Here is a 144,179-nt window from a genome sequence, read left to right as displayed (position 1 = left end):
CAAAACTTAACTCAAACTTTGGCAAGTTGCAAAGCTCAATGGAACAGGCTCCCCAGGGAAGTGGTCACTGCACCGAGCCTGACTGAGTTTAAGAAGAGATTGGACTGTGCACTTAGTCACATGGTCTGAACTTTTGGGTAGACCTGTGCGGTGTCAAGAGTTGGACTTGATGATCCTTAAGGGTCCCTTCCAACTCAGGATATTCTATGATTCTATGATTCTATGACTGTTTTCCTCTGAGCCTCTGATAACATGCTTGCTACCCAAGAATTGACATGATTACCAAATGGAGACATGTCATATCATGACAGGCTGACAGGTCCTGCTTTCCTAAATCTTGTAATCAGTGTGGACCTAGGGGTCCATGTCCAACCAAGCTCATACATATTCTCCATTAGCGATATTTGTCAATCTTTGCCATGATTCATCCATCTTCTGTTGCATCCAGTTGTAGTATGTTACTGCACAGCAGGATACCACAGGGGACTAAAACTTCCAGAAAAATAAATAATAATAATAATGAAAAAAAGACTTTGATGTTAAACAGCTTGAGCTTTTATGAAAATTCACGAGCCTACAAACTACACTGACATCTACAGATTTTTAATAGTTTCTGATAAAGTGAAGTTTATCTTACAGTGTCTATTTGTTGTTGTTGTTGTTGTTTGTTTGTTTGTTTTCTTGGGGTGGACTTGAAAATAGAAACAACAGTAACCAATGATTTTGAGTAACAATCCAAACTGCTTGTAAGTCTAAAGATAGCCTCATGGGATCTGGGTGGAGCATGTGTGTGTGAGGGAGAGGGCAAACATGAGAGAAAAAAGTATAAATAATTTCTGGGCTGCTGCTGAAGTCTCAAGATAGAACTTTTGAGGACTTTGTGACTTTGTCTCCACAGTAGAAATGAAATGATTGGTATCAGACAGGTGACTTCCTACTAGTGGGATTTCAAAAAATAAATGGGATTGATAGTTATCCTCTCCTATCTAAACACCCTGAAATGAGTGGATACATGATTAATGCACACTGGTATGCTTGGATGTTTTATTATCCCTGACACAACATTAATTGTTGTTTTTCCTGTGGTTGGTCCCGTGGATTTAAATTGAGTTAATGATGATGTCCATGGTGTTCTTGAATCTGATCACTCTGAACAGGATCTTGCTGTCTCAGTAGATACTGAAGGCCCAGGGACATTAGGTACATCCTCCACTTTGCTGTAAAGTGTCTGCAATGGCACTGGGCCAACCTATATGCTGGGGAGTCCCACTGAAACCCTGCCTGTGTCTCTGGGATAGGAAAAAAAGGAGGACATGATGGAGAGAGTGCACACTTCCTTTTTGTGTCCAATGAACACCTTCACTTGGCACTTCTTAGGCCATACCTAGATTCTGCATCCTCTGGTTTGTGCTCCCAGATCAAAGAGGGACATTGCAAAACTAGTGTGAGCCCAGCAGAGGCCCACTGGGAGGTTTGGGGACCGGAGCACCTGTCCTCTGAGGGAAGCATGAGGGATGGGACTGCTTCTGCCTGGAGAAGGGAAGGGTCTGGGGGCACCTCAGAGCAGCCTTCCCTTGCCGATGGGCAGGTCAGTGACAAGGTGGAGCCAGGCTTTTTTTCAGGAAAAAAAGAGAGAGCCTAAGGATGAGGCCTTCTTGCTTCAGCTACAAGAAGCATCATGCTCTCATGTTCTAATCCTGATAGAGGACTTCAACCACCCAGATGTCTGCTGGAAAGCAACAAAGCAGGCTGTAAGCAATCCAGGAGATTTCTAGAATGCATTAAAGATAAAGTCCTGGTCCAGGTACCAGACAAACCAATGAGAGGTGAAGTGTTACTGGAGCTGGTGCCCACCAGTGTGGATGAACTCATTAAGAAGGTTAAGACTGGTGGCTGTCTGGGCTGCAGAGACCACTCTCTGGTTGAGTTTCTGATCTCAAGGAATATGGGCCTGGTGAAGAGCAAAGTCAGAGCCCTGAACTTCTGAAGAGCAAAATTTGACCTATTTGAAGACCTAGTGGATGAGATCCCCTGGAGCTTTGTCCTTAGGGACAAAGGAGCTGGACAGAGCTGGCAACTCATTAAGGATGTTTTCCTTAGAGCACAAGAACTCTTCATCCCCCTGTGTAAGAAAGTGGGCAGGGACCATGAGGGACCTCCTGAAGTTCTTTGCAGCCTGAATTTTCTTATGAGTCTATGATTTTCCTTCTTTCTTTCTACACTGATTCGTCACTCATCTGGCTGGACCCATCCCATTCCCCCATCTCTAGGCCTTCCCCAGGACATCGTGGTATGAGCCTTACACTTCCACTAGCTCCTGAAAAACTTGCCCTTGTAACATTTATCAGCCCCAAACACTTTTGTCCTGCTCCCTCCTCAGAAATCTTAAAATACCTGCAAAATACCATAACCCCCAGAGCCACAAGTGTTCCCTCTGCTCAGGCCCCTTTGCCCAATGCCAGCCTTGTTCTGGTACAGGCATGAGAATTTCCCTTGGTGTCTCCGGCTTCTGTATTTGACTTGTTGTACCAGTCGTCACCTCACCCAAGATACTGGGTCCATCTGAATGTGGTCTGGGGTGAACATAAGGGAAGTCGAGACTAGAAAGCTGGGAGAAAAATGATTGTTTATGATCTCTGTTTTTTACTTTCAGTACCCAAATCAGTGCTCAGAAGTTGGTGAGGTAGTAGTAGTAGTTACTAATGAAATAAAAATCCCCTGTGTGAAGGTTATTTTGTTCACAGCATAAGCCCTGAGGAAGCTCTGGAGCACAGTGACTCTGCTGCAATGGACAACATGACCCAGCTGCACTGGGCAGGGCAGGCTGCTCATGGCCCTTCTGCCTGGGCACCATCACCAGCTCAGCCTACGTGGTCTTCTTCCATTGCATCTGCTTTGCTGGCATCCAGAGGAGGGCCACAAGAAAGTCTACATGCCTTTTGACCACATCCTGATCATCGTGTGCCCATGAATTAGAAGACAGTTCTTCACCTGCCATGGGAAGAATGCCTGTGGCTGGGCCAGAGACAGACACCAGGTCTGGTGCCAGAAAGAGGATCTGGAATAGAACACCATGGTGGGACATCACCTGCACAGCCAGATTGTGGCCACTGTGGGGTGTGACAGGGAAGCTGCAAGGAGGAGGAAGAGGCAAAGGAGACCTACAGGAGTGACCAGGCTTTCAGAGATGATGCAACTGAAGGACCTTCAAATGCCAGGTCCCAGCATGCTCCTGTAGACAATACTTCTCCAATGCAACCCCTGCCAAGTGCTGACAAATGAGCAGAAAAAGACATTTTATCTGAACTTTATCTGATTGTTTTTTGGGTAGTAATTCCACTGCCAGCATTTGCTGAGCAAATCCAGCTATCTTAGCAATTGGTGAAAGAACAAAGGAAAGTTACTCAGACTTCTTAATTCCTTTTCCTATTTTTATTCTACTTTGTACTTGTAAGACTACACTTACACTTGCTCACTAACTAAAACACAGATTTTTAAAAGAAAAATGCCACATTGTCTGAAGTGCCTTCCTAAATTCATCTGAAAAGAATTCTGGGAGAAAGGATTACAAAACTCTTAAGTTGAAAAGCTTTGTAGTCAAGCAGTGACCACAAAGCCTGCAGTCCAAATTCTGATCTCAGAGCAGCATAAATCTAGTATAATACCAATGGTTTTGGTGGAGTTACTCCAGTTTTACAAAGCAGCAACTGGGAATTGAAATTGGGACTTTGCCTTTAATTTTGTCCAAAAAATTTGAAAGTAGAAAAAGTATCATTTTTTTCATGGAGTCCCACAGGAATTTAGAGGGTCATCACATTGAATCATTTTCCCAATCTCCCCCCATGCCTCCCCCTAAAAAAAAAATTTAAAAAAAATCTCAGAAAACTTACTGTTTTCTCTTTTGTTAGCTCAGCTAGAAAGATAAAAGATAAATCATAATTTTCCTGATATCCACATGTAGAGGTTAAATGTAGTTTTGAAACATTTGCAGTGTGAGACATCTGATAATCTTCTTTATGATATGATAATCTTCTCTACAGTAGCATTGTGGAGATTAATTAGTTAATTTTTCAAAGGTTTTTTTAAATGGCTATGTGAAGTATGACAGCTATCACATTAATAATTGTCATAAGGTCTTGAAGTTAACAGCAGATCTCTGGGTATCTGCAGTTCCATCTTTGTTAAGTTTGAATGCTCAGGTTTAGATTGCAGCATAAAATCATGGTGCTGAGGGAGCCTGTAGCAACGTACCCAGGATGTGGTTAGAGGCCTCATCATCTTTTAGAGTGGTACATTTAGTGTGAGGGCTTGTCTGCATTGGGACTTACCCTTGATTAACTCCATGTGTGGACACTCCTATTCCAGAATAGTGGGAGGAGAACAGGCCTTAGGCTTGAGGAGTATTGTCTCCCTCTTCGTATTATCCTTGGCCGTGACCCCAGTGAGGGGTCGAAACATCTGCTGAGGAAGCTGAGGACAATCTGGCAAGTGAACACAAGGATCAGCTCCCCAGGCAGCAGAAAGGACCCATAAGCTGGGGTGCGCTCTGAAACAAAAGCCTGGCATGATTGCTTTTACATACAGGAATATGGCAGGCTTCCCCAAATTGCTATGCATGAAAAGGAAAATTGGAACCGGCTGTGTCTACATGTCCCATAAATAGAATACATTTCTCAGGGAAACAGCCAGCAAAAATAGAGTATAATAATCTTCACTTAGTATTTGCATATTACTAATGCCAGAATAAAGTATTGGAAGGGACAATGGAAGAGGATTATTCTCATTCAAAGAACAAAACATTAACAGGGATGTTGACCGTGGTATTAGGACACTGTAAGTCTTGACAAAGAACAAGCAAGTCTGTGACAACAGATGAAAATTCAAGAGCTGTATTATGGTTATTAGGAATAGCTCAAATCACTATAGACCTGAAGAATTTAGCTGGGAATCCACCCACTGTGGCATTTAGCCAAGATGAGCTTTTGAACCTCCAAATCTTTTAAAGAAGCAGTATATAAAACCTAATGAAAAAGAGACTGAGATCTTTTATCAGAATCTCTTCTGTGCGACTATGGAATCTAGGTAGTGGATCCCCAAAGGAAAGAAACAGCCCAACCCAATACATAGGCATTGGCATTACCTCGCAGCTGTAATCTCCTTGGTTGTAGTTTCTGCATTGTGAATTTCTGGGTGTTTTCATCTTTGTTACCACCTGGATACTTGGTCTTGCATCTGAGCACACTTTGCAGTAGTTTTGTATGTTATTATGGGCATGCTTGCTACAGGAAGAGGGAAATGAGAAGTGAGACCACAGCATAATTCTTCTCTGTTGAGGATGCTGAAGGTGACACTTGTGTTAATTGTTCCTTTTCAGTGCTGCAGGGTGAGAAGCAGACACAAGGGAAAGACAGTTTGGTTCAGTAATTTTCACAGGGAATAAGACTGCTACTTCCTCTATACACACTAGAGAAATTGGCTCTGCTTAAAGAAAATAAGGCAAGCAGTTATTTTCTGAGCTAGTTGTCTCTCTAAAGTAACTTTATGACACCTGCACATTCAAATCTAGAAAAAGGTTGTCAGTGCGTGTAAATTGATTGGCTTTATTGTTATGCTAAGCAGCAGCAGAAGAATTTGGATTTATTGCGAAGGCGGTGAAATGGCAACCAGCCCAGTGGTGCAGCCACTGACTGATAGCATGGCCCCATTTTCTTACATCTCTTGTAACAGGCTTGAGTAGCTAATTCATCTGATGGAACAGTATATGATATTGCCCAGTTGTAAAGATAATCACATTCTGTGTTTCATTCACTAAGCTGTGGTTAGAACTGGTCAAATAATTATTCATTTGAAATAATTCAGGTTTTTATGCATGTAGCACTCCTGTTTGGGGACTAAACACATACAAAAAATGATTTCAACAGTGGATTACTCATTTGTAATTGCATGACTAATACAGTGTGTGTAGATATTTCTCTGTCTGGTTTTGGGTAATTTATGCAAACTCTTGCTATTTGTGACTGGTAACTGGCTATCAAAGTCACACAGTGTCTTAAGCTTCAGAAGCAGGAGGAAACCCATTCTAATTCTTTGAACTTGGAAGATGATTGTAGAGTCTGATGCTTATAAATTTCATTAAAATTTTAAGGATTTAATTTAAAGTAAAACATTAATTACTTAAACTATAGACAATTAAAAGTACACAATCATATCTCTTTTCTTCTCCCTGAATCAAAATCCTACACAGTGAATCAGTGGGAGAGGCTCCCCAGACACAGACAGGGGTTATGGCCAGGGGACAGGGGATGCTGGGGAAGATTACAGGATATTCAGGGAAGGAAACTAAAGCATGTAAAGGGAGGGATCAAGGTGGTTTGGGAGGAACAGCATGGGGAAATAGAAGGATAAATGAATGAAAGAGGCTGGGCCTGTGTAAAGGTGTTGTTTTTCAGTGGATTGCATGGCCAGCTGGCTTCACACAACTTTAAAAGAAGAGCAGCGTGAAAGAAATTGGGAACTTGTCTCCTTTACTAAAAATACAGAAAATGCAGAGTTGTCTAAATAATAACATTGAAGGTACTATTACCATTAGCTGTAATAGGAAGTCCAGGTGGATCACAGAATCACGGCATTGTAGGGGTTGGAAGGGACCTCAAGAGATCATCGGGTCCAACTCCCCTGCCAAAGCAGGTTCCTTAGAACAGGTTGCCCAAGTAGGCATCCAGATGGACCTTGAAAATCTCCAGAGAAGGAGACTCCACAACCTCCCTGGGCAGCCTGTTCCAGTGCTCCGTCACCCTCACCATGAAGAAGTTCTTTCGCATGTTGGTGTGGAACTTTCCGTGATCCATTTTGTGGCCAGTGCCCCTTGTACTGTCCCTGCAAACCACTGAGAAGAGGTTGGCCAAATCCCTCTGTCTCCCACAGCTCAAGTATTTATACACATTGATGAGATCCCCTCTCAGTCTTCTCTTCTCCAGGCTGAACAGACTCAGGTCACTCAGTCTTTCCTCATAAGGAAGATGCTCCAGGCCCTGTATCATCTTTGTTGCCCTCCACTGGACTCTTTCTAGAAGATCCCTGTCTTTCTTGTGCAGGGGAGCCCAGAACTGGACACAGTACTCCAGGTGAGGCCTGACCAGGGCAGAGCAGAAGGGGAGGATAACTTCACTTGTCCTTTTCATGCTCCTTTTAATGCATGCCAAGATACCATTGGCCTTCTTGATCATTAGGGCACACTGCTGGCTCATGGCCAACCTGTCATCCACCAGGACCCCCAGGTCCTTCTCCTCAGAGCTCCTCTCCAGCAGGTCACCTCCGGCCTGTATTGATACGTGCAGTTGTTCCTTCCCAGGTGCAGGACTCAACACTTAAACCTCATTTGGTTTCTTCCTGCCCATCTCTCCAGCAGGTCCAGGTCTCGCTGAATGGCAGCACGGCCTTCTGTCGTGTCAGCCACTCCTCCCAGCTTTGTGTCATCAGCATACTTCCTGAGGGCAGACACTATTCCCTCATCAAGGTCGTCGATGAAGATGTTGAACAAGACCAGACCCAGTACTGACCCCTGGGGAACACCGCTAGTCACAGGTCTCCAGCCAGACTCTGCGCCGCCAATCAGCACCCTCTGAGCTCGGCCAGTCAGACAGTTCTCAACCCACCTTACTGTCCACTCCTCTGTCCCACACTTTCTCAGCTTTGCTAGCAAGATGTCATAGGAGACAGTATCAAAGCCTTGCTAAAGTCAAGGTAGATGACATCCACCGCTCTCCCCCCATCTACCCAGCTGGTGATGCCATCATAGAAGGCAACGAGGTTGGTTGAGCACAACTTCCCCTTGGTGAATCCATGCTGACTACTCCTCATAACCTTCTTCTCTTCCAATTGCTTGGAGATGGCATCCAGAACAAGCTGTCCCAACACCTTTCCAGAGGTGAGACTGAGTGGCCTGAAGTTTCCCGGATCCGCCTTGCCCTTCTTGAAGACTGGAGTGACACTGGCTATCCTCCAGTCTTTGGGCACCTCTCCTGTTCTCCAGGGCCTTTCAAAGATGATAGAGTGTGGTTTGGCAATCACCTCCACTAACTTCCTCAGCACATGTGGATGTATCCCATCTGGACCCATGGATTTGTGTGCGTTCAGTCCACATAGAATAGTTGGCTTCAGTGAATTCTTCCTATTCCCAAAGAAAGTTAGATGTGAAGAGCCAAGTTTCTTCTGATCATCCAGTAGCTAATATCCCTACATTGCAGAGATAGCAGAGCAAACAAGCACCTACTGACATCAGGTTGAGAGGTCAGAGGAATATTTTTTAGGTAAAAGTAGACAAATCCCTTACTGAATAGTTAATATTTTGTATTTTAGGACTTGATTTTTCAAGACTTGATATAGTTATTTTGAACACCTGGTAACATTTTAGTCATAGTGGATGGAAATTATCTCACCTTGTTTGTGGTTTAAGCTAATGTCTCTAAGCTGTCACTATAGTCATGGATGACAGAGAAGACAGAGGTAAGGATTTAATAGGATTTAATTTGCCTATTTCCTCAAATAGACAAGGTGAATTACATCTAAAATGTGTTTCTCTTCATTAGCGATAAAAAGAAGCCCAGGTTTATCTGTTCACCTGCAGACATGCTCATTTACAAGCATCAAGCAAGATGATCTGCTGCTGTTCCACTTGCCCTGGAGGAAGAAGTTTGCTTTTCATGCCACTCTCTGAATTAAGTATATTAAGTAGCATGTACAGAATTTGGTAACAGCCAAGGAAGATATCTTAATCATATTTTATGTTTTTTATTTAATTCCACAAGAAAATAGATCAGTTCTGAATTATATATTATGCAACTTCTGAAATTTAAAAGCATAGGAATACATTGGACCTCAATTTTATTTTGTGTTTCACATTAATTAGGCTGCATTTGCCAAGCTCTTTTGGAGTCTATCCCACGCTCCCCCCATATTCCACCCTCCCCCCATTTTTTTTAAATAAAAGTTTTTTTAGAGATTGCTATGGCACTGTGTTTTAAATTGACAGTTATCATTTTTCTTCAGGAGATTTTGAACCTTTTTAGCCTGATCATCCTTTATTTCCTAGGAGGCAGTTTCTGTCATGACCCTAGCTGCCAGAAATTCTCCAGGCAAAATAATGAGTTTGCATAATATTAATTGGGACATCTGCATTTGATTGATGACACAATGGAGCCCTTAATGTAGCTATTATTTTGGCCTGACAGTATTTAATATTTTACTGTGGCAATTCTCTATGTGAAGTAATGAAATATACTTCTGAAACACTTGGCCTATATTCTGTGCTTTAGATGATGCACAGAGAAACATCTTGTTCACAACAGCAGGCCACATCAAGAGAGGTTCATGCAAATCATAGCCAGAATATATTTGCATTATAGTAACAAAGATAATCCTAGAGAGAGGAATGGATGTCAATGAAAGCTCTTTGAAAGCTCCCATCTTGTGATAAAATCGGTTAGCTGAGTGTTTCACACAGTTAACAGAGCAGTCTGTACCACCACATTTGGAGTAGATTATTTCCCAAGTGCAAAATGTGTCAAACTCTTTGGCAGTTCACCAGCTGGCAACAACCAGCAACCTCTCTTCACAGTTACTTTGCACCTGCACCTGTATGCACTGACTTCTTGTCATCTTCCAAAAATGTCTGTAATTTGCTGGGGTAATTTTAAATTTTATAAAATCTTGCAAGTCTGAGATATATGCAGCAGCCATGGTAATGTATGCCTGCAAATCTTCTGTGAGAGATGATGTCTTTCTTCTGCTCATAAGATGAGGGATGGTATTTCCTAAGTGTGTTTGGGAAGGGGTTATTTTCAGCAATAGCAGTTAGCTCAGTGGTGCCCAAAATATACAGTAAAGCAGAGGAGTTAGAATGATAGAATCATTGAAAAATTAAGGTTGGAAAAGACCTTCAAGATCACCTGGTCCAACTAGCCCCCTACTACCAATGTCACCCACTAAACCATGTCCCTATGCACCAGGTCCAATCTTTCCTTGAACACCCCCAGGGATGGTGACTCAACCACTTCCCTGGGCAACCCGTTTCAAAGCCTGACCACTCTTTCTGAGAAGAAATGTTTCCTAATTGTTATAATTGTTGGAGTGCTTTTTGTTCAATTCTTTGTTTTAATTGTTGAAGAGTAGGGGCATGATGTTTCCATTTTTCCACTCACCAGGGACATCACCCGAATGCCAGGACTTTTCAACTGTGATGGAAAGAGGCTTGGCAACTCCATCAGCCAGTTCCCTCAGGACCCTGGGATTCATGTCATCAGGTCCCATAGACTTGTACCTGCTTAGATTCATCATGTGGTCTCAAACCTGCTCTTCACTTACCGTGGGTGGGACTTTGATCGCCCAGCCTCCATCTATGGGTTCATGGAAATGAAAGATTTGGGAAGGCTGTCGACCAGTGCAGATGGAGGCACTCTGAGATTGTTGAGTACCTCAACCTTCTCCATGTCTGTCATTACCAATTACTCAGATATAGAAACTCACTCCTAATATAAGAAATTAGCCACCTATAATCGCTTACACACTACTATTTTCACCCCTCACTCTATTTTCACAAATATTAAAGGCTCATGGTGGCCCTTGGGGACTCCTCCTGTCACCCCAGTGCAGCAGCCCAAAGGGAGCTGGGTCCTCTCTTGTGCTCTTCCTCGAGGCTCTGTGCAGAAGGGATGCTGCCTCCCGCACAAAGGCTGGGGGATGGGAAAGAAGCACTCACACAACCCCTGAGAATTGGCAACAGAGTTTTTTATTGCCTGGACATCCTGCAGATAAGCCTGTGGGATGTCCATGGTGTTTGGCAGCTCCAAGCTAATGCTTGGGATGGTGTTTGCACGACGAGTAAGGAGCTCGCTGGGCACTCCTACAACACTGTTGGTGCACTCACATGGCAGAAAGCAAAGACATGGTGGGGTAGTCAGAGGTCTGGTCTGGCCGAGGTAGATTCACTTCCATCGGTTCCTCCATATCTTCTGGTGGAACCAACTCCATGGACTCCACAGTGTTTGGCAGGAGGACAAGCCAGTCCTTGCCTGGGACTGCCCAAACGGGATGCCTTGCATCTGGAATGTTTTCAGGCCAGGGTGCTGAACCAGGAGGTCGTCCAGTTCCACACATAGGTCCCATGCCACTGTCTGCTTCATTTCCATGCATGGTTTCAACACTGTCGTCTGGTTTACTGCCGTGGCTGGGTCCCACGCTGTATTCTGGACGATAGGCATGTCTCTCCTCCATGCGTCTGTCCAGCTGATGCTCCTGCCTTCGCTCCATGCCACCACGGCACCAACGGGAAGGCCCCAGCCCCCTGTCACTGTACAGCTGTGGGGGCAGCCTGTTCCCTGCATCGTTGCGGTGCCAGTGGTACTGCCTGTAAGTGTCTTTAGGCTGGGCGCCAAATGTCCCTTGGGCACTGGTGTCTTTTGTGCCGCAGGCGCGATCCCTCTGCCCATGACACTTCTCCTTGTTAGGTGCACTCCTTCTCGGTGCTTCCTTGGACTGCACTGCTGTCCTCACACTGAGGAGGCCTGCCACTTGCCTTGCTGCTTTGGGTCTTCTTCCTGCCACACAAGTTGGCTGCCAGAGATCCTCAAAGCTCAGTGAATGGTGGGCCAGCTGCAGGGGTCTGGTTTTATAGGGCCCAGAGGAAAGGCAGGACAGTGGTGGCCACTGTGACTTCTGTGAGCCTCTGTGATGGAGTGGCCCACGCATGGCCAGAGGAGGCTGTGTTGGGAGCAGCCTGGAAGATGTCCTCACATGGAAGAAGGAGGAGGGCTGGGGGGCCTCAGGGCCCCTTTTCTGGGGCTGGCTCCCCTGAGCTAGTAGGGCTAGCTGTCCCAGAGAAATTATCTTTGTTTCTTTGCACACCACCTGAGCCACCCTGTGGTGGCTCATTTTATTAAATAAATAAAAATATATTTAAATTTTATTTTTATTAAATAAAAGCACATTTTATGAAATCTGACCTAAGTGTCACACACTAGCAGGCTGGTTCTTCATGGTGTATGTTCACAAGTGTACCACTTCACCAGTCTTTGTAAGAAAGAAAGGCAGGACCAGAGCTGCATTTGCTCTTATCTTTTCAAGCTCCTGAAAGACTTAAACTAAAGCATGGCACTCCCTGCATGTTTAGTTCAAGGTATTTGGTTCATGAAGGTGTATTTCTGCCTGGAGCTTTGAAAGCTGCACTATTTACCTTTTAGAAATACAACTGTGTATTCCAAGGAAAGTGTTTGATCATTAAAGTTGAGGGAAAAAAGGAACAGTGGTACCTGGAGGTTTAGGATCAGGGACATTGTACTTAAAAAAAAACAAAACAAAACAAAGTTCACTGTCAGATCCTGAAGTTTCCATCATCTTGTTAATGACATTGGTGAACGGAAGATGTATGGTCTGCTGTGAACACACTTCTCAGCTAACTGGTATCCACAACACCTAAAATCCACACATCCTTCCTTTTGAGCAATTACCGAAATCCAACACTTTTAAAAGTCAAAGCATCCCTATAAATAGGCCAACTAAGTTCAGTTCTCTGACTCCAATATATGTTCTCAGTGAGTTTCTATTTAAGACAAATTCTTATATAAAGTGGCAAAATTTTGTCAGCACTTTGTGTCAAAAAGTCTAGCTCTTTTAGAAGCTTGCCATAGTTGGAAATAGCAGTGGAGGACACCAGATCTGTCCTCTCATGCTCAAGCTGTCACTAGTTTAAGTTGTTTTGCTGAACAGCAGCTTAGTGTTCCATGCAATGGGCTGAGAGGACTGAACAGCTCATCCCTGTCAAAGAAGAAATCCCACTCCCCTCTCTGTCCTTGGTGTGGCTGGTGGGTGCTTATTCCCCTTCCCTTGTTCAGTCCTCGCACTTGCCTGATCTCCCAGTTCAGCTCTCCCATGCAGCATAAAGGAGGCAACACAGAGCTGTAGTTCAGCAGTCAGAGGTGTCTTACCTAGTGGCAGCCCAAAGCTATGGCTTTGCAGATGCATCATGAGAATTACTAATTTATTTGCATAAAAGACTGCCCTAGGAAGGAGGAAAAATACTTTACTGCTTGATTGGTTGCCCATATTGCATTTCTAAGATACCCTGGTGGAGAAAAGGCACTGCATCCTTTCCTACACACCATGTGTACCCCATGTAAAGAGCACCCTGTTAACAACTGATGGATGACCCTGCATCTCCCTCAGTAACTTGCCTTCATCTTCACAGCCACAACACTCTTTCTGCCTCTGAGAGTTCATACTCTGATGAGTCATTAGCAGAGAAATTTTGAGAAGCAAGTGTTATTGCGTAAATCAATAGGACTTCAAACACATGCATTTTCATTTGAGGCATGAGACAACCTTAACAGTAAGACACATTATATAAAAATTTGCCTTAATAATTATCAGCCACAGCATATCAGGTGCATTTTGAGTAATCTTCTGATTTTGGCCCTGGGCACTGGAATTTTTTTATTTTTTTATTTGTTTGTTTTCTTCTGTGTTGTATATTTATAATGATTGAAATATCTGTGCTAAGAAACTCATCTCCAACTTATATATCATGGCCATTTCTGATACCAGTAGTCTTCATACAATGTGAAAGTTATAGTACAGAAGTAGTTCAATAAATAAAGTTCCATAACTCCAGGAGCTTAGATTTTATTTCAGGCCTCAGTGACCAGGTTTAGCTACAAATTGAAAGACTGAGACTGACCCTGAATCAGAAAGCTCAAAATGCTCACAGAAGTCTTGTGGTCCAAGAATATCCTCGGGTAAAATTTGACCAGACAAAGTTAGCACATTGGCATCTGGTGGCCATCAAACTGCAATGGTGAATTTCGGTGTCTAAAAAACACTTTGAAATTCAGAAGCTCAGCTGCCTTAGAATGAACTTCAGAATTATTCCTGCTGTTTCTGGCCTTAAAAAGAAAGAGTCAGATCATCTCCTCCTATTACTCATTTCCAACATAATTATAATACCTGTGGTTCCCAGAAATATCATGAATGTTTCCATACTGTAGCTAGATATGTTAGGGAAGTGTGACGATTTTCATTTTATAGACAGAGGATAAGGCATAGAGGTGAAACAGCCAGCCTGATAGACAGAAATATTTTTTGGAGTATGGAACTCAAATTTTACCTCTGAGAGTAGCTTATGCTAATATAAAGTGTTTTTTGTTTGTTTGTTTCTTGTTGTTTTTGTTTGTTTGTTTGTTTTGGTGTAACTTTATAGTAGTTCTCCAGGACAGTTTTATCAATCTTTAATAACACCAGCTTCCAAACTGTTTCCAAAGTTATAGAAGTTACAGAGAGGCTGTGGAGAGAACAGTCTCTACTTACTACTTAACTCTTGCCATTTTTTTCCCTACTTCTAGCATTGCATGTAGAACAGGCCTGAAAAAGAGCCTTATTCCTCAGAAGAAATAAAAAAATATATGAGCTAAGAAGACAAAGCAAAAAACTTCTCTTTAGATAAAACATTAGTTAATGTAGTTAAAATGGAAAAGCAAGAGTTTAAAATCTTTAATTAGACCTGAGCTATCCTCAATATTACAAATAAATTTCAATTCACCCTAGGCATTTCAAGTAAAGACAGATGGCAAGGCAAAGGGAAGTGGAATTAAAAGCAGTCCTCAGGAAGTATTTTTCTTGAGAATAACTATAAGAAGACACTTCACAGAATGAAAAACATAGGGTTAGTTATGAAACATATGAAAGTATTCTTAAATATTTTAACAATATTTGCATATCAAAAAGTATGTACAGAAAATAATATTTTTTCAAAACTCATCCTGAAGGAAAAAAAAGTCTTTATTACAAAGCTATGAAAAGGAAATTTTTAGAGCAAGACAGAGCAAGACCCTTCACTGAAGAGCACAGCAAATGGACAAGAGGGAAAAGGCACCTATCCAAATTTCAGTTGGATCTAAGGCAAGAAAATCTCATGATGAATGCTATTAAGCATTGGTGCATGTTCCCAGAAAGGCTGTGGAATCTCCCTCCTTGGAGACTGTTAAAACTCAGCTGATAAAAGTGCTGAGAAGCCTGCCTTGGCTTTGAAGCTGGCCCCGCTTTGAGTTGGGAGGTGGACTAAATGAGCTCCAGAGGTCCCTCACAGCCCAGAGAACTCCTTGTTTTTGTGGCTAAATTCTGTAATAGTCAAGCAGAAGATAAGCTCTGGTAAATTTCCAGTAGAGAAACCAGATTTCAAACACTTGAACAACCTGTAGAAGAGTAATATGTGAACATGCGTTGACCATGTCATTGCAGGATACCCCATACATTCATTTTCTGTTAGAGTTACATGGCAAAAGAAACGTAAAATGCACTAAGTTAACCCTCTGTGAAAGAGACTTCAGCTAATTATTGTCATCTGTAGTTCTGGCATCTTGAGAGATGTTAGATTATGTTGATTATGAAAAATAGATGTTAGATTATGAACAAATGGTTTGAATAACAGAATATGTTCTTACTAGACAGTTTAGCTCCATGTTTCAGTTAAATTCAAACACATCCAAACACTTCTAGTCTTCCTGAATTCATACACCATCAGCATGAACAAGGATTTTTTTTTCTTCTGAAAAGCAGGGACAGGTAACATGGAGCCCCTGCTCCAGCACCACCCACAGCAGTGACCGAGCAGTAGCTGTTGCACTGCAGCAGATCCTTGGTCAGCCACCACTGTGGCACAGCAGTCGTGCGTTATGCTCTCAAACCATCAAAGCCTTTGTTAAGAGAGGTCCCTGCTGCAGCAAGGGCCTCCTGATGGCTTTGCAAACACTTGCCGTTTGAGGCTTTTTCAGTCTTCACAGAATGTTTCCTATAGTAATTTCCACAGACAGGAAACGTGTTCAAGAAAGAGAAGTTGGTGGTTGTTGATTACGCAAAGCATGATGAGTAAAAATGCTTGCTTTTGCAATTTGTGTAATGTAATTTATCAGCAAATTAGAGGACAAATGAGTGAAATGATTAGAGAAATCATTAATCACACATAGAAGATATTTTACTGTGGAAAGTTCCCAGACACCTCAGCTGTGCACTTGTGTAGGATTACACATTTCTCTTGGCATAGAGCAGCCTGTGACACACCAGTTCCGCATCATGAATTCACAGTGACACCAGTATTCCAGGAAGGAGTGGTGACAGGGAGGATCCGTGACCTAATAGCAATGATACACTTACATTTAGTAGAATCTTTTTATTTTCTGCTAAGTATCCTTCAAAGACATATAATTCAAAGACCAGGCACTTAATTAACCTCAAAACTGCCTCTCATTTGGCTGCAAAGTCATGTATGTAATGTCTTCTATCCAGTAGATAAAGATTTGAGAAATGGAAGGTCTAGCACATATTATTGCAGTTGTTTATGTCTAATAAGCAGGGCACAGAGCTCCCAATGTCCCTGACAGCTGCTTTGCAACCACAGCAAAAAATGGTCTCTGCCTTTAGATTTACATTCCTTTGAGGGTACTGATGTAATGCAGCACAGTTGCCAATGGGTACCACAATTTCAAATTGAATAGAGTTCAGTACAATCAATTTTAAAGTACAAAATGCAACTAATACATGTCTCCAAATTGAGAAAACACATTCAGAGTAATTCCATGTACATATTTTCAGAGATTTTGCTAGTTTCAGTTTATTTAGAATAAACGTGACTGCTTCACTTGTTCAGGATAAGCTGATAGATTGAGGTAAGGACCCAGGCAGATGCTTGGGTACAGTCCTGCAGTTCCTGGATCAATGTCTTCTCTGAAAACTATGGGTTGCCATACAAAGACTTCTCTTTCCTCAGGGAGCTTGTGAATTACTATGAACAGCAGATGCAGCCAGTACCAGGGATTTCTTTTTGTGCTGATGTCTTGTTAAACAGGAAGGTTGGATTTATCCAAAAACTCTGTGTGTATTTTAAATCTTGATGGAAAAAAATAAATAAATAAAAAAGAATAAAATAAAATAAAATAATTCTTTGCACTCTCGTAGTGCTCCTGTTTTTGTGGAGGAAAAGCAACTTTGATTTTAAATAATTTACTTCATTTGAGAAACAAAGTAGGGAAAGGGAACAGTTTCCCCTTATTTTTGTCGTCATCAACTCAGAGACTTCTTTGTGTGATTTTTTTTTACCTTTAAAAATAAAAAGCTATTAAATCATTTCACATTTTAAGCACATTTTTGAGCAGAAATAGAAGGGAAATGGAATTGGAAAGGTTAAAAAAAAAAAAAAAAAAGAGAGATTATTTTTTTTCCTAATTATTAATCATTAACTTTTTTTTCTAGGATATTTACATGTTAGATCCTTTTGAAGAATTACATTGCTTGTGAATAATTTATAAAGCGGATCTTAGATTAAATCCTGTTGAAATATTCATTGGAAAGAATTCAACCAGCTCTTACAAATAGCCTTGAGCTTTATAATTTTCATTACAGTCTGTTTTGTTATCTAATCAGCAAAAGCAGTGAAGCAGATCCCATCTACATACCAGGCATGCAAAGAGAGAATATCTCAGTGATGCGATACAAAACACAAATGCAGCCTAAAAATGCATCTACAGAATTAACTGGACAAATTTCATTACTTCTATTTTTAAAGGAGGGGTTCTAGCTCCTGTTACAAGTAACACCAACTTCCCTTTTAAGGTCACTCAGTGTTTTCGGCAACATTCTCCCCTTCTTCAACACTACATTGATGGAAGCATGTTTCAGCAAGCTTAGATAAAGCCTATGTTCCCCGCTTCCTGCCTTTGTTAGCTTAAAGCTAAATTGCTGTTGGCCTGTTTCCAGCCTTGACGTGATGCTGTGCACTGGCAGTGCTCTAAGAACTTGGTGTAAAAGCCAGAAAATCTGGAAGTGATGACAGGCACCTGTTTAGAGGCAGCCAGATCTGATACTTGAAGTCACTGGTACCATTACCTGTTCAGAGAAGGACTTCTAGGCTTTAGTCGAGTGGTTAATCACAATTTTGCATACTTTCTCCACTGTATATATACTTGAATGCTTTGTTGGGTTGCAAACATTTCAATTAGTGTTTCAGAATCTCTGATAAAATATTTGCATTTCAGATAGATCCTAATGTTCTTCCATATTATCTGTGTGATTAACAAACCAGAGGTTGAATATGCTGTAAAGTGAATGATCCCTTAAGGAACTGACAGGCTTGCAGGAAACCAGCAAGGGAAATGTGCATCAGCTCTAAGCTATGCATGACGTTTCCCTCTGAATTAAATAGCTGAAAGTGTGCTTGGAAGGATTTTCCTTGGGGAATTTTGAATAAAAATGAAGGTCCTAAGCAGCTTATCTTAAAAGTAAAAGACTCTGACCTGGACAGGAAGAAATAATATTTACTTTTACTGCTTTGGATTTGACACTGTGGAGCTTATTGAATGACTTCACTGGGAATTTTATTCAGCTTTAAACTACAGGAAGAAATTTTTACAGTTAGCACCAAACGTACACAGAATTTGGAGAGGATGGGTGATGGCTATTTCCTACCTCTATGCAACATCCTTTTGAAGTCGGTCCTTTTCTCCTTTATCATTATAAAGCTTTTCCTCTAAGAATTTACACACTATCTCAAAGGGATAGGCCTATAGGTCTTCAGAGAGAACAAGGATATTTATTCTGTAACTGAAGTTTATCCAAATTTGAAACTATTTTCTTTGATGCCGTGATAAGGAAAGTTAGGATGCAAGCACCTGCTATGAATTATATTAGCAACCACTATTTCTGCGCCCTTGATTTCATTCTGATAATAGCTGTCAAAGTTAAACCAACTCATTACCTCATTCTTACACTGCTAATAAAAAAATAAAAAAAATAAAATTAAAAAAAATAATTTTAATAGAAAGAAGATAGTCAGGATGTCATTGTAAAAAATGTGAGGGAACATTACATAGCAAAAGATATTTTTTTACAAAGTAACAGGTAACTCTCTAATAGAGAAAAGAAATAATATACATATATACAGCAAAATAAAATACATGAAACTGCAAAATACAATATGTAGCAAAATACAATAAATCAAACCACATTCCACCAGTCTCTCCTTCTAATGCATGTTTTAGAACTGCTATACGCAGCAGCTGCAAATTTCACCTAGGAAGAAACTAAACACCTTCCACATAATTTACTGCAACTTGTTACCAGTACTCTGTCCTTGAGGAATGCTTTTTGCAAAACGTAAGACGTTGTACCAATATCTTATATTAATTTCTCTAATAGTGTAATTTAAATTCTGAAGAAATGCTTTGGAAAACACTCAGTGCTTTTTGCCTCACACATCTAAGCCAACAATAGAATAGGAAATGCTAGCATCTGCTCCTTCTGCTGCCAAGCGGTGTGATTGGTACAGGAACCTCACTGAGAAAGGGTTGCCTGCCTATAAGCAAAAGCCACAGCAAGGAAGCAGGACAAGACAGAATGAAATGAAACTCAGGGAACTGAGCTATTATTTGACTATTCTTCCTGTGCTATGGTATGCCCCAAATATTCCTGTCTACTTCAAGGTCTTGCATGTGCAACAAAAATGGGAGCAGTGATGGTAGAGTGTGAATCCAGTAATAGGCTTTGATGTATCTAGTAGGAAAAGACTACTCTCTGAATGTTACCTTTGCAGTGCTGTATGTAAGGCCATGTGATTAGGAAAGAAAAAAATCTACTTGTAGTTATTATTCCGTGTTGTGGTTTAACCCAGCAGGCAGCTAAACACCACACAGCCATTCATTCACTTCAACCCCTTATAGTGGGATGGGGAAGAGAATCAGGAAAAGGTAAAACCCCTGGTTTGGGATAAAAAAGGTTTAATAGAACAGAAAAAGAAGGGAAGGTATTATTATTATTATTATTATTATTATTATTATTATTATTATTATTATTATTATTATTATTATTAGGAAGAAATTATGCACAACGCAATTGCTCACCACCTACTGACTGATGCAAGGCATCAAGCAGCAGCTTCCCCTCACACACCCCCAGCCAACTCCCCACACTGTTCAGTAGGACACCACATGGTGTGGGACATCCCTTTGGCCAGCCTGGGCCAGCTGTCCTGGCTGTGTCCCCTCCCAGCTCTTGGTGCATCCCCAGCCTCCTTGCTGGCAAGGCAGCACAAGAAGCTAAAACATCCCTTATTCAGTGTAAGTACTACTCTGCAATAATTAAAACATCTGTGTGTTATCAGCATTATTCTCATCCTAAATCCAAAACAAAATGTCATACCAGTCACTATGAATAAAATTATCTCAGCTGAAACCAGGACATTCTGCTACCATCTTTTCCATGATGTGTAATCTTCCTGAAGAAAAAGATTCAAAATTATTTAAACCAGGCATTTTGTTCAAGTAATCGGGGACATTCTAGTCTAATGCTGCATCTGTCTCAGTTGAAGTTTAGGGGGTTACTGCTGCAACCATACCCCACTTTCTTCTCAAGAAGGATGAAACTTTTGCTGTTGGAAATTATGTCAGTGTAATTTCATGTCAATGCTGTTCTGAGACAACTGATTGGTTCCACTGCCAGTCTAGAAACAGTCCTCTAATTGCCCTGTGAATCTCATTACAAAATTCAGTTTTAATGCATTTGTAGAAATGATGAAAGTAAAGGTGGTGGACTCCAAATTGTTGAATGCTTAATGGGAATTCTGAGAGGGGGAGAAAGGGACTTGTTTTTACAAATGGTGCAAATCCCGCTGCTAAAATGAGTCAATATAGTGCAGTAGGCAGAGTAATGTTTACCACACAGACATATAATATTCACTTGTGAACCTAACAAGGAGTACAGCAGCATATATAGTGATATTGCTAGACACCAGTGAGAGAAAAAATCATACTGAAACTTTTGTTTAGAGGATATCACAGTGAGTATATTTTTATCTTCTAGTTTAAGACAGAGGAAAAGGAAGTACCTAGGAGTCTGTGCATTCCCAGACAGCTGTCGAGTGAATACTAGTAGAATGATCTGAAATTTTCATGGTTTGTGCTTCTGCGTGTGATGTACACAGTGTCTGCACAAAACACTATCCCTAGAAAACACCCAGTGATTCCTGCTGTCCTCAAAAAGCATAAAACTAATGTCATGATGGCTACTAGCTGGTCTTTATTCAAGCTTACCTGCTTGAGAGAGTGTGGCTTTCACATTAATAGCTTTACTATTTACATGTATGTAAAAAGCCAGAATTTTGCATCCCACTCGAGATATTTGACTACAGTTTCCCAGAAACTCTGAAATACATAGCCATGCTCTTGGAACTTTAGAACAAAAAATCTGAAATAGGATTTTGCAGTTGCCTTGAACTGGAACGGAAAACTATTTACATTTCTAAATCATACTTAGGTTTCTATTATTCCTATTATTATTTCAGGCTTCCATAAGTTTCCTGCTGATAATTGCAGCAATTCCCCTCCCCTAGCATTTGGGAGGCTCTGTTTTTCAATAGCTCTTGACATACAGCCACATATTCTCATTCTTGCTACAAATACATGCTCTGGGTTTTAAATACTTGTTAAACACAGACAGAGTAAGACTGTATGGAAGCATCCAGAACAACCTCTGCAAGCTTGAAACAAAGCATTCAGTATACAATAGGCAGTGGACAAAGTTTCCCAGAAGAATGAGCTCTACACATGATACAAAGGATTTCTGTGGCTTAAAAAACACTTTTTTACCAGGAAGTAAGTTGTAAAAGGCTTGGTTTATTTATAAATAGAACGAAAATGTTTGGATGCTTGTGATCAACAGCATGAATTGCACAGAGCAGATGCCTGTAAAGATCAGTCCAAATTCTCCTTTCTCTTGCATCAGTGTACACCTTCAGTGACACCTCTAGTTTATGATACTTGTGATGATTAATGTTTTTTACGAAAATTTTGCAGCAATGAGAGAAGGAAACCAGGATCAATATCAGAGCTGGCCTTTTTATACAGTATTATTAAAGATAGGAAGTTACATAATGGTGGTCTCCTTTCCTGGTTTCTGTTATCCCTTAAATAATGTTGAAACAAGCATGAATGTTTTTTGTTTTGTTTTGTTTTTTAGGTATCTCAGCTTTTGCTGACATCAACAGATATAACCAGCAGGAAAAGCTCCATAAAAAGAGTAGGCCTAATTCTTCTCTCATTTCTTTCTGTTTTCAGTGAGTCTGGAGGTCTTGATTTCGGCAGACTGACTCCTGAGTTAGTCCTGTCCCAGCCAAGTGCTGAAGTGCTTTTGCTTAACCTCAAGTACATAGGAGATCCCCTTCCTGTTCAGCAAAGTGCCTGAGCACAAATTAAAAGTTAAGCACATGATTTAGTCCCACCGGAGTCCCAGGGACTGACTCATGTGCCCAGAAGTTAACCACATGCTTGAAAGTTTGGCTGAATAAGCACAGAGCGGCTCAACCACGGCTTTAAGCTAGCATGGGGAGAAGTCTTGCATCGGCGTTTGAGGTCTGTTAGGAAGAGGCAGAGCACATTACAGCTGCTTGGCTGTCCCACTGCACCTGGCCACGTTTCCACACAGATTTGGAGCGGTGGCTGGGGCCCAGGCCCACAGACACCCTTCCTCCTCAGCGCCCACAGCTCTGCAATTGGCAAGGCCCTGGGCTATTTGCCTCCCCCAGCAATCTTCCCACATGGCTGGGCTCTGCTCCCATCTCCTTTAATACAAGAGATCCTGGTTGAATTTCCTTCACAGGGTGTTTTGCAGGCCTCACTCAGTCCTCCCCTTTCCCAATGGCTTCATTTAAACCTCTCGTCTCTAAATACTACCAGTACCCACCACAGGCAGGCCCACTGCTGCTACTACCTCTGAGGCCCATCTGTGAAGGCAGGCCACTTCCCTCCTGGTGTTGTAATCCTTCCTTCCACCCTCCTGTGTGTAGTCCTCCTCTTTCCTCATGCTTCCCCTCTCCCTGCTAGCAGCAGGCTCCCCAAGGCCTCCACAGTACCTCTCCCATACATCAGAGCTCAGGAAAATCAGTGTGCTCAAGCCCTGCAGCCTGCCCTCTTCCCTGGGTGCTGGTAGGACCAGGGAGTGCAACCAGCCTTCACGGGCTTGGCCAAAAGATGGTCAGAGGTCTCGCTTGTCCTGCCCAGCAGAGCACAGCTTTGTGTTTGGTGTGACCATGGCTGAAAATTAAAAAGCTGAAGTGCCATCCTTCTCTTCCACCTCAAGTCTTTGCCCTTGTGAGCAGTGGGAAATCCTCACACATACAAACACACAAAACCAACCCAACCCAACCCAACCCAACCCAACCCAACCCAACCCAACCAACCAGCCAAACAAACAAGAAGTAACAAATAAAAACTAAAAAAAAAAAAAAAAAAAAAGATCTCTGGGTTTGAACTAATCATACTTTGGTTTTCCTCAAACCATTGTAGGAAGTGCTCACTCTGATCATGCAGCAGTTTCAAAGTTTTGAAATTAAACCAGTGCAAAACACCGTGAATTTGCTGGTGGCTTGTGTATAGCACACTTATCAGAACGTGGTTGGGTTCAGAGTTTGGAAAAGCATTAGCTGTGGAGTGTTAAGTTTGTTAACTGTATGTGGTCAAGATTTGATGTAACCCAGAATAACAAAATTATACACAGAACAAGCTCAGCTGTCATTGTGCCATCTTATGATTGACTGACATCCATAGCAAACTCTAAAACGCTATTTCTCAACTTTGTTTGCAGCAGATTTTTTTTTTTTTTTTTCAGTTATGTTCAATTACTGAAATAGATATACTAAGCTTTATTTTGAGCACAGCTAGACTATACATCATTGCTTCTAAGGAAAAGTACTTCAGAACAAAGAGTCATGATGATTCATACAGAAGCTGTTTCCGTCTACAATCATTTTGGCCAGCAAGAACCATAGGTCTGTCTAGAGTGCTCTGTAGTCCTCAAGACCCCCTTGCTGGAGTCCACATCAGTGCACCCGGGGAGCACATCTTAGATCCCTGCCAGGGGGGCACAACTACATAGCTCCCCAGTACAGGCTTGGGATGTGGCTAGAACACATCTCCAGGCACTTCTCATTGTTACAACACAGGTAAGGAAGTAAACAATGGAGGAAAAGGGAAAATCCAGGAAAATGATAGTGATATGTAGAGCTGGGGAAAATGAAGAGCAGCAAATAGATATTGAGTATGAAGACAGGGCCCACAAGACAAGGCTCACAACCTTTTTCAGGTTGAAGACACTAACAAGTGCTGTGCTGCAGCTGGCCTCTGAAAAGAACCACTCTTGGGAGAAAGAAACTATTTTAAACTGCCCTCGTGTTCCTGTCCTTTCCCAGTGACTCATGCTGTCCTGCCTGCTCTGTTTCAAGGTTTAATTCTGTACTAGGACATCAATTGAAAACAGCTGGAGGCCTGTCCATACCTACTGACAACATGCTCATTTTGACTCCTACAGAAACGGGGGGAGGGAGCTTGAAGGACCCCAAGCAGTTCAAAAAACAGACATAAAATTTTAAAAATAAAATTATTGACTGCTAGAGAGTGCAAAGTCCAATGCCCTGGTACTGTGCTTGCCTGTTGGGCTGGCAAAGGTGAGGGAGGGCAAATAACTTTGTTTGTAGCCACAGGGAGGGACATTATTGCAACTGAATAGCCTGTTCTGGACCCTAAGTAGTAGCTAAAGCAATACCACTCAGAGAAAAATGAAGTCAGGAGCTTAACACTGCAGGATTCTTTTTGCTGTATTGGTCTGGGGGTAAAACGATTTAAAGTCCCATTTCCCATCATCTTTTAGAGTAGAAAGTATTTTCCAGTTAAATCCTGAATGAAATAGCTTTAGCCGTGTGGTTAGGTCTAGTACAGAGTGTCTGCTCTGAAATAATCTTCCACAGAAATGGTGGTATATAAAGAGCTGAAGAAAGAAAATGCCAAAGAGCAATAAAATTAATGCCCTGACTCTTATGGTACAGCTGCCTTTGCATGCAATCAGCCAGTGCCAGCAGCTATACTGTTGCCACTGTTAAATCATTTTCTAAATTCTGACAGTTTTTGTTATTGTAGCAAATCTGACCTCATCCTGGTCCCATGCCAGGACCAAAGAGCTGCTCTATTTACCCACTGTTGATGCAATATTTAAACTCAAAAGCCTTCCAATAGCCATTTTGGATGGAGAAGAAAAAAGCAGTTCTAGAACAGCAACTTCTGCCTGAAACATAATTTAAGGTATTAGCCATTTTGTCTCATCTAAGATGGTGAGTAAAGCCTTTTTTTTTTTTTTTTTTTTTTTCCTAGAAGCCCATACTTCTGGAACAATTTTCTGTCTTTTCAGTTCAAAAAGACTGTAGAGGTGGAGGGATGCTTCAAAACCAGATTTAAGTCCAAATTAAAATCCTGGGTCCTAGCAAAGAGCTGTTTTGTTTACTTCTTTTTGTCTTACATTTTTTAAAGGACCAGAATAACTACTAGAACACTTTGTTTGACCTCTTACATCACTTTGTTTGACCACAGAATTTTTGTCTGTTAAAGACATGCTTGTCTGGGGAGCATCTTCTGGGTGTTTTGCTCTTGATCTGAAGATTTCAGATCACCACTTGTCTTGACAGTGTCTTATACAGCTATGGTAATCACCCTCCTCTCTCCTGTGATCATACAGAGATTCACTATCCTTCATCTGACTGGGATACCAATTGTAGCCTAGTGTGAAATGGAATAAGGCTACCCACCATCTCACTGTCACAAAAAGTGTTGCTCTACCTCTCCTATCACCTTGTGCCTTATTCTTCCCAAGCAATTAAATTCAACAACTGAATAACAAACAAACAAACTAACTAAAAAAAAAAAAAAAAACACCTCAGATTGGTTTAGTCCGGTTATGGAAGGGTCAGATAAACACCAGAGCCTCAGTCTAGGAGCAGTGATGGCAAAGCAAGCCTTTGCCTTACACCTCTGGATTGGCTCTGCAGTAGCCTCAAATTGCCAGAGTGAAGGGGAAAGGCTTTTGAGCTCAAGGTTCCTTAAGACACATGCAGAAAACAGTTAAATCTAAGCTAAATTCAGGCTCTACAGGACTGCTGTTAGTTATATTTAATTACATCAACTGAGTAGAAAAAATGTGCAGTTGCATCCTGAGTGATACAGGGGGGAAATCAGGAAGGTCATAACAAATACTTATACTAGTATCTCTCTTGAGTCCATAATTTTCAGTACAATCCAGGATTTTAGTACCTGAGATGCTTATTTCAACTTCCTCCTTTGAAGATTATGACCAAGAAATCAGATATGGCATGGCTGTTTTTCAAAGAGAAATGCTGTGAGTGGTAAGTGTGTGTCTGTTTTTTTGGTTTAGTATGAGTTTGCTGTAGTGGTTGATGAGTTTCAGCCACATCATTTCCTTGGGTCTTTAGTATACTGGAAATATACCACACCTCAGGGTAAACGTGATAAATTATATATTGTCACTCTTTTTGTGTGTTCACAGCTTACTCTGTGTGTGATGTGTGGCGGCTTTCATTAAAAGAGTGCATCTGAGCAGCAGAGCAGCAGGGCTGCACTTGCCCTTTTTGGCTTCTCTTTGTGAAGTCAGATAAACCCATGGGGAGGAAACTGTGACTGCTCTGAGACCTGAGGGTTCAGCGGGGGAATGGAGAACTTGGGGAGGCCACAACACATTACAGCAGTTACAGAGCCCTGTCCGTGGCAAAGAGCAAGCCGCAGCCAAGCCTCAGAGGTGCTGAAAGAACAAACAGATGTCCTCAAGAGCTAGCAAAGACTCTGTACACTTTATTACAAAGCCATCAGGCTGCTGGAAACTGTTAGACTGAGAGCAGAAACAAAAACGTATGGACACCGCAGGGTTACTATGGGTGGAAAGAAAGATGGTGTTTGGGATGCTTGGTTTTGGCTACTTATCATGCTTTTAAAGTTTGTCCTTACATAGTTTTTAAAACTTTCAATAGTTTAAAATAATATTTTAATAGGCAATTTTTAGTGCTTCTGGAAACATGCTGAGTCCATATTTGTGTAATTAAATTTAAGCATTGAATTTGCAATAACTTCATATAACACTCTTTGGCTCTTTGATGGGCTTTATTTTAACTAGTAAAACTTGCAAGTCAGAGAGCAACAAGACACTCTTTTGGAGGCTGATGTGCTTCAAAAAGCTAGAAAGAAGATGGTAAAGAGAATCAGAAAAGCTAAGCTCTAATGTGTCTATCCCTACCCCAAAACCAGGTCCCACCTGTGCTGTCCAGGTCATTTGATTCTCTCTCTTGCTTGACCCAGGCCCTTACTCCTCAGATCCTCCAGGTTTCCATTCTGCAACCTCTCCCAATCCAGAAGCTGTACCACTTGAATCAGTTGCCCTCCAAACCTTCTTGCAAACCCTGTCCCAGTTTAAGTCTGTACTGGCTTCTAGTCTGGCTGCAGCTCTCGTGTTCCATCACTGCTGCCCACCAAGATACCTTCTGTTCTCTGCTAACGTCCACCATTGCCAGGTTCTTCAGAGACCCAAGCCTCTACCAGCTCAAAGCTGAGCTGCTCTGACAGCCTGTGCCCAGAAGAGACTCTGGAAACTAAAGGTAGGGTACAGGCAGATAGAAAGCAATGAGCTAATTTTACTCATGTGAAATACTGAAAGGTTTAAAGCAGACTCCCTTTTAAATTAAAACTCTGAGAAGTCCTTAGGATATTTTCATCCTTTCTTCTTTTTTCCTGTCTGAGCTAGACCACTTCACAAAAGGAACAATCTTTCCTGAATCAATGCATGTACTGAGCACTCTGCCAACCATCTATCTTCTAGCTTGGCACATTTTTCCTTCTGTGCAAATTCCAGTAAATGTTTTTGTTAAACAGAGAGGAAAATGTTTGATAGATGCCATGAAAAACACTTTCTCTCTCTTAGCCAAACCACAGTAACTTTTTAAAATGAATTAATTTTCCATAATGCATCAGAGAGACTGTGATCAATAAAATTGAGTGGAAAATAATCTGTTAACATTTTTTTGACAAGAGAATTAAAGAATAGCAAGAAGGAATATAATCTATATCTGATAATTAACACTGGACAGTCCACACTTACACTACATCACAAAATCTCTGAATCTGAAACTCAGATCATTTGAATCAGAGTGTGAACCTAATGAAAGTATAAGGTATATCTGATAATTCAGTTATTTTAACACAGAGAGGGTGTTTTTGTTGTTGTTATTATTATTGTTGTGATGACTGTTTCTTTTATTGTTATAATGTTTTTGAAATTCATTTTTATCTGGTCAGATCATCTTGTTACTCAAATCAAGCTTATATCATCACTGTCATCTCGTTATATGTTAATGACCTTAATATTAATGACCTTAATGTTAATGACCTGTTAATGGCTTGTATTGATTTTTTTTAAGAGCAAAAATATATAAAAAAAATGCTCAAGTTCTTTCTGCTGATGTTACCCTCTTAACTCTACAAAGATCCAAGCAGGTTATTATATTTGTTCCTAATAAGGAGTAGAAATAAAAGGACAAAATATTTTCAAAATATTTTCAAATTGCATGCCGACTGATTTGCAGAATAAAACTAAATTCCCTACTGTTTTCTGGAAATATTAGCTGAGCAAAGAAGTGGACAAAAAAATCAGCAGAAAAAATGCTTCAGGCTGGAAAATAATTAATTAAATAAATAAAAGTTCTAAAATGCTCGAATTACAAACTTTTAAAGGCTACCATGTTACCCAGTATTTGCAGTGATTTTGTTTCTTTTTATTTTATTGTTTTTGTTTGTTTGTTTGTTTTCATGAATATATGAAGTACATTTGTAACATCATATAAATTCTTCTGCAAATTTCCTTCCTTTGCAGATTGGTGACCATCTGCAAATATGCTTGTGCTTTTCAACATCCAGAAACGTGTGCATTTGCCACCTGCATTTGCAAAGCCTAAGTCCTTCAGCTGTGTAAGTAATGATACCTCTGCAGGTATCCTTGCAAGTAATGATGTCTCTGCCTGTCCCAAAGTGCCAGAACGGTGTGCAGCCAGACACCACCTCAGGCCTACCTGCTCTCTTTCCTTTTGCATTTCTTCCAAGCTGTTTCTAACTGATACAACTAATAACCTGCTACTCAGAGACATTCTAAAATCATAGCCTGTCCCAAGCATAGGTTGAAATTTTGTTACTGTCTGTGTGTAGCATCCAGGATGAAAAAAAATTCCAGGTATCTTCTTCCTCAAATCACTATAGTGCATCAGCAGGACAGCAGATTATAGAGATGAAGCCAGTAATAGTTATTTTCTCATTCTTAGTCCTAAAAATCTCTGTACAGCAGAACTTCATTCTCTCTCAAAATGCTTTTCCTCTCCTCAGGGCTTTTAGCACACTAAGTCTTTCTGGTTAGATTCAGATCTTTTCCTCCATCAGATAATCTTGCCTGGGCTCCTAACAGCTCCAGCGCTCCTTCAGTGAACTCCTGGCTCAGCTAAAACCAGTGATGTAAGCTCTCTGGCCTGCAGGAAAGTCAGGTTTTCCTCTCTCATTTTTGCAAACTTTTTTTACTCTACCTCTTCATTCTTATTTTTCATTTCCTCTTGAAATTTCCTAAGCCTCATTCTTCATTGCTGGTTCACAGACATTTGCCTCAAATTCTCCATTTCCTTTGTTTTCTTTGTTCTTCAGAGGCTTCACTTCTTTTAAGTTTTGAAAAACAAAACAAAACAAAATGTTGTCCATGTCATATTTTAAACAATATCACCAGAGCCCTTTTATTGGCTGGGTACATGCAGTGCCAAGTCTCATTGCAAAAGTGAATGTTTACTCACCTTTTAGGACTAGCTGCCTGTTCGTTTATAGCACCATACAGCTCCCTTTTTCACATAATTGCCTATTTTATTGGGTTTTAGGCCATTTCTAAAATACTGTTGCTTACAAATGCAAACAATTCTTGTCATTTTCTTTCCTGAATGCAGACTAAACTTCTGATATTCAGACCCACGCACATTTTTAGTTTATGATGCCCAAATGATGCAATAGGCGCAGTCTCAAAGAATGACCTTTTGCTTTGCTGGAAGGATGCCCAAACCTCCTCCTCTTCATGGTTCTCTGTTTCGAGGTGGTTAAAGTGCCATGGTTTTGAGGGTGTTATTTTTTGAATTGTTTTGACTGCCAGTCCACAGCATGATAACTGTGTGTCCTTAGTGATTACTCCGTGGATAAAGCAAATTAGATTGAAGGTCTTTCAAGCAGGATCTTACAGTTATGTCTAAAAGCAAGCAAGGAGAAAGCAAAGAGAAATACTGCAGGCCTGAATGGTGACCTGCTGTATTCTTATGTGAAAGGGGAGATGTTTGGAAAAGATTGATTCAATCAATCAGCTAGCTGGTGGGTAAATAGTTGCTTCTATAGATGCAGAAAGGATGTTTATCAATGAAGATCTCTAGAAACACTTGTTATCTTTAAAACCATCATGCTGTGAGCTTGCAGCACTGCTCCTGTTTACCCTACAGACTTGGAATTTTCCCTTGGGAGAAACCTTCACACCACAGCAAGACCCAGAACTTTCTTTCTTTGAAATGCCTCCAAAAAAGCATCTCTCTGTCCTATCCATATTCTGACTCCTGGAGAATTCAAAATCACTGCTTGTTTGGATAAGGAGCTTGTAGACACTGGTGCTCTTTGAAACTTCAGTTTTCAATTCTCGACTCAAACAGCAGTTGGCTTAAAAGAAATGGCAGTTCTGTGAATGTGTGCTTTCTGGTTAGGAAAATATCACCTCCTTCCCTGCAGGGATCAGAATGAAAGAGTTTACTCTCCCTTTCTCAACCCTTTCCCACCAATATTCATGTTTGGGGGAAATTTCCTGTTTAATTTAGTTTACGCTTGCTGCTTTTTCAGAGTTCAAAGCTTGTTAGCATTTCTACCACACTTTGCAAGTACTAGAAAACAGTGATTGCCTTTGGGGTGTGGCATGTGATAACCAGAACTGCACTGCAATCTGAAAACATACTTAGAAAATAGAAGTTGTAGATGTTGTGGCTGGAGTTAAAGCTGCATTATTTTGATTCCAACTTCTCACTTCAGTATTACACTGTAGCTTGAAAACGAAGAACTGGCTGAAGGATATTTTAGGAACTAATTGCTGTGCCTGTCATACCTTCTTAAGACATACTACAAATACCTGGGGATTTGTGTCTAGATCATTTTACTCTTAACATCTGGGTACAGGCCTACAAAAATGATTAAATATGAGTCCGGTCATTTCCAATTTCTGCTCAGAACAAACATGATTGGTTACAAAAGAGTAATTAGTAATTGGTAATTATTTAAAATGTAATCTGATTGAACAGGTGGTAAGAAACAAGGAATGAGTCACACTAGTCATGTCTAGGATAGACTCAGAAGTACGAGCTTCTTCACTCCTTTCCTGTCAGGTGTTCTTGACAGCCTGTAGCAGATTTGATGCCAACAAATATCCCAACCGCACTGTGAGTTGTGACGCCAATGGTGCTTGTACTTGAGAGTCTCCTACTGAAGAGCAAACACAGTTGTTTGGTGCCTCTGAGGTACCACTTCATTTGACTTGTCTTTTGGGAGTGGTCCTTGGAGTCAGTCATCTCCCTGCCTGTGACCAAATCTTGCTTTGGAGGCACTTGGCTGGAGGAACCCTGAGCTGAGCCAGATGTTAATCAGTGTAGACAATTAGGCTGCCAGCATTCAGACTCACTCCTGGCCCTCTTTTATTTGGCAGATAGGCATAGCCTTTGACTCATCTTCTAATGATGCCCTAGGGCTTATATTTATTGTTTCTGCAGCTCCAACACTTAAAACTAGGTTAATAAGATTAAGTCTGTGTACTTCATTCAGACTGAACTCTTCACAAGTCCTTGAATTGTAAATGAATAGTGGCTATAGGCCAGAGTATTGCAAGAGGCCACACCTGGACTGCTGTGTCCAGCTCAGGGCTCCTAAGCACAAGAAAGGCAGACCTCTACCAGTGTGAGGCCAGCAAGGGGCAATGAAGATGATGAATGAATCAGAGCATCTGATGTACAAGGAGAGGATGACAGAGCTGACAAGTCTACAGTTTTGTTAACTTGTTTGTCACACGTGGAAGTGCGTTCACAAGCCTGTTAGATACTTAAGTGGAGAAACATCCAGTATTGCTGAGCTCATCCAGATTATTTACATACACATGCTCTGGATATAATACTTCAGTATTTTAGTTTTGTAAATAGGTGTTAGGTATATATTTTGCAGATTTTTTTTCTTCCTCCCTCTTCTTTTGATAGAATTGCTCTCCACAGACAGCATTTTCAACCACACTGGGTTGAGGAAGTAATTTTCATAGAATTACAAAATGGCTTGGGTTGGAAGGGACCTTAAAGATCATCTAGTTCCAATCCCCCCTGCTAGAGGCAGGGATGCCACCCACTAGATCAGGCTGCCCAGGGCCTCATCCAACCTGGTCTTGAACACTTCCAGGAATGGGGCATCCACAGCCTCTCAACAACCTCACCACCTTCTGAGTGAAGAATTTCCTCGTAACATCTAATCTAAATCTCACCTCCTTTAGTTTAAAACCATCCCTCCTTGTCCTGTCATTATCTGACTGAACAAAAAAGTTGCTCTCCATCTATTTTATAAGCTCCCTTTAAATGCTGAAAAGCAATAATGTCACCCCAGAGCATACTCTTCTTTAGGCTGAACAGCCCTAGCTTTCTCAGCCTTTCTTCATAGGAGAATACAGGATCCTTTAAGGAGGGATGAAGAGAAGCCACATCTCCTCTGATATGTTGTGTGTTGCAACCAGCCCTGCAGGGCTTCCTTTCCCAAGCTTGTGCTCTGACTGGTGTCTGCAGCAAAAAGTTGTGCTCGCAAGTGAAAGGGGCAACCTTTGTAAGGGGCAGCTTTTTCACAAAAGCTGGAAGCAGCAACAAGATGTACTGCTGTTACTCTTCCTTGAATTTCCTCCAGCTAGAAACTTTTGAAAGATTTAACATGTGAGCATTCATTTTAAAAAGTTAATAGCCTATGGACCAAAGCTGACTACAAGCTTACAGGCTGCCTGCAAGGTCATCATGGAAGGTCGTAAACCAAAGAACTGCTGTGGATATGATGTGCCCAGGAGTAATGGACAAAAAAAAAAACAGGAGCTGACAGACACAGAGAGACAGTCACAGGGAAAATAATGAATGATATTCACAAAAAAAAAAAAAAAAAAAAAAAGTAAGGTGTAGGAATTAGGAAGACTAGTTCTGATATTAAAACAATGTGGTCATTTGTAGGAAAAGGGCAGGGATAGAAAAATTTTTAATGACAGTCATGTGCTTTTTCTGCATTTTCCCCAAGGGCAGTGGAGTATTTTCATAGATCTACAACTAATTTTCGAGTTCTAGATTTCAAGCCAACTCTTCAATTAGCTAAACACTTTAGTATTTTTAGAAAGAGTACTAAGTGTGTGCTTTCAGCCAAGTTAGTCACACACATGAGCATATTTTTTCTTTACTAAACAGTCTATTATTCATGAAAGGCTAATAAGTACATTTGGGGAGATAAAGAAGGAATTAATACTTCTTTCTGTAACAGCAATGATCGTATTCTTAATGTGGTAAGTCAAAACCTACCCAGAACTAGGGCAGAAAATAAATAATGTTTTCACAAACAAAATGCCTATCCTGAAAGACTTGGCTTCTTCCACACAAACATTACAGAAGATGGGAGGGGTTTCTTTTGAATGAAGTGAAGCTGAGTATTACTCTGTGTAATTAACTGGTGAAGATAACAGTGAAGCTATGACTAAACAGAAGTGATCTAATGTGCTGGTATTACCAGGCTGAATGTGAATCTACTTAGGATGCCAGCGATTTTAGCAATATGACTTCAATACCAGTTTTATCTCATTTCAAATTAGTCTTTTAATCTTTCTGTAACATTCTGTTATAATATGAATGAATTCTTATATTTAATGATAGATCTCACTTTATTTTTTTTCTCATCGTTAACTTTTTTAAACTCCAAATTTTCTTCTGAAGTCTTTCAAATCTGTGAAGCTCCATAAAGATCTTTTTCTCATGAGCATGCTGAAGTGACTGAGTTATGTTTTGTCTTGAGAAGTTTTAGCAACTATTTCAATAAACGAAAGTCTTACCAGATGCATATCTTCCATAACACTGAAAATTATTATGCTGTTTAAAAAAATAACCTTGTGAGTAAGTAGCAGTATTCTCACGGTTAAGGCATTTAAAATTTATTACAGGACAAAGCAGTAAAATTTTACATTAGACTATGTCTTGGCAAAGACACCTCATGGATTTAGTTCCTATGTAGGAGTGATTTATTTAGTTCAGGCTTCTTGGGTCTCTGCTCACTGTTCTTTTTAGGAATTCCATACTGTTAGTAGCAACCCTATATCCTAGTAAAAGGAATTGTTATGAGGACTGCTTCCAGATCAGTGTATTTAGAGGTATCTAATTCTGTATTCCTACTACAAAAACAACTAGGCTCGAGGGCTGTAAAATTTGAGCTTCAAACCTGTTTTATCTGTACTACATTAAAAATATGATCCAGAGTTTGAGTTATATTCACATAGAGTGTACAGATTTATTTTCTGCCATTAGGGCATCTGATATGCCCTTGCTAAAATTCTTAGTGCGAAACTTATATTACAATATGGGAATTTAGAAAGCAGAAAAAATGTGGTGATATATGAACTTACACAGCAAGTGTGGTGTCTTTGCTGCTACAGACTTCGTTACCTTGGTTCTCTGTAGACCAGTAGAGATCAGCATGATCCCCTGAGTTGTATTTTGATCACAACCTGTCTCTTCTTAAAACACAAACACTAAATGAGAGTGAGTGGAGAACTGAAACCTTCTACTACCCCCTCTCCCATGATCATTAAATTGAAAACTCAGTCTTCTCAGCTCAGTTGGCAAGCGTAAATATCCTATATGGCAAATCCAAGACCCTGGAGTATTTGAGAGATGTAAATGAAACACAATAGATGCTTCACAGCAGGAAAAGGTCTTGTTTAGTAGTTTCTGTTTTTCCTATTGAGAGTGTTTCCAAACCCATGCTGCTGTTTTGTTCATGGTCATGTTCTAAGGTTCTTAATTAATCCCCCTTTGCTCATACTGCAGCAGCACTGACATGCTCCAGCATCATACATGGCACTGAGCAAGCCCGTAACAAAGGGCTAGAGGTCTTTCCTCCTCTCAAATGACACTAAGTGAACAGCTCCAACAAATGGAATAGGTACAAGGGATAGTAGGCAATACATGGACAATGTATAATGTATATATATTTAATGTATGGGCAAGTTTGAGCCCATTTTTGTGGGTAACCATGGCAGTGGAGAGGTGGTGACACAGTTCAACATGTACTGGCGATGAAAATAAAATAACCCTTTGGCCCCTACAGTTATTAAGAGCTAAAACATGGGTCACTGTGACTTCACAGGAGCTAGATGAAGACAATTTTAGCAGATGATATGGCTTTATCCTCATATTTGTCTTGTAGACATATATAACATCGAGTAATAAACTGACAGGCCTCTGCATGCCAGCTGTCTAATGATTCAATGTTTTGTCGACTTTAATGCAGAAGCAACTGAAGTAGGAAAGTGAGGGAGGATGAAGAGAGTGATGACTTGACTTTAATCGTTTTTATTTTCCCTCCACCACTGGCTGGATTCAACAGCCTAAGGCTGGGGTGGCTGGGGTGTTGAGCTGATGATATTGTTGCAGCTGTATGGTTTGTCCTGCACATCCATAAAGAGCAATTTATTGATTTAGGGTGAGAGCTTGACTTATTTACTGTCTTGGTGTTGAAAGGTGCTTTTTGCCATTTAAAGCAGAACAGAAGATTTCTAGTAACTTACAAAGGGATTAAAGAGTAAAACTTTTCTTTTTTTTTCTTTTTTTTTTTTTTTTTTCCACACAGGTTAATAATGGGGAATTTGTGCGAGAGTCCTCCTTAATTAAAGTAATTAGATTATGTAAGCATTAAAAAAAAAAAAAAAGTTCTCTGATAAAACTTATGTTCTGTTGAATGTTCTTTCCTAAATCTGACAATTTTGGGGAATTGTTGGGCTTCAATAGCTGCTTTACAAAGCACAACTTGAGTCCAAGCTGACCTTAATACAAGTAAAATAGTTTTCTGAAATAGAGTAAGTTTTGTTTTGTTTTGTTTTGTTTTGGGGGGGGGAGGATTTTTGTGGAAATGACAAAAAATATGGGGCCTGTAAGTAAGAAAATGTGAGCTCAGATCATCTTACCTTTAGCAAATGCAATCCGAATAATTATTACTGGGAGATCGTATGTAAGATTCATTCTAATCAATTCTTGTGCTAACCTATCATACTTCATTGATTGTGTAGCATCTTTTTGTGATTCATAACACAGACAGACATTTTATTTTGGCAGTCAGACTAGTCTTAAATGTTTCCAGCATTCCTGCTGGCCAAAATAGTATATATATATATATATGTAAATATATATATATATATATATATCCTATATCCTGCAACTAACTGGCATAATTAAGAATGAAATCTTGAAAGTACACTTCTCTAAAAGCAATTAGTAGTAGAAGATACTCTTTCTTACACATTGGACAAATACTGTAACTTCTACTTGATGATAAAACTCATCTTTCCTGGAAACCTCAACTTTTCTGCGGATCCCGAAAGCTGTGTGTAAGGATGTGCCTGTCCCAGGCTGATATCTGCCTTGGCTTCTGACCAGCCTGATTTAGCCATGTCTCCTGCTGGTGGGTGCATGAACCATCAGCAGGTCCAGCTGGATATCTTGGGATAGCCAGTAGAACTGACTGAACTGGGGCAAACTGGGAGTAGCTAAGCAGCAGTTGTCACCTATATGTAGCAGATGACAGTGTAGTCTTTATTTCACATTCAGTGTAATGTGTATACATACTGGCAAACATTTAATCTACTCTTTGCAAGTTACTTTATTTCAAAGAATAAAATCTTCAATAAACTCAAGAATAAGAATACTGACACACTTTGTTTAATCTCTAACTGTGTTCTTTTTTGGAAGTCCAAACTTTCCTAGACAAGGATTGTTTCTCAGCCTGTACACTTCTTGGGAAAAAAAATCTTCCCACTTGAAATATTAGTTCTGCTTTATATTCTCTACATCATTAGAGATCGGGTTCCTTTAGATACAGCAGCATTAGAAATTATTTCTGGAGCAAATGTCTAAAATCTGGAGGAGTGCTGGAAGCTTAGGTCTATTCTTATCCTCAGCAATTTTAATGCATTAATTTTAGGCATCTCCCAGATCAGCATGTAGTATTTTGGGATTGTTTGTCTGAGGCAGTGAAATGATATGAAAAGATTCTTATGTTTTATTTGGAGACTAATGCAGGGAATAGGAAGTTATTTGGGGTCAACTAGCAGCACAATGGTATGGGATGCTGCGCGTCCACCAGGACAGGTGGGCAAAAGCAAGCATGCAAAGCAAACGTGGATGGGCACCTCCTGTGCCATGCCAGTGCTGCCAGCCCAGACCAATCCCACTGCTGCCTGTCTGCAAACTGCCTGATTCTAATTCATTTCCCATGCTGCGGGAAGGAGTCTGTGACCAGTGACAAGACGGTGTCCTCTTCTGCCAAAGCCCAAGTCCTCAAGAAAAATATTTGTTAACTACTTAGACTGTTTTGTAAATGCATGTGATTAAAGCAAATGCTTCCTTCAATGACTTTTACAAACATCACAAAACCTGTTTACTGGGCCAATGCTATTTAGCTAATTCTGTTACCACTGGTGTCAAACCTCTCTTTCTTTTGTTTTCTAGCATAACTCCATATCACCTTACTCATTTGACATATTAACTGAACTCATTAATCGAGAAGAGATCTGAGCCAGCTGGATTTCACTCAAACTGGATTACTTCATAGGGACATGCAATCCATCAGACAGGATAAAGTAAACACTCTGTTGGGTCATAGTCTTCCTGCAGCCCAGTCCATTTAAAATCCTGTGTGAGATCACCGCAGTCACTAAGCAGATTACACACTTACCATTTCAACATGGGGGAATGTGTCGGGAGCAAAAGGTTTGCATCTAGGAACAGAAGGTTGGCTGTTCTCACCCTCGGCAGCCCTGCTCCTGCTGGTGCTGTCAGACTGTGCCTGCCTGAGGCGTTTAGAGTGTCCCCCATCTGATGGCAACGGGATATTGCTGTTTCAGTTTTATGGATGTATGTTTTATTGTATTGAAGTATTTTAAAAGATTGACCTGTTTCCTATTCTTCCATCAACACAAGGCAAATCTCAAAGATGCATATGACCAAATACCCACTAATCAAATGCCAGTGGCAGATGGAAAGCAAACAAATAGTTGCTGTCAACGTTTTATTAGCAAAGAGTGTTGTACTCATGGAAGTTAGTGCTGCCAGACCAGGTGCTCAGGTATCCCTGTTTGCCCCTGTGAGCTCTCTGAGGTCAGTGGAGGCCCCTGCAAATCTCTATCTATCTGTGCCACTGGCTACAGCTCTGATGGGAAAGCCCTCCTGCTGCACCAACATTCATGTGCATCGTTAGCCTAATTTGCTAAATCGTCCATAAATAATGCCTACCAGCTGCACATTGCTCAACACCACACCTCAGTATCTATGGTGCTGCTGCAGGCTGCAATGTGGACAGGGTCTCTGCTCCGTGCAGGGCTCTCACAGCCATGGTGGGAGTTGTTCCTTTGTGCCTGGCTGAGGACCAGACTGGCTGCAGCCCAGCTGAGAGCATTCAATGGCACCGTCTCTCTTTTTCCTGCCTCCGGGGCTGCCAAGGCAGCAGCTTCTTCGTATGGCAGGAACATGAATTATGTGAGTATTTATATTTCAGCCAACCAGAATGTTCAAAATACTACGCTGGTATTCACTAAGTAAAGACCCTTCTTAAGCACATGCTAAAATCACTGTAAGGATCCACTTTTTTCTTTTCTTTTTTTTTTTTTTTTTCCCCTCCCCCCTGCCCCAGTTGTAGTGAGCAACAGTTTGGGGAAATCCGGAGCAATGAGACATAAAAGATCTGCTTAGAGCTCACTGGAGGGACTTTGTGGAATAGGGTTGCTCTGAAATGTGCAATTGCAACAAAGTCCTTTATAAAGGAAACAAAGTACACTGGAATTGTTTAAAAATGGAAAAAAAGTAGTTGTTTTCATTGTCTTTTTGGAACAGCTTTTTAAAAAGTATAATATATTGAAACCTAGCAGCTTGGAAAATGCTTTGGCATTTCACTAGGAAGAAACCTGAATTTTTGGGCTTTTATCCAGCTTAAGATGAAGTTAAACTTCAAAATGTGAAAAACTTTTCTAGCTAGAATTTCCGTTCTTCATATGACTGTCGTATTTTCCGTGTCCTACTTACACTGCAAGAACAGTACATGAAAGCAGTTGCAAGCTAAGATTTTAGCAGGCAGATTCCAGGAGAGTTTGTTCTTCCATACATTAAAATTGCCTAATTCTGTTCTCTAATTACTTTTTCCAGCTGCTGAGAGATTTTGTACTGATTTCCTATTGGCAAGGAAATTCCACTTGAATGTGGAAAGAAGGAAAATCAGAATGGGAAGCCAGTGTCAGTTTAAAGAAAAAAATGTTTTGTCAGTATTACATATGTGGCAAGAAAGGAGCATAATTATTTTTAAGCAGCAAGTCTATCACAGATGCCATGTCAAACTCTGTTCTTCCACAGTTATGAGAGTTTCCACATGGTATTTCAAAGGACAAAACACATCTGACAGATTTTTTTTTTTTTCTGTATGAAATCCATTGGTTTTGTCCATTATATGGTCCTAGCCTTGTGTTACAGTCTTGATGATATGCAAAGATATTCCATACAGCACTACTTTTCTCCCATTCAGAAATATTCCTTGTAAAGGGTCTGTATGCAAATCCTTCTTAACTGAAGTTATTGGAAACAAAAATTCCTCTGGCTCTCTTATAAAATTGCACTGTGTGATAAGATACGCTTCAAAACACACCTGTATTCACCTCACCTGTAAGCTTACTGATTGTTTTAATTGCTTATTATTGCTGTTATTTTTTATTACTTATTATCAACCATTGCAATCAAAACCAAATGCAAAAGGAAGATGTGCAACGTCCTCACTCCTTGCACTAATCAACCCAGACTACGTGCCTTGGAGAGATCCCAACTCCATGGGTGCCTCTGGCAGCAACTGTAGCTTATAGTAGCCCCAAAAATCAGCTAAATCTTTAACGTTCATCTCTGTGTGCCAGAGTAAGGTTACCACAGTGCTGCACAGCCAAGTTTATGTGATGGGGTACTCTGTCTGATTGAGTTTATGCATGGTTACATCCTGAACGTGCTTGTAGGCCTTCTGCTTGCTAGAGGTGGCTCCACTGAAATGAACTTCTCCCACATCTTTTGAAATTACTCTCTGTAGACTCCCTTTCAATAGGACACATTCACCTTGTTTTTCAATATGTTCAGAAAAAACATATTCCTCAGTAGACTGTCTTCTTGTTTGTGCTGGTTTTGCTTCTCCTCTGACTTTTTCTCTATTGTCAACCCAATATATATTCTGAATGACTTGGAAGCTCTCCCCTCCCTGGATGCCTCAAACATTTGACAAATCATGCACATAATCAACAACATATCATCCAATTGCCAAAAGCTGACTGTTCTACAGCATGACCAAATCACAAATCCCCTGTGTCTGTCTCCTATCTAGAGCATGGATTTAAAAGACAGCTGTATCATGACCTCTAGTCAGTTGTCTGAAGTCTCACACACACCATAAGAGCAATTACATGAATTATCCTTTGTTTAACGTTAACTGATAACCCTTATTGATCATAGGCCACTCATTCTTTGAATAATCTATATGTAAAATTATATTTAAACATGTATCCATATTTAATATTTTTTTTTCAGGGAACTGTCATAGAAACCCATCCAATAGGAATATCTTAATAGGCTCCTTTTAAAGTATCTTTCCTCAAAACTCAACTCATTCCCTTCATTGACAAAACCGCAATGGAATGTTCTTTAAAGAATTGTGAATTAGCTGAATGTTGGGCTTTTGCTTGGTCCTTGACGAGCTTGGCATCCTGTGTTAGCAGTGGTGTTACCAGCTGACTCTTCCCACCATGGGGAAGCCTCAGTGCACACTGGTAGGGGTTTGGTCTCTGTGCCCCCCCTCTCGTTAGGCAGGATCCAGAAATAGGGTGTAGTAAAGCCTTACCATTTTTACAGATGGTACTTACTGCAGCCTCACATTGTATGGGCAAAACAAATGCAGCAAGATTTAGACTACAAACCCCAGCTCAGCTGTCCAGAGCTGCCTGTGGATCCCTGATCCAACAGCATCCCTGCTTCCAGGCAGCAAGCAGCTCTGCAGCCTGCCAACAAGCTCCTCCACAGCTTTGCATCTGGACCCATGTGCTCCAGATGTGGCCCTCACCTCCGTAGAGTGGTCCTGCCACTTTTGCACCTGCTGAGCTGGCATCAGGGATGGTGGGGAAGCCAGCTGTTGGGTCCTTGTTCGTCTGGACCAGTGCTCTGTCAGCTAAGTGAGCTCATCTCCACCAACTGTTGTTGAAAAAGGGCTTTCACAGTCTGTAGGGGGATGGATCCCATCTGCCTCCGAGCAGCGACACGCCTGGTCTTTGCTGAGATGTTGGATCTGTTCTGGTGCCAGATGTTTTGTTAGCTGGGCTGGCCAGCCAGAAAAATTCTCGTGGTTTCATAGGGAGTGTGATAGCTCTTCCGTCAGCTGGGTCTGCTTGTCTACCAGGCAGAATTTAATCAGCGTCAAAGGTATTAAAGAAGAGCACAGGAAATACAGCAGTTTTGGCTTTATAGGTAAAATCTGATATGCTTTAGGTGAATTTAGCTGCTTTAATAAGGTTAAGTTGAGGTAACATCAAATTTCAGATTGGATCCTAGGGTTCGTTTCATATGCCAACTTTATATTGCGTGCCAACAGCCAACTACACATAAAAAGGTCAAGTTCTGTGAACCTGGAAAGAAATTAACTCCTTCCATTACACTGCCTCACTTCTTCCCTCATTCATCCTGGCAGAAGTGTTAGTGTCAAGACTTTCCTGACATTTTTCTTGTGTTCAGCCACAGATGTCCTTAACATATTAAAGCTCTTTTGAAATAGTCATTGTGAATATGTATAGTCCCACCCTCGCTATATACATTACTAAGAGTATTCATTTGCAGTGTGCTCTCAGTGCTGCATTCATATTTTCAAGGAATAAAATATTTTTGAATGGCTGGTGTCTTATTTATTTATTTATTGAAGTCTTCTGCATGTACCTCACCTAGGCAAGATGTTTAGATATGATGGACTTACACGAGTCCTGAATATGGTGGATTTGTATGGAAGTAATGAGGTAAGGTTTTCTCAGTTCTACTTAAGTCTTATCATGTCACCATTTTCTGTAGGTACTGGACAGGGCTCTGGTGATAAGATATTGACATAGAAACCATAATTTGTAAAATAATGGTAATCTCAAAGAGGGCTGGTTATGGCAGGAATTTCGGGTGACTGGCAGAGTGCTCCCATGCAGCAGTGAGCCGAAATGGAAGAAGCCATTCAGAGAGAGCAGAACAAAGACCTGCTAACTTCTTGGGGCTGCAAAGAAGCTGTAATGTGCAAAGGAGAGCTGTTTCTATGAGATATTTCTGCCTGTGTGCAGCTCTTTACAGGCAGTGATGGGGTTTCTATGACCCATCAGTGAGCTGGCTTAGCTCTGCATGCCAGTCTGGGAACATCCTCTCTGTTACTGCCAAATGAGGTGTTCTGGATAAAGGATAAGAAATTGCAACCTCAAAGTTTGAGGTCACTTGAGATAGTTGCGGGGACACAACAAGCAAGAGAGAAAAAAAAAAAAAAAAAAAAAAGCTGAATCCTGATCTTGGTTTCCTTTTCCTTCTCTAGTGCTGGGGAAATGCTGCTCCAAGCAGAGGAGCCTTCCAGCTGCAGATACTGCAGGAAGGATACAGGGCCAAAAGGAAATCACAAGAAGCAGAAGAGAGATTGAGGCACTACCCCCCCACACTCTTTCTGCAGTGTCTGACTGTATACATATCAGCCAGGCACAGTTTAAGTAGTGAGGTATGTGTTAATTGACATGAAACAAGCACTTGCATGTAAGGGGAGATGTGATTGCATCCGTAGCACAAGATGGAGCAGAAGTGCTCTGGCTGCTGAAGGCAGCCAGATTGTCCTGCAGGTGTTAGAGCCTCTTTCCCTTCATTCCCCTGCCCAGGTGAGCTCCCATTCTTGTGCTCCTGTAAAAGGCCCTATTTGAATTTATTGTGTAGCTGATTTGCTTGACCTTTGGTGTGTTTTTTTGGTGTGTTTATTTGTTTGTTTGTTTTTCCTGTTTGTTTACTCATCTTTAAGCTTGAAAATGCTCCCATCTACAGCTGGAAATCTAACCATACCTATCTCTCACATCACATGCCATACAATACACATGCCATATGTCTACATGTCAGGTCTATAAATCTCCTCAGCTTCAGATTGGCCGATACAAGACAAGGTTTTCCCCAGTGGGCCAGAGGACCAGGCTGACATAATTTACAGGACTGAAGACCTTCTACAGCCCAGGCAGGAGGATCTGCTTCTTGCTGTGAGCTCTACTGTCCCCTGACCACCTCTGTCCCAGCTGCACAATGACGCCCTCTGCTCCATGATGCAACAAGTTTTAGCTCATCATGAAGTTATTCCTTCCCTGTCAATGGAGGGCCAAGGGGAGGGCAGCTTGTGCTCCCTCCAGGGTAAAGAAGAGCCAAGAGCATCTCTGCCTGTAGGCAAAGATTTTTTCATTTAGCACAGAGTTTTTCATTTTCCTCAGCTAATGTAGGAAACAGCCAAAAAATTTCTTCTTATGCCAACTTGAGCTCATCGAAATGTTGTTTAATGCAGAGTTTGTTTGGTTGGAGTTGTTTCTATTTAGTTATGTCTATTCTTGCCAAGTATAAAATTTTCTGTTGGTAACTTCAGCACTGGCACAGTGACCTTTTGAGCAAATATAAGGGTTTGAAACCTATAACAGTTGTGGTTGCATTTGCCTGTGCTAATTCCTCTACCATCTTGTTTAACACACAGCACAGCTGAGCACTATGATAGTCTGGCACATCTAATTTGAAATAATCCCCAAACTTGTTATGGACATTCAAAGAAAGATTTCAAGTGTGCAAAGTTTGAGAAGTGTTTAGATTTGTGTTCTGATTAGTGAACTCCCAAGTGAAAAAAACGGGTTCAAGTCCTCTGTTCCTCCAAGGTTTCTGAGCATTTAACTTCTGTGGTTTCAGAGATATTGCCAGTCACCTCAACCAGGCAAGGTTCCTACTTCTGTTTCCCATCCTGCCTTATTTCAGTAATTATGAAGTGAGGAAAAACTTCAAGGAAAAATATATTTGGGGAAGTAAATAACTTCTGTCGGAACAAAATATGATTTCTGAACAGGCACTACAGAGCAATGAATGTATTTATCAGCCTGTTAATATCTCGTCATATGCAATGGCCATGTCCTTGAATGTGGTTTTGAACAGTGCATGCCCCTGAATATTTTTCTCTCCCGGTTCTTTTCTCTCTTTCCTCCTCCGTCCATGCAGTTCTTTCCCCCAAGTTGCACAGATCGTCACTTTGAGATATAAGGTTAAATCCATGCTCCATGAACAACAAAGCAATTTAGGCTTTCCCCTTTATTTGAGGCCAAAAGTTAGAGCATCCAAAAAGCAAAATATAAAGCCATCTGAAATAACCTTGAATTTTTCCAAGAACTCAGTTTAGGAATTAGCAATGTCTGTAGATGCAATTTTCCCTCATATATTTGTCTGCTATTGCAACACAAACACTGCAAAGATTTGTGAAGGTGTTTCTTGCCCATACAGTTTATTTCATTGTTGAAAATGTAGAATTTGCTGAGTAATCTCTTTACAAATGTGTCTATTTTCATACAGGAGGTTCAGTTTGGAGAGCAGCCAATCCATTAATGCAGGAAACTGGTCAGCTGGTACCTAATATTTGCTAGTCCCTGCAATATTCATGCTCCTCTAAAACACTCCCCATACATTAACTGCAATACCAGAGAAAACACTCACATTTTTCTTTATGTAGCCATGAAAAAGAACACATTTTAATTGTCAGCACAGATTATACTAAAAGCATCACATGACTCAGGTTCTGTCCTGGCTTGCTATATCTGGTTGTCCTGGTGTGCTCCTCTTACAGCAGCCACTGATGTCTTCACGGAACATCTGTTTTGGGGAGACCAAATATTCAGAATGGATATTCTCGACAGAAGTATCGATAAGCAAAAATTTCACTTAGTAAATTAGTCATTAAATGCATCTTGCAGATTTCTTACACTGGCTTTGATGAGGTCCGTGTGGGTGCTGCAGTGAGCATGAGTAAAGAGTGGGCCTTCAGCAGAACCTCCTTCTTCTTCCCTGCATGCCACCCTCCACTTAGTGCAGTAAGATACCTGCTGATAATTTTAACAATGCTGTGAGGAATGAGGCCTGTGAAATGCAGAGCAGGTAGATCCATTTGCTACAAATTACAAATTGTTGTTTGTATTTTCCTAGCAGCTGTAGTGCTGTGCTTCATCCCCAGCTGCTGAGTTGCTGGAGCTGGAAGTGGCTCACCTGTGTCTGATGCCAAGCTCCATTCCCTTACCAGGAGCACACTTGCTACCTTCTTACAGTGGTTCATAGGTAGAGCAAAGCCAGACTAACTGAGCAGAGCCTGAGTTTTCTGCATTGTTGAAGGAGCATCCCAATATTTTCTGGACTTCTTCCAATCCAAAAAATCTTCAGCTGTGGATCCAGGCCTGGAAAACTTGTGTGTTTGTTTGTTTTTTTAAAGATATGCTTTGTTTATGCATATTTGCATCTGTCACTATTGAAGCTTGCTCTCTTTGAAATTAACTCAGATATCTGACTAGCGCACAACTTTATGAAATAAAAACCTCATGTAACTCAGCAGTGCAACTAAGTGCAATGGCAAGGCATACTCTGTTTTCTTCATACCATTCATTGTACCTGCATACATCTCAGTTTTGGCTTTAGAGAAAGATAATTTAGTGAGTATGTCAAAATCTTCCAATCTTTCAAAAGTTAATATAGATGGAAAATATGTGTTTCAGGCTAGATGTCATGTATTCGTTCTAGATGTTTGCTTCAGATCGTAATACAAGCAGATTTTTTTTTTTTTTTTTTTTTTTTTTTTTTTCTTGAGAAAAACGTCTAAACCCACCACATTCAATACAGATCCTGAAGGTACTGTATTCAAACCTGGTGCTTTCTCAAAGTGCTGTGTATAGGACTTCTGGCATATGTATAGAATGAAGTAATTAACTTCAAATCGAGGAAACTACAAATTAGGACTAAATATAAATTATATGCATACTTGGAGGAAAAAAGAAAGGAAAAGAAAACTGCACTTGTGCAGTGGGTGGATGTGCAGTAGGATTCTGCATTTGTTGGGAGATGTTGCTCAGTAGTCAGAATGGTGCACAAAACATCTGCTGGTGACAATTATTATGCATAAGAATTTATTTTGCACATGTAGCTATTTTCAAAGTGCACCAAATGGAAGTGAACATGTGGATATAACAGTGTAGGCATTCATAACTTGAAATTGTGACCCTGATATTTTATGCAATATAAAAGGCAATATGCAATAGAGGTTCATTTCCCTGTAAGCTTGCTCTGTACTCTGCCTGCACACCCTGCATGCGTGTCTGTATCCACGTACATGCTGCGTGGTGATGTGCTCTGTTTGAGCAAAGCCCTCACTCTGCATGACAGCACAATTGTGCCTTTATGGCAAGCGGTGCAGCGTGTGGCATTCTCAGAGGCATAGCAGTTCTCAAAGGACAGCAATAGTGGCATTATTAGGCTGGAAACCTGCCTTCAAAAATACAAATATACAGTTATTTCCTGGTAAGGCTACCATCAGACTGTATCTGTAATGAAAACCCTCTCTTCCCACATCCATCTCCTTCTGCCAAAGCTGTAATGAATTTTCCACTCTTCCCTGACATTTCAAACAGACCTCTGGTCCTCTGATGTTTCCAGCTGCACAGCAGTATTTCTTGCAGTTGAACTCAGTTTAACATATAAACACATCTTTTCCCAAATGGAAGTGCAGCTCTTTCAGACGTGGCCAAAATTTCCTGTTGGTCACCCCACTGTGACTTCAGCATCTTGTTTTTACTGGTAAGAAAGTTGTACTTTGACCTCGAGGTATTCCTGTGGATGACAACTCCTGGGGCAGAAACAGGGAAGAGACAAAATACTTTGTCTTCAAAGGTCACGGCCAGGCAACTCCCAGGGATGTTCAGTTCATATCCTCCCATTCCTGCAGACAAGGATCAATGTGATTATTTTCATTTTTTTGCTTGCCTACGAATCCCCAGTCCAAAAGACTGAAGTCAAATCTCTCTTTTTCTCCACCTGCAGCCCCCATACTCACCAATAGCTGTGGTTTTCTGCGGTGGTTCAAGACAGGAAATATTTTGCTTCTTTGGGAAACAGGGTCTACAAATGAATTAACACACATACAAAAAAAAAACAACAAAAACAAACAAACAAACAAAAAACAAACAAACAAACAAACAGCAACAACAACAAAAAAAACACAACAACAACAAAAAAGGACCTGGCAAATAGCTTTTAGAGGACAATTGTTTTTTGTAGCCATGCAGACTTTCTAGGTACTGGGACAATGAGCTCAGAGGGCTTGTCCGTCTTGGCTTAGGCACTCCCAAAATGCCAATAAAATTTTCATTTTGTGGGTGTGAAATAACAAACTGCTACATTTGAAGTCTTGTTTGTGGGCGAAGAGGAAGCTCTCTATATATAAATAATGGGAATAATGTATTGTTTTTTAATGTAAATCTTATCAGTCTAATTCATGAATCATTATTAGTCAATAAGTTATGGCAGAAACAGGGAGACTAATAATGCAGTTAGAGCACTTCTGTACAGAAAATGTCTCAATAACAGCAGTGATAGAATTAAAATTGCAACACATATATTTCTCTGTTTCTGTCCCATTTCTTAGAGGTGTGGTCACCCTTCCTCTGCTCCTCTGGACCTTCAAGCTGGGGCAGGTCAAGAGAAGTTCAGACAGAACAAGCCTGGCAAGCCTCAGCCTGAAGGTCTTGCAAATTCACTGCAAAGCTTACAGCCTCTTACTAGAAGGCAGTGCTACAGTGCAAGGCTACACAAAATGTAGCTACACAAAAAATAGACAAAATGTGGTTGTCTCTGGAGGTACTTGTGTTTCCATAACAATTCTCCAATAGCAATACATTTACTCAGTTTGTGAAACATTTCTGAGTGTCATCATCCAGCTGTGAAGTGTGTGCAGGAACTGGGAAAGCTCACTTAGAGGTGGCCAGGACCCAAATCCTGCAACACAGAAGCAGAAATCACCCTCTGAAATGCTGGTTTCGGAAGAGCCCTGTGCAGATGGAGTACCCTACCTCCAGGAGCAATGACCACCAAGGTGGCACAGATGTCCTGAAAACAGGGGGAGACACAGCTGAGAGGGAAGTGGAGCAGTGGGATTTGTGGTGCTGAGCAAAGTCATCTCCATTGAAGACCTGCTTTACCTATTTGTGATACTTTCATGAAATTGAATGTCCTCTGCTCAGATTTTCTAATCCAAAACCATGTTTTCCATTATCTGGTTTCTTTTCTTAATTTCTTTAAGCAGATGGGTTGCTCAAAAAATCCATGCGGTGCTGTGTCTCTAAGAGGTAAAGCTTAGCTATTTTTGCAAAAAATGAGTGTGGTCTAAGATGACCATAAGCTGCGGTGGTACTTGCACGGCCTGGGAAGTTCTGGGGGCAGCAATATGCCCTGCAGAAACTGGTGTACTCAGTTTTTCCCTCTGGATGTTCCTTGCTTTTCTTAGTCACCCCTTCAGCATATAGTCTAGGCCACTGTTTTTGAAGAAGTCTCATGTGGTTAAATATAAATATTTCAAAGCCCTTTCATGTTGTTCCATCCTTAGCAAGGATAAATAAATAAATAAATAAAGCTTCTAATTCCAGTGGTTTATCACATGAAAGAAATCATATGACTTACTCAGAAAGCATTAAGACTTTGGAGAAAAGTGTTACTGTGAGATCACACGATCAGCTTGCCTGGCCCAGCACGTTTTGGACTCTTACCAGGAACAGGACTTTGAAGTCTAGAGCTGCAATTGCTGGATATCACGTGTGAGGGCAGCCCGGTGCCCTGTGCCACCCAGCTCCAGGCAGGTGGAGCTGGTCCACCAGATCTGCCTACCCAGCAGGGCAAGGACCAGCAACCTGCTATGCCTCTCTGAGCATTTCTCTTCACCTTTTCCATCCCAGATTTACTTGTGAGGGAGGGGAAATGCGCTGTGGAAGGGCATGGCCTGTCCTGGCATCCCAGAAATACCACAGCAAGTGTAATTACAGTGTTTCCCAAAATAATCCCCACTTCTACTCATCAGTCCAAGTCTTTTCTGCGTTTTTGTCAAATGCAGCACCCATATTTTCAGCCTGTTGTTTGCATGTCTTAATCGTCTTTCAAAAAACTTAAACTCTGTCTTAATTGCAATTAACTTAAATTGTTCTTTCCTAACAAACACACAACATAGTCTGCATTACTTTACATCACATCAGAATTTCAAATTGGTTTGATTTGCTGTCATATTATTCAATTGCTTTGGATGTATTTTATACATATGCATTTAAGACATGCAGAACTCTGTTGCTGAAAAACCCCTGTAATTAACAGCTAGAAGAAGGAGCAGGAGACAAACAAACCCACCTTATAAAATATTTAAAAGCCTTTGTTTTCTTATTAGAATGCAATATGTGAAAAGACCTCTAAAAGAAACACATAACAAGCTTGCATGTGTTTAAACACAAGTCTATTAAAAAATAATAAATTTGATTATTTTTATTCCATCTCGGAAGGCTTTGAAAGGTTTCTCACATGCTATACTTGCCACATAACCACATGCTTCCATAAAAAATGAATTCAAGAGAGAAAATATAATTTATTACCCCAGAGTAATATGAAATGTGGTGATTCATCTCATCTAAAAGCAGCTGCTTTCTTTGTCATCTTTGCAAGTAGCATTCATTTTCCTGGCATGAGCACAATTTACAAACTCATCCCGATCCTCCCAAGATTCAGATAGCATCATTAGCATATATTTAGTAGTAGCAGACAGAGAGCAGCAGGTACAAATGGCTGGCTGATGAGCTAATGCTCTGGGCGCTTTTCCAGCTTGTATGATAAGAGAAAAATGCACCGCTTGCTTCAAAGCCTGTCAATCGCGAAGCAATTAACAGAAAAGAACAATTAAGCGACCTAAAATTTCAGCACTGAGGGAGGGATATAGATGTATGGAGGTGTTGTTAATGTATGGAATTCTAGTTAAGACATGGAGTTACCACCTAACTGAGGAGATGCTTCATCTAGTTTTCTTTTCATTTAGCCTTTTTGTCTTCCTATTCAGTGATTAGTCAGTAATAGAAACATACTGTACATCTGCTGCCTGCTGGCAGTGTGGGTAATAAATATCCAACAAACCAAGCTGGCAGGTCCTGCTGTCAACATGGATTGATTATTTTTATTTTGGCAGATGATTGTAACATATGTTGCTAAACAAATGTGCACAGGAGCTAAGCAAGTGTGTCCATCGCATTTGTTTTCATCCAGTGTTAAAACAGAGGTGTTACCTGCTGCTGAGGGACAGTAAGCCTTTTTCACCAGTGGGCTTCAGCAAGAACTCAGAGACCCCCAGATCAACACCCCTCTGGCACAGGGGCAGACTCCGATTCAAATCATGCCAATAATTAACCTTCTAATATCTTAAAAATACACACCTACAGGATTAGAGCCTGTCTTTTACTCTAATCCATTTTCTAATGGTTGTGACATGATAGCCAACAGAACCTCTGGTGATCTACAGCTATGTTAAGCCTATGATGTTCATTTGCACCCCTCTGAATGATAGCATCAAAAGGAAAACTGGATGGAAAACAGCTCAATGGCCCTTGTTCATTCTGTGTAATATCAGTGACCAAGCAGGTATACCTGAATTTGAATTTGTTTTGCTTCAATTATTTTTTATTTTATTTTATTTTATTTTATTTTATTTTATTTTATTTTATTTTATTTTATTTTATTTTATTTTATTTTATTTTATTTTATTTTATTTTATTTTATTTTATTGTACTCAGTAAGAACATTTCAAACATGCATTGTCCTCAGACAGACTGGAAACCTTTCTAGAGGAAATTCCCTTTTGTAAACACTTGAAATTTTGGTCACTGGTTTCAGAAGTACTTGCTGTCTGAGTCAGCATGAGGCAAAGTCACCACATTTCATATGTGAAATAATGGGTGTTACTCTAGTTATCACACTGTGCTTGGCAGTTCTAGTAATTACTTGATAACAAGTTTGATACACATGATTTCTTTTTTTTTTTTTTTTTTCTCCTTAGACTCTGAGAAATCATTTCACAAAGTTTTAGTCTAAGACCTATCTTTAAGAAGGTGAATTGAGAAGGAAGTGAAAAATCAATAAAAGTGCTTGCTATGATGCTATGCGCCAGATGTATAAAAAGAAAGGAGCAGCCTAGTTCACACTGCAAGCACTTAAGTACCCTTTAATCTAGACTTTGTTTTCTTTTAGATGGCCACAACCAGGCACAGCCATCATAACTGTAAGGAACTCTGGCAGAGAAGCACCCAGTTAACCTGCACTGATGGGTGTCAGGTGAGTCTCACACTAAGCAATGAGCTGTTTGGCCATACAAAGGTCTGAGCAACATTCAAGGAGGTACGCAGTGCACCTGCATCAGCCCGAAGTACTTCAGCCTTGAAAAGGTGAATGGTTAAGGATTAGGTGCTTCCAAGACAGCATGGGCTGATGAAGGTTTTTGAAGCACATAATTTGGGAATTAGGTGCCTAATTGCCTCCTTGAATGTAGTCCCAAACATTCAAGTTCTGCAGCTCACTCCTGTGCGTTGGCTTTGATGCATCACTGCCCTGCAATCCAGGACACACCTCTGGTCTAGGGTGCTTGCTGTTCGTTAGGACCTTGAGATGGGGAAAAAAATAAAATAATAATATATATATATATATATATATATATATAAACTGGGTTATCTCCCTTCTTAGTGATAGAAATTAGGTTCTGCTAATCAAAATGCAATTAGATTCTGCTAATTAAATAAAATGCTTTCAAATTGCCAATCACTGAGCAGGAATTAAAAATAAACTCAGAAAGATTTCAGATTCACCACTGAAACAACATCTCAATGACAGTTATACACAAGACACAAAATAGTATCCGACACGTAAAAGCTTGAAAAAAAGGTTTCACGAACACTTAATGTAAGTTCCAATTTAGAATGTTACATGCCAAACTGGAGTAAAAAATGTGAATGCAGAAGAGATGTTTATAAGGTAAATTTATACAAAAACAGAGTTGCTACAGACAGAACATCACCAGTGCACCAATAATTAGGAAAAATTTAAGTCACCTCTGCCCACACTCACAGCCCACTTTGCCAAGAGCCACAGACCACAGGTTTTGCGGGGATGGTGACAGCTCTGTGGGAATGCAGTCCAGCAGGGCATTAGCAGAAGCGTGGCGTGGTGGTGGGAAGGGCAGAATGCAGGACATACCTTTCATGTGAGGAAGTGGTGTTTAGAAAGAGGTTAGCCTGTGACCCCAGTCTAGAAAAGGCACTCAGATTTTGCAAAAATCCCGGAATATATGGTGAACTATCTGGGGCTTTTCTATGCAGGAATTTTCAGTATGCTGTTGTCAACTAGGGATGTGAATTTAGGTTATTGGAGCTATGGACATTCTTGTTCAGAATTGAATTACACTTAATTTGCTTTAATTCATTAGCTGAGTAAATTAAGCCAAATGGAAATAACATTAATTCTGAATGAAAACATGAACACAAGGCTTTAATAAGGTTTAGCTAATCTACTTTAGATCTAATATGGACAAATTTTCCTGAGCCTCCAAGTAGACAACTCGTTAGGGCCAGATCCCATAAAGAATGCAGATTTTTAAGCCTAACGTGGGGTACCTAGCTTGAGGAGAGGACCCCTGTGTCAGGCGACTTGGCTTCCAAAAACATTTTGCATTCACAGTCCCAAAGAAGACAAGAAAAAGGACACCTAGAAGCAGCCCACGAAGGACTGAGCATGGTGGTCGTGGCCAGCACTGCCCCTCTGGGAGCCTACATCCCTCCTTTATGGCTTCAGATGAATGCTTTTATAACCTTGGGACGCAGTCTGGTGTCCTCTCTGTCAGGTGGGCACCTTCAGCAGCAATATCTGTGACTGAAGAGCTGGCCAGGGCTCTTCATTCCCTCGTTGCCTCCCAGTGCAGAGAAGAGTGCAAAGGGAGGCTGGTTGTTGAGAGCCTGACCCAGAGGCCCATCGCCCCAAGCATGTACCACCAGGAGTTCCTGCTCCCAGGGCCGCTCTTGTATTTTACACCAAGTGGTTATTCAGTAATAGATTTTAAAGAGAAAGTGGCCACAACTGCTTTCTGAAGGAAGCTTCATCCTTTGGGTGGGCACTCGTGGTCTCAGTGCGGCCTAGACGGAAACCCGCAGCATCCTGCAGCTCCTCTCCCTGTCCATCAGCGCATTGCTCCCCAGCCTGCTGCCTACTTGGGCTGCATGGGAAGAGAAAATCGCTTCCTCCTTCCTGTCCTCCTGCCCTAACAAGTTCCAGCCTTTTTTGGCCAGCGGAGTCCTGAGAGCAATGCTCCCGGATGCAGAGGCTGCCCTTTATCTGGTTACCACTGTGAGCTTCCCTCCCCACCCCTAGGCACGGGATGCATGTTGCTCAACCCTGTTGGCCAGATGCATTCTTTAGCTGTGTTTCAAAGTGTGAGTAATCGATTTGTGAACTCTGGTGTGCTTCTTCATCCCTCCATGCTATGGACAGTTAAGCCGGGAAAACCACATCCACCTGGAAGGGGAGACAAGCAGAGCCAGGGCAACAGCCCCAGTGCAAACAGTGCAGGTGGATGCATAAGCCACTGCTTTATTCAGGGTTCAACCTGTGCCATCTCAACTAGTGGGGGACATAAATAAATAAACAATAATAAGGCATATGCTATATTTTTGAAATTTAAGACTCTGCTAAAGAAGGCACTTGAGCTTGTAGTCAGGCTTTTGTTAGTGTCTAGCCATCTTTCAGTCTTGTTTGCCTGAATCCAGTAGCTACACACGGACACAGCACCCAACTGGTGCAACACACTGGCAGCAGACAGGTTGCCTCTGGTGCAGCTCACCTTATGGATGCTGAACAACAAGCTGTTTTGCTTGCATCCCCAAGATGCCCTCCTGAGACAGCTGAGAGCTCCTCAAGGTCAGAGAAGGAATAGAACCACCTCCTACAACTCTTACTGGTAGACAATCCCCCTCCTCCCTCCCTCACAAAAAAAGATTTTTAGTAAGAGATCTTATTCTTGCCTTTTTTCCCCCTCCTGAAAATAAGAATCTTAAAAAACAGCATGGAGTGAATCAATACGAACTGTGAGAAGTACTTACTACAAATAGAAGTTTATACTACCTCCCCTCTTTAACTTTTTGTGTGTACTCACCTGCAGTTATTCTATCAATAAAATCCTAGCTGTTAGGGTCAATCATACAGATCAAAAAAAGAAAAAAGATCAAATTAAAAATTCCTGATTTTGTCTTCTGACAGAGGATGTTTTCCTGCTCCTTCGAAATGCTTTTTTTTTAAACTACAAGGGGACAGGAGGGGGGAAAGAAGGGGAACAAAAAAAAAAAACAAACAAAACCCTTGTTCCTTCAGATTCCTTATTTCAAATTATAATTTCATATATCCTAAAACAGCCACAGATTTTTATTAAAATTATGTGAAAGAGCTTTATAACAAGGAACTTTAAAATCTTTGGCTTAGATTGAATTGTACCTTAGCACAGGAGACGAAAACTGCCCTGTGTCGACAGGGAGAGCCTGATATTCTTCCCAGTGGAGTCAAGCAGAAAAAAAGTTCCCCTGGATTTCAAAATGGAACCATGCTAAGTGCTTAGCTTTAAATGGGGTTGCAAAGCAGCACAGCTATCAGACAGTCTGGATAAGAATGCCTTTTAAGTTTTAAATCAGAGGTTTTTATTGTATCCAAAAGTCTTCTGTGTTAATGTCATGCATGCCTGAGCTCTGCTGCCAACTGCCTAAGTCCCAAATACAGTAAACCTAAACTACTTGTATTTATTACACATATTACCCCGTTTATGTTCTTGTGTATAATACTTACTATACTGGATTGTGTTAGAAATTACTGAAGCTACAAAAGCAGTATCTCAAAAACAAGGCAATGACAGAAGCAAGGTAACCCATGCCACTCAATTCAGCTTTCCTGTGGATATGCATCAAAATTGTGCTGCAATGACACAGTCACACAAGATTTTCCTGGTAAAGCCTTCCTTTCAGTTCACTGTATGAATAGTAACTGAGTGAGCTTCCTCTAGAGGCTTATTTAATCCCAAATAATACTCACACCTCATTCTGAAGACGGAGTATTAATTTCCTTATGAGGTTTTGATTTTTTTTTAATTTATTTTTTTTTTTACTTAATAATGCAGTGTCTAAAAACTATTTCAAGGAACTTGTTAGCAACATTCCAGAAAAATGAATTGGGTTTACTTTTCCCTTTTGCAGCTGATAGAGTAGAAGTGTCTTCTAACTTGTGGTGCTCTGCTTAGAGAACAAATCCTTGAGCTGTGCATTTTGTAGCATGTTCTCTATTCAAAGCAGAATGTCCACAACCTGCAGTGAAAACTGTGAATGCTGAGCACTTTTTTGAGGTTTTAGCTTTAATCTCAAACCTACACAAAAATTGGTATTTCACATGATTTTTGCAGTTTACGTTGGATACAACAGGTGCAGGCAGGGATGGAGTCTAGCTCTCTGAGCACCTCTCTGCAGGCTGAAGGAGACCCTTACCTTTCTATCTCACTGCACATAGTACAATTAATGCTGCAACAAAGGTAAGAATGATACAGACAACACCCTCTCTGACAGACCTTCACTGACCAGGAGACCTCTGTATATGCTGTGCACTCAAAACAGGCAGGAAAGTGATGGAAAAACATTCCTGTGATGGTGTATCAAGGTGTGCCTTGATATACTAGTTACACAGGCAACTGTAATTTTTATTTTTTTTTAAATCATTTTTCAAACTTAGCATTGTTTGTTATTTAACTTTGTTGTGTGTAGACTCCTAAAACTAGTTAGAACATAAAGAGTGGTATGGATACTCAGAATTCCAGCACAATCCTTCAGTCCCCAGATTATCAGAATTTATCAACAGCCAAAACTTTTCAACCATCATATCAGAGCTTTGACCACTACACAAATGAAGTTATCTGTATGTAATTTACAATGAGAAAAACAAGCTGTTGCCATCCTCAACACCAAAAGAACTTAAGTTACCCATTTTGCATCTGCTTATTATGGCTCACTGGTGACAGCAAAAGGCCAGGACACTTTAGAAGCCCAAGGTATAACGAGGGACTGGAGGAACAGGCTTTCTGCCCTAGCCTTTCCCTGATCTTTGTCCCCATGTGTTCCCCACATCACCTCCAACGTCCACATTGCTATAGCTGACGACCTGCGTGCCAGGCTGCTGCTTCTCTCCTCCCACAGCCAGGTACCAAGAACAGCAACACCAGGACCTACTGAGAGTTTCTTTGCTCAGCTTCTGCTCTGAAGGCTCAGCCCCTTCTAGATGAAGGGACAAAACGATGACAGAGAAAGTTTCATGGAGCTGCTGCTGACTGAGGTTAGACAAAGCCATCAAGGATGGCTTGAAGCAAATGGGAGCTACAGAAAAATTATCTGTCGAACTTTAGCAGAAGTGAGTCTGAAGAAACCTTAGTTTAACTTTGAAATATTTGGACAAATTTTCACTGTGCAGCAAGGCGTATCTGAGGAGGCAAAAGGTAACAAGTCTGCCAAATTTCAAGTCCTTGTTCCAAAGTATGAGAGAACTAAAGCTTTTCAGCCAAAGGGTCTAAGAGGAAGAAAAACCTATTTAAATTTTTTATATTTTTATGATCTCCTTCTCAGAAATAGCTGAACAGCTTTAAGCTTCCCTGAAGAATTCAAGCTGGAGCAGACAACCAGCATGGAAGATATTGGCTGGAATTGTGAAAGTTTGGCAAAATAATAAAGTAGTGTAAACAGTGTCTTGTAATTCACAAAAAAAGATACCTGTGCCTCACAAAATAATGTAGGTATTTTCAGTGTACACAGTTCATTAACATCTTATAAAAGCATATGAATTCTATGTGACATACTTCCACTGAAATTTTTTTTTCCAGATTTTGTTGGTGCTTGTCTTGAATGTTTCAGCATCACAATTCTTCTGTTGATTTCTCTAAGCTGGGTTGTGCAATGCTCCTAAAACAAATGTACTCTGCCATGGGATCATGAAACTGGTGGGGTATATCTAGAAAATGTGCACAGGTCACATACAGAGACAACTGTTTTCTTTGCAAGCATCACACAGCATAAGGGCTACAACACAAACATATCTAATCATTTTCACAGGTTGTTAATTTCTAAATGTAAAGCCTCTAATTAGAAAGAAACATTACTCACTCACCACTTGTTGATCATTTTAAGTAGCTATATTTCACTGATGGGTTTATTCTACATTTTTCATTGGATACAGCACTTTCACAGAAACCAATACATCAGTGAATCTTTTTGCAGCTTTCAATTAATCCCCCTAAACTCCCAGTAAATATAACAGACACATATTACTATCAGCACAAAAATTGTAATGCATCAAACACAAATTACAGGAATGGAATAAAACAAATGCGTTTAACATTATGTTATGGAGCTCATTTCCTCTCTTCCACATTTATTCATTTAAGAGGTTTTGTTAGATTTCCCTCAATACCTCCACAGTCCCACACAATATACATTCCCCTTCCTGTAGAGTACATTCGGACCTCAGATCACACCATCCAGTAGTCCGTCAGCATGGGTGGTCAGTGTGACACTTGGTTCCAAGTAAAACTAAAACGGTAGATCTCACAGAGTGCAGTAAGCATGAACTGAGTTCTGGCTCCCTACATCTGCCTAACTCCAATGCTCTCTAAGTGAGAATAAAAGCAAGATGCTTATGTGTTAATACCTTTTCAAACTCTGCAACACCTCAGATCCAGGACTGCAGTCAAGCATTTTGGTACATCAAGTTTAAAAAATTAGCACCCCTATTCTCCCTCTGCCCCAAAAATTCACAAATCAGAAAGTAAGGTGAAGGCCATGACAGTTTATTTGGGAAAACTGTACCTGTCTGATAATGTTTTATGTATACATATCACAGCTTAATTTCCCCTGGGCATGTACACTTCATTAATACTAACCTCCTAAAATACTTCAACTGGACCAAGATCAATTTCTGATCAGGTCTTAATACCTCTATATAGAATTACTTCAATTGTAGCCTGGTTTAATTACTGCAAAGTCATTTAACAAAATGCTATCTGGCTTAAGCAAACGTAAGCCACGGAACAGCTCAAACCCGGCTCACTGCTGTCTCAGGTAATTAAACAGTATGTGGGAAGTTGGAGCACTGGTGGGAAGAGCTGTTATGGGAAGTGGTGAGTTTTGAATGTAGAACAAGACACCATGAGGAAGATAAAGAGCAAGTCATCCCTACGACTATGGTCCTTATTTTACAGTCAACACTGCTGTTTGCAGCGCTCTTTCAATAGCCTGCAAATGGATTCTTCCCTCACTGATTGTCCTTTTACAAACACTGTTGTTTTTTCTTCCTCGTCACTCTGTATTTCGTTTCTTTGGGTATTTATTAGCAGCACTGCTGAATGCAAAGTGGTCAAAACAGCAATCTTCCAAGCATTTGGGGGCAAATCTTAAACCCAAAACTACATTCTTACATTTATTCCTCTGAAACAGAGGTGTGGGATTAAGCTACAGAATCTCACATGATTGAGTAAAAGAACTGTACATTTCTGCTGCATAGGTGAGGAATGATTTGTACTTAAATGTAACTATTGCTTAACTTCCTTTTCCAGGCTTTAATTTGTTTAATCTATCTTTGATTAATTTAATTGAAAACAAAAAAGTAAACATTTTGCTTCCTCTGAAGGTTTTGTTATTTTTGTTTAAGAGAAAAAGACTAGGATAAATAAAAACCCTCTCTCATACTGACCTCTAAGAAGGGAACCAATAGGTTATAAACACAGACTTCAGACTTAATTCAAGGGAAATAAGCCAGAAAACTCCTTAAAAGATAGTGTTTACATACATATAAATGCACCCTGCTTGTCAAAAATATTTATACAAAAATTAAGACAATTGTTAATTCTTGAGTGTTATAAACATAAAAATGCCACCTGTTTTCCAAGTCAGTTCAGCCAAGACTTATTTCAGATCATTTGTATTACTGAACATCCCTGAAAATTTGTAACCGAGTAAACTAATGAATCACAGTGGAGTCTCAACTCAGACAACCGGCAATGTAGATGCAAGTCTGAAGTTAAACTGAATCAGCAACTGAGCAATGAGCAGATCTTTTTCTACGTATAAGAAAAAAATGTTCTAGCCACATAGCCTGCATTCATATCCTTTTGATAAACATCACTTTTATTAGGCTAGTTCTTCAAATTTCCACTCACAGTAATGCTTTATACTAAAAAAAACCCTCACTGTAATATTCATTTCAGAAAGGGAATTCAATGGTGTATATTTGTATATGTGCTTAACATCCTAGTACATGTAACAAGTAGTCTCCATTTTCAAGGAAAGTGTGAATAGATTTAATTTCTCCTTTTTGAGCCAACATTTGTCATAAGACAGTACTTGCTGTGCAAACTGGATGGCAGCTGATTTTTTTCCAGTTAATATGAGGTTTCATTATCAGTTCCTGTCATAGGCATCAACCCTTCATTCATTCAATCATAAAAATGTGACTTACTAGAAAAGGAAAAATAGAGTCTAAAGGCACAGAATCACATAGCTGCTCTAGTAGGAGTCTGTAAACAGAGAATTGTTTGAATTTAGGAAATCCAAATCTAGGAAAGTAAAAAGGCATCTGAAGCAGGCTTACCTAGCCAACTTCCTTAAAGACCCAAAGGGTTTTGAGGTCTACAAAGTATGCACTAAAATACCGTATTTCAAAAAGCAATAAGGCAAATAGTATACTCATTATTTCAAAAAAGTTACAATGGTAGTGTAGGCATACACAGTATAACTTAGTTACAATGTGTGGTACTGTTTCTACTACATAGCCCTATAACTGTTTCCTTCCTACATATCAGAGATTAAACCGGGATTCCAGGTGAACACAAACCATCCTTGTACCACCATCTACCACTGGCAATAGCTCTTTAACAGCAGCGATGTTTGTTTCGCTGCTTAAGTCATGTTCAAATTGAGCAAAGTCCACAAATCAATGTTCAGAGATTAAACACTGTCATACTTGTGAAGAGCTTCTTCTAGCTTTTGTGTCACTTTTTGAAAAAAGAGTATTTGCTGTTGCAAGAAATGCTGCATCTGTGATTTAAAGTCCCTCACACGGATTTTGTGGAAATGATTAATTTCTGCTAGGGTTGCAAAAGAAATAATGTTACAGCGTTCTTGAATGCCCTCTGCTTTTTGGAGCTCCATCTTCCCCTCTTCGACATGCCGCTTACTCTCCTTTACTTTGGTAAGGGCTCCTGTGTAAAGAAGAAAGCACAAGAGTACAACTGTGAGGAAAAATTTAGACTTTACTGCACTTTAACAGGTCATTTAGCAACAACAAGGGTTTGTATAAGGCTCATTCTGAATGTAGTCATATGTGTGTTTATATGAATGAAAAGTTCTTTCAAATAATAAAATCACAGAACAATATATCTTGCCAAAATATAAAGCAATTTTTACGACTGTAGCTTGCAAAGGTCAGTAAGAGAAAAACATGCTTATTTCATAATCTTAAGAAATCAGATGGTGTCCTTCAGAGAATAATTGATAAATACACCAGCAGTGGAGAAAAGCACTACAAAACAAGTCAGATTTCAGCTTACATAAACACCAGAAAAGTAACATCATTGAGAAACCTTTGTGAAACATCATATACTTTCACAATCTTTGTGAAACAGCAAAAGGAGATCTGAATACACAAAATAACAGTATACCATTCTGCTTCTACAATACAGACACCCCAAAATACACTGAGTACCAGAGAATCTAAGAGTTTGTTTCAAAGTTGTAGATTCCAGATAGAGATAACACAGTTTTTGAAGAGTCTGAAAAAGAACAAACAAAAAGGTTGATAGCCTTCCTCCTCCACACAGTTGATTAAAGCACACGCTACAAAACCACAACATCACCAGAACAGACTCGTATAGTGACACAGAACACCAAGAAGCATCTTGAATGTTCATTTTCATGAGCTCAGCTTCCCATAAAAGCAACTTCTTTGCCTTAGATATCACATACATGTCTTCATAGAATATCCAAGCTGGAAGGGTCTCATCGAGTCCAACTCCTGGGTCCCCAGAGGACCAGCCAATAAATAAATAAATAAATAAACAAACAAATAAATAAATAAGTAAAACCAGATCAATCAGATCATGTGTCTGAGAGCATTGCCCAAATGTTTCTTGAGCTCTGGCAGGCTTGGTGCCATGACCACTGCCGCCCTGGGAATGTACCTTATTCATATACATAAGAACAGTCAGATCAATACATCTTTATCTTCTCAAAAAAAATGCTAGTGATACAACACTTGTCAAAACTTCTATGATCACACAAGTTTCTTGTTCCTTCAGCTACTTGTAATGTCTCAAATGACTCTCTCCTTTCACATTATGCTTCACATCATACAAGCGACTACAGTTCATGAACAGGACTCCCTTTACGTTGCCTTAAGAAATGCATTTCTGTACTCCCTACAGCAAGCTCACAGAGGAACCAAGCTAACAGAGGAGACTCTCTACCTCTGTCTTTAAGGAGGACGACCTCCAATTTCATCTTCTTGTCAGCCTGAATCTCTGTAACGAACACCATTCACCAGCAAAAGGTGTTCAGCAGCAGTCATGTCACCTTCTATCTTTTCCTTAGCTGTTTAGTTGGACACCCATCACCCTGGCATTTCTCACAGCCTGGTGCGGTTGTCCCTTGTCTCATCTCTAAGGTCACAGAACTATCGAGGCTGGAAAAGACCTTCAGGATGACCAAGTACAACTGTCCACATGATCTGCTGAGCCCCCCCACTAAACCATACATCACTTAAATACCTGCAGGGATGGGGACTCCGCCACTTCTCCGTTCAGCCTGTTCCAATGCCTAACCACTGTGTCACTATGCTCTTACTAGAGGCAAGTTAAAATACCAGAAGATTTAGAGGACCTGGGGAAAAAGAGTTTGTTTCAGTCCCAGTATGTGCTCTCTATTGGGAGCTTCAAAAACTCCTCTCTGGTCTGTACGAACCATATGGACCATTCCTGCTAGGGCAGCAGGGAAGTCATGAGCATGACAAGATTAGACCAAAGACTGCTCCACAGAAAGCACAGGTATTGGGCAATGTGGGGTGGTTGGTGCAGCCTGGCCCATACACACCTTTCTCGATGCCTCAGCCCTCAGGCATGAGGGCCGAAAGCTTGGTACTGGCTGCTACAACCGATTGACCTCATCATCTCCAGCCTGGCCCAAAAAAACAAAACTGAAAAAACACAGGCAGTGCTGCAAGCAGCAGGCCGCGCCAGAAGATCTGTGCTTTCCCCTTCAAAGACCAAGTAATCTGGGAGGCAGGATATGATGTAAAAAAACAGTCAATCCTCTGTTCTACAAAAAGGACATTGCTTTCAGGAAACAAAACCCAACTCGGCATTTTTTTTTCCCTCTGCATTCTGTTTGCATTGCAGGAATCTGTACAGGGCTGTGAAAAAAAAAAAAAGAAATTTGTGACTTAACTGGGAGCCAGATGGAGCTGGTTAAATAAACATGACCACTCTTTGGTTGTGATGTGTGGACATAGCTTTAGATGTTATTTCTAGAATGACCAAACTGGAAGAAAAAATACTGAAATTTTACAGCATCAGCAGCTGAATGTATAACTAGATTCCGGAGTGAGCATAATCTTCAAATTATTTTACATCAATACAACCATACATTACCAAACACTAAACCCCTTGAGACTATAAATATACATTGTCACTTTTTTTTTTTCTGGAAAAAAAGGTAAAAAAAAGATTTATAATTAGGGAGAGGAATCCAAGGGGAAAACTTCCAACCATTAACACTGTTCTCGTAATGCACGTGTTTTCATGCTGGTACTAAAGGAAATTCCACTATAAAGTCTAGGCAGACTACAGCTGGAAGTCAGCGATGTATAACAAGAGTTTATACATATACTTAAACACAAATTTCTTCTTATTTTTTTTTCAAGTACCCTAAATGAAGTCCTGAATTAACAGTGAAAGAATGAACCTTGAAATAACTTCACAGGGGGAAATATTTAGGTTATTTTAGGACAATCAATGAACCTTCCCCAAACACAGAGAAAATAATTAAAAAAAAAAAAAAAAAAAACACAAACAGAAAACAACCCACGTGCTTTACATTAAAAGGTAAACAATCATTTGTTCTAAAACACCATTTTTAATTTGTTCATCATCTACTAAAGCTCGCAAGCCTTAGTTTAGTAAACCTCAGGAAAAAAAAATCACACCACTTTGCAAGCACTTTCACTAACAGCAACACACCATGTTTCATCTCCCATTTTCTCAAAACATCCTCCCAGCTGCTGCTGCACCCCTCTCCTCTGCCTGCCTGGCACCTCTGCACCTTCCCTCCTGCCCCGCACCCTGCAGAGGCTGAGCAAGCCCCTCTGGCCAGGCACACCTGGAGAAGCACCTGCAGCTCGATGCAGCTCCCTCCCTGGTTTCAAAGATCCAAACGTCAAGCTCTGGTTTGGATAATCCAAAAAAGCAAGGCATGTTTAAAGACAAGCAAACAGAATGACAGCAACTATCACAAAATTCTGGCAGCCCTAAAAAAAGGATACCACACATTTTAGGGTGGAGGAGAAGGCACAGAAAGAGGTACCTCCCAGAGCCTATTAGCTCAAAGAAATATCCTGCTGAATATGTCTGGGATAAATACTTGCCAATAAACTGTTCCAAGAGGGATGAAATATTAAAAACAACAACAAAAAAACAAAACAAAACAAAACAAACCTGTCTCTCTCTCTCTCTCTCTCTCTCTCTCTCTCTCTATTTTTTTTTTCCTGTTTAGCTCCATTTCTAAAGATTCCCTTACGACTTGCCCGTGCATTTAAAGCTTCTGGTCTGACGAAAAGCCCTTCTGTTAGGAGAGCTGGTTCCAGTGGTCAGGGATAGCTTTCAATCAACAAAGAAGGCCTGGGTCACAGACACTGCAAAAAGCTGTGCTACATCTATTTCTGTCCTTAAAGGTGGGGAAAAGCAGATGTGAATGCTATTTTTCATCGCTAAAAGCCTAATGTTAAACAGACAGGGGGTGCTCAATGACTGCTGTCAAGGGCTTTTAGAAACACAGTTTTCAGTACTTGTTTTGATGTCTGAGATTAGACAACACTAGGTTACATGAACACATTTAATAAGGGACATTTATAGTAATACTTGCAGCCAAGAAGATAAGGACAACATAAAATTCCTGCTAGAAAAAAATACTTGCAGGCTGTGAAACATGCTGTATAAACAGCAACTTAAACAGGTGCTGAGGAGTTACCAGGAAAAAATGAAGTGTGTTGAGTCAAGAAGCTCCCATGCAAGCATGAGGTTGCAATGAGGCAGAAAGAATCAAATACATTTAGGAAAGTAAAACAAACAAACAAAAAAGTCCTGAACCTGAGAGCACTCAAGTTTGGGTCAAGCAATGTATCTTCCTATCACCTGCAGTTTTATTACATTCAGAAATGCTTTGAGCATGTGTGAACAGTGAACCAAGGGTGGGTTTGAGCCTATACATGAGCTTGTACTCACTTCCCCTCACCCTGTAAGTACAGGTACACAGATGTAAAAGTGGATCACATCATGCAGATGCATATGTGTCCCCAAGCTCCCGTTCATGCATGGGGAATGGATCGCAACTGACTGCACGTGATCATCCCGCCAGCAGCCAGCCCTGCCCGGGTTCTTGGTGCAGAGGGTGCATGACACCAGCCCATGCTGCAGCCTTCAACATGAACAGAAAGCAGAAGACTCGGGGCTCAGCTCATGAAGACCAGCTTCCCACTGCCCAGCTCCTCTTTTCCTGCAAATAGCACCTGGACACCAGCTTTGGAGTTCTGTATGCAGTACTCAGGAGCGAAACCTCTGCTGCATCTGAAGTTATGAATCCAATTGAAGACAAAGCGAGAGAAAGGGAAATCTCTGGGGCAGCAGCCCCCCTTATGCTCTGCTTTTGTACAGTGCTTGGTACAGCAGACACCTGCCCCATGGCTGGACTTGCTCAGTTCTTAAAAATATACAAGCAGACCTTACTGATGCTGTTCAGAAAGGTGTTCCTCTTTTCAGAAAACGAGCTAGAAAATTGCTGTAATGCTAATGACTTAATTTCATACAGAACTACTGCATACATGTATGGGCTTGCAATATGGTATTAAGCACAAAGGCCTGTCAGCTAGGTGTCACTTACACATGGCACTTGCAGCAGCAGTGAGGATCTGTGGGGATCCGGGGGTCTGCAATTCACTGTTGCTCTCAGGAACATGTATCATCTGCTAAGTCACCTATATATCACTGTCTGCAGTATCTCAGCATGAAATACTGAACTGGAAAACTCACCTAGCATGTAGAAGTTTTACATAGCTTTTTAGATCCTGTATTTGTAATGCCTTTCTGACTACAGATACTCAAATACATTCTTCACTTTAGTGATGGATTACGCTAAACCACAGCAAACAGCTTTCTTCCACTAGTAGTGAGATAACTGACACATGCGTAAACTGTTATGATAGTGCAAGACTTCCTTTCAAACACACACATTCTTGTTATTCTTATACCTCCAGTTACAGAATTATTGCAAAATAACTGCAGAAGATACATGAGACAAAAAAAAAAAAAAGTTATTCCTGCGGTTGTCCTTGATACGTTAAGCAGAAGGCTACTTTTCGGAACAGGTCCTTAATGTGGGAGGGAGGCATTAGCCTCGTGCCTGCCCTGCTCTGCTCTGCTCCTGCGTGATGACGGCTGCTGGTGCCACAGGTGAGAAGCAGCGATGCTCCAAGGGACAGGAACACAGCACGTGGCCACCAGCTGCCCCAGACACAAATCCGTACCCACTCTGCTCAGAAATGATACCCGAAAAGACAATAGATGGCAGAGCGGAAAAGATCCAGGGAGGACGATTGTTCTGGCCTTTGTGTCAGTGGTAAGCGTGGCAAAAACAAAGGGCAGCAGATTCCTGAATGCCTCCTTTGAGAAGTCCCCTGGCCAATAAGCTTCGGTACGCCAGCCTCCCCAAAGAATTTGTGTCAAAGTATAAAGGTTCCTCTGAAAAACGGCTCCCTCGTGAGGGAAGAAAGCTAGTCAGAAAACATTGTGTCCTTTACTGAAACTCAGAAGTTTGACAAAGAAAACTGTTCAGCAGTTTCACCTGATAGATCCTGTGAAAATGAAATTACCTGTGTGATACATACATACATGCATACAATTCATTTTGTCTTCCTACTGTCTGCAAACTACAAAATCCGATTTGGTGCATCACTTGCTAGAAAGAAAAATAACTTGTGTTTCCATGCCATTCAGATGCCCTTCGTATTAAATTGCCTAGCAGTAGGCATCAATGAGTAGCATACTTTAAAGGAGACATCGATACTGAAGGGAGAACTTTGAACATAAACAATTCCCTTTGCTTAACTTCTATTCTGAGACGCCACCTCTAAAAAAGAAGTGAGAAAACAATACATATCACACGGCTTTTAGCAGCTTTCATAAAAAGATGCATAAAAGCATAAAAAGTAACTAGAAATGATTTTACACTTTTCTTACCACAGACCAGATGATGTTTATTCATTGCATTTATTTGTTATTTAATTACAGCTCTTTGCCTAAGGATTTGAAAAGGCAAACCCCAGGCAGCCCACGTGCACGTAGCCACAGTTTTGATTTACCCGGTGGAAGACAGAGCCGTCTCCGTAACCCAGCTGACTGCTGCCAAGCGAAGCCATCGACGTGGCCGTCCCGCTTGCACCGCAGCTAGCAGAGATGTTGTTACAGGATGACTCAGATGACTAACCCAATTAAACACTGCTCTGGGCCTGGAGGGCTTGGCTTTACCGATGGCTTAGCAATTCGATCCAGCTCAGCCCACGGCTACGCAATTGCTCGCTCCAGCACAAGGGAAGGATCAGAAGCACCGCGCAAGATTACACCTAACGTGAAACCCTGCTCTGAAGCAAACCCCTAAGCTTCCCCTCTCTCCATTCGAAGAGAAACGACAGAAATGTGTGTAGCAGAATAGAGGTTGTACTACACTGATGGATTATTTGCTTAAGAATGCTGTGAGCACAGATTAACAAAAGAAGCCTACATTAAGTTAAGATTCTGCAAATTCTTTACATTTTCTGGCTGAGTTTTAGAAGGGAGTGCAGCATAATGGGAATTTGCCTGAAATTAAAAACAGAAGGCTTCTCCAGCAGACTTAACTGTGTAAAAGAATGTCACAGGAAAAAATGTAGCATTACTGAAACTAATGAAGGAATGGCTCACTACTTTGAAATCTGATTTTAGTGTTTCAAACATAATAAAGCAAGCAATCTTCAACATCAAAGGCAAAAGGATGAAGTCACTTGTATTTTCTAAAAGTATCAACACAGTTTTCAAAACCAAGCTAATTCAATGGTGATATTTTTATTGATGATGTAAAACTATTTTAAGAAAGTTCTACTTTTCATAATGAAAATAAATTAAAAATGCAAAAATAAAATTACAACTATTTTAGTATTACAGGTTTTTGTATAGATATGAGAACATGGCTATAATGCTTTTAGAATATGCAGCCTAACACAAATAAAAACAAAAAACAGGGATTTTTCATTATTTCTTTGCCCATTGCTCAAAAAAAAGTCAGAATAAAATAGTATTATCCTATAAATCTAGGCTCACAAACTGTAGGTCTCTGCTAACATCCAGGTTAACGCTTACTGACTGTGGCATTATTAGACAGAATTATTTGTTCTTCCAGCTATCCTGTTACAAAGCTCATCAAAAGCTGTCACTCAAGAGATGAAATAGAGTTCAAAATAAAGTCACCTTCTAATCTACACAATGCAGAAATAAAAGTCTTTGCCAGAGATTTCAGAAACATTACAAATGCTGATCTTATCTGGTGGTTTTAAACATAGACATTGATTTAATTCCTATATAAGTGATTAATGATGGTGATAGAATGCACAGTGTCAAATGCCACTCAATTTTAAAGAATTAGTACCATTAATGGATACTATACATGTCTAACTGCTATCTTTTTTTTTTTTTTTTTTAGTAATGCCATATTTATGGTCTGATTAAATTGCTGTAGATCACTCTATGTACAACAGCAAGTTGGTGTTCACACACGTAAGAAGAGTATACACAGCCCATTTTTTTATCCAGAGAAACAAGGGCTGTAATCATTCCTAGGCATGTTCAGAATCTCCAAAATGTTTATGCTACTGAAAAATACTTCCATTATCACATTGGCAATGCATACTTCAGCTCTAGAGTCCTCCAGATAAATCCAGCATCTCCAGCAAGAACGTTTCACTGAGCCAAGCTACAGCACACTGCTATACAAGCTGCAAGCCACACTTTGCCCTTAAAACAGTTGACAACAGGGGGTGTGAGCAAAATAAATGGAAGAAACACTATGGAACAACAGGTCTGCCACACCTACCATTAAAAAAAGGAAACCCATACTGCTACACTACCGAAGGCAAAAATTATGCAAAATCAGTTGAAAGGTGTTTTTTTTCTTCTCCTAAACACTGAATATAGCAATTTTAAAAGGAATATATTTTAGATGTATTGTATGCAGACAATGTTTTCTGCAAATGAACAACCTTACTGGAGCCACTGCAGCATATGTTTACAAGTATTTCTACTGACTGTGTAAGTACCTGTAGAGAAGTCTGAAAGAAAGCCCATAAAATCAATGAGTTAATTTTAAAATCCAGCTGAACTATGTACACAGCTTTCCATTATTACAAACATAGCATTGTGCATCACAGCCCGAGAGGCAAACATTCAGTGACACAGGTTTTGCCCAATTCGAAGGCAGCCTGTAATTTTCAGCACCCCTACCTACAAGTTAAGGAGGTTTGACAGCACTTCAGCTGATGCTACAGAGCAGGCTGTAGAAAGGAGTGACCCCACAGATCAGGCTGGTTGTTAGAAAGGCAGTACATCTGCCCTTCAAAAAGCAGTTCATGCTGAACTATTTCAGGGTGGACACTTGAAAACATAAGTGATTGCAACTGGCAGGAGTGCGGAGACGGAAACTTACAGTGATTTTAAGTATGTCTTACAAGCCTGCATTTAAGAGTGGCACCAAGCAGGCTTCCAAAATAGATGTTTGTTTTTCCAAAAATTTAAGATGCCTTTTACAATTTAATCATCATAGTTTCTGAACATGGGATTCTCCCCTTCAGCATGTTCAGAACAGGTACTTTCCTGCCAGAACAATGGCACTAAATCTTAACAGCTTTTATAAATGCCCTGTTCATAATGCTTAATTCAAAAAAAAACCAACCTCAATCAGAAATGATGTTGTACACGCATAAGAAATTAATTTTCAGTACAACTGGTTAGCAGCGTATGAGCAGAAATGTCTCCTCTAGATCTATAGAAGACAAATACAAGTAATTATCAACATGGATGCAGGCATCATAATACTAAATGGTAACCTCACAAATTTCTTGAGATTTATGGGATGTGGGTGTACAGGAGAATAGAGGCTACACAGCATAGCAATATCCATACGACATTGTCAAGAAAAGCCAGTATAAATGCAGTTTTCACCTACTCTCATAACCCTGCTTTATTGCGGTCCTGCTTTTGGATGCTGCTCTCCATAAAGGCTGAAGGGATGCGACAGGTGAGCACAGTTTATGGTATTTGACTGTTCACCATCATCTGCATAGTTCCACGACTGTCCTAGGATCAGCAACTAAAACATGCAGAGCCACCTCATGTAACTTCATATGAAAAGAGCTGAGACCCAAATTAAGTGCAGATCCTGCTCCACTTTTTCCCTAGTGCACCTTAAATGCTCTCCCTTAGAAACCTGAATGCAGCAGCATCTCTGTGAGGACAGGAAGGAGATTCCTTGTTGCAGTATAAACAGCCAAAGTAAACCAACACTAATATAACTGATTGCAATCTAATATAAAAACAGAGCTTTACAATAGCATAGTATAACGCTATATACACATCATATATAAAAATTCTGTAACAGATACTATCATATTATATGCTAATTAAAACTGTAAATAAATATATTTATATATTCTAACGTATAGAAAGAATTATAGAATTACTGAGGCAGAAGAGAATTGTCTGCCTTTTTGGAGGATGGGATCTACTCCTCTGAGCACCTTGACTTACCTAAACTCAAAGCAAACTGAAAACATGGCATCATTATCATGAAATTTGGTAAAATGGATTTTTCTCCAGTATATTGTCACTTGGCTGGAACAGCTATCCATGCCTATGATTCGAAATGGTAACTCTGAAAAAAATAGATTAGTAAGTTGTTTTTCATCACAGGGAGAAAATGCAGTGTAAACTCCCAATAACCGCATTAATCTGCTTTCACAATTGCTTGGAAAGAATCACATGCAGGCATAAAAAGGTTGGTTCAGTTCATCACTGTTACAGAAGTTATTTATATGTGCTGCATGCCTATCTAAAGCATAAGCTGAACAGCCCAAGACAAGGCCTAAGCATAGTCAAGACCTGCGCAGATTTTTAATGTACGTATATATATATATATATATATATATATAGTTACTGATTTCATGAAATACCAACTCAAAAGTTTTAAATGCATTTTTAACTTTTTGTTTTGTTTTGTTTTATTTAAATCCTTGTGGCCTTCATGAAAGATGTAAACAAGACTGTAGAAAGCATTTGCTATTTGCTCAAATCTGATGATAAAGCTAATATCTTGGGGGCTCAGCCAAATGTGATTTCATTTCTTTAATTAAAATTTCAGTTTCTGTGCTATTTGAATCAGGCAAATCAAAATAAGTAAGGTACCAGCTGGATGAGTTTATGCAGTCTGCACACATTAAATTGGCATTTTAACTGTTCAAACAAAGTCTAACAATGAAGTCATGGAAAAGATGTTGGAAAGGCTGAAACGTGTCCTTGTTTCAAAGGTGACTTGCAAAAATAGAAAATTCAGCCAGCTTGTTTGGTTTTGATAATGTGCTTGCAAAGACTTGGAAAAGCTCTAGGAGTTGCTTTCTGTTTTCAGTCTACCAATTCTGGTCATCCCTGTTTTGATAGAAGTCCTTCTAGCATGACCAGCATTTCCCCAGCCGTAAAAGGACAACAAGCCCTTTCTTAGCATACAGATTCTTCAGAAACTTCAACCTGAAAAGCTATTGCATAGTCTTTGAAATAAAACTGCTTCCTCCTTCTACAAAATAATTTCTACTTCTTTAATATCTGTACTCTTGTAGTCTTGTGGCTTTTTTCCCTTTTTAAAATTAGTTGAAAACAGAAGTGCTGAGATACTAAAAGGCCAGCTCCTGTACTTACCCCTGCCATCAGAGTGGTTCCCAAGAGCATGTATCAGGATGCTGACAGGCATTTTTTATATATAAATATAAACATAAACATAAACATAAATATACATATAAATATAAATCCTGCTACCCTCTTCTCTCTGCCATTCAGGAGGTCTTCCCAGTAGAAAGAGCCTTAATTCTTGTGGCAAGCAAGAACACAAGAGCTGGGAGTCTACTGCCTGTGGTCAAAAATGCAGGTGTGAGCTCTGGTCAAAACTTCTCCAGCCTGCTGGTAGTGAATGCCTGGTGGATACAGGCGTGCTGGTGTGCAGCACTTCATGCAGTCCTTCCCACAGGTGGAACAGTAATCTTCTTCCTCTGCTACCAGCTGTTTGCTGAAAAACTGTCATTGGGATTTTACCACCTAAGAAATGTCTTGCCATCGTAAAGTTTGTGTGATATCAAGCTAAGAGAGGTTCCAAAAGGTACCATGGAAGAGAAACATCAAACCTGCATGAATCTTGCTCACTTAGAAAGATAAGGGAAGAAGAGATTGGGGAGTGGGAGGAAAAAGAAAAGAACAATGCATGCAAGATCCATGCATCTTTTTGGCAGACAAGACACACAAGCTTTTTTCTTTCTTTCTGTTTAATCCCCTTCAAGTAAGGGCATTGCTCAATTTCAGTCTTGCTTATTGTTGTCCTCTGTGTGATTTACACAGACCAAGGAAGCTGTGATTTTATACTGTTGCTGAAAGTGAGGATTCCTTCACGGTTTAGCCATGTAGAAGTCTGTTTCCCTCGGGCTTCTTTCAAACACCACCAGGTTCACACTGGGTGATTCAGGAGCAAGTAGACAAATACTACATCACTCCTGTAACAGCAGTACGAAAGCTGAGAGGGGTGACAACAGTCATCCTCCTACGGAAATCTATTCTTTTTAATCTTAAATAGATGGAAAGTGGCTACCCATCTCTTTTTATCATCACAGAAGGCATCTGGCAAGGACTACAAGAGAACACAAGTCTGTGCAATGAACTTAAGAGGTTAGAAAGTAAGCGAGGAAGAAAGGCACTGCTTTTACACTGAGTTATACGATCTTAGGTGTGAATTCCAACCAGTTTCATTCATTCAAGGACACACAGAGGCTTCTTCCTTCTCCCCTCCCTGCAAGAACTGCTGAAAATGTTATGGAGATCTCCAATTTTCCGTTTGTTTTTTTTCCATGCTTGAAATTCCAATGCATTACTATCTGGAATGTTTTTTCACCTAAAATTTTGTTATTCTAAAAGCACACCCAGTGCATTTTTATAGCCAACGTCTAGGATGACCTTTGCTCCAGGTAGGGACATTTGCCCCATTTGATTTTTCACAAACTTATTAAGAAGAAAATGGGTAGGGTCACTCAGATTTTTTAAAATAATTCTTTTAGATCTTGGTGTGCTGAAGAAATTAATTGCTGCCTACATCTCAGAAAACATTTAGAAAACACTTTCTTAAGTCTGTTTTGCACAAATTGTACCAGAAGTTAACAACATCATGGTAAGATAAAGAAACAAGTTTGGAAAGCAGAGATGAAACAAGTTAGCCAGTGTTTCTTCCTCTTTCACAAAACAAGATGCCAATTACAGTAATTCCTCAAGAAAGACTTCAAAAACTGAAACAAATTAAAAAAAAAAAAACACCTAACTTCTGTACTCTCACTAAGCAAGTATCAAGATGAGACAGCCAGACAAGCATGAACTGCAGCACCAGCATACACTCACACACTATTTCAAATTCTCACATGTGCACAAACTTCCCAAACCTGAACTTGCATGGGCCTGCAGCAAACATTTAGGTTGAAGATTATGGAAGTCAGAAGATTTCATCACTTGAGTGAAGCTCTAGCAATTAATATGTAGGAATTATTTTGCCAAGAATGCCTAGGGAATTTCCACAACTAGACCTTAAAATGCACAGAAACGAAGATGGAAGGGTGCTTTTCTTCTCAAGCTTAAAGCAACTGAATCTAGCATTTCTTGAAAGGCACATCAGTTCTGCAAAAAGAAGAAGACAAGTAAAGGTGCAGTTTTGGTTTTAAGCCTCATGAACTAAACACTCCTCTTCTACAAATGTTTTGCCAGAGGCTAAAGAAAACTAAGTACAAGTATAGCTGTCTAACACACTTGGATCCTCTATTCCAAAACACACAGGTATGCACAGGAAAACTTTAATGTAAGCGTGTTATGTGCACTTCCCTGTGGATGAGGGCTAGACTTGTAGAAGTATTTGGGTGCTGAGAGGCTCGGAGACACTACTCTGCCATCATCTACCCCTACAAATGTCAGTTTTCCCCTAAGTGCTCGGTTTTATTTTGAAAACGTCTAAAAGAGCAACCATTTGTAAGGAAACCATGTCTTGGGACTGAAATGCTCTGTTGCCAGTCTCAGTGGGACTCTCATGCCAAGCACTTCCCAATGGAAACATGGGATGTCCAGCTCGGTGTGCTCTTCACTGTAGGGTTTGTTTCAATGAAGCTTCAGACCTGGATGGGTGCACACACAAAACCAAGAAAGGTTTCTCACAAAGCTACTGCCAAGCTGGTCCTCAACCAGACTGTGGGAGAAAAGCACTTTGAACCCTTCCTCTGTCTGTTTTGGAACAGTGCTCAACATCAAGAAGGCACAGAGAGAGGAATCTCTAAACCTCCTATCGAAGTTATTACCATTCCATCACATACTGGTGCTGTTAAACACGTTGAACATATTCCCGTGGCTTTCCGTCTTTATCTAAGTGACCAAAATGACAATCACTCCCTGCACCCCACAGATCACGTATGATGCCCTCAACATGGGAGGCAGAAAGACTGGGATCCCTGAGCAGGAATAAGCACCATGTTTAACCCATTTCCCTGCTGATACAGACAACACCAACAGCAGGCTTACTCGTCTTTGGTTCATAACTTTAGACAAACAGGTAACAGCCAAATAGAAGAAAATTCTTGCCTCTAGTTCAGATTCTTCGGCTTTCTTTTTGCAGAAAAACTTTGCAGAAATTATTGAAAAACCTCAGACATGCTGATTTCTCAGTCTCCTGCACAAAACACGCTTCCAGTCACATTAAGCAGCTGTTCAACTATCTGCAGTAGATCAAATCCTTAACAAGACAAGGCAGTCTAAGGTTCTACCAACAGATACATGTTTGGGGCATAGTTGCCTTTATTTTTTTGGTCCTTCTCAGGTCTAGAGGGATACAGAGATGGAGTCTAGAAACGGCTTCGCTTTTTACCCCAAGTGGACAATCCATTTGCACTATGTAGAGAAAAACAGGGGAAGCATAACTTTAGAGTTCTTCTTAAAGCCAAGCCCATGTTGGCAATGTATCAAAAGGCTGCTGTTTCTGCCACCTCTAAAGGCACTTTTGGGTTATTTTACTGCACAAAGTTGTACACTAGAAAATAAAACACTGAAAGAAAGACACATCCACTCTGTTTTCAGATGATCTATTATCACCAACAGATCTTTGTTTGGTCTGCACAGACAATAATAATCCTCACATACTGGCAGCTGTCCCGGACTGTAAATTTAAAAGAAAGGTCTTATGTTGTAAGAACACCACACAGTTCATGTTTTTATCTGAGGTTTACAATTTGGAATTGAAGAGTTATACCACGTTAGAAATAACTGCTAAGAGTAATAAAACAGCCATAAAATGGAGAAGAAAAAAGAAATAGTCAGTTTTCTCTTCTAGTTTGTCTCTTCTTTACAGGGAACAAAAGCAGCAAATGCATAACCCAGCCCTAACCCTGTTCCTGTGATGAATACAGACACTCAGGAGACCAAGCTCTCAAACCCAAGCCATTTTCTGATTGCAAATATGCACCAGGAAAAATATTCTATTAGCTCAGAGGTGCTGGAGAATTAGCATGTGAAGGCAGGCTGGCTGTACATTTCTCCAACCAGCTCCAGCACAGTCTTCTGGCACCGCATCAGCTCTATGTATGTCATCATACTTCTGCACTGCTATGGTGGAAGCTCGCTTAGATGAATTTTCCCCAGTTCAAGAAGGTAAGCCTTCTTCAAAGTGCAAATTCAAACACAACTGAAAGTGAAATAGAGATGTGCAAGCTAAAGGCAATACGGGTTGAATCAAGCGCATATCTTACTATTCCCAATCCTCTCCTCAAAGTAAACTCTATAATATATCTTAAAGTTTTAAGACTACGTTTAAATAGTGTATATCATCTGCTGTTTTATTGTACCCGATAAAAAAATCTTTCTCCTTCCCAAGCGTGAAACGTTGCCAGGGTCTCGCCTCTCTCCAAATTTAAAGTACTTGAGAGTTGTTATCAGAACACAATGCCACACCAGCTAGCAGAGCAAATTCTCAAAGGTCAGACTGCACTTTTCAGCTTTCTCTTCAAAGTAGTATCACAATTAATTAAGTTTCCACCCACAATTTTCAAGATTCGAGAGGAGAATGAAAATCTGAACTTGGTGCTTCTACTTGAAATGAAACTCTTGCTTTCTTAAACAATCTGTGTACTTTATCACTTTATCAACTCTGCCTCCTCAGATTTTCCTAGCAATAGTGTGCACCTACAGAAAGCCTGCCTTTTTTGATCTGTTGTAAAAACTCTTCCAACCATTTCATCAAAAATCTCAAGAGTTCAAGGCCTTGAAAAAGGCAGATAAAGGCATGAAAGACTGAATCACTGTGGATCACAGTTAAGGCTCTGCCTCTCTGGATACAGACCACCACTTATAAATCTCGAAAATAATTTCCAGTGAAGAAGCTCTCGCATTTTGTTGTACAACTGTTACATACACGAATTTCTGTACAGCGTAGGTGGAGTTTTCCTAGGTCTCTTTACTTCTAATCTTTGAGTTGAAAGCCATAGGTCAGCGATATAACAGGAAAAAGGATGAATGATGGGCTATTCTTCTCACAACAGTGATGAACGCATGAATAGCATTAACCTCACAGCAGGGAAATCATCTACACTTATTCAATGCTACAAACCTGTATTTATCTGAATGAGTGTCCCTAGTTATACAGCAGATGATTCTTTCATTTTCTGAGTTTCTTTCCCCTAATGGATCACAAAGTGCCAAACAAACAGCAATGCAAACCTCAGAAGTATGTTTCAGGCAGAAAGATGCCAAAAGGGTACCACATGAGCAAAATCTCTTCAGGATAATAAGGGCAAAGGATGAAAAACCTCAACTAGGAACACTGTGGCAGACCACTGTCCTCACAAAGGTGCAAAGGGAGTTTAATGTACAGCCAAACTGACAAACACCAACAGCTTTAAACTTCTCATCTGAATGTCCATCATAAATGCAAAATGCATGTAACACTTCCAACAATAAGGTCAGCTGGAGTATCTGCATCTTCAGATTACTTATCTATTACCTGCTAGATCAGAGATTTAAGATACCTGACATACGTAAAAGAGTAATACATGTTTTCATACCAGTTGATCTCCGACGGCTGTAAACAAGCTCATTAATCTTTAATGTATCAGCCTCACAGGTAGATGTGGTTTCTTTCAGAGGCACACAGTCACGCTCAGTAACCTCTGACGAACAGAAATCCCAACAAAGTCTAGACCTTTGGCACAGAATGAAAGCTGTCACTGATGTGTTTTGTGTATTTTTAGCAACAGACTACCTGAGTAAACACTGAAAAGTTTAACCCAAGGCCAACAAGCCATACGTGGAGAAAGTTTAGCTCCTGGTTCCTACCTCTGTCTGCATGGCACCGATACATTAAACTATAATTTCAGAAAATAAGTAAGGGTGTTACCTTTCTGGACGTGGATGATGTCCGGAAAGTTGGCCAAATGCCCCTGATACAGCGCTAACAAATCCATCACAGGATCTAGGTCCTGTCGGGGCTGATCTGCAAAGAGGTCCCCGATGGCATCGTAGGCTTCCGCAGTGAAGGCTATGGCTTGGTTGAGGCCGGCTGAAAAGGCCTGCTGGTCCAGCTCAAACGCCTGGCTGAGGCACTTGAAGGAGTGCCCCACCTTCTGGTATTCCTTCTTGAAGCCAGTGACTTGTTTGCGGGCGAACTCGTTGACGGTGTGATTGAGCTGCAGGGCGCTCTCGTCCATCTTCTTCGTGAAGGCTTTGAAGCCGTCCACCTGGCTCTCCACCTCCTGCAAGTCCAGGCCAGCCCCAGGGCCAGCGGGGACACTGATGGTCAGGAAGAAGTTGGCACCCACCATCTCGTCTTTCTCAGCCTTGCGCTTGCCCTGCTTCCAGGCCTTCTCATCCGTGCTGGGACAGGTGAGGAAGTGCTGGAAGGCATCGCACTGCGCCAGCACGGGGTGGCTGCACATGTGGTCCATCCACCAGGCCAAGCCTTTGCGACGCTTGGAGATGAAGTCCTCCTCGAAGCGGCCGGTGGCCTGCTTCTCGGGCAAGTGGGGCACGGAGATGACAGGGAACTTCTCGGCCAGGCGCCCGTAGAGCCAGTCGAAGTGCTTGTAGCGGCGGTGCACCTGCTGCCCGGTGTGGCTGGGCACCAGCTTGTAGGCGATGTAGCTCTTCATCCCCTTGAACTTGGTCTGCTTGGTGGGGTCCTCGATGGAGCACTGGAAGGGGTACGGGTTCTCCTGCCACTCGGGGCCGCGCGGCCCCAGCACCACGCACAGCTTATCCCCATCCTTCACAAAACCCGACGCCTCGCCCAGCACGAAGGCCTCCCCGCCGGACTTGACGAAGGTGGAGAACCGGTTGAGGTTGCGGCTCACCGTGGCCGAGCTCTTGGCTCCTCCACCAGCCGGGTGCGGGTGTCCGGCTGCGTGTCCACCGCCACCACCGCCACCTCCACCGCCACCGCGGGACCCCAGGGACAGCTCGGACCGCGTGGACAGGCGGTAGCGCCCCGCCGCCCCGCCGCCCCCCGCAGCCTCGTAGTCGGGGTAGGAGCTTCCCAGCGCCCCGGGCTCGTCCGCCACCGTGGAGCTGTCGTCCCAGTCATCGTCCCAGTCGTCGTCGCTGCCCTGGCTGGGCTGGTAGGGGCCGCCGTAGGGTGCCATAGGGAAGGGGTACCCGGCGGCGGGCGGCACCGGGAAGGGCTCGGGGGGCTGCTGCGCCGCCGGGGGCTGCTGCTGCTGCTGCTGCTGCTGCTGCTGGTGGAGCTGCTGCTGCTGCTGCTGCTGTGCCGGCTTGAAGGCGGCGGGCGGCGGCAGCGGCTCGAAGCCGGCGGCGGGGACATTGGCGTAGCGGGCGGGCGGCGGCGGCTCGGCGGCGGGGGCGCGGATCACCTGCACGTAGGAGGCCGGGAAGAGGCCGCGGTCGCCGCGGCTGTTGACGCCCTCCAGCCAGCCCTCGATGTCCTGCTCGCTGCACAGGCTCAGCACCTCGTGCTCCCGCAGCGAGATCTCGCCGGGGTTCTCCGACCTGAAGTCGTACAGCGCCCGGGCCCGCAGCGCCATGGCTGCGGTGCGGAGCGGAGCGGTGCGGAGCGGGGCGGCGCGGAGCGGAGCGGGGCTGCAGGAGCCGAGCCGCGGAGCCCCGGCGCTGCCGGCGGGCGGCGAGTCCCGGCTTCACCCCGCGGGGCGCGGCGGGGCCGGCCCGGTCCCACGTCGCCAGTTTCGCTAATCCAGAGCCGAGAGGCAGGGCGGAGGAGCCGAGCGCAGAGCGGCCGCCCCCATCGATGGGCCCGGCCCGCACCCACCCTCGCCGCCCGCCCCCTGGCGGCCTCCGCCGCGGGCCGGCCGCGGGGCTTGGGGCTGCCCCCGGTGGAGGCGGAGGGGTGCGGGTGCTGCCGCAGGCTTGGCGGGGCCGCCTGGCCGCCTGGAGGCTCCTTTAGGGGGCCACGGGGAGGTGTTTGAACCCGCTGGTTCTGCGCGGTGTGGCGCTGAGGTGCTGGGCGAGGTGTGGGTGAGGGGCTGTGCACCCCGCCACACTGCTCCATCCGCTGGCTGCCCTCACTTACAGCCAGAGTTTTAGTCGTGAATAACGTGTGTGACATCCCTCTTCAAAAAACAGACCATCCTGTCCATGTTTGCCTTCTGCCTCAATCCCATCCCTACGCTGCTTCTCCCACCCTGGCCATTTCCCCTCATAACTCCCGTGGCACCCGGTCTGGTGTTGTCCACCCACACACACCCCACCCATGGCCCTTCACCTCTCCTGGATCCCGGGACACAGATTTCCCTCACGGCTTCTGCCCGGTGAAGGAAAGGCAGGGCAGCACACGCTGCCTGCATGCTCCTTTCTGCCTGCCATCTTCCTCCCTTCGCCGTGCCTCACCGACCATCTCAACCCTGCTGGGAAAGCAGTGTGTGCCCGTTTGGTTTCCAGTTCCTTGTGTTTTCCCTCCAACACCCTGCCGGGTGCTAAGCTCTAGCTTATTTCTCTGACTTAGCTCAAAGTCTGTCACTTCTCAAAGGTCCTTGTGTCAAACAATTTGTGTGCGTTTGGGAGCAGTTTGCTGGAATGCTACAGGACCCTCTCCTTGCTTTCACTAGGTGTAGATGTAGAACTGAGCAGCATGGTTTAGTGCTGGACTTGTCAGTGCTAGGTTAAAGGTTGGACGAGATGATCTTAGAGGTCTTTTGCAACCCAAATGATTCTGCGATTCTGTGATCACTGTTATTAACGTTGTTTGATACCTGAGTTTTGCTTTTGCCCACTTTTTAATTTTGACCTCCATTTTCCCATTTGGCATATTATCCCAGCACTTTCGTGTACCATTGCTTAACATTTTTTGAATGCATCAGTTCACCCCAGACTAACACGTCACCCCCAGCACTCTGCATCTGCCTAGCTCTGGAGGTCTGTTTTTATCAGCCAATTCCAACAGTGCAAGAGCCTCAGAGTTCACCGCACAAGCAGCTCCTGTGTGGCCAGCCCATGGGCTCATGTTCACATTATATTGCTTGTGCCTCCATCTCCGAAGCTGAGCACAGAATGTGGAGCAGCCATTTACTCAGAGCAGTACTGAGTATCTGCATCGGTGATACAGGCAGAAGCATCAGTCTCCTTCCAAGGGACATCTGGCAGCTGCTCAGGGCTGTGCAGCTGAAGACCTTGGCTTCAGGCAGCTCCCTGTCAAGGCTTCAGGATTTTCCAGGTCAGCACGCTGACCTGGCCTCATCATCACTCACCCACCCAGCAGGACCAGAGGCGTTCCTCAGGCCCTCGTCAGCATTTGTCAGCACCCTTGGAGCCACCACAGCTCTTTTTCCACTAGGGCTAGTGTTCGTTATCTTTTGGCCACTGCAATCAGTGTCTGCCATTCATGCAGACGGGATTTTATTCTGCTGAACACAGGAACTTTGTGGTACGTGGTCCAGGCTCCAGCATGCTGCCCTCAGACCATGTGGCCAGCTTAGAGTGAGGACTAAAACCCCAATGAGAGGTACTTACGGATCAGTTTAACCTCTGTCTTAGATTTTATCCCTAATTCTCACGACTGCAAGAAACAAAAATAAGTGATCAAGGTTTTTTTTGTTCCTTCAAAGTTACTCCTAACACTGATCATAGTTTGATCTGAGAAGGCTTTGCATTCATATGAATCCTCAGGGGTTAAACTACAGGAAAATTACTTCCCATTCTGCCTTTTCTGTACTATTTATTATTTTATATGTGTTTTATTGCATCTTATCTTGCTCGTTTCCCAAACTTTTCGGTCCCTATTCATCTCAATTTTCAATTCCTTTAAACATAACTGCTCTTTTCTCTGAAACAGTTTTTGTTTTTGCTTTCTCATGAGGTGATCAGTATTGTAAATAATGCTGACCTGCTTGAGTTGTAGATGAGTAGACAGATGATTTACATTTTTTCTTCATTGAACACCCAGGAGCGACCAAGAGATGCCATTCTCAGCTACGAGAGCAGCTCAAGAACTGGATTTTGCTGCCCCAAGTGGTGAGAAGTTGTGCTTTCAGTGCCTGGCAGGCTGCCCCTGTCCCGGGAAGGGAAGGAAGGAGGGACAGAGCTGAGCTGAGGGCCTGCTTTACTTCACAGGGTCCAGTGCTGCAGAGGACAGCTGTCCTATTTTCTGCCTTTACCCCCCCTTAGTGTTTTCTTAATAATTTCTGGCTCATTATTTGTATATAAAAAAGACACAAGCAAAGGTGTCGACTTCAAAAGGTGCAAAAACTGCTACAATTAGGATTTTAAAGCATAAAATCTGTAAAAGTAATAAAAACATTATTTATTTGTTTGTTTGTTTATTTACATAAGTGTAAACTAGTTAAGTGGTTATTCTCTAAAATATTCCATCTTTGAAACCTTAACAAAAATTAAATAACATGAAATTAAGTCATGGCTTTTCAGGCACTGTATCAGGCAAACATATGAAGGGAGGAAGTAAGGGAGGAAGTATGTTATATTATTTCCCTAGTGGACAAAACTGCAAAGAGAACTTGGAACAATAACTAGCTCGAAATTGCATTTTCCATTTGTCTCCGATCAGTGAGCCAGTTCTGATGTCCATTGTGTGCAGAGACTCTGTTGTGGGTTTTAAAATGAACGTTTTTTTTTTTTTTTTTTTTTTTTGTAACCAAGAAAACTGACCTGCAAAATTAGAAACCACCCTAATAAATAAATTGAAGATTTTGAAAACACCAACTTCTCAGGCCCTCTGCAACCATCTATAGTGCTAAGTGGAAAGGCTGGATTGATTAAGCCTTGCTTTTTTTTGTTCAGACTACCAGAGGCAAGGGTTTCAAAATCAGAATAACACATTCTGATTTCTGTCATTTTATCTGCATGAAACATGTATCTGAGTGCCTTTGGTAGCAAATCTCTACCATCTTCATTGGGAATCAAATTTTCAGAGTCAAAGTGAATGTTCTTCTGAGTCTGTCAAGCTCAGAACCTGTAACTCAGTGAAAAAGATTAATGTTTAATATGTTCCTGGAGATCTATAATTTAGGGGTGGAAAAGAAAGCCAAACTAAAGCAAAAAGTGTGCAGATGCCTAAGCACAGGATGCCTCATTGTTTAAATTTGGAGTTTGCTATCTCAAGACTCCTGAGAATCTATGCTGAAAGAGTTGTTTGAAAGCATTGTGATTTATTTTTCTGCTCAGGTGCAGAAGCTTATAGTAAAAAATTTGGAAACATGGTGGAGAAAGTAAGGATTTTGAGTGATATTTCCTAAGAAAGTGAGTTAGTAGAGGCCCAGCAAACAAAAATAAAATTGTGAATCAACCCGGACTTAATTTTCCTTGAAGCCCTCAAATGTTTCCTTCTTTCTTTTGTGGATTTTCCTCTGTGCTATAACATTGTTTCTTTAGTAAAGAAAAGAAAGTGATTTTTCCAGAAGGGAAGATGAAGCTCTGGTGGGATTTAGCCTTTCCACTGGCACCATTATGAAGATACCAACTTGGAAAAACTGTAAGCCAGGATGTTGGACAGTGTCTTAGTAGGAAACAACCAGAACAGTGCTTTGTGCAAGGAAGTGTTCATCAATACCATTTCTAAGAGCAAACTCAGCCAAACACTGACTGAGTACATGTTTTTTATTGCTGCTATTTATGTTTTCACCCAAGATTGTTTTGCTTTGTTGTCAGTGACATCTCATCATAAGTTGAAAATAATGTAATTTATTTTCTTAAACTGTAGAGATAGATATAAATTTCACTTCAAAGGTAAATGAAGTGGCTTTATTCCATTTCTACATTGTCTGTAACTGTAATGTCTAATTCTGAACGGTATGAGGACTTGCTAGAGCAGCAATTACCATGCCTAACAAATCTGCCACTAGAGGGCACGAAATGATTTTAAAAACAAGTTATCAGTCTGAAAGATTAAAGATTTTAAACTAGCAAAGCAGTGAAGTAAATACAATGAATGTGACAAATAATTCTAGTTTCCTTTTCATTTTCAGCTTTAAAAAGATCAAATAATATTAGCCTTTAAATGTTCTGTAAAATACTTGAAAATATATATCTATTCAGGCATCAGGAATGGAGATACTTTATATTGTGCTATGGAATTTTTAGGGAAAGATTCACTGAATTTTAGGAGAAATCAATATATTTATTTATTTATTTATTTATTTATTTATTTATTTATTTATTTATTCCCAATCAGGAACATAAACATAAATTCATCAGAAGTTGCATAACGTTTTTGAAACTAGGTTGCGTAACATGAGAGATAACTGAGCAGAAAGACAGAGGTTCTTGTTTGACCTTTGCAATACATGTTACCTCAGCCCGTCTGCTTAATAGGTGGCTGGTACTCAGAAATTCTCAACCCTGCATTTAATATTGCTGGGAACGCACGTCTGTCTCTGTTCCCTGTCTGAAGAGATATCATTTCACAGCTATGCAAGGATGGCCATTAAGACAAATCTGGTGTGTATGCCGTCCTTCCATGCTGTGTAATGGGGGCATGCACTAGACAGATATTCAGGTGGTGCTGAGAGTCTTTCATGGTCACAGAGAAGCAGGCACAGGTCAACTGCCAGTCCTTGTCATACACACAGTCTGAATTTACCTCCAGAACTTAGACTGAGATACATTAGCAAAAGCAAACATATGAGCCAGATGTGCTTTAGTCCAAGCTGCACGAGTCTTTGAGGAGTAATATCAGTCTTAATGGATTGCAATCTAATACCAGTCATGGCAATCCCGAGCATAAACACAGGCTGGGCGGAAAATGGATTGAAAGCACTTGAACAATTTATGGAGGATTGTGATGGGTTTTCCATGAACTGAAGTCTTTAAGTACATGTTCTTTCTCAAACGTATTACAGGCTTCAGAAGGAAATTAGCAGGTGGGATGACATGGTGTCTTTTGTCCAGGGGATCACAGTGGAGATCATCACTGATCTTCTAACCTTTAGACCTATGAATCTGGAAACCTTGAGTGTCTCCATGCTGTAACCATTTCAGGCTGAAGTTTCCAGAATGTCTCAGCTAATGCCTTTTGAAAACAAGATTAGGTAAAAAATCCTTTTTTTTTTGTTTCTTTCTTCTTTCTCTCCACAGATTCATGTGTGTGTATATAAAAACTCTGTTTGTATTCACATACACAGAAGGAAACTGGTGTAAATGGTAGAAGGACCAGTGATCAGTGTCAGAAAGTACTATTAGACTGAAATCAAGACACTTCTTAGGTTAAAACTTAAGTTGCTGAGATGGTTTCACTTTGATGTTTTTAAATGAAAATTTCAGTTTCACAGAAAGTAGGTGTTTTTGAGATAGCTAATAAAAGTTTAAAACAACTATTCATCTCTGATCCTGAATATCTAAAATTACTGAAATCATGTGTCTTATCAAACGAAACAGATTTCCTCCATCTTTGGATTTTTGGCTACATGTTTTACTTATTCAGAAGAGATATCTCTGTGGGTTGGGAGAAATTGTTCCCCTCCTACCTTTCCCATTTACCAGGTTACAGCAAGCACTGATAAATTACAAGCATGTACCAAATTTGCCTCAGTTCCCTTCATGCATCTAGAAATTACAAGCCTTATGCTGTCTGTATACACAGATCTTGAACTGCATGCTGTACATGTCATTTTGAAACAGTTCATTTTTTATTGTTTCCTATGTGTCAAAGGAAGTGACTGGGATTTTTGCTTTAAGCTGAGATCTGTCTGACTTTTGACCAGCATGGGCAGACAAGGATGTCTTTAGATGCATTCAGCTAACAGCTAAAAGTTAAATAATCTTAGCTCTTCTGGCCATGCTTAGTGCTTAGGAGGTGTTTCATGATGGTCAGATACAGTTAATGAAAGATAAATAAATAAGTAAATAAATGCAGCTGTATTTATAGAAACCTCAGTCAGAGATTTCAACATTACTCTAACCAGAAGTGGCCCTATCAACAGCAGGGTGTTTGATAAGCTGTGAGCTTCTGCAAGTTCAGTGTACAGTGAAATGGCACACATACATAAACAAGTTTTTGATTCTCCTCTTACAGTTTTTCTCTTTCTTTCCTGCTCGTTTCCCTTTTCCCCCTTTTATTAGGCTATACAGCTTGTGCATCTCCTTTCCTGAACATTTGAATTATAAATTGTTTCATGACTCATGTCTGTGTTGAGGATGCCAAGAGCAATTTTTCCACCTGATTATCTGAGAGGTGTTCGTGGAAGTTTCATTTCTTTTGACAGCATCTTCCACTGAAGCATAACCCCCTTTTTTCATTAGCTTTAATCTCCAAATTTTGAAAATATAGTTTCTTGTTAAAGTTATTTTCCAGCACATATGAACTGTACTGAGTAACTTATTTCTGAAATGCAGATCTCTCCAGTCCCTTTGACTTGATGACCCCATGATCATGTAAAAATTTTTCTTGATCAGACTCTTTTGATCCGGATTAAATCATTCTTCTAAAATGTAATTTAGGGATTAGAATTCAGAAGAATTCCCTCATGGTAAGAAAGTTACAGAGAAGAAAAAAAGTGACCACCTAAAATACTTCCTTTTAAGTAAAATCTTTACTGCAAGATGTGACATTTTGATTTACAAAGATAACCTCAGTGATCAATGAACTCACTTGAACGAGTAAGGAGCTGAACAGTTTATGTGCTGTGTTCCTTGGACCCTGTACTGGATTTAGTTTACCAAAATGTATTTTTCTTGGCCTTGTAATTTGTAAAATTACATTACATTAAAATTACAAGAAAATGTAAATATTTAGGCAGTAGTTCCCCAACAAATTCTTACAGAGGCTGTGGTTTGCAAACATGGGCTGGATTAACAATCTTCATGTAGGCACCTTTGCTTTAGAATTTCAGACTTGAGTCTCTACTTTCTCTGCTAGTAACAAAAATCTTCATTTAGCCACAATTGTCACAATTATTCTGCTTCTCCAGTAGTTAAAAATGTTCTATAACAAAACAAAACAAAACCAAAACCAAAACCAACCAAACAAACAAAGAACAGACTGTAAAGGTGCATGCAAAACTGTTGGTATTGCATACTGCTGGTTACTGGACCTATTCCACCTATATATAACTAAGCGAAGTAAAATATCATTTACATACTCTAATCTGCTTCTTTTCCTTATCCCATCCAACCTGAACATTGCTTGTGGCAGATATTTTTGTGCCCACAGGGACACAAATCTGGGGTCATGGCACTATGTCCCAGTCCCAGCCCCTTCACCCTCCTGGAAAAGCACAAAGGGGTTCCTGTATGGTAATGAAGTGGTAATGAAACGGTGTGAATTGAGATGCCCGGGAATCAGAGGTGGCCTGTTGAAGGAAGGATGGTGTGCGACTGAGTAGTCTGAACACAGCTGTAAAGTCTCTTGAAATCACAGCGTTTGTCAATGTAATCTGATTTTCCTTTTATTTTAATTAACATAAATCATAATCACTGCCATGGCAACAGTCACAAAGTGTGGAAACTAGTAAAAAGAAGAAGGAGGCTCTCTTTGGGCTCATTTCTCATTTCTCTCTGTCTGTTTCCCCCCACCTTACATCACAGAAAAGTGATTTTGCAGGGGCAGGATTAAATCACAGCAAAATAAGCTTGCCTTAACCTTTGAGTTTGGCTCCTCCGCTGTTTTTGAGGTTGGAAACCCCAGAAGTGAGCATTTCAGGCACAGAATGGTGGTGGAATGGGGCATATAGTTACAGCCCCTTTGATCACTTCTTCCCACTTTCTATACTACTTTTTTGAAAGTCTGACTTTGCCCCCCTGCGCTAAGTTATTTACTGCTAATATATTTTATTAATTAAAATCCTTAAGATCTTAAGAGATTCACCCAAACCACCATGGATTTGTGGATAAAGTATAAAATGGGAATGCACTCTGTTTATATGGGAGCCATCTAGCCAACTTCCTGCAAAATATTGTTAATTTGCTAAACTTCTTTGTTAATTTTGGTATTTCAGTTCCACATTACACTGAAAAATAACAAAAATAAATACACCTTTTACGTTTGGGCTGACTGCCTTGCAGAAATGTCCAAGATATATATTGATATATATAGCACAATAAAATGAGGCTCAAAATTCACATTTCTGCTTACGTTTGCTTCAAAAGTCTCCTAATCTGCATTGAGTCCTTACCAGTTTCTTTCTGGTATCAAGCCTTCAGTCTTCATATATGTATCAAGGCAAGGACCATCTTTATGGTGCATTTTTAGGGTGTATTTTGATCATGACATCAGGACTTGGATAATTATGATAGAGTTACAAAAAAATACATATTTAAAGCACTATTAAAATACATACGGCTTTCACCACTGCAGGTAGATCATGGGTTTCTAGCAATCTTGTAATACAGAGCATTGTCAAACCATGCACTGCAAATCATTTCACTTCATTAATTTTTCATTGTAGCTCTGATGTAATGCTATCACATTTATTTAAGACTTGGACTTACATGTATTTAAATCCAGCATCTGAATTCAAAATCAGTTCCTCCACACAAAAATGCTTCACGTGCTTTTAGTGCTTGCACCACTGCACTGCTGCAGCATTTTTGGAGCACTGAGCTCTAGCTTTCAGGCTAAGAGGAGAGCAAGATCTCCCAGAAAATGAGGACTGGAACACATTTTAAAGGAATTGTTGCCAGTGGACACTGTGAACATCTTCTGATCCCATCTTGCTGTTCAGGAAGCATCACATAAGAGCAGGGAACCCCTTACACTGAACCCTTGTGCTGTGCCACCCGGTCTCACGTGGCACCAGCTGGCTGCTTCCATGCTGTGTTTCCCAAGCTCCTCTGTCTGCAGGAGCCCTGTTTGGACATCTCAATTATCTGCACAAACAGCCACCTGAGCTCCGCGCCGCATCAATACGGTGGTATGAGACAGCTAGATGCCAGATGGCCCTGGAGGCTGCAGAGTGGCACCTGCATCAGTAAGTCTTGCAGGATCAAAGCAGAGCTGAGGGATGGCTGCACGTGTTGACTAGTTTACTGTGAATCAGGACACCAGCTTGAGGCAATGAGGATTTGAACTGTGGAGTGGCTATTTCAGATAGGGCACTCACACTCTAACCCTTATGCCACCCAGCTATGCTAGGAGTTTGTGAACTTTGGAGATTCTCTGGTGGTCTGGTGGTATCCATCCTTACCTGATGGGAGTGTAGAACTGAGTGGGAAAATTAATGGGATGTGCAATTGGAAGGAAATGTAGCTGAAGATTGTATGTGACTTATTCTCTCATTCCTTTTCTTTTAATAACCTAAATTTGTCAGTTAAAGTAATCTTGAAATGCCTTTCTTAGCCCTTTAAAGATGCCCATCTTATGCAAAAGTAAATTCTTTCTCAGAAGAGATTAAGTACTATACCTCAAAACATGAAAATATGTAAGTATATATTCCAAATCAGTTGGAGAGTTTTTCCTGCTCCCCATCCTTGCTGGAGTCCTCCTCTGGTGGACATCCTTGTGTGCCCAGGCCCACTGTGGTGCTACAATTTTCTGTCTCTTCTTTGTGCACAGAGCTCTGCATGCTGCTGCTTCTGTATTAGCTTGCAGGGATGGGGAGTGACATGGTTCATCAGCAGGACAGGGCTTCTCACCAGTGTCAGGGTCAGCTGAAAGCACTGAAACAAGCAGAAGAACACGGGGGAAAATGAAAATGATTCTCTCTTTGCATCAGTCCTGCTTGTGCAAGCAGCTACTTCCCCCTGAAAATATGGTCGTCAGAGTTATTGCCACATGGTTAAAGAGTGTGTGAGAAATACTTGACTTCTTTATAAAAAGTGCATTTTTAAGGGCTGAGAAAGACATTCCAAATATTGATGGGATTTGTGAGGCTACAGCCCACAGTGGAACAGAGAGCCGAGGTCCCCAATGTAGCACCAACTGGAATGAGGGGGGTCCAGACATGCAGTACTTTGTTTCTCCTGTCTCTCTATCCATAAAAGTATTTTTAATAAGGGACGATTTTTTTATCTTGCGTACAGCAATGGATGCTCCAGGCTTTCTGTACCTGAAGTGGCAAAGAAGGATGGTACTTCTGGCTCTAGCATGAGCTGGGCCACCTCAGGTATCTCTGATGCAATGCGCAGGTAGATCGAATCCCTTTGACCTAACTCCTGCCTTCAGCCATGGAGATGCTGTCCTCTGGATGATCGGGGCCAGCTGTCGTCTCTGGCAGTCAGCAAGTCTAAGGCCTGCATCTCTTTCAAATGAGAAGGCACACCCAGTATTTTCGAAAATATCCCTACTCCCATTAGAAGCCAACTCTCACAGTGTTAGATAAAAATGTATATTTTGATTTCTAGCTATGAACTGTATAAGGAATGAACGACCTGCCCTTCTTAACAGGAATTTTGCTGCCATGTTTACCCCAGGGGTTTCTTTTCCTCTCTTTCAATATCTATAGCTGTAGCTGAGTGGTTACTCAGTGAATGATGAGTGCTGTGTCAGCCTCAGTTCCCTTTACTGCAAGTATCGGATTGTGTTGAGACATCTCAAATGCCCTGGATACAGCAGATACTATAAAAAGACAAGGCAATGTCTCAAAGTCCGAGGCATCTGTGGGCTTTCTGCCCACAGGGGTCACACAGAAATGTGTTTGTGACCTTGCTTTTGGCAACCTGTTCTGATACTGAAGAGGTTTTCTTCTATGAAAACATTTTTACAGTGCTTAGAGCCATGCATGAAATCATCTTTACCCAATTTGGAGGAGCAGCCTGATCAATTACAAAGGTAATCCTTCACTGACAGATACTGAGAAGGTTCAATAACTTGTTCTGCAGTGCTTGCAGCAGCATATATTGTTTATTCTGGGCCAGGATTTTGTGGCCAGCCAATATCAGGGTTCTTGATTTAATCAAATCAGTGTGTAAACCTGCCTTAAGCTGTAACTGATCAAAAATTCTTTGCTGTTTACAGATGCCTCATTCTGCTCTTCGTGAGCAATATTAACAGCTCTCTTCTTGATGTTCAAATTCAGCTCTAACTGAATTACGAAAGCAAAACATCACGTACAAATGAAAATGGCTCCTTACAGAAAATTTATAAGTGCTCTGCCACATACTTTGAAGCTTCTCTGGTAAACATATAAAAAGCATTTATCCCAGAATTTTCAATAAATCACAACTAAACAGATGACAGAAACACTTCCCTGTGCTGCACCTGGAGCTAGAAGAGGGGGAGCAAGTGGCATGTCCATATTCCAGCATGGTCTCACTTACACACCTCGCTGGTGTGGGGACGGGGCACGTGGCCATTCATGAAGGAGCAGGGGCTCAGGCCTCTGTACTGGGTTCCTCTGGGTGCTAGGGAAGAAGAAACCTGTCTGGGTGCATCCCTGGCATGTTTGGGTCAGTACATTCTGCTGGTTTATGACAGACGGTGTCATCAGCAAGTACAGAATCAGGCACAGCGATGCCAAATCCCTTATCCAGTTTTGTGAGGCAGGCCTGTACACGTGGGAAGGGCTCCGTCTAACCGTGGTATTTACATATATAGAACAGACGATGCGATTTTGGCTGTCTGATCTAATTCCTTGCCAAGATTCCAGTAGTTTAATCATCTTCTAATTTAGAATAATTAAGTCAGTTTTTTTTTTTTTTTTAACTGCTTTTTCATCTCTAGGGCTATAAACACCATCACCACATACATAAGTAAAATCATTTTTATAAGAACTTGTAATTTTAAATGGTCAGATGTACAAAATTCTCTGTAAACAGAAAGACAGCAGAGGTCAGCAAAGCAGGTTACTCACTGGTGACTCTGAGCTATATCCCAGCAGTTGTGCCATAAAATGATATGGAAACCATGGGTCTAAACATGTGAGTTTTTATAAAGTTGGAATGCAAAGTTTAAATCCAGACCTGTATCTAGACTTCACAATTTTTGAATCCATGCTACATGTTCCATCAGATTCCTGGCTGAGAAAGCTCCTTGACCTAGAAGTGTATAAAATCTAGACCTAATTTTCTAGTGTGATTTGATCTCTCATTATCTTAAACCAATATACAAATTAGACACAGGCAATATGAAGTGGAAGTGTGAGTTAAATGGAAATGTAGGGACATATGTTTTTTATTTAGCTTGGTTTGTTAAAAAAATAGCAGTTTCTTGACTTATGCTCTATTAAAAATATATATATATATATATAATAATAATAATAAGTACATTATGGAAATTTTCAATCCAGGTCTTATTCTGCACTTCTTGTACAAATTTCTTGTTAGTAAAAATAATAAATAGAATGCAAGAATTCAACTCTCCAGTTTTCTAAAGTGAACTGTTTTCAAACGCCTTCAAGTCTAAACAATCACAACAAAAGTCTTTCTGATGAATGGACATGTGCAGAAGTGCAAGCTTCAGGCTTTCATTTCAGAGTAAAAGAACTCTCTGGCTTCAGCTGGTGAGTGCTGGGTTTTGTTCATCAGATTTTTTTAATAGTCTTAAAATTGTATTCAATTTCATTTGAATATGTTTTTAATTTGGCCAACCGGCAGATGGCTATTGTAAAGAGTCTGTATTTAACTTGGCACTTTCCGTTCCACATTCCTCTACTATTCATAGCACAGCAGTCAAACTTATCTCCAGTGTGCATGAAAGGAGGCACTTTCATTTGCAGCTGCAGATCTCAAATTTTTGAGCACTTGAAAATTCATGTAGAGCATGTTTTTGTTAAAATGTTGAGAAGACCAATTACAAGGTATAGTGGGAGATGTTATTTTCATCTCTACTACTCTTTTTTAAATCTGAGAAACTGAGAGAGAAATTAGACCTGTGTCTATAGTAAGGAACCCCCACACTAAAATTGGATCCAGAAAGAGTGGTAGAAAAAAAAAAGCATAAAAAAGTTTGGTCTTGAAGATGCAGTTGAAGGATATCAGCCTAAACTGTCAAGCAACATGAAGTATTAAATATTCAGCTTATTGATCTACAAGACAGTGAATAATAATAAAGGCATCCATGCTAGAGTAATGCCTTTTTATTAGCAGGGCTTCACAAAGAACTTGATCCTTTTGAGTATTTGTAAGCAATATATTTCTTCTTTGGTTGCAAATAGATAGCAGAATGTGTTAAACAACGACAAATTTCTAAATCTCTTACAGTGTTTCATATCTGTCTTTGACAGAAAGTTTCATTTCTACTTATTGTGTTTTCAAACAAATATAGCCAGTGAATATTCTAGTTTTGTATAGTTTCAAACATGTAACACACCTCTAAGAAGTGCTTTTTCAAGGATATTTTGTATATAAATTCGAATTGTGATTTTTTTTTCTTGATAGTATCCTTCAGTTTGTGTGCTTCTCCAGACCCTAGGAAGGAGAAATTAACCTAAAAAACTAGAAAACAACATTTTCAGTTTGTAAATTAAATTAAAAAACAAACAAACAAACAAACAAACAAACAAACAAAAAAACCAACAACCTCTTAACCTGTCTACTGCTTCTTTAATGATTATGAATATATATTACAAATGCTTATTGCAAGAAATACAACTCCTTCACTGAACTCTTAAATGTGTTTTATTTTCAATAATATCAAATAGATTTTTTTCTCTTGCTGTGATTAGTCTAAATTTTCTACTGTTCAAAACGCCTAGCCTTCCAGCATACATGTAGCCTGAGACAAGTAGTCTTACATTTCACATCAAGCAATAAATTCAGCATACTGAAAAATATATATTACAGGAAAGGAAAATCTCTGTATAAATACAGCCACATGCCTTCTACACTCTACCGCATTACTTGAATGATATCATCTTGTTATATTAAGAATAATTTATCTCACCAATAAACTATGGACAAGGTTCTAATTCATCCCCACCGAGTTCTTCATTTCAACAACCAAAATGCCATCATGGCAGAAGAGTGCAGACAAATCCTTGTTCTCCACTCCGTCAGGCAATTTGTACTGTCTGGTAAAGCTTCGCGATATAAAACCATGTTCATCCATCCTGGGTCCATGCTGAGCTTTGATCAGAAGCCAGCCTTCAAAAGTCTGAATGATGATATCTTCAGGGCGGAACTGCACAACATCCAGCAAGACCTGAAAGCCTGTGTTTCCCTGCTCCTGGCCGCTGGCCTCGGCCCCGGCTGTACCTTCCACATTTCGCCTCGTGTTGCTCAGTGCTGCTGTAGAAGGGCCTGGCAAAGCATACAGAGAGTGATCCAGCTTGTGTGCTTCCAGGTCCTGGGCAGCAAACTGCTCTTGATAGCGTACAGGAGTTTCCACCCAGTGTCTTATAACAGCTTCTGCCATTGCTGAGGCAGAAAGATAAGTTGCTGTGTTCGTGTTGCCTGGGGGAAGCTACGGAGTCAGACCGAGCTCTTGCCAGGCGTGTGCGTTACCCTCAGGCTCGTTGATCACTTGATGTAGCCTCACTTTTAGCAGGGAGAGCTTAACGCTTAATCGGACATGCCATGCTTGGTGAGGCTCGTTTCATCTCCTATCTGCTAACAATAGAGCCCTATTTATAGTGCTAGGGTCTTCAGTGGCTGTAACAGTTTTCACATGTGCAGCTTCTGTGCGTAAGTGGTAAAAGCAAGAAAGTAATGCACTGCTATCTGTTGCAATATTGTGCTGTTTGTTCTTGTGAATAATGTGCAGACATATGATGTGAAAGACTTTTTTTTTTTTTTTTTTTAAATGGGTGTTTAATGATTCAAATTTTCCAAGGGATACATTGCAACAGACACAAACTGTATTTCTTCTAACTGAAATACAAAGTTATTGTACTGTACAAAGGGAAGAAGTTTAAGTAGCTTGGCAGTAGGAACAGATTAAATTTTAGGTTAGGTAAATTATAAAATCAAATGCATTATATGTTGTTGCTCAGGTTGTTCATAGGTGAAGTACAGGCTTTGTGAACTACCTTACCAGAAGCAGGAGGGAAACATAATCATCCCTGCCTAGAAAGGGGGTGGCTAATGGCTGACCCTGCAGTCTTAGTGACCTACAAACACAGCAGTCTTCTGCAGTGTATCAGGGAGTTGGACTCAAGAGCACAGGGGAAATTAAAGGGAAAGTTCACGTTTCACAGCTTCTAGCAGAGCACAGAGTTATTTTTCCCTAAAATAGTAAAGAAAACTCCAAATCCTTAATGGTATCCCACTGTCCCAGCAGCCTTCATCTTCTGGGGTTTAACAGCTTGAACCTATGATCCCATCTACCATGTTTGTGGAGCAGGAATGAAGACCTCAAAGACTTTCCATGGTGTAATCTCACTACTGTATGATCTAATGCTTAGAAGTGTTAACAGTTTGATTAACAAGACCAAAGATGAAAGTGCAGTGAAAAGGGAAAAGTATTTCCTGTTTGCTAGAAAATTGTTTTCCTATGTTGCACTGATGCTTGAAATAATCAGACAAGATACCTTAATTCCTTTTTGTTTGGCTTTTGTTCTTCTGAGCTCTCTCTCTTGCCCTTACGTCTTTCATTATCCTGAAAATGGCAAGTCGGTTCATATGGCATCTTTGGTTGATAATGGACTGTAGACTCAGACAGAATGAGGTAGCTGAATTTCAACAGTAATCAGAAATGAACTTCTGTATTAAATTGATAACAGAGCAGGATTGCTGGACATATCTATAATTAAGGTTCTAAGGTTGCAATTTTATTTTAGACTCATGAAGGCTACATTGCAAGGTAAGGAGATTTTCAAAGATAGATCAAAGTTTCAAGATAACTTAGATTAGCCTCTTGTTTAATTGAGTATTGTGGGGCAGGAGAATTATGCTACTTTATTTAACTATTGGCTCTTCTCTTGTCAAACTGTCCTCCAGAAATCATTTTAAAATGCAATTCCAAATGTATGGTTTGCTAGAATAGGGATAAAAATAACCTGGGACGATGCCCGTTATCTGCTCAGCAGCTGTTTTCTGTTTCACAAGCCAGTGATTCACTTGATGAGGAAAACTTAACCCTGAAGTGCAGCAGTATGCATGGCTGGTTGTGATATGTTTTTAGAAACTGCTGAAAGTTATTGCTCTCCCTACTGAATTCTTTGATGATAGACTCAATTCATTTTACTTCAGTTTCACACTTCATTAATAAATGCACTATGCAGGAATACCACATTTTCTCTCTTCGCTAATTATTCCCATCTTCTCCAGGGGGAGGAAAAAATGAAAAAAAAAAGAAAAAAAAGAGAGAGAGAGAGAGAGAGAGAAAAGGTAAACTTGTGTATACTTACCCTTTACATGCAAACAGAAACAACCCCAGTATAGCTCACTGTTCCAGGAAGAGTTGTGTTAGTATTTCAAATATCTGTGTTAAACACACTTGGAATTAAGTGTGGTCTAATTAGCATGAAAGATGCTCTGATAGCCCTTTAAATTCATATATTATGCAGAGCTCTTCAAATGTTTATAGGATCTCTTTCTACACCACAAGACTGGGGAAGATTCTGGTAATGCAGCCACATAGTCTCACCTCTTTCTGCTCTCTCATCCTGGTCTCTCCTAGGTCCCAGTCCTTTTTTCTCTCTCTTTTCCACCCAAAGACTCAGGCATTAGCTCCATCTCTTAGTTGCTAACAGGGAGAATACATCAACCAGAAAACAAAAAAGTCCTCTCCAAGCACGAACATCCCATCAGTTTGGAACGTACTTCCAGGCTTTCAATCTAAATATGCACACAGTGCTGCAACACTGAGGGACTTTTGATGTTTAGGCCACAGTCTGCAAATGCACTTCACACACCAGCACTGCGTTTTTGTAACAGGTGACTGCTGAGGTGATTTTGGAGAAGGACTTTTTACAGGACAAGAGGAAATGGCTTTAAACTAAAAGAGGGTAGATTTAGGTTAAATATAAGGAAGAAATTTTTTACTGTGAGAGTGGTGAGGCCCTGGCACAGGTTACCCAGAGAAGCTGTGGCTGCCCCATCCCTAGAGGTGCTCAAGGCCAGGCTGGATGGGGCTTTGGGCAACCTGGGCTGGTGGGAGGTGTCCCTGCCCATGGCAGGGGGGTGAACTGGGTGGTCTTTAAGGCCCATTCCAACCGAAACCTTTCTGTGATTCTAGGATTTTATGATTTTAAATCTTCAGCCTAAAAAGGACGGTCCTACCCTCTGGTGTGTGAGGCTGGGTACTGCACACTCGACCTGTCAATGCCTTCAGCTCCCCAATGAGGGATCTCATCCTGTTTCCCTGACAGGGCACGGAGAGGCCTCCCCAGGCTGGCGGTGCTCCCCCAGGCAGCAGGCACCACACCTGGGGACAGGGACAGGCCACAACATGGGCCCGTGCGTGGGTCTGTGCCTGCAGGGCTCATGGAAGGGCAAGGACGTGCTGTGGGGGGTTAAAGTGTCACTGGGGCTGGGGAGATGGCCATGAAATGGGGCTGCAGGGAGGATACAGCACACTTCTCCTGGAAACAGCTGGTGCACAAAAGTGAGGGGAAAAACAAACAAAACCAAAAGCAAGCAAACAAACAAAACTGAAATCACCAAGCTGTTGCATGGATTGAGCAGTTATGATGGGAATAGGATGGATGTCCTTAATTGCCATCTCAGTAACTCAAATCTTTCTGGTTTTCTTTTCCAGGTGTGGCAGGCAGCACAGAATTGCATCCAAACAACTTGCCCCATGTCACACACCGTGCTGAGCACAAAGGCTGCATCATGCCTGATTTACAGCACACACAGGAAACAACCAAATAATTTGGAAGTATTGCAGAGTTGCTCTGTGCAAAATTGGTTTGAAGTGAGGAGACTAGTTATAGTTGCCTGGTGAGTGCCAACCCTTGCTTTCTTTTGCTGATATGGTTTCAGTATTTTTTTTTGCTTTGTTTTGTTTTTAAAGAAAAAAACAGATCATTGGCAACAGCTATGTATGAGAAAAAGAGTACGAGCATAAATGTATTACACTGACATCTTGTGGTGAGGCAGGAAAATAGCAGCTAAGAGAAAATTAATTTCATGCACTACTACTGGGTGTACGGTGTATATAGATACCATTACCAGTATGTGAAATACTTGTATGGAGAGACAAAGGGGAAAAACACACACACATACACACACACAAACAATTCTTTAACTTACAACGGGCTATTTATAAGCTAATATAATCATCTTTCTCAGTAATTTGGAGGGGAGAATAAATTCTCGATTCATGTTGAACTCCTGGAAAATACATAAAGCAGCCATCCTGTTAAAGTTGTATTGTAAACAGCAAATATGTAATGTGCTTGAACTCACTAGAACAACAATTTTTTGATGCATATCTGAACGAAATACAGGCATTGTGCTTGACGCAACTTTAAAACAATAGATTGCTTTGTTGCAATTCTCTGAATGCCTGATTTCCCAAAGAGATATATTTCAACTACCATTGAATTTCAGTGACTGCTGGAAGGGGAAAAAGGTGAAAATCCTTGCAGGATGAAGTCAACAAAAATGCTTCCAGCAAAAGCTGACAGGCTAAATTCAAATGAAAACCATGTAATTATCCAAATGAGTTTACGCAGAGTATTGCAATTTATTTTACCAAAAGTATCTAAGGATGCCACTCATGATCTACTTCACATGTCATAAAGGATGCTGTCAACTCAAACTTGGCATTGCTTAAGAAATGTAAGGAAGAATAGGACTGCACAGGTTTTGGTATTGCTGGCTCTGTTATACTCAATAAAGGAGTTTAAGCTTTGTGGCAATACTGACAAGGTACATAGCAAAATAAAATGTATGTGAGAAAGGCACTTGGAGTGACATATATGGAAACTGGATGATAAACACCAGTTTTCTACATGGTAATTAATATATATATATATTTTAGATTGAGAAAATTTCTGTCTGCTATTTGTGTCACTTTTAGTCCATTACTTCTCAGAGCTGTGAGTTGTCCTTTTCACCAGGTTGTTGGATCTGGATGTATGTTTGAAACACTCAAAAACAACTATTGCAATTGTCTAGTCATCAGGCGTTAGGTGTTTTGTTTTCAATAAATACTGAGGAATTATTTTCAATAATGTTTCATTCAAATCATGTAATATTTGCTTTGGGCAGTGAATTACAAACTAATTCTTCCTGCAGCATACTCTGTTATAACACCACATGCAGATTATCAGGGCTATGTTTTTACACAGCCAGCTTAACTGAGAGAAGTCTGTGGGTCACGTCCTTCAAAACCTGGAAAAGGCTGGGTCTGCCTAACCTCTTGGAAAATCTCTTCAGGGCATTGATGTCACTTGTAACCGTAAACTTCATCTCCTGATTTTAGAGGGAGGCCTGTTAAGAAATGGAAAGCTAATCTCAGTTTTTGCACTAAGAATCAAGTTTTTGCTTGTTTGTTAGGAAACTATGTAAGAAGTGTAAATAATATGGAAAGGGCTATCATTTTGACACATTGCATCCACTATCGCAGGACTTCTGTTCGATGTGTTGATATAAAAGAGGGGTAGATGAAGAATGAGGATGAGGAACAGTAGGACCACAGCAGCTTCTTGGAGCAGATTCTGTATAGAAAGGTGAAGGAATGAAAATGCAACTTGTGTAATAATGATTTTTGAACTTCAAGTTACTATAAAATTTGTATATATATATTTTTTAGACTCATGGAGCTCTTTACAAAAAGTATTGGTTTTGTTATTCACATGGCTTGTTTTCTGTAAATTTTTATGCTTAGTAAGGGAAAATGTACCTGGATGCTACAAATTCTTGAGGAAGTACGATAAAAAAACAAACTGTATCGTTTTATTTAGAATTATACTAATCTATTAATTTCTTGCACACAGAAAAACAGCAGAGAAGAAAAGAACAATTAAAAGAGAATAACGTGCCAAAGGACTTGAATGTTCTGTTTTGCCTCTGATAGGTGGGATCTAATGCACGCTTGCTGTAGAAACAATCTTGTTTTTCATTAGTTAAAAATTAACTAGTGTTCCAAGAAGAATGTTACTTTTCAGATTTTCTGCTCCTCTCCCTCACTGAAGTCTTGCCTTGAGACTTGGTAGGAATACCTCAAAGCAGTTGAGTGCAATAATGCTGGATTATTTATTTTGGATCTGTTTAAATTTCACAGCAAGTGCTCACTTGCTTCATTAGAATGTGAAACTCTTATTCCAAGGATCAGATCTTCAGCTTTTTATGTTTTGAGGTTGACCACTTTATTAAAAGCAATACAAGTACCAAAAATCTTACCTATTAAATCCTGGCAGTAGGAACATTTCTGTTGTTTATAGTTAGGTACCATCTAAGAATTCCACAGATAAGGGCTGGAAAATGTACAACCTCTATTACACACAAAACATGTTAACTTATAATTAGCACACAGAAAATCTGATTTCACTTTTTACAGTTTTCCTTAGAACAAAGTTATTGCTAAAGTTAAATAGCTACGGTAAATTGAATAGCTATGTTATACTGAATCTCTGGACTTGTTTGTCAAGACGTTTATTTGGAAGAATATAATTCAACTTGCTAACTGAATTTTGAGATTGAAAATTTTCGCTATGTTGAAGAGTAGGAAGGAGCCAAAGGTACAACTGAACACACTTCATTCCACACCTACCATGATAATATTGTATTAAGACATGACTGCAGGAGTGAAAACTGAGCAGCTATGATAAAGAATACAAGTTCCCATGTACGTAGGAAATTTTAGAGTTATAGGCAATACTTTCTGAGTATTTGCTAGCAATGAGACACCAGATGAATAGCCCTTAATACATAACTCGTAGCTATAACTAATATCTGCAACTTGGGCACTGGATGATAAATGAAGCCACTGATTTAAGGGATTGTGCATTGCTGCATCCTGCATCCTTTGTGACTGTATCTTATAGATGTAACTGAAATCGGTTCCTTGATTTTCGTCTTTAACATCAAGATTCCGTGAAAATTTCTGCAAATGCCATTAGAGTCTTCCACCACCATGTGTCACCAAGATGGGTGATGGCCCTAGGGCCAAGCCAGAATCCCAAAGCCCAAAACTCATTGAGTCTGAGGGCTGACATGTTGGTCTGGAAAGTAGCCACCTATGGATTCCAGCGTAGGGGTGCCTCATCCAGAAAGTCGTTAAAGAGTAACTGATGTGATGTGTGAGGGATTTACAGGATGAGATTGCTGTGGTTAGTGAACAATTCCTTTCTGAAGTGACATAAATATGTTGTTTGCTGTCAATTTACCTTGGGAATTAACTTATAAGCATCCATAACTGACAAGGACCAGTAGAAGACTAAGAGCAGGTTAAGTGTGAGTGGAAAGCTTACCCCAAAAAAAACACAAAATCACAGGAGTGACTGATACTGGGTTGATGGTGAACCAACACTGTTGTCTTCATATGCTGACCCAGTGGATGATGTGAAAAATGTTGGTAGTCCAGTCTCAATGCTATGGACCATCTATTTTTATCACAGTCAGCCCCCCACAAGTTTTCAGTCTTAGAAGGAGAGCCAGTAATTCATTAGCAAAAATACTACTTCCCCTTGCCCATCCACAAAGAAAAAGACAACCAAAATTTGGCTTCTATGTCAATTGTTATTTACTTCAGTGTCAGAATTATAACAATATTCTCAGGCTTTCTTAATTTTCTGACTTCAGTGATGTCTGGAAGGCTGCAGAGGTTTTAAAATCTCAGAAGCTACAAATCCTTTTTTGTAGATAAAATTTCAGTTAAGTCTGAGGACCAAATTCTGATATATGAACCTCCTTTTATCTTTACTGGACTTGTACATAATGGATATAAATGCAGAATTTACATTGTTAATTGTAAATTTGTCATCCATACTAGTTCTGAAATTGCATGGTCTACAGGTTCAGCTCAGAAGACAGTCATGCTTCTTCTTCATATCACAGAAAAAAATCACACAGACAAGAGTAACAACCACTTTAATAAATCGTTTATTAAAAACTGATGGGAGACTTGCTTTTCTCAGAAAAATCTTCATATCATGTAACAACAATACTGGCAGAATCTCACTCAGTGTCTGCCACACCCTCTAAGCAATGATCTGTATACATGTAAACATTTATAAAGTATAACCACATACCTCACTAACAGGTATGGTAACACTTCTCTCTATTACTAAAATATTTTTGTTCCAACAAATATTTATCAATATTGCTATTTTTATAATATTCTTGAGGAAAAAAAAAAAAAGTTTTGCAAGATCTACTGCTTGTATGTTGTTTTTACTGAAAGTCAGAAGACCCTTAATTAAACTTGATTGTGCCAAGGTTTATGTTTAGATAGTACGTTGTGCAAGAAATAAAATATTTGTAGTGAGATCATGAAAGCACTCTAATGTTTATAAAGGCAGATTTAACTCCTGTGTTATAGAAACTATTCCATTTTTACAGTAGAAGCTCTTTTTTTTCCATATTAGTTTTTGCTGTACTGAAGGTAAATTAGGTCTGTACAGACTAATAGCCAGTTCAGTAGTCAGATTTGTAATACTGGATTTTTAAATGATTACCTATTCTTGGAGACAAGTTTTCGAAGTAATTCTGATCTTTGCTGGGCTTTATAAAGTATGTTAGATATTTCATATACACTGTAGTGTTTTTTTGTGGCTTGTCAAAACTGCTTACAGATGGCCAAAAAATACAGAGTCTGTTGTTTGTGATGTGAGGTGGGGCTTCTCTGTGCGAGGCATGAACAAACCCAGAGGAAAACCATTCAGAGAGCTAACCTAAAGCAGAATCCCAATCCACAGAGAGGGTTCTGATACAGGTTCAAATGAGTTACTGTTGTTGGCATTTTTTTTCAATTCAAAACATATTAAAAAGTTAGAAGTTAGAGGCAGACGATGAGAGTGAAATATGTGATGGATAGAGAGAAATGTTCTAAAACAGAGGAAATGTGAGTTGTAGTGCACAAGCAAGCTTTCACTCAGCAAAATATACTGGGTGATAGCAGCCGAAGGCAGCTGGATGTTGGATAATGAGTGACTGACTATCCAGTTTGCCAACTCGCTACTCACATCACTGTTCCCACAGCATTCAGTGGGGATACCAGAGAAGTGAAGGTTGAAGGAATAAACATTATTCTAGCAACAAGCTAGGAGAGAAAGAACCACCAGGCAGTTTTGGATGGGCTCCACAGTCTCTCATTGCTATTCCTATTCTACCACTGCTGGAATTTTGCTGTGGAAACAAATAGCAAGGAAAACAATAACAGGATTAAGAACAATGAGAGACTATTAAGTCACATGCTAGTGGTTTACAGCCTATGACATTTTTTCCGCTGGCTCAATGTTAGATATTTTATTTTTTTTTTGCTTTTTTTTTTGTGCTCTTTATGTATAACACTTTAGGGTTAAGCACATGACCTAAATGAAGAGGTGATGCTTCTTAGTTCCTCCCTAGGAGGTAAAGTAGCAGGGTTACTGTCCATCTGCTTATTATTTTTGATTTAGTTCTCCTGCCTGAATCTGCGTAATTTGGAGAGAGGCCCCTTTTCTGCTCAGGAACAAGAATTAGTGCCTCAGTTGCCAAACCATGCTTCATACTTCCTGGGTATACAAACCCATAGAGAGCAGTTAATAGTCAGTGAGCAAACAACAGTAATGAGCTGACCTCTTTCATGAGCTGCAGCTCTGTGAGGGCTAATGTGCAAAGACTACGTAGCAATAGACATTTGGGACCAACTTGCAAATGCCTGGTAATCCTGTAACCCAGAGACTGTTTTAGCACTTTAGGAAAGCAGCGTTCTCTACGGTTAGCTACTTAAATTGTGCTGGAGCACGCTGTTATTGCCAGAGATCAGATTCAGCTTCCTGTTCTTAATTTGCTTGTTCCCAGAGCCACTGATATGTCCTGACTATACTACAGCAAGACACTGAGTTATTCTGTAAACTGCAAAGGTGTTTTATTCTACTACTGCAGTTCTACACTCTGATTACATAAAAACTAGAAGTTAATATTTCTTCTCAGCAGATGTCCAACTTATTTTTGTCTTTTATGTCATCTTGATACTCTGATATTAATTTCCTGATCTAAAATGTCCAGTTTTATTTTCATATATTTTAAACTTATTTTTATCCATATTTAAGTGTGAAGTAAGCTTTAGATACCCAGGTAATGTGGTTACAAAAGATGCTTGCAACACATCAGTTACATATCATGTGCCTGACCATGATATGACCAAGAATTGCAAAACTCAGCCTCATTTGAACATGTGAAAAGCATTAGTGGTTTCCAAAATGTAGCTGCTGCAGTCACTTGTCTACCAGAACTTGTCACTAATAATGTCCAAATCTCACACATGGGTCAGTTCATTAAAGGGTGGCTTTCTGCCTCTCAATTGGCTGCTGTAGCCAATTGCATGGCATGCTACACGTCAGCTATGCCTTTTGCACAAACTCATGGGGAGTTAATTGCCTGCATTTGTAGAATAACTGGCCTGATCCCTTATGTTACCAGATACAACCCCCATGCAGTTATTACCTCCAGATGTGGGGAGAAAGGCTAGCAGAAATACGTGGCTCCATTAGCCCAGACTTTGACTACAACGAGTCTGGCCTAGAAGATTAAGGCCTGGTCTGCATCAGCAGTGGGCACTCAGACCTGTACTTGAAGATAATATTAAAAGCTGTCTGTCTGGACATGCTACTTGATGCTAAATATTGCAGAATCCCGTCTGTCTTGTATTAGATACCCCAAATCAATAGACTTTGACATTTAACCTTCTGTGCCTTGTTCCTACTTCCAAAAGAAAGTGATAATAATATTCTCTCATCTTAAAGGATTGTTGTGAAAATGAACTAATTAGTAACTGTGAAGATTTTGATAATATCATAATGCATGCCAAAACAATGAATAATTCTGTCCTCAGACAGGATTTGACAAGTGGTGAGTGAATGATACATGGGGCCACACACATCAATAATAGTAGTAAAGAACAAGGAAAATTGAATACTGAATAAGATAATAGTCAAATGGAAAATACACAGTGGTTATGTAATTAGACATTAAGTCTAATTATAGATAGGCACATGCAGACTGAATTACAGCTGCACAGTAAATCTTAAAATTGTCTTTTTAGGTACCTCATTTCAACAGTATTTTTAATGTTGTGTTTTGAGCATTTACTGTACGATAGCCACAACTGTTAGGTATCTATTACTTTTGTGGTTTTTCAGCGTGATACCTAATTAGCTATGAGGATGTGGGATATGTAAACAGAAAACACCTCATTTGGAAAATAATTCAGATAGTAATGTAAAGTAATCTGAAATGAAATTAGAACTGACCACACTGCAGTTCCCATCTATCCCTGCTCCAAGAGAATTATGAGTCAGCTGGTGTAGTATATTGAAACCTCTTGACAGTTCCCCATCTGGAGACTGAATCCACTGGATATTTTATGCCCATTGTCACAGCTGAGATCAACCAGAACTTCCTGATCTGTAGCAGGAATGATATCAGGAATGATAGATGGGACCTGGTAGTATTTAAATTAACGTATCACTACCAGAATTTTCCATTTTCATCCCACTGACATTACTGTGAATTTTACCAATATCTGTTTGTATGTAGAAAATATGTCTTGGATCTCCAAAGGACAAATATTGAGAAAGAAACATGTGAAAAGCCTTAATTTTGCCCAAGCCTTACTCAGTTCTGAGACAGTAAATTAATACGTGTGTCAAACAGATGAACAGGGTAGAAATGAAGAATTAGTGATACTTGAAATGATTCCCCCTGTCTCTGGTTATTTTAGTATCATTACTTATGATTTTTCATGTGTTCAGAGTAATGTTAATCCTTAACCTTAATTTCTTCAGGAAGTATCAACAGTTTCATGTCGAGGAATTAAAATGCTCACCTTCATTTTCTTAAACCCTTCATATAGAAGCAAGTGACCAAATTCATGTTACTTATATAGAAACCCTTAATTTATTATTTAATCAAGACTGCAAAATAGATATGAACCAAAACTGTCCTTCACGTTGAGTAAAATAGAAAGAAAATAAAGCTGGTCTTCCTTTCACATACTCTTCATACAGGTTAAAAACATGAAGCCTATACCTATCCTTCCCCCCTAAGGAAAACAGAAAAGCACTTGTCCTAACCCCCTAAGGAAAAAAGAAAAGTTCACACAAAAAATGACTCTATAAAGCATGCTTTGGATGTGTACACATAGGTGGAATCTATGGAGCTACCACATAAAGTACCTAGCTCTTACTGAGAGATTTTTTTTTTTTTTTTTAAAAAAAAAATGACCTGTTTATCTGATCTGAGATTCATTTTGACTGTGAGGTCTCTTAAAGACTCTTAAATTACGATTCTCTCAATTCTTTATTGGCCAGCTAATTGCTGGTAGTTGTTGTTTTCACCATCCTCAGAAATAAGTGGAGGATGATCAAAGGAGAAATGCAGTTTATTCCTAATCAAGAATTCTTCAAGATGGACTCAGTATATTCACACCCTTGTCCTGCTTTTCCTTTGGAGCTGTAGTTACCTGTACAATAGAAAAAGGAATGTACTGAAGAGGCTGAATTCACAAGCTGTCTTTAGATCCTCGTCCTTAAAACACTTTGGAACAGTATGAAAGGGTGAATGGTTTTAGTTTAAAATTTTCACCCATACAGTAAATTGCTTGAGTGGAAACACATTTTGAAGCATTCATGACTCTCTGTCATATTTACTCCTATATTCTTGACTGTCATGCAGCTGAGAATCTCATAAGTCTACTGCCTAGCATGTCTGCAGTGTCACTGTGTTTGTACTGTTTAGCCAATTGTCACTAACTGGTTCTGTTACTCACAAACTAGGTTTATGACCGAGCTGCCAAGACATAAGCAAGAAAGGATGGCTGGACATGCAGCTAGGGCACTGACTTGGTAGTTAAGAAATATAGCCCTGGCTCTCCTGCAGGCTTTTCTCTATGACATCTGGCAAACCACAGTCTTTTTGTTCCACTTTCAAAGAGTGGGAAAGAGGTATCAGGATCCTAGCACTATTTATATTATCAAGGTTTTCAAGAGAATCACTATTTTCTAACACATATATGCAGAAACTCTTACACACAGACATGATAACATATCAGGTCTTCAGAGGAAAGAGGCAGTGCAAACCAGAATCATAATTCTAAGTATGAAGGTTCCTCCCTAATAACAAAGATGAAATTAACTTTTGCAAGAATACACCTTTAATATTCTTAGTGAAACCAAAGAACAGATTGTTGACTTAGGTATTAGAGGCAGACTTCCTGGAAGGGATGAGCACTCCCCTCTCCTCTAATATGTCACTAAGTATGTCACTTGCTTCATGAGATGTGACAGAGTAGCATCAGTTTATGCCTCCAGCGCTACAGTCCTGGTTATCATCATAATGCACCTGAAAATACAGGGTATAGCAAGTATTCAGAGTATACGGGCAAGAAAGCATGTAGTAACTAACCCAGTTTTGTCAAGTGGACGCATACTCTGTAGAAGCAAAGATGGTTTCAGCAGATTTAGCTTTTGCTGCTAGTAATAAAGTAAATTTAATTGTGTTGTCCTGTCTGTGTGACTGATGATCTTGTTTTTGTTTTGTTCATCATATATTGTTTTGCAAACAAAAATAAACAAATGCCCATTCTCAACTTATCACAGTATAATACTGTTAACACATTTATTTTACAAAAATATTTTATGGGATGAAATTGCTTGAGTTCAATTTAAAATTAACAATTATATGGCTCAACTTTCAGACTTCTCCTGAGCAAAGTTCATTGAAACACTTTTTCATGCATGAGGACTGAAAAGGAGCAAAAGGACAAAAGGATTAAATATTTATATACTCTGTACTCTAGAAAGAGTAAAAAACATAAGCCTCAGAGACCTGTAAGACATCAATATGAAGAAGTGTTGCTGTGGTATTAAGTGAGATAGGTGGCAGTGATTTTGAATGTGCTAAACTGCATATGTGAAAAATATTGAGAGTATCTGTGGATAATTGCCAATACACAATCACTACAGTAAATTTAAAGGTGGAGTTTTTTTTGTTTAAACTGTCTTAACATGTCAGATATTAGGTTTAACCCTAAGCTACCTGTGTGGTTGAGGTACAATAAATACTGTCAGAAGCAATAACATCTCTTTTAGTGCATATTATATACAGTAATTATAGGTATTACAACTCGAACTTCTGTAGTATCTGCTAATAAGATAGATGATGGAGATTTACATAAATTGTAAAAATGAGAATTTCTGAGTACAGACTGAAAATTCAAATCTATTTGTATGAAATGTGCCCAGGTATGTGTATGATTATTAGCGCTCAAGTATTAAAGAAGGAGCTTTGCTGTAGTTTTACTCAAAACCTCTCAAAAGATGTATTTTTAAGGACATCCTGTTTTAAGGATCCTGTTTTAAGGACGAGGATCTAAAGACAGCTTGTGAATTCAGCCTCTTCAGGTAAGCAATCCTGACCAAAGAAAACCCATGTTGGTAAGTAAGTACTGGCCAGATGTTGCATCCCTGTTCTATATACCCAAATATTTATCTTTTTCCTAAGTCTGTTCTTTGTTGACTGGTTTTCTGTCACTGGAGATAGAAAGTTGTTCATGTACTACTCTAGTTGTTTCCATTGCACTTGAAAGTGGGAGATGCTTGGAAGCCCTGATTATCTCCCAAAACATTCTTGGTGTTTCTAAGAATTCCTTTTTTGCCTCTTTTTTTTTTTTTTTTGTTGTTGTTTTTAATATATTTTTTCAAGTTTTATCTGGAAAGATAAGGATTTTTAAAACATCATACATTTATAAGTTGTAGAAAATTATAGTTCAAAGCATAGGTTCTCTTGTCTTGGTTTAAAGAGGTTCTTACACTTAAAACAGACTGTAGGTACTGGAAAATCCCTAACTCTACCTCATTAGCTACAGTAGTTCAGGACTTAACCCGATGTTAATTGAAGTCAATAGGAATCTATTTATGTCTTTGGATCAAATGGTCAAAAATTTACTACCTCGTCAGATTGCAATCTCTCCAAGGAGTATGCATAAAAAACAGGTTCTTTCATACTTTCTTGAAACTTTTCAGGTTGCCCTGATGTTTTTTCTGGGTGACATGCAAGGGAGCGAACGAGTGGACTGGTACTTCATAATTTCCACACTCATTGAAGTCAAAACTTTTATATAATGACTCCTTTGGCAGGCAATGGTGGTCCTATAGCATTAGCTCCTAGACAGAGAATTTTGTGGTCATCACCATTGCCTAGAGATTTGAATTATATGATATCAGACCAGGTAAAGATAACAAAAGTCTATGAAACATTGAGATCTGTAATTTTAATTATTAAAAAAATCAAAATGTAGGTATTTGTACTTAAGGGCACCTCGATACAGAAAAATTGCACTGAAAACAAGTGTTAGCAGAAGGTTTTCTTTGGTCAGTTTCTAACCAAACCATGCCAACCAACCAAACAAAAACCCAAAAACAAAACAAAGAAACAAACATAAAACTGAAGCACAACCATGATAATTAAGTACAAAAATTTAATTTATATCTGGCTTATAAGGAAATTTTAAACTAAGATAGAGAGTGACCACAACTGAAAAGTGGACAACAAAGTGTGTTTTATACAGGATTACAGTAGGTATAGCTGACGTAGAATCACAGAATCACAGAAAGGTTTGGGTTGGAAGGGACCTTAAGGATCATCCAGTTCCAACCCTCTGCCCTGGGCAGGGACACCTCCCACCAGACCAGGTTGCCCAAAGCCCCATTCAGCCTGGCCTTGGGCACAACCAGGGATGGGGCATCCACAGCTTCTCTTGGCAATATCTGTCCAATATGGAGACCAGGATGCCATGTGGGACCATGTCAAAGGCCTTGCAGAAGTCCAGGTAGATGACATTGATTAATCTTCCATTGTCAACTGATTTGGTCACTCCATCAGAGAAGGCTACCGGATTGGTCAGGCATGATTTGCCCTTGATGAAGCCATGCTGGCGGTCTGGGATCACCTCTTTGTCTTGCATATGCCTTGACATTACTTCCAGGAGGATCTTTTCCATGATCTTCCCAGGCACAGAGGTGAGGCTCAAAACCTGTGATTTTATCTGCTAACTATATACTTGCAATTTCCTCTAAATAATAATACAGAATAGTAGATAATCAGTTATGGTTTATATAAAATAAGCAGATTATAAAAGAGATGATCATTCTCTCTATTCTTTGTTTGTAATTACATTTTACTATGAAGTCTATAAAATTGGTTTCATACCTGAGTGTCTGCAACTATAAATGCATACTTAATGGTACAGGCATATTCAGAAAGTCGGTCAGAAGGGAGCATTATCTTGACACACAAAAAAAATCCCTAGTGAAAACTAGTCACAAGTTTCTACATCCCAAGTCCCAAAGCAGGTTAACAGAGCCTGAAAAGTAAAAGGCAGTGATGAGGAATGCTAAGAGATGCCTTCATTCAAGACAACATGCTTGTGCCCTCCAACAAAACAGCTTTTTTAGGATTCCCTGCTGATATTTAAAATCAGCTATTTGGCATTCTCTTTGCCCATTTGAATCCCTCTGGTAGGAAAACATTAAATTAACTTACCTTTTAAGGTACTAAGACACCATGCATTTAAATATGGTGCCCAGCTGTAATTATATAAGATACAAGCAGTTAACACAAATCTGCCCTTGCCCATAGTAAGGACAAATTCACCATTTAGTGTAATAGTCTATTAACTTCTGTATTGGCTTGGCATGTCTTCCCAATACAAACAAGCCATTGACAGCAGAGCACACTCTGTTCTTCCCAGACCGAATGCTTCCCTGCCAGTGAACTGTTCTCTGGGGCAAAGAAGTTGTTGTCCCTTTGACAAATGGCAATAAGCTCTAGTTCATGATTTCATATGAAGAATTAATTATATATGTTTTACACCCTTAAAAAATCTAGATGTCATAGTTAATAAGCTACAGGGTTACAACTGGCTTTGCCTCTAGCTGTTTTCTACACCTAATTTTGGGCAGCACACATATGCAGAATGAAATTGTTTAAATAGCATAATGCTGCCCAGCTGGTTCAGTCAATAATGTCCTTAACTCTTGCTACACCAGATTTTTCCCTGAAGGCTTATATGTGGTTTACCCAATTATAATTATGTCTCGCTTGAGAAGGAAAGAAAAATTTCTCAAAGATGTTGTTCTGCAGGGAGCAATAAAGAAGAATATAAACAGTGTATATTGCTGTATGTTCTAGCGGCTGATGGAGGCATCTTAAAACTGCTGTATAATACCACCAACATCCAAATTGTTTTGAAAAAATATGGTAATGAATGCTTCCTTGACTTTCCTTTAAACACCCAATGAAAAGGGAGTTTGCTAAGAAATTATTCAAGTTATACTCATTGAAACAAGATTAAATCAGTGGAAGCTTTCTTACTAATACCAGTGGCAATAGGCAAGTCTAACTCCTAGGCACAGCCAAAGTAAACAACAGTATGTGACCTTGCTACCTGTTTTTCAAGATCTCAGGGAACTGAATTTGCTAGGGGAGGCAGATGGAGTGTATGAAGTGTGGGCTGTTTGTGTGAGAACAGGCAACAAGCTGCCTGTTTATTTCTGGCCATTCCCTCCCTACCTGGTCTGTGCAGACCCAGGTAACTGCTTCTTGGGAGGATGAAAGCAGACAAGCATTGTCTGAATTGGAGGAAGTGGAAGGAAGTTGCAAAGAAGCCTCTAGATCTTTAGACAGTGGATTGAGTGGATTGTGGAATGACAAGAGGCCACTGGGAAGTGGGAGAGGCAGATGGACATGTCCTGTGTCCTGTCATCTGAAAGCACGATGGCTAGCATGTAGAGAGATTCCAGAAAGCCTCAGAACTTCCCTGACCCTTCCCCTTTGTCTTTCTATAATCTCATTGCTTTCCACACACCTATTTGATTTTTCCAGTCATCTGTCTTATTTAACCCCCCACCTCACTTCCAGTTCCTTTTTCCCTGCTTTCAATCAGTTCCAAATAACAAGACCCTCAAATACACTTGCCAAGCACTTCTTTTCTTCACAACTGCAGAACTGGACATTGATTTTTTCATTTACTATTGATCAACCCTAAGCTTCTGAGACTTCAGAAAATCCTTTTCCTGACTCCCTCTGGGTGCCTACTCTGACCTGATAACTAAAATATTATTTATACTACTCTTGCAGAATTCTGTCAGTCAATGCATTAAACCAAGCATATAGTTTTACACTTTTTCCCCAATACCTTCCTCTTGCCATATTGCTATGTATAAAAAACACAGAGTACCCCACTTGGTACTGTTATAATCTTGTCTCACTCTTGGATATTGGTTTCCAGTCATTTTGGAATAATATTAGAGGAAGGATCTTCTAGGTAAGGAACAAGATATAGAACAGAGTTGTCAGAGTGACTGTTTCAGAGTCATCTTGTAATGTTAACTTAGCCTAAATCCAAAGGTAAAATATGTATTCCAAAAATATGTAGGCTATGTGGTCAGTGAGAAACATGTTTTTTGATTGGTCTGCTAGCTATGTGACACATAAATATATCACCTCAAGTTTCATTTTGGCTGTTAAGTTTTGATTGGACCAACATATCTAAGCTACCTCACTTGTTTGCTTTGCATTTCTCCATTGGCCATGGATGAGCTCTGCAGCTATCAAGTGGTGTACATGCATGACAGAGCATGGCTAAGAGTGCATGAGTGCTGGACAGTCAGGAATTCAGGAACAGTATTTCTCTTTGGTGGTAGTCTGCCTAGTTGTAAAAATGAGCATGTACTGCCTATAGAAAATCCAGTTCAGTTATTGGGAAGATCTCTGCAGGAAATACAAAGGTCAGGTAGCCAATGGCTCCTATTGGGGGTAGAAGCAATGAAGCCATTGTTTTTATTGGGAATGTGATTTGGGTGTTCAAGTCAAGTACCTGGACCTTTGCAAACAGGGGGACAAGCTTTTCTGCCTTTCCTGAGACAGAGGTTCCAGCCTTGCAAAAAGAAGAATAAATGTAATGTTTGTTCTCACTGTTGTTATAATATACAAAGACTATGATGTGGATGCAAATACTGTTTATATTTTTAAATAGGTTTCTGCATGGGATTTCAGAATGGGCACCCATTCTCATTTACGAAGACTGTCCATTTTGCATGGGGATCCTTTCCCACTTACACTCACAATATCAGAATAATTTCTTAAAAAACTGTGATCCAAAACAAGTAGTGAGAATCTGACCTATGTGTTTTCAAAAGCAAAATTGAGGAAAAAAACCAAAAAAACAAAAAAAAAAAAACAAAAGAGAACCAACTAAACATTCTAATTCTACAAGCATTTGAACCAAGTCTCTACTTGGTAACTGAAACGCTTAACTAAGCATCTGTTGAATCAACTTTTATTATGCAGTATGTTTAATAACAGCCTGTTGCATTCAATATTAGTTACTCATCATAACTTTAGAAAAGACAATGGGAAAACTTGCTTCAACATTAAACATTCTACCTTTTGTTGGGCCTACATAAGTGGGCCCAAGAGGGAAACCACTTTATATAAAATATAGCATTTGTAGAGTAGCCAGCAGTTAACCAAACTGCTTTATGGAAAAAGCAATGTAACTGGGACTGAATATCTCCAGTGTTATATTCCACAGGTGTTAACCTTGCATGAGCTGTTCATGTGAAGGCAGAGGTAGTTATACAGGTATTTAATTGGAAGCTCCCAAACCTAGAAGGCATGGTGCTTAAAAACATTTGCATAACCTTCAATTCACATTATTTCTACAACACAGATGCCATTCAGATTTCTTTATGTGAGCTGGAAGTCAGGAAGACAGATATGTAATTTATAAATGCTACTTTTAAAAAGGCCATTTTTTCAATAGCCCCAGTACAGAGATAATAGTGAAGCTGAAAGGGAAACAGCACTTTGTGTTACTCACATTTGCTCTCCTATTCAGTGGCATATTTTCTGGTGTAGCGCTATCTCCTTAGTTTTTCAGTTTAAAATTACATTTGATGTCATACTAGGGAAGCATGAAGTTGATTTTTCAGGATTCTTTTGGACAGTCACCGCTTCAGAGTTTGGTTACCTCAGATGTAAAGAACCGTACCTACAAAAACATCCCCAAATACCTTAGGAATAATTACAGTTGAAACAAACAAAAACAAACAAACAAACAAAAAACTGAGAGTTATGAATCATTTCCAAGACATTCTAATTACCTTCTCGATTTCAGTTCACAGTATCTTCTTTCTTGCTAAATCTGGTTTTTTTGCTCAGGAATTTGTACATTGGCCCATATTTCCTGCTTTTAAAATAAATGGGTATCCTTTCAAATGATCTGCAGTTGATACAACCTTTTTCATATTCCTTGTCTTCAAAAAGTGGCTAAACTACAATCATTTTCATAAATACATCTGACCAACACAAAATTCTTCTTCTGGACTGATAGTGTTCAAGATGTTTTATTTCTTGAGGGCCTGATATCTATATCTCAGATTTGCTTCCAGATTCTGCTTTTTAATCCTATTTCAGTTGTATGTTGGTATGTGTGGCGACGAAGCTGGTGAGGGGCCTGGAGAACAAGTCCTACGAGGAGCGGCTTAGGGAGCTGGGCTTGTTCAGCCTGGAGAAGAGGAGGCTCAGGGGCGACCTTATCGCTCTCTACAGATACCTTAAAGGAGGCTGTAGCGAGGTGGGGGTTGGCCTGTTCTCCCACGTGCCTGGTGACAGGACGAGGGGGAATGGGCTAAAGTTGCACCAGGGAAGTTTTAGGTTAGATGTTAGGAAGAACTTCTTTACTGAAAGGGTTGTTAGGCACTGGAACAGGCTGCCCAGGGAGGTGGTGGAGTCACCATCCCTGGAAGTCTTCAAAAGACGTTTAGATGTAGAGCTTAGGGATATGGTTTAGTGGGGACTGTTAGTGTTAGGTCAGAGGTTGGACTCGATGATCTTGAGGTCTCTTCCAACCTAGAAATTCTGTGATTCTGTGTGCCTTATCACTAATTGCATACTTTAATTCACCAGAAATATGTAGTAAAGTGTTTAAAAACTTTAATCAGTGGGACTTTAGGATGTGCTCTAAAGGGAAAAAAAAAAAAAAAAAAAAGAGCTCCTAAGGATATGCTACATGGCAAAATGCAGGTTTAATTATAACTTGTGTTCACTTGTCTGCATAGCTTAAATTAGCCAACATGAATAAAATAATGAAAGAATTACTTCTGTGTGAACTTGTTACTGGAGTTCAAACTCTAAGGCGTGTGTTAGTAAATAAACATTTCTCTTCTAGCATATGTTACCTAGAGTAGGCTAAAACACTGTTCTATCTTCTTTTCTTCCATAAAGATGCATCTATACCAAAATAATTTCTTACTTATTTGATTTTCATTTAAGATTCCAAAAAGATTTCAACCACTTAGCTTTGTATCTGATGTTCATTATTTCCAAGGAGAGACGAAATGGTCATTCCCATTGCCTGCAACGCTTTGCTGACCATATCTCAATATATGCTATAATTTGACTACAAGGAAAATTTAGTTGTATGGGTTTGTATTCACACGGATTAATCTGGAAGATGTGACTGTTAAGGAACATATAAAGTTGGACTATATTCAGTAAGTTAACCCACCTTATATAACTATGACATACATGGTCATAAACAAAGTACAATTACTTTTGTTTCTGGATTGGCTATTCTTTCAATTGTTTTGACTCTCCATATTTCTTCCCACCAATTCATACGTGCCATTATTGAATCTTGCTCTTTTGCAGTGAAGGGCTGATGCTAGAAACAGTCAGACCTCTATTCCAAGTCATTGTACAGTTTAAGTTGAAGGACAGTTGAAGTACAGTTGAAGTTAAGTTGAAGTACAGTTTCAGACAGGCAGACCTACAGGATGGTCACTGTTATTATATATTATTATATTATACACAGAGGTATTATGTACATCATAAGATGTATTGTCTTTTACCATTGTAATGGCATTTCTTCACACCTTCCCAAGACTATGGTTTGAGAAGTTCTGGCAAATATGATGTTTCCAACACCAAATGGAGTGATGAAAGGCTTTAACAACTGGATCCCAAAACAGCCCACATTATAGTTTGAGACACGGAATATTTTCTCTCTAGGTATTTTCTTCTCAGGGGTAAATCTGGAACACAAGTGTAGTCCTGGCCTAACAGAATTCTCATCCTGTGGTCAAAGCCAAGGGAAAAGGCCACTGATGAGAACGTGTTTGAATGTAAATGCTACAGTAAAGACCATAGTGTCATTGCCTTGCTTCTGTTTATTTATTCATTACAAAAGGCAAAAACAATCTCAACATAAAGACAGAGAAATATTTGAATGCTTTGTAAACACTACTTGTACTAGAAAAATGTATTGCAAACCTTAATCAGAATCATAATCCTCATAACATGGACCGCACAGTTGTTGCAAAAGTCCAAATGCTTAGCTCATCCCAGAAAGTCAGGTGGAATGGGACTGGAATTCTTAGTGTTTGGCTCCTCATTGTTTTTCAACAGGGATGTGAAAGTACAACTTCTAATCCATCTCTTGAAGGTATTACACAGTGGCCCAAGCAGTATCAGGCCTGAACTGCTAGCAACCATGTTTTTTGTTTTTTAATGTCAGAAGACCTTGCTATTGCAATATGCTATTTTCTTCATCTCATTAAAAAAATAAAAGTACAAATAAAAAAAAATAAAAAAGGGCAGAAGAATTTTTTGATTTGTCGATTGTGTGCGAGAAGAAACTGAACAAAGGAGTAAATCTAGGGATCCAGATTTCCACAGTTCTTAAAGACCGAACCCCTGCTACCAAAGGGAGATTCCCTGTCTATGCTTATTTGGTCCTCAAACTCTGTTAATAATTCAAAGGATGGGTGTCAGTTTAAGACTGGGACTCTTAGCTATTGTTCTTCCTTGCTGTTGGACTGTTTCAGGACCTTCCATTGAAGAGTCATGAAACGAAGAATGAGTCCACAACACTAACAAAATGGGTGGCAGTGACTTAGAAAGGCAATTTCCCGTCTGCTTAGCAATATAATCTATTGACTAATCTATTCAAAAATTTTCATGCAAATCTTCTTGCATTGCTTTACTAACTGTAACATTTTTGTGGTACAAGGAAGAATAAATAATAATCTATATAAAATCATTTGTAATATTGCAATTACTTTATATCACACGGGCTAAAATTCTTCAGCCTTCATTGAAATTAGGACGCATTTGCATCAGTTTAACTGTAGTCAGGACCTGTTTTCTCCTTTTGACCTTTTTTCACCATTAGCCTTTCATGTTAGACTCCTTGTTGCTATTTTGCTAGTAAGGTTACTTGAAGGACCTAGAAATGTTTCAGGAAACAAGAAATGGGAGAAGAACAAGTGGAAAAGCATTTCCAAAATCTGCTTGCTTGCTTTCATAACTATGCATTCTTTTGTAGGAAAAACATCCAGCCTTAACAGACAGAGTGACCCTACTGCCAGAACATAGCAAAGCATTAGAGCACAGAGAAAAAGGAAGATTTTTGATAGAGAGGTCTTGCTTCTGCCGTTGCAGCCATTCATCTTTGTTTGTAGTATCTCCGCATGTTGACATTTGCCAACATTTCAGATAAAGAGCTGCAAATTGCTTCAAGTTTTATTTACCCAGAGCAGTTTCTCCCTGTCCCTGGTAACAGTTCGGCGAGTTTGCTCAACAGCAGGCTGCAAGCTACCCACTGAGATCAGAGCCGCAGACGGGGCTGTGGCTGTTCTTGGCTCCCACTGCTCGAATTCTCCTCGTGTAAAATCCATCCCGCGCCCAGCCCTTCCTCCGTGCCCGTACCCTTCTGGATCTTTCTAGGAAATAATTTCGGTAATGGCTAATCCGTGACCACGGGTGTTCGCGGTTCGAGTTTACACCGTGAAACCTGTTATTGTTATTATTATTATCAGAGCTTTTGTGCTTTCTGCCTGCCAGCTTCCAACCTGCCGAACCTCGCCACTCCTCCGGCCGCTCTGGGCTTTCCGTTTCAGCTGTGCCCCTGCAGGAGGAGCGGGGTTTCGGTGCAGGGTCCGTCCCCGTGCCCTGCCTTGGGGTTTGCGCCTCCAACCCAGCAAGCGCACACAGCGTGTGGCGGCACCACTCAGTGACTCGGGGTCCTCGTCCCGGGGAGCGCTCTGGATAATAATAAATAATAATAAATAATGATAATAAAACGTATGTATATGTATAAATTGTAACAAACCGCGTGTTTGTCCTGCCCCCAGCAGGGCAGCGCCACCCTTCCCCTTTAAGCCCCCCCTCCCCCCGCGCTCCCCACGTGTGCGATCAGCTGACGGTGACGCCAGGCGGGGGGGGGGAGCGGGGCGCGGCCTCTGGCCGCTGCGGGGCCGGGACTGGCTGCGCCGCTCCCCCCCCCCTCCTCCTTTCCCCTTCCCCGCCCCTCCCGCGCCGCCCGCGCGCAGGCAGGGCCGGGCTGGGCCGGGCCGGGCAGGGCCGGTGGGGCGCGAGCAGCGGCGGCGGCGGTGACAGCGCCCGCGCAGCCCCCGCCCCGCTGCACCTTGCGGCGCCGCCAGCCGCGCTCCGCTCCCTTCCCTCCCTTCCCTCCCTTCCCTCCCTCCCCGTTACCGGCGGCAGGAAGCGGAGCCGCCGCTCTCTGTCTCTGTCCGCCTCCCGCCGCTCTCCTCACACACACTCACTCACGCACGCAGCGAGCGGCAGGCACGGGGCGGCCCCGCGGAGCGCGGCGCGGCGCGGTACATGGATTACCTGGTAGGTGGCGTGCGGCCGCGCTCGCTCGGGCGGGTAATGAGGGCGGCCCGCGCCCTGACCCTGAACGGCCGCGGCGCGGGGCAGGCTGCCCGCCGGGGATTTATCGCTCCGTAATGACGGCCGGCACCGCGATGCTATCGGCACGGCACGGCACGGGACGGGGCGGCACCCGCCGCACCTGCTGGCGGCCGTTGCAGCCGTTGCGACCGTTGGGGTCCGGCTGGACAGCCGTTGGCGGCCCCCTCGGTGGGCGCTGCAGGCCCGGGGAGCAGTAGGTGATGAGCCCCGGTGGCGGTGAGCGGGCTGCTGTGTGCTCAGCGGGGTCCGGTACCCCTGCAGCGTGCCTGCCTCGCTGCCTGTCCAGCTCATCCTTTTACTTTTCTTTTTTTTTGTTGGCTTCTTTCTTCCTGTTTTGCAGGCTGCCGCTAAAATGACAAAAAAGCCTTCAGCATAGCGATAACCGGAGTGAGCGCACGGTTCTCGCTTCCCTGTGGTTCCGGTGGTGTCAGGAGTGTCTGTGAGGACGGGCTTTCTCCAGGCCCAGCGTATCTCATTGGGCATGGCACCATCCCGCCTGAAACCTTCCTGTGCTGTAGAAGTTGCTACAGATCACCCAGGCTATTTTTTGCAGCTGGTGAAAGCAAGGGTCAGGGAATAATAGCTTAGACAGGATGCTGATCCACTGAACCTCTGGGACGACTCAAGATGCCTTCATCTATCGCTGGCTGCCCCTTGTCACTAGGGTTAGCACCACTTCTTATGCAGCAGAAGGGCTCCTTTGGGTCTTTGGGATACTTGTTGCGGCTGGCATCAACCCTTTGAGCCAAAGGAGCAAAAATCTAGAAGGCCTGAATTTTTTGAGTCTGTGCATCGCTTGGGAGGAAAACACACCCTGCTTGGCAGGTCAAATATTTTCTCATGCATTTGTGCAGAGCCCCCTCCAGCCCTCATCTCTGTTGCATGCAGGAGAATGGTCCTCATTCTCTGCTAATTGGAGAGGCTTTTTGGTGCTGCGCAGGGGGCTCAGGCACCTTGGGAACTCTGCTTGGGCAGGAAGAATTGGTGGAGGAGAGTTAGGCAAGCACTTTTCTGCAGCATGCTGTCAGCCTGGAGGACCAAGCTGTTGCTGCAGACTGCCCCAGCGTACTGACAGGCCTGTGCTTTATTTATGCAAGACCTGCAGTTGCAGTAAGATATTAATCTGCAGGTGTAGAAGTGCCATCTCCTTGTAACGTTCATAAAAACGAGAGCTGCATATGTTCAGAAAGTTTTACAAGTTTTACACTCTCAAGCGTTGTGTTTATGTTGGTGTCTTTCACCTTCAGCGCTTAAGCAGAAGGTCTCTTACTGATTCCTGCTGCTGAACAACAGTGTGGAAGCCTGGAGTCACAGAGGTTTTTCTCCTCGGCCTTTAGTGTGAAGCACCCAGCAGAGCCAAGGATATAGCTGTTTCTGACTGCAGCAGCCCCTGATGGAGCAGTGCACAAAGTTTTGGTTGGCGGTGGGGTGGAATGAAGGAGTTTGGTGGAAGGAGGCTCCAATAGCTGAGGTCGGGTTTGTTGCAGCATGAACTCAGGAGCAGTACTTTCTTGACGCAGGGTCTGCCCTCAGTGGTGTCTTCCCAGGCTTGCACAAGAAGCATCTTTTCCTGATACACCTTGATGAAGCTGACTTTGACAGAGACTTTGATCTCCTTTAAGGAGCTGGACCTGAGAAATACCGAACAGATAAAGTTAGTATTAGGCAGGTATCTTCTGTGGTGCTCTGGTCTGGTTTTGTGTTGTAACAGAACAGTGGGACTAGTCTCTATCTTAATAGCTAATAGAGCTGTTGCCTGTTTTATTTTTGTATTGGTATAATTACAGTGTTAGGAGTGGTTTGTTTTTTTTTTCTGTGTGTTTTTATTTTAACCAGTATAGCTGAGCAAGGTTCAACCTTGTAAAGAAAATCCATCTTCACTCAGCTAAGGGCACCTTTTATACACACAGTTTATTGTGCTTGTATTGCAGTGAACTCCTTTAAAACAGACTGTGCTAATATAGTTGCATAGTTATAGAGTAATATGGTTTCTGGGGCTACATAGTCCTCTAGTGTGACTGCAACCATCTTCTTCTTCATTCTTGCTGCGTTGTGTCTGGAAGGATTATAGTGCATACAGAGACTTGTGTTGGCTGGCCTACGTTCAGTAGACTGTGCTTAATTTAAGAAATTATGGCATGATGCATCTTGTGAAAAGTATGGCTTGTGACCAACCTTACAATATTTGCTTGGAGAACCTGTGGGGAAACAATGGCAGTGCTTCAGTTTTCATAAGTGAGACTTGGAATGCAAATTTTAAGCTGCTGAGTAGACTTTCACAATACGCTTCTTCAGTGGCATCCTCTGCACTAGATAATGATCTTGCACTAAACAAGTGCATGTATCAGCCTGATCTGTGTACAGCCTTTAGAAGCTACTTCAGAGCATGATACTGGAATTTGAATGTGACTGAAACAACAACAAAAGAACTAGCCTTAGCGTTTTTAATATGAAAACTGAAATTGAGTCCTATACTACGTAGTATCTCATTCACACATATGAGAGCTCCTTGGGCAGATCAGGAAGAGTCTTTTCCAACCTGAGACCAAAGAGAACACTTCTTGCGTGAGCAACCGCTTCAGGTTCAGTGGCTTCTTCATCCGTAAAGTTAAGCATAAGTATTGAAAAAGGTACACGCATTACTTTTAGCAGTGCAGTCCTGTTGCTTTGATTGGGGCTGTTTTCTTTAACAAAGAACCAAAAGGGCTTTTTTGGTTCTTTGTACGTTTGCTGGCTACAGTGATCAATTTTAATTCTGTATGATTGTACAGATGGTTTTGCGTAAATAGAACTAAATTTTAGATGAATAGGCCTTGAAGTAACTTCAGATTATTTATTTATTTATTTTTAATGACTGGGGAAAGCAGCATATACAGAACTGGTGTTTTTAAAAATGCTAGCAGGTAGACAGATTTGATTTGGGAAAGTGGGAATACAGGATGCATGCTGACCACTTAATAGTTCTGGGCAACTTCATATCAGGTCTGACCATTGCTGTTACATTGTTTAGTACTGCCAGGCCTTGAGAAACATTTTTTTATTTACTACAAATGCCTTAATGGAAGCATCTGTTTGAAGGTCAGAGTGTTCATCAGCTGTCAGCCCGTGGCTGATATTTGAGTGAGGCAAGATGGGGAAAGGTCCATGCTGTGTGCTCTGGGCCTTTCCTCCGAGGTACGTACAGGTGTTTCACATGTCACCTGCAGCATGAGTAGCAAAAGTCAGCATGGCCTTGCCCTCTTAACATATGCTGAACTTCCCTCTCGTGATATGAATTATGTCTTTTATCATGTAGTTTTAAAGATTCATGGTCTGTCTTTTTACTCCTCTATCAGGTATATCATCCTTTACATTTTTACCATCTGTAGAGTCCCACGGCTTGTATCTTAAAATATTATCCCTCCTTAAGTTTGTAAGGCTGATTGGGCATGACTGTGAGGGGTCTGACCGTTTTTTCAAGATTAAGAAATCACTTAATGCAGAAAAGAAGCCAACTACCATATAGAAGTTCAACTAGCATACAGGGTGTGTGCAGCTGTGTTAGTGTTTGGATCATGTTTGAACTTTTGAAGTGAACCTTAGTCATCCCAACTTGGTGTATATAGGTTTGCATTGCAGAGTGATCACAGGTACCTGATTTTTTTCAGATGAAACCAGATTGGAAGATGCACTCAACTGATGTGTTTTCAGTCCACAGGACCAGGTCAGAACTAGTCTGAAGCAAAATACCTGAAGTCCTCAGGATGAATATTTGTCTTCAGTACAAGCTCTTGCTCTGCTGCACTACTTGCTATTATGTACATAGCCAGGGTCACTTAATCTGGAAGTGAGATTGCTGCTGCTTTTCTGCATCAGCATAGCAATATCGAAAGAAACCCCAAACAAATTTGGAGACCCTCACTCAAAGCAGTTGTTTTGGCTAGGTTCCCATTGGTGTTTCAGCTCTGTGAAGCATAGCATTCAAATCTAAATCAACTGGGAGTGGCAAATGGAATTAATTCTGGTAGACAACCTTCTCTGAATCAGCATGCTTCTGATTTAAGTAAGTTTGGAAGTTCAAGGACCTGATTTGGCTGATGACCTGGAAGAGGCGCTCTGGAAAATCAAATCTTCCTCCTTGGTAGGCTGTATGTAGCCTGTATGACAAGCAATTTCTGCTGAATGAAAGATTTTGTCAGCTATATAGAAAGGGCAACTAAAATGTTGGTGACTTAAGTCCGTTGAATCACCTGGCTGAAGACAGATGAGTGAGCAGAAGAGGTGCAGGATTTCTTTGTAGAAGATGATAAAAGCAAAATGTTGTCTTGGCTCCTCCTACCGGAGGAAGCATTATTGTATTCCTCAGGTAAACTTTTGATTCAAAGTTGGCTGTTACAAAAACTGAAACTTGACACAGCTACCTTGGGAACCCAAAAGAATGCTTTAATGTGTTTATAATTTTGACTGCAAGATGCTGTGAATTAATGGAGGTATTGCAGCTCAGAAATTTAATTCTCCTTAGATAACACATGATGAAAAAACAAGTTAATCAGAATGTTTAAAATTTTGCCTTTTCCGTGATGAGGATTGTGTTAGAGCTGTAGGTGCTATTACATCAAAAAGTGTGTCTCAGTTTCTGAGAATGTGCTGGTCCATTTAGTACAAATAGCCCTATCCTGTCCTTGTGAATTTTTCCCAAGGTTCAATATGGGCCAGGCCCCATATTGCTCTGCAGAACGCTGCTCCTAAATTCTTCAGTCAGAGCTCCTACTTTGAGGCAGAATGGTGACGAATTTCACAAAAGGTTAGAAACGCAAGCTTTTAATAAGTGAGAAAAATCTGCATTTTAGTAAGGACAGAATATTCTTCCTAATACCTCATGCTGATTACCACTTTTGGCTTGTTGTCAGTATCTTCAGCTCATATTTTTTCATACTGACAGCCTGTGATGTTTCTTCTCTTAAGGCCTGAGTTCTGAAGTTTTGTGATTATGTGAGGATATCATCTTTCCATCAACAAAGGAAACACTTCATGTTTCAAACTTAAAAGTGTGAATGTGGGCCCATTCAACTATAAAACTATAAGGAAAAAAAAATGTATGCAGTACTGAATCTTGTGATTTACCTTATAGTATTTTGGAGTATGTTTTTTTTGTTTGTTTGCTTTTGTTTTCTTTTTTTATTTATTTTTTCCCCACTTTTTGTGTACCAAAGCTTTCTGAAGGGCAAGCTTGTCTTACTGTCCAAAAGTTCCTGGGGACATAAATAGAGTATTTGCAATTGAATGACTGGCTCATCTCATACGAGAGTTCTTCAGAGCACAGAACTTTTCTTTTGGCTGTCTGGCAGCCTGGTAAGGTGACTATTAGTTGCCAACATTGGGATGTAAGTAGCTTCCTGCTAGCTGAGGAAGAGGCACAAGGCAGGAAACCCAGCTGACAAGTCCTCTTATGTTCAGACACAGTCCTGCCCTGTGGCTTTGTTGCTTACAAGGACAAACAACAGGAAGAACGTGAATCTTTGTGCCATGTTTTGTATTTATGGTGTATGTTTTGGTGGAGTAGTAGAAGAAAAACTTATTCACAGGAGCAAGTTTGCTTTTGGCATGGAAGAGTCAGAGGAAGCAAGGTGGCATCCAAGAGCTAGTAGGAATTTTTCATGTATGAGAAGTGAGTTTGCAGATCTTGTTTTAATTTTAATTTTTAATTTTTTTTTTCCCTCCTGGTTATGACTTGGAGCTTTCTGATGGAAGAAGCATCTGTTTTCTACATTGTTATTAACTTTTACAGTAACTATTGCCTAGTCTTGCATTTTATGGTTTTGCACCTAACAGAGATACAAAACTTTGAAGCGATTAAATGAAGTAATCGTTCTGTACACTGCCAATAATAAGTTTCATAAATGAAAACTAATAATGCTGTCCTGGCAGTGAGGAAGAGGGAGAGGAGGATGCAGGGGTTATAAGGGAATTTCATGTTCATGTTAAGTTGTATGACCTGCATGTGCTTTGAATGGGTTGATGCAGAGGCAAATATTAAGAGCGTGTATTGTATCTGGGAAAGGAAAAAAAAAAAACATACTACTCCTTTTGCTATTGGCAATAAATTAGCATGTGAAATTTGGTGTAGATAAATGCGAAGTTATATATATTTATAGTAGAGGGAATAAAGCTGACAATACAGATGAATGGGTAAGCTCTGAAATACCACCAGTGCTCAGGACAAGGAAAGAGGCTCTTTCTTTAAAATGTCATTTCAAACTCTGACAGCTGTCAACAAATTAGCTACAGAATTAAGAAAGAAAAAGAAAGAAAATACCATTTTGACACTGCTTAAATGCAAAGTTTGCTGTTGTCTTAACTGCTACATTTCTGGTTGCATCATCTCAAAGAATATTGTAAAACCAAAGAGGATATGGAGAAGGATGACAGGGTACTGAAAAGAAAACAATTGCTACCACACAAAGAGGGATTAAGTACTTACTGGCCTTCAGTCTGAAGAAGAGACAGCTGGATGGTGTGGGGAAGCAATGCTATAGATGTCTCTGAAAACATAAAGAGAGTCAATAGGCAATAAGTCATTTCTCCCAGTACAAGAACTTGATGACAACTATAATCCAGGAATTGCTTTTTCCCATGAGTATAGTTGAATTCTGGACCTTGCTTTGCAGTAGCGATAAAGAGAAAAAAATAAATCTGTACAGTTTCTTGGAAGATGGATCCATTGGGGAGTATTAAGCCTGAGGTTCAGGTAGGCTTGTGGAGATCCTGAAGGTGTGTTTGCTGCATCCTAAGAAGGATGTATCAATGAAAGATGGTTCCCTGCATGCTTACACTACATGCTGAACATCTCCATGTCCCCTCTCTGAGGGGAGAGCTAGATCTAGTTCCAGAATAGGAAATTGCTCTCAGAAAATGGAAATGTTCTGGATTGTGTCCAGGAATGTTCCCCAGTGTAAGCAAAGTTGTGCACAGGGGGTGAGACTTTTTATTGAATGGGATTTATGAAGATACTTAATCTGCTCCAGGGACATGTAGCTAAAGGATTCCTTCTGCTTGGAGGTGCTGCTTTGACATATGAGCAGAGGCTGTTGGACTTCCAACATTTGTATCCGAGCCAATTTATGACTTTATATATAAAGGCCCACATTGCTGAGTGAACCTGAAACTGCCTGACAGCTTGTACAGAGTGATGATGAACGCTAATGAGTGATCTCTTCCCTCAGTGCTTTATTCTTGCCTAGAAACTTACATAATTTCAGGTTTCAGCAAGACTGGAAAAAAGGTCCAGGATTCTTGAGAAATGTTTGTGCTGTTCTTGCAGCTATTAATTGTGTGTTGGCTAATCTGCATCTTTCACTGTCTGAACCATTGCAGTCCTGGAAACAGTCATGGAAAACTGTTCTAGTGAGAATATTGCCTAAAAGAGGGGGGAGCATTGTTCTCTAGTGCATCCATTTGATTACTTTTTATGATGACAAGAGAGTTCTTGGAACCAATCCTATTTCCTGTTCACATATCACTGGCTTTCCATCAACATCAGGTTTCTTCTAGTCCCTAAATTCAGATTTATCTAATGATTGTATGCAAAAAGGTTGGTATTCCAAAAATCTAATTATGCAGCATTAAAGGAGAAAGTGAAAATATTTGGTGTGTCATTTTTTCCCTGTGAACGGTATTAAAAAATAGGGAGTTTAATTTGGAAATGTTATTAATGGAATGTGCTGAAGGGCTGTGTCATCTTGTGCAGAAAGAGAAGCTTTCAGGTTACTGCTTGGAGTTCAGTGCACAAGCTTAGCAAACAGCAGTTCTGGTCAAAGTTCCTGCCACCTGTACTCTAGTGTAGTTGTGTGTGCTTTTTGGTGTCTACACATTCTTTAAGACACGTGAGCTCTGAGAATTAGTTTCAGGCTGCCTTCAGAGAGGTACCTTAAATTCTGGGTGTTGTTTACAATTTTGTTGTTGACTTTCATATATCTTATTAACTGAAAAAGATACAGAGAGGAGTGGAGGGGGAAGAGCCTTTTACCTGGAAGGTCCAGTAAATAAACGTGATTACTGTGTTAGATCATTCATTTGTAAATGAGCAAGTAGACATCACAATCTTCATTTTAATAAAGCGATATATCACTAGAAAACAAACAAACAAAGCAATACAACAACGTCACATTGCTTTCTGGTTTTGTGACCTTGGAACTACACTTAGTGCTGTAATTTATTAAGGATGATGGCAAAGCAAGCTGATGTCAAGACAAGTATTTCTGTTTGTTGGCAGAATGAGGATCACAGCTCCCGCAGTTGTTAGATGTTGAGCCTTTTGCTTCCTTTCCAAGAAGCTGGTTAAGGTCTCCCCTTGGCCCACCAATGCTGCCGAAACAAGTGTTATGAATGCTTTCAACCCAATTATTTCAGCTTCAGGTGATCACCTGTAAAACATGCTCTAATTAGACTCTTCAAAATGTGCTGTCCTGTTAATAGAAGTAGAAGCTTCATTTTGTGTTTGGTGAAGATGTACATATGAAATCCATGAATTCATTCAGTTACAGACCAATGTGTGCATGTATTAGACTTCTATAAGTCTTTTGGTTTTAAACAACAAATGCAGAAATTATTTTGTACTATTACTTATACTGGTAGTTGAGTGTTTGGAAAAAAATGGGCAGAACACATGCTTGTGGTAAATGAAAGGTTGTATAGTTGCAAGGCAGATGTCTTTCTAAGTCATTTTGAAGAGTGACGTTTTTAGAACACATGATTGAACTAGCAAAGCTTTGGGAAGATATATGTTTGTTCTCTTAGCTATAAGTTGAGTTGCCAGCTGGAGAAATAATTTAATGTTTGTGAGATGACCCTTTTACTAAGCAGAAGGGTGCAAGCTGACAGAAGTGTGTTTATTTTATTTGACATACACAACCTGAAGACTCCTGTTCTTGCTTTAGACATCTTAAATGATTTCTGTTAAGAGTAAGTCCTTTCAGAGTTGTATCAAATAAGATATCTTTCTTTGTAATATTTGTAGTTATATTTTAAAATTATTTTTTTCTTTTACTTTCATGCTTACCATGTAAAATCCTTTCAGAAAGCAACAATAAACTGTAAGTAAACAAAATGCAAATTGTCCAACAATTGTTTTGTTGCTCAATTGTATGGTGCAAAATGAGTTGCAAAACCAAAGTAATGAAAGATTATAAGTATCAAGAATAAATTCCCCATTGTAGCAGTAGATTAACATATATATTGCAATTCTGTGATCTGAGTGATAGTCTGTAGTTTAGTATCACTAGATATCTGATTATTCAAATTAATTCATTTGAGTTATCTGGTGATTAAATGGAAATAATATTTGGAGGGGAATGTTAATTTTCTGGGAGGGGGGAGGGATGAATCTAAAAGTCTAAAAATAGCATTGGAATTAATGATATATTTTTTTTAACACTATACATTGGAGATCAGAAGTTTCATCTAGGAGGCTTGGGGAAGGGATTTGATTAATATTTAATAGGGGAAAGCTTCCCTGGTACTGTACATGACAGTAGGAAGAGGGGATTTTAGAATTCATGGCCTCTAATAGTTAGTTGATTTCAAAACATTCACAATAGCAAGCCCAGCGATAGACTGGTAAGGTAACTGGGATATAGCTTTCTCTCTTCTGCTGAAGCTAGGGTCCATGGGCACTTTGTGGGATTTGAGCTGAACCTTAATTCTGCTATCAATGTAAAGTCTGGAAGTATTGAACAAAAATAAAAAAGTAAAACCAATTTGTAACACGGCACTTCTTTAGAAGAGAGCAATCTATATGCACTGACAAGCTGCAATGTTATGCTGCTGCAGCATGTTTACTTCCTTGGCAAACAGAAGCACACTTTTACTTTGTGTGTAACAATGGGTCTGCTGTCAACATAGAGTTTGTCATGATACTGGAAAGAAAAATCAATGTATGCATCATCCTGTGTTTAGGTAGCAGTTCAAATTGCAGCAGACTCAGGTTAAACATTAAGAAACTTTCTAGCAGTGAGGATAATGAAGCACTGGACTAGATTGCTTGGGGAAATCATCACTGGAACCTTCGCAGCAACGTAGGCAGATTCTGTCAGGAGCGACGTGGGTACAGTTCATTCCCCCCACCCCCACAGTGTGTAGCATGAGATTTCTCAAAATCAGTTCTACTATTTTTCTGTGACTTTTTTTTTCCTATGGGAAACTCAGAGTGTGAGTAATAGAACTTTGTTGGTTCTGAAAGCTGAAAACAGTGACAACAAAAAAGCATCCTGGCAATTTAAATAACATTTAGAAGCAGCATCTCTTGTCAGCAATAATATTGTAGCTTGAAATATAGAATACCCATGCTGTTGATGTTTGCTTTTGGGTTTTTGTGCTGCATGTTTCGACTTTCAGACAGTTAAATGAAATATTACTTGTTTAAACTTTAAATTTAACAGTTATAGCAAAAGAAAAATGATGCTATGTATTTTTTACTCACAATTCATGAGATGTTTATATAGAAATCGGATTAAATTGCTTATTCAGTTATAGTTTTCAGGGTGAATTGAAAGCAGAGGCTGAAATTTTTTTTTCACTGAAAATGTTTGAAGTTTGTAACATTCAGCACTTCACATTCTACATGTTAAAATATATGCGGATGGTGTGTGAAATCCGGAAACATCGAGTAAAAATGTTCTGTGCGGTTGCTTTAATTTTTGCCTGCAGCGAGAAAAGATTTCATACCTTACATAAAGGAATTCCTCAATTACTGTTTTAAACAGATTGTTGTAAGCCTGGCTTATTGTGCTCGGCCATCTATCAAAATGGCAAACCAACAATAGATTTTTGCTTTGGTGAGGGAAGAAGATGCATATATTTTCTGTCTTTGTTATGCTTTTTACAGAAGGTGTTTTCATCTGTTTTATCAGAAATTCATAGCCCATCAGCATCTCTGGGTGACTGCAGATGACATAGAATTGTGGCATCGCAACAGGCTGGAAGTTGAGCAAGTGGAGGGTAAAAACTTTTAATGTGATTATTGACAGCTGTGACAGATTACATAAAACGTTTTTTTCAAAAAAGTACAGAGTTCTATTTTAAACATGAAAATGTCAGAAAATTAAAGGTGAATTTCTACTTTAGAAATGTAGAAACTTAAAGGTATATACACTACTTTAGCATATGAAAGAAGAGGGTTTGAATGATGATACAGGGAGAGAACTATAATACTTAAACGTGGAAGCTCTTACATACCACTAAAAATCTATAAAATGCATTACCTTGCTAAAACATCTCCTGTAGGATCTTTTTAAGCCACAATAGATAAAAATAAATGGGACTGGAAGCTTGCATGAAAATGTTAATGCTGTGTTTGGGCATTTGGGGAGCACTGGGTAATTTGAAGCCTATAATGAAATACTGAGTTAGTAAATGCAATAGTGTTGGTAGCTGCTGCTTTGTGAAAGGTAATAAGTATTTGAATAATCTGACTTTTTATGGCATTTTTCTCACTCTGTTTAGTACAGTCTTAGAGGAGAAACATCAAGTAGTATACCATCAGATATTTCTTTCAGGGGAGAGATGGGAGAAAAAAGATTAATTTTTAATAAATTGAATTCTTAGTAATGTCTTTATTTTAATTTCTTTAGACTATGTCTGAATGTATCCAGCTCTCATTTGCTGTTTGTAGAATTGGCATTTACACGGTAAGGCGATGTTCTAACTAAATCAATAACTTCTGTTAGTGTTAATGCCTTTTTACTGAAAAGAAGTTACAAAGTATTTTGGCATCAGGATTAAGCAATGCAGTTAGCAAAAGGGATTTGTCATATTAGTTTACATAAGCAGAATACAGCATGGTTTATCCTATCCAGCTTTAATAATGCCAGGACAGAAAGTGTTATTCACTTTAATTAAAAAGTAATGAAAAATCCAGGCAACCTCTTAAGGTAAGAAAATTTGGAATTCTTATGTGTGAGTTACTGAGAATTCACGCATAATATAATGGCTGAAGGGTTTGTATACATTTGCTTTTAAGTATCCATTATGCTTGAGTAATGTGTTGTACTAAAACATATTAGGTAAATGTACTTGTTGTAAGCTTTGCCTCGAGTGCCTTGATAGTTTCCAATTACTGTTAAGTCAAGTCTCCTGAACCTTAATTGAAATAAACTTGAAAGAAATATGAGGTTTATTTCAAACATGAATGTCCCAAAGATGCTAAGAATTCTTTAAAATTTTACCTTCCTCCTAATTGCTGCTTGTATTAATGATGAGATCAGATAGAAATTCATTAAGTAAGCATGTTTCAAATCCTGGAGCTTTCGGAGTGGGATTGCTGCTCGCACTGTTAACGCTTTTCAGCAGGAAACCTGGCATGCACTGCTTTCCATTTTATTAGGCTGTACAGTCAAAGGCTATGTGCCTTGTGAACAGCTGTAATGAGGCCTATATAGCACCAGTGACCCTCACCTGGGGACCAAATTGCGAAGCTTAAGATTTTTTATTCCTAGAATTCAGCTCCAGTTACAGCTTCACGTCTGCATGACTGTGCACCCCCCACCCCTGACATTTGCCTGTGTTCTGTTTTCATAATCTAAAAAGCTCTCTTCTAAATGGTAGAACGTAACAGATTTGGGTAATATGTACAAAATCCTCATGAAGGAAACTGCCACTTGCAGTTAAAAGCATGCTTTCCTGTGGTATTTAAGATCCTTAGCAAGACCTTCTTTCTCCAAATTCCTGTGTGATAAGAGAATGCTTATCTTGAAGGATCGGAGTGGGCTACGGTATGAGGTTTTAACGGCTGTGAAGTATGCAGACCATCTGCCAGCTCTTTAGAAGGCTGTATTAAGCTGTCTAAATTAATTTGAGAAGATGTCCAAGTATAATTTTGTGTGTGTGTTGCAGAAACGGGTATAAGCAGTTGTAATGTATACCAGAATACACCCTCTCATAATAATTGGTTCTGTTTAGGTTTAAAATAGGTAAGTGTAGTGGGTCTGCTGCAGTTCACTGTTAAGTCGTGGTAGCTGCAGTTGTAGTGGTAGTTGTATAATTGGTATTTTATTGTGAATTTTAATCAGCAAAATTTTTAATTTCATCAAGTATTTTAAATTGCAAAGATAGCTTTATTTATGAAAATGCTGGGAGGAACTGATTTCCCTGACTGCTGGGACCTCAAGGAAGGAGTGTGGTGAGTAGGCTTGAGAGCATCCAGAGATACACTGCTGTGGCCACAGTATAGAGAAAAGGCATGCCACATATGAAGTGTATGCGAAGGCTGAAACAGGTGTTCTAGGAAACTGCTAGATGCCTGGAGTACTTGCTTGTGTAGAATTGCCCGTCATTAGAAAGGTGAATTTCAGATGATCTGCTTGGTGAGTGGGCTTGAACAGTTTTTGTGTCAGAGTTAAGGGAGAGACCTGCCAAAGTGAATGCTATGCGGAAATGAAATGTGGTTGTTCCTCTCTCCACTCTGCCTTGTTCTTGCTCAGTCATGTAACTCAGTCACTGGATTTGTTGCTCAGGTATGCGAGCAATCTGGCAGCTCACAAGTATAGTGCTCTGTACAGATGGTCAAGAAGTAAAACACAAAACTCCAGTTCATATTTCCCATTTAATCAATTCATTATAACTTGTATTGTGTGCTTTCTACTGCATGCTGTTTTGCAGATTTAATAGATTAAAAAAAAAAATGATTGATTGATTATTACCCAAAAGCTAAGCAGTCTGTGAAGTGCCAGTCCTTAGCAGCAGCATGTGTTCAGTTTGTCCTGTATTTGGGCACTTCCTGTTCTGCATGTCCTTGTACAGTGCCATAAGTATCTTGCAAAGACTTGTAGTCCTTTGGACTGCAGACATCTCAATTGTTAGCCTGTTATCAAGCTGCTTATCAGTAACACTCTTTGAGTACCCATTACTTCAGCTGTACTAGTGCATTAAATAGGCTTCCTGTTTTTCAGGCCTGCACAGATTACAAGAAGGAGGAAGGGTTTATATAGATATCTATAGCAAAAGAGTCTGTGTTGCCTTCAGTTGACATGATTAGGAGGATAAAGCTTTGTTCTCTCAAGCTAGGAAGAACATAGGTCCTTGCAAGACTTCAGAACGATGTGACACTCGTTTTTGGAGATTAAACCAGATGAGATTTAGAGGTGTGCACCTAGTCCAAGGGGGAAGTACAAAGGCAGAGGTGGCTAATATGAAAACTCCATAGGTATTTGTAAGGAACTGAAGCTGAAAGATGCATATCCTGAAATTGAAACATTATCATGAGCTTAAATGAAAACTTTTGGAATAGAAACCAACCAAAGTAAAACTCCATATCTTCTGTGTGCCTTACACAGCTAGTACATTCTGGCAGAAGTTCCAGCATTTTCAGACTTCTTGTTTCTGCTTCTTCCACTCTGCTAGTGTCTGAGACAGATATGTCAGTGGCAGCGTGGGAACAGGTAGATAAGTTACTTCTTGACTCTCTGTGGTTGTGGAGATTGTATACATATGACAGCTTGTATCAAAGCTTGACAGAAATTTGTGCTGTTATTGTTAATGTCTTTTCTGCTTCTGTTGTATTTTTCTTAAGCAGGTAAAAATAGTATTGAAATAACTGTGGAGACCTCAACCTACATAAACTTAAGAGGGGAAATACTTTGAAATTTGTTGTCTTTCTTGCAAGATAGTTATTATGGTGGCATGTTTGCTACCTTTATAGCTACCTAGGTCTTTAAATCAGAAAGTGTTGAAACATAATTGTATGCCTTTACGTGACCTCCAGAAGGTTCTTTGATATTCTGTACTGGGCTTTGTAGCTTTTTTCCCCTAAACTGTTTGTTTGTATATAATAGGAATCTTTTATAAGCAGGGGTTATAGGATATGGATATTCTTCTCCCCTCTTACCCAGGTGACCTCAGGAATAAACAAAAAGACTACTAACATTCCTATTGCTTGTTGTTCTGGATGACAGAACAAGGAAAGAAGCCTCTGCAGGGATGAGAACCATGCAGAAAAAAAAATAAGGAAGCCTCATGGAAGTGTGATTCTTGGCTGATACGCGTTAGGAATAAAGAGTGTAGAAAATAGCATTTTCTGTTCTTGGAAAATCTGAGAGTAAGTGTTTTCCCTGATTGCGGAATATGGCATCAGCAGGTAAGCAATTAGAAAACACTCACTTCAAACCAAAACAATACGGATAACAACAAAGCCTCTGTAGATCTTTCTGGATCTCAGATGCTGGGGATGGCAAAGCCAGTGCACTTTAGCAGCATTGCATCCATATTGGCATCTTCCTGAAAATGGTGAGCTATGGATATTTTGGTATTAGTAGCCTCTTGACTTGAATTTGTGTAGTGGATATGGAAATAAATGATGCATTTATAAAGCTGTGCTTACTATAGTTTACGTATGGTAAGCGTAGTAAATGATGCAAATGTTGTGCTTTTTGTTCTCTAGTTTACTTTGGATTAACTTACATTTGTCTTTGTTTATAATGATAAATTCATGTCTTGAAAATGGTTTGACTAGAAACAGCTGGTATGCTAAAGAATTTTTCTGACATTAAGACAAAACAGAGTTAACATTTATTCATAAAGTGGTGGAGGGGAAGCTCTTAAGAGAAGCCAACTGTGGTGGTAACTAAAGGCAGTCTTGGAGTAGGAGGCAATCACGGGAACATGTTTGGAACGGTTCATGAGCCAGCCTGTGAATTACAGTATAGAAGGCTTCCTCTGAGACTCTTCCCCTCCCTAACGAGGTTTCCCATTGGAAAATGCAAAGTTAAAGTAATAACAGAGCTCATATAGCATATCCTGTCTACTCCTCCCTTTCCCATGTTGTGTCCTTGACATGAGCAGCAAAACAAAGGCACAAAAAGGGAGCAGGAAAAAATCCTTTTATGTTCTACCCTTTGGGAAATGCAGACAATTCCATTCATGTTCACTATTGATATTCTATGGGTAGACTGCTAGAAAGGAAAGGTATAAATATTTTCAGCTTCCAGCCTTAAATAAAAGGTATTTACTATGACCAGAGTATTTGTTGGCAGTGACTTGTGTTTGATGAGATGGTGGTGTGTTTGAGAGTATGTCCAGTTTGTTGTTGCAAATGTATAGTCAAGCTGCTTTAATCGCATTTGTTTATCTTCTGATACATTTTTTTCCATTGCTACCAATATAAATAGTATAAAGGGAGAATGATACAATGCATGTGTTATTCTGTATGTGTAAATGTTAGATATACCAAGGATTATTTTTTTTTTATAAAGCTTTTAGACTTTTCCTTCTACTTTTCTGAAATGAAGAAAGAATTACGACTTTTTTTTATCAGATGGGGAAAGCTTGGACAGGTTGAATGGGAAATAACCCATGCTGGGTGAGGATAACAACACAATTATAACCCTATTCCCTATGCAGAGTTAATTTGTTAAATTAAATTTATTTGAATTGCTGAGTAGCTGCTCCTTGTGGCCAGAGCTCACATTACCTGTGCAAAGAGCTTATCAGCTTGGTCCAACCAGTGCTCGTGTGACAGCATTGCTTCCCTGAGATATTAACTGACACAGTCTGTATTTACAGCCCTTTGACAACCTCTGACAACTAGTAATTGATTTGATTGGGAAATACATGGTTTGCCAAATTAGCCTGTTAATTTTTGTCAGAATGAGATGTCTGTTTGATAAACTTGCAGACTGGAATGGAGTTCTGTTCTGAACTAGAGAGATGATCACAGAATCACAGAATTTTCTAGGTTGGAAGAGACCTCAAGATCATCGAGTCCAACCTCTGACCTAAAACTAACAGTCCCCAATGATGAACTCTGATGAATTCAGGGTCCATTAAAAGCAGATCATCTAGATGAAACTGTCTCCTTGCTTTAGGGAAAAAAACAAAAACAAAACAAAACAAAAAAACAAAACAAAACAAAAAAAAACACAGTCTTGTAGCACAGACAATTAACTTGAAGGAGCTCTAGAGAAAAAAGCCCAGATCCTTATTACAAGAGTCTCATATCTTTTCTATTGAGTCAGGTCACCATTCAGCTTGTATTTATCAAAGCTATGTGGTTAGTTATCCTGTACATAAACACTGTTTTGTATTCCTTTTGGAAATCAAGATTCCTGATCTGCAACGTTGCGCTCTTTCCAGAAAACAGTTGTGTAATATACTGGCAAAATGTCATGTTTTGCCTTCAGTAGCTGGTCCACATGGAACATAAACTATTCCTTTAGGCTCAAGTGGTTCAGGGGGGTTATTGTGTGAGCATGGAAATTTCCTGATGACTTCTGCTGAACATCCCTTTATGATGCAGTATAGCGTAGAATACTGCTCTCTATTACAAAAATGAAAAATAACTATTTGAAATGATTAATAGATTTAAAGTAGAAATTGCAAATACATAGCAAAGCACAAAGGTATTCAATATCCTGACAAACTCTTTTAGCAATATCACATGCTTGAAATTCGAGCTTCCCTATGACTGTGGACTTGGAAAGACAGCAGTGGGGCATTCTGAATTACTAAGTGGCAAGTGTACAAATCCAGAAGTTAGCTGCATCCTTTGGATTGTTAAAGGGATATAAAGACAAGAAATGGTTTTCAAGTGAAAGTGAAGCTTTTCTTTCATGTTCTGTAATCTAAAAATAGGGATTATGCATAGCCATGATTTTTGCAACAAAGTAAATTAATTTTCAGGGTGTCTGAAGTCTGTCTGTTTGGGCTGTTTGAAATTGTGGCAAGAGATTGCCTTATGAATATGCTAAAAATTGCATGCACTGTTCTGTGTGTGCGCAGTCACATCCTCTACTTTGTACAGTTGTATAAATAAGAATCAAACAGGTGATTTGTAAATGGAAATGGTATAAGCAATATATACTATTCTTAGTAATAGCATACAGCTGTTGTTACTCTCAGTATTATTTTCCTGAAAGTGATGTTGATTGTTTCTGGCTTGTCTGCAATTTACTAGCAGCTGGACATCTAAACTGTATTAGAAATTACATTTCTTTTTGCAGGATAATTATCTTTTTCACGAGACGACATGTTACAGCAGAAGGGGGATCAGTCTGTTGGTCAAGTCTTATACTTGTTTCATTATTGTGAGGTCAAAAGCTTGTCTGTTTTTCTTAGACTGATAGAATGTTGCTTTTGCCTATGAACAGGCTTGCACTGTAGCCTGAGGGTATTACCGATATAACAGTGTTACTGTTCTGATTGCTACTGTAAATAGTTTGAGTCTGTTTTCTAAAGACATCCTTCATTTGTTTAAGAATAGGTATATTGTAAGGGAAGAGGTCATACAAGCAGGTAGCAGATCAAATAAATTCAAGGAAATACATCAAATGCTACAAAACTTGATCTGTTATGAGTTAGCTTTATGAGGGTGAAGGACCCTTATATTTCTCTCCATGAGTATGTGTCTGTCTTTGTTTTTGTTTTTCTGCACTGTAAAGTTGAAAATTTTTGCTCAGGTATAGAAGTTAAAGTGGCTTGCTGAATTTCATGCTGCTACAGCTTCTGTATAATTATAGGCTAGTTTTCATCATGCTTTGAGATTCTTTATTGATCTGTATAAAACTGTAAATGTTAGGAAAAGTTGTTCTACAGCATCCTGTACATCCTTTTAAACAAATAACCCTTTTTAGACTATTTTTATTTTATTGCTATGTTTGTATTTGTATCACTTTAATTATATTTCACGCAGATCTTGAATCTGTTTATATTCTGTAATATGTATGCCTTTAAAGAATGCCACTTCATTCTTATTAGTGAGGATTTCTATAGCGTGAAACTGAACTATGTTGTAATGGTCTTATATGGCTAGGTATCATGTTATTAAAGAGGAGAAATAACTGTAGTGTTTAAAAGATACTGTACCTTAATGGTTAATTGGTATTAATGTGTATAAATTGACATGTTTCTAAAGGTAGCTTTCAAGTGACTACATGCCTTAGTATCTTAAAAGCCATTCTGGGACATAATCTTTTAGGGATCAAGATGTGAGAAATGTCTCAGATGCCTTGCATCCTGGAAGGATAAGTAACCTGTAGGTTACTTATAGTGTGCTGTAACTAAGATTTTAAAATTCTGTTTCTTGTATTGCTGCAGCTGCCTGTGTGAGTGTTGGCAAATCTCTTGTAGCTCTCTTTGCAGCAGTATTTATTCCAAGGTTTCCCAAAGTTGCAACTTTCGTTTCTCAGCTAGATTTAATACCATCAGTTAAAGCTGCTGTCCCACTTTGTTTCATTCATTCCATTCCTTTTAACGTCCTCTTTCAGAGCACACAAAAACTAATTAAAATCATCACAACTTATTATGTAATTGTTTTACTAAATGTTGTATTTCAGGCCAAAACATGACCTTTTTTTTCTTACCTTGTCTCTCTGAGGAGCAGTACTTCTGTCTGCTTTCAGTATTGTGGCTTCTTGTTGAAGGCAAGCTTGTAGTTCGGTGCTTGGATCTTCCTAAATCTAAGCTGTGTGAAATATATCTGCATGTCCTTTTTGAGATGACTAGACATGGCAAAAGAGAGGTGATTTCATATGCAGCTGTTTCAGCTAGCACAGGGAGACAACTGAAGGACAATGTGGTCATTGGTCATGGCCAACACAGGTTCACGAGGGGAAGGTCCTGCTTAACAAATTTAATTTCCTTTTATGACAAGGTTACCCACCTAATTTACTAAGGGAAGCCAGCTGATCTAATCTTTTTGGATTCCCCAAGCTTTCAATACAGTTTCTCACAGTATCCTTCTGGACAAAATGTCCATCACACAGCTTGACAAATGCATAATGCGATGGTTGAACAACTGGCTGACAGGTTGGGCTCAAAGGGTTGTAGTAAATGGAATTACATCAAGCTGGCAGCCAGTCACTAGTGGGGTTCCATAGGTCTCCATTGAAGGGCCAGTTCTCCTCAATGTTTTCATAAACGACTTGGATGTAGGACTAGAAGGTGTTTTGAGAAAGTTTGCAGATGAAACTAAATTGGGAGGAGCTGTTAAATCCCTTGGGGGTAGAGAGGCCTTGTAGAGAGATTTTGATGAATTAGGGAGCTGGACAATTCCCAGTAATAAGAAGTTTAACAAGAGCAAGTGATGGATTCTGCACCTGGAGCAGGGCAACCCTGGGTGTTTGTACAGAATGGAGGAACCCTCTGGAAATGGATCTGGGGGTTTTGGTTGATAGCAAACTGAACATGAGCCAGCAGTGCACCCTAGCAGCCAGGAGGGCCAACCATGCCCTGGGGTGCATCAAGCATGGCATTGCTAGTTGGTCAAGGGAAGTGATTGTTCTGCTCTGCTCTGCACTGGAGTGGCCTTACCTCCACCACTGGGTGCACGTTTGGACACCACAATGCCAGAAGGACATACAGCTATATGGACAGCCTCCAAAGGTGGGCTACAAAGATTGTGAAAGGTCTAGAGGGCAAGATGCCTGAGGAGCAGCCAAGACCCCTTGGTTTGTTCAGCCCAGAGCAGAGCAGGCTGAGGGGAGGCCTCATGGCGGCCTGCAGCTCCCTCACAGGGGGAGCGGAGGGGCAGGCGCTGAGCTCTGCTCTCTGGGGACAGCGACAGGACCCGAGGGAACGGCATGGAGCTGGGACAGGGGAGGGTCAGGCTGGGGGTTAGGGAAAGGTTCTGCACCCAGAGGGTGGTCGGGCACTGGGACAGGCTGCCCAGGGCCACAGCACCAAGCTGTTGGAGTTCAAGATGCTATTTTGGACACAGATGGTTTGATTTTTGGGTGGTTCTGTGTGGATCCTTGCGGGTGCCTTCCATTGCAAGTTGTTCTGTGATTCAATATACTCTGGCTCTAGCCACTGTGTGGCAGCATGTCTGTTGCCTCATTTGGAAAATTTCCGTAAGACCCCTGGCACCTCTTCAAAACTCTTCAACATCAACCAATTAGCATGGTCTGCATGTTAAATTTTTGTTCAGTTCAGTCATTTTTGGAATTGCCTTAATGTAAACTGCTACTCTTTGTCACTGTTTTTTTTTTGTCACTCTTTCATTTTTTTTTTCATGTTACAAAAAAGACATCCTGGAAAAAGATCTACATTTTGTTGGACATGACCTATAAAAACGATCTGGAAGGAATTCAGCAGAGGGCCACAAAGATAATACGGGGCTTGGAGCATCTTCCTTATGAGGAAAGGCTGAGAAGCCTGGGTCTATTCAGCCTTGAGAAGAAAAGACTGAGAGGGGATCTTAACAATGTTTACAAATATCTTAAGTGTGGGAGACAGAGGGATTTGGCCAACCTCTTTTCAGTGGTTTGTGGGGATAGGACAAAGGGCAATGGTCAAAAAATGGATCACTGGAAGTTCGGCACCAACATGCAAAAGAACTTCAAAGTGAGGGTGATGGAGCACTGGGACAGGCTGCCCAGGGAGGTTGTGGAGTCTCCTTCTCTGGAGATTTTCAAGGTCCATCTGGATGCCTATTTGGGCAACCTGTTCTAAGGAACCTGCTTTGGCAGGGGAGTTGGACCCAATGATCTCTTGAGGTCCTTTCCAACCCCTACAGTTCTGTGATTCCAAGATTCATTATTTGTTATAATATATGACTTATTAATTATTTTACCAGTTTTCTGTGCTCCTGTTGTGTTCAGTGATCCCTTAACTGTCAGATATGGTTTCCTCACCTCTCTGATGTCATTCTGCTTCATCCTGGCCATCTTAGTCACTTATGTCATGACAAAAATAATACTTTTTACTCTCCTCAATTCACTTTTATTGTACCTTGTATTTGTTTCTTACTGTTGCTTTGTTCATTCCCCCCGGTTTTAGCACAGAGTATTTTAACTTCTGTAGTTGTTTGTTGGGGTGGGTGTGGTAGTGGAAAAGTGCATGTGCACAGATAAAATGTTTTGGGGTAAGTTGTATGCTAGAATCTCTTTCTCTCAAATTCCCTTAGTAACTACTTTTTGAAGTATGGTTCATGCTGTAGTGACTTTTTATGTCAGCAAACATATGCTTCAATTTATGAATGGTGATTTGCTGTACCCTGGTAACCTGGTTATTGTATTCTTGAATTCTTTCTCATTTTGTCCTACTGTGAGTTTTTGTAAAGTATGTTAGTCTTGTAGCTTAAAAGTGTAGAAGGTTGGTACCATATCACCATTGCTGGTAGTTTAGGGTAGTTTGCCTTTATGGAACTTAGTTGTTCAGAGCATGGATCTTTCCCAGAATCCAGGATGGATTGCTGGCAGAATTTTTGCATACTCTTTCTTTTTTTTTATCCATTCCTCCATTTCTACCCCAATTACTACTGCTTAAGAAGCCTAGAACTTGTTCAATTATGGACAGAAGTCAGTCTTCATAACTGCACGCATTTTCCAAATGTGGGAGGTATTGTTTTTTAGCCAGACGTGTGTTGTGTTAGAGTTCTCTTGATGATCTGCTTACTTCATTTTGTTGTAATCTCGGATTATCTGGAAGATATGCCAGTGCATTTGTCTGGGTTATATAATCTTAAATAATAACCTCCGTGGTTTATGGTTGTACCTACAGGCCTGACAGAAGGTGATAGTTCGATTCCTGGTCTCTGCTATGACAATCAGACTTAGGTGCAGAGGGGGAATGTGTCAAACACAGCAGTGTTGTGCGAATCATGAAAGTTCCCGTGTTCATGGGAACATGGCCACGTTCCATGTTGGCCATGTTCACTTCTTGTCTATATGTGGGAAAACAAGGTGGGATTTGCTGTGAAGGTGAATCAACAGAGACAGATGGTCATGGAACAATGAAAGGAGAGTGGAATGAGAATATATACAGTAAAAGCTGGCAAAACCTTCTGATAATTGATATCAAGATTTGTGTTTTAGATGTTTTGCCTTGCTGTTGTATCACAATTTTTTTTTTCTTGGTTATTTTCTCTTCTTAAATTTATTGGCTATGAAAGATAACACATAAATGTATAGTAAGAAAGAGGGTCCTAGGTGCAGGTTGGATCAGTGCTTTAGTAAGATGCTAAATGGAGGTGAGTCTTGGTTTCAAAGGCTCTTAAAGTGCTTTTTTACTCTAACATCTCTGAAGTTTGAACAGGAAGGGAACTCTGAAATGAAACAAATGGGAAAATCCACATCTCTACACACTAGATCAAAAAGCAGAGCCTACAGTAGGATGAGAAGCCTAAATTTCTGGCAGTGGCTGTTACAGGCTAGAATACCGTGAAGGTCATGAAAGGGAGTTCTAAACTAAACACATCAAGAAAAAGATAGTAAAAAGATGTCCCCAAAAGAAAAAAGTTGCTCTGGACTGAGCTATGCTGAGCTAATGGAAATGTGAAGCTCTGAGACTATCGGATAATGAGCAAGAAAAACACAATAAAAGAAACTGAGGTTTTAGGTGTGTGCTCTACTGAAGCTGTAATGTAATATGAATTAATTTTATATAAGCTTCTACCCACTAATAATAATCTAGTGAATGGTAAATCAGCTTCAGATAGAGAAAAGGAATAAAGCCCCTAGTAAGTATAAAACCTGAATCTATTTGGAAATGTCTCTGAATCTATTCATCGTAATTCTTGTATTATTCTGTCTGCTTAGGTTCCTGAATCTTGCAGCTAGTGGCTTAGTTTTAAAACTTTGTATGAGATGTAAGCTAATTTTTTTTTTTTTTAGCAGGGTAAACTGAAGTGTAAAACACACACACAGACTCACACAGCCAACATTCCCTAGCAAGTTCTAGACAAGTAATCTAGTAGTTCTGAATCATGATGCCTTGCGTTGTGACCTGCTACATGCTCTCAACTCATTGACACGTGTGCATTTGAATTATGACATTTAATTAGCCTTCTGCTATCTTTACTGTTGAAATTGTCTTTTCAAATTCTGTACTCCAGTGCAGGAAACTGTTACCCAAAAAGAGATGTTAGCAATTTGCTCTATTTCTTGAATAACACTGCAAAGAATGCTGTTTGTTTTCACGTTGTGACTACTCTGTCATTTTTCTGACCTTCAGGCTTTCTTTTCAAGGGTTCTTTAGGTAAAGATAGGTATGCCAAGTGAGCTTGTCCTCTCTTACCACACAGTTGTAACCATGGGATTCTGTATTTTTAATCTCTCATTCTCTTCTGTGCTAGAATATTTTTGATAAAAACCAGTTTGTTTATATTACAGTTTGTGTATTGCCTGCTTACTGTAACAATTACTGCTGAGAGGGTCTTCTGCTCTTAATAAGGAAAAAGAATCCAGTGCAGAACTGAAAAGGGAGAGTGCGTAGCAAATGCTGTGCCAAAACTTGTATTTATGTATGAAAGTTGTATGCATGTTTATTAGTTTTGTATACTCAGTACGTTGAACTACTACAGGCCTTTGTGTTGCTGTGTAGGTACTGAACACTGTAGTCCACAGCTCTTAAATGGACTTCAGTTACTTTTTGATGGTTAAATCATTGTTTTGAACTGAAAACAGATTAGTTATTTGAAGAATTATCCTTTGATTCTTGGTGGAGCTTTTTCAAAAATTACTTGGGATACAAAAAAGAAGCATGTCTGTAGAGGGCTATTCAGGGACTGCTTAGGGTTTGTTAGTGTTTTAATACTGCCTTTTTTAAGAAGGCCTTAATTGAGAAAAGTGCTTTATCGACAGATGAATTAATGGATTAGCGTGTTGCTTACGCAAGATTTCATGGCTCAGATTGGTAAAGTGTAAGAAGCCTCAGAAACATTCTGCCTTTCTGCACAAATGATTGTGGTTTTCATGTTCACATGACAGAATCCTAGCAAATAGGGCTGAAAGGAGTGAGAGTCATCTAATGCATCCCTGGCTCAGAAGCAGGATGAGCTATGGCCAAACCAGCTCTGACCAGACTGGTTCTCAGAAAAAGCCTTAGCAGATTCCATAATCTTCTCTTTTAATCTCTTCCCTAGCTCAACTAGCCTTACTCTTCTACATGCTGTTTTTCTAAGATGTAGCCTAAATCTCCTGTTAATCTCTCTTGCTGCACTTTAAGCTCTTCTTTGTTGTACACACAGCAAACAAGGACAAAAGTCTGTTCCTTTGTTGTTTGAAAGTAATCACATACTTTTTAACCTTTCTGAAAAGTTAACAGGTTGGTCATGCGGTACAGAATCCCAAAGTTACAAATAGAGTGAAGAGTTGTGTCTCGTGGGAGCTTACAATTGAAAGATGCAGCCATGTAGTTCTTATTTCTTCTTTTGCCTTATTTGTGTCACTAAAACAGGGATCAGAGGCAGTTTATTAATTTCATGCTGAACATACTAAATTACTTGCTGAGGATCATTTACTGGGTATGTGTTCTCCTGTAAAGGACACCTGGAAGAGACTCTTAGAAAGATGAGCTAACCAAGCTTTTGCTTGGTTGAACTCTATCTTATTGAACAGCAGAAACAACATAGGTATACCATTATGTGCCTAAAGCAGCAGGAGAAATTATGAAACACATGCAATGTTTATTTATTTTCTCTTACCAGTTATGACTCAGCAACTCTTTCTTGGAAGATACAATTTTTTGATGACAGGATTCTCTCCCCTGAAGATCAGTGTGCTTTGAACAAAAGAGCATTGTAAGGGTTTCCATCATACGGTCTTTGGTTAACAACGAGCCTGAATTGCCAAGAAATCCAGACTGAGAGAGATCTCAGACTTTAACTTCTTGTATTACTTCTAGAACGGCTAACTCCAGTGCAGCTGTTATCTGTCTTCTTTTGTGCTATCGTACAACCCCAATATACAGATTTCCAAATTTTAATGTGAGTTTTATGGAATGTGATGCTGTTTCTGAATATATATTAAAAAAAAAAGGCAAATTTAAGCAAATTGGAACTTGATTCATGTTTTGTATGCATGCCACCGAAGGACAGCAGCTCTAGGATTCTTGTCATTTGACTGAGGACAACCTAGCTGGCTGGAATGGTAGTATACTAGAACTATTTTTTTTACTTGGTTGAGCTTTTAGGAAGAGGCAAGAACGGCAGGGCTTTCAGTGAAAGCATGCTCCGTT

At 40.3% G+C, this 144,179-nt stretch overlaps 3 protein-coding genes and 1 long non-coding RNA gene across 14 annotated transcripts in view; 2 read left to right on the top strand and 2 right to left on the bottom strand.

Moving 5' to 3' along the window:
* The first annotated feature begins 25,084 nt into the window (after positions 1–25,084).
* On the top strand, positions 25,085–51,697 carry LOC137847723 (uncharacterized). Of its 2 annotated transcripts, none has more exons than XR_011091045.1 (5): positions 25,085–25,189; positions 26,128–26,254; positions 26,416–27,514; positions 28,786–28,880; positions 51,614–51,697. It is a non-coding gene; the product is annotated as an uncharacterized lncRNA (long non-coding RNA). The 2 variants fall into 2 exon arrangements; XR_011091044.1 differs by lacking the exon at positions 51,614–51,697 and adding an exon at positions 42,849–44,667.
* Positions 51,698–57,595: 5,898 nt separating this feature from the next.
* SNX18 (sorting nexin 18) lies at positions 57,596–79,322 on the bottom strand. Of its 2 annotated transcripts, XM_068666123.1 has the most exons (3): positions 77,494–79,322; positions 61,184–61,250; positions 60,556–60,680 (listed from the first exon to the last, which is right to left on the bottom strand). In XM_068666123.1, the coding sequence occupies exons 1-2, from the start codon at positions 79,130–79,132 to the stop codon at positions 61,192–61,194; spliced, it is 1,698 nt and encodes a 565-aa protein (XP_068522224.1). In that variant the 5' UTR covers positions 79,133–79,322; the 3' UTR covers positions 60,556–60,680; positions 61,184–61,191. The 2 variants fall into 2 exon arrangements, with proteins under 2 accessions (XP_068522223.1, XP_068522224.1); XM_068666122.1 differs by lacking the exon at positions 61,184–61,250 and having other exon boundaries at positions 57,596–60,680; positions 77,494–79,316.
* Positions 79,323–86,943: 7,621 nt separating this feature from the next.
* On the bottom strand, positions 86,944–93,979 carry HSPB3 (heat shock protein family B (small) member 3). The gene is made up of 2 exons (XM_068666124.1): positions 93,328–93,979; positions 86,944–89,165 (listed from the first exon to the last, which is right to left on the bottom strand). Exon 1 carries the CDS (start codon positions 93,796–93,798, stop codon positions 93,349–93,351), a length of 450 nt encoding a protein of 149 aa, XP_068522225.1. The 5' UTR covers positions 93,799–93,979; the 3' UTR covers positions 86,944–89,165; positions 93,328–93,348.
* Positions 93,980–117,833: 23,854 nt separating this feature from the next.
* ARL15 (ARF like GTPase 15) overlaps positions 117,834–144,179 on the top strand; it is a 231,251-nt gene continuing 204,905 nt past the window's right edge. For 2 of the 9 annotated variants that reach the window (XM_068666321.1, XM_068666315.1), the window contains exons 1-3: positions 117,835–118,181; positions 129,146–129,233; positions 129,866–129,922. In XM_068666321.1, coding sequence (XP_068522422.1) covers positions 129,869–129,922 — 54 coding nt within the window. In that variant the 5' untranslated portion in view covers positions 117,835–118,181; positions 129,146–129,233; positions 129,866–129,868. Of the gene's footprint in view, positions 118,182–127,314; positions 127,331–129,120; positions 129,234–129,865; positions 129,923–144,179 lie in introns of all 9 variants that reach the window. The other 7 variants (XM_068666324.1, XM_068666325.1, XM_068666318.1 and 4 more) reach the window with 6 other exon arrangements.

Source organism: Anas acuta, chromosome Z (genome assembly GCF_963932015.1).
Source record: "Anas acuta chromosome Z, bAnaAcu1.1, whole genome shotgun sequence".
Classification (NCBI taxonomy): domain Eukaryota; kingdom Metazoa; phylum Chordata; class Aves; order Anseriformes; family Anatidae; genus Anas; species Anas acuta.
The sequence above is the reverse complement of the archived record's forward strand: the minus strand, read 5'-3'. Positions and strand labels throughout refer to the sequence as shown.

Excerpts from the sequence above, each read along its gene's own strand:
- SNX18 (XM_068666122.1), bottom strand. The coding sequence starts at position 79,132 with ATGGCGCTGCGGGCCCGGGCGCTGTACGACTTCAGGTCGGAGAACCCC. Across the intron at positions 60,681-77,493 it reads CATCATCCACGTCCAGAAAG|GAGCCCTTACCAAAGTAAAG; the intron begins GTAACACCCTTA and ends TTCTTTACACAG.
- HSPB3 (XM_068666124.1), bottom strand. The coding sequence starts at position 93,798 with ATGGCAGAAGCTGTTATAAGACACTGGGTGGAAACTCCTGTACGCTAT.